Consider the following 106,536-nt stretch of genomic DNA (forward strand, 5'->3'; position numbering starts at 1 on the left):
TTGCCAATCCTGATCTGAAGTTTGTTCAATAGAAAGTATTTGACTCTGATGTGTGCCACAGAAAGTATTTGACTAGCCACAAAATTAAGGAAATTAGAAGGGTTAGGATTTCGGCAAGGCCATTTTCTTGCTTGCTGTAATTCCCCCCAACCTTCTATCTTGGGACTGCAAGGCCCGGCACACTTTAGAATAATCTTGGTAGCTCATGTTGACCAGTTGTGTGTGCCACAGAAAGTATTTGACTCGAGCCACGAAATTAAGGTAATTAGAAGTGGGGGGCAAGGCTATTTTCTTGCCTGCAGAAATTCTACCCCTCTTCTATCTTGGGACTGCAAAGCCTGGCACACTTCAGGATCATTTTGGTGACCTATCGTGCCCTCTGATGTGTGCCACATGAAGTAATAGACTAGTCACAAAAGGAAGTGGTTATTTCAGCAATAATAGTTTTCAGAGCCCTCTACTGTTCTCTCTACCAGTCCCTCAATCCCCCATCCCATCGTGCTTTTCCCTCCTATGGCTTTTCCTACATTTTTTTTTACACTTTTTCTGTTTTAGTTTTTAAGAATGTACAGTTCTATGTATGTACAGTAGTAATGGGAGACATCGAAAATTCTTGGCCTCTGTGTCCTGCCATATAGTTACATTACTAGTGCCCTTCCAAGAAGGCTCAAGGTCATTGGCCACAGATAAAATCACGTTATACAGTTGAAGTCGGAAGTTTACATACACCTTAGCCAAATGCATTTAATCATAGTAAAAATTCCCTGTCTTAGGTCAGTTAGGATCACCACTTTATTTTAAGAATGTGGAATGTCAGAATAATAGAGAGAATGATTTATATCAACTTTAATTTCTTTCATCACTTTCCTAGTGGGTCAGAAGTTTACATACACTCAATTAGTATTTGGTAGCATTGCCTTTAAATTGTTTAACTTGGGAATGTTTCGGGTGGCCTTCCACAAGCTTCCCATAGTAAGTTGGGTTTAATTCTGGCCCATTCCTCCTGACCGAGCTGGTGTTACTGAGTCAGGTTTGGAGGCCTCCTTGCTCGCACACACTTTTTCAGGTTTACCCACACATTTTCTGTAGGATTGAGGTCAGGGCTTGTGATGGCCACTGCAATACCTTGACTTTGTTGTCCTTAAGCCATTTTGCCACAACTTTGGAAGTATGCTTGGGGTCATTGTCCATTTGGAAGACACATTTGCGACCAAGCTTTAACTTCCTGACTGATGTCTTGAGATGTTTCTTCAATATATCCACATAATTTTCCTACCGCATGATTCCATCTATTTTGAGAAGTGCACCAGTCCCTCCTGCAGCAAAGCACCCTCACAACATGATGGTGCCACCCCCGTGCTTCACAGTTGGGATGGTGTTCTTCGGCTTGCAAGAATCCCCCTTTTTCCTCCAAACATAACGATGGTCATTATGACCAAACAGTTCTATTTTTGTTTCATCAGACCAGAGGAAATTTATCCAAATAGTTTGATCTTTGTCCCCATGTGTCACACCCTGGCCTTAGTTATCTTTGTGTTCATTATTATTTTAGTTAGGTCAGGGTGTGACATGGTGAAGTATGTGTTTTTTGTATTGTCTAGGGCACAGGTGTCAAACTCATTCCACGGAGGGCCGAGTGTCTGCGGGTTTTCGCTCCTCCCTTATACTTGATTGATGAATTAACATCACTAATTAGTTAGGAACTCCCCACACCTGGTTGTCTAGGGCTTTATTGAAAGGAAAAACCAAAAACCTGCAGACACTAGGCCCTCCGTGGAATGAGTTTGACACCCCTGGTCTAGGGGGTTGTATGGTTTAGAGGGTTAAGGCGTATAGATGGTTTAATGTTGTGTGTAGTTGTCTAGGAAAGTCTATGGTTGCCTGAATGGGTTCCCAATTATTTATTTATTTTATTTTACCGTTATTTTACCAGGTAAGTTGACTGAGAACACGTTCTCATTTGCAGCAACGACCTGGGGAATAGTTACAGGGGAGAGGAGGGGGATGAATGAGCCAATTGTAAACTGGGGATTATTAGGTGACCATGATGGTTTGAGGGCCAGATTGGGAATTTAGCCAGGACACCGGGGTTAACACCCCTACTCTTACGATAAGTGCCATGGGATCTTTAATGACCTCAGAGAGTCAGGACACCCGTTTAACGTCCCATCCGAAAGACGGCACCCTACACAGGGCAGTGTCCCCAATCACTGCCCTGGGGCATTGGGAACTAGTTTTAGACCAGAGGAAAGAGTGCCTCCTACTGGCCCTCCAACACCACTTCCAGCAGCATCTGGTCTCCCATCCAGGGCCTGACCAGGACCAACCCTGCTTAGCTTCAGAAGCAAGCCAGTAGTGGTATGCAGGGTGGTATGCTGCTGGCATTAGAGACAGCTGGTTTCTGTTGTCTCTGATTGGGAGCCATATTTAAGGTAGCCATAGGCTTTAGCTTTTTGTGGGTAATTGTCTATGTCAATGTTCTATGTTGCATGTGTGCACTAGTTCATGCGTAGCTTCACGTTCGTCAGTTTGTGTAAAGTGTTCGTTTTGTTTTTTCTCTTCTAATTAAAAAAATATGTTCTTTTCACGCGCTGCGCCTTGGTCCTCACTCTCTACCTTTGACGATCGTGACACCATGTGCAGTTGCAAACCATAGTCTGGATTTTTTATGGCGGTTTTGGAGCAGTGGCTTCTTCCTTGCTGAGCGGCCTTTCAGGTTATGTCGATATAGGACTCGTTTTACTGTGAATATCGAAACTTTTGTACCTGTTTCCTCCAGCATCTATGCAAGGTCCTTTGCTGTTGTTCTGGGATTGATTTGCACTTTTGGAACAAAAGTACGTTCATCTCTAGGAGACAGAACGCGTCTCCTTCCTGAGCGGTATGACGGCTGCGTTGTTTATGGTGTTTATACTTGCGTACTATTGTTTGTACAGATGAACGTGGTACCTAAAGGCGTTTGGAAATTGCTCTCAAGGATGAACCAGACTTGTGGAGGTCTACAATTTTATTTCTGAGGTCTTTGCTGATTTCTTTTGATTTTCCCATGATGTCGAGCAAAGAGGCACTGAGTTTGAAGGTAGGTCTTGAAATACATCCACAGGTATACCTCCAATTGACTCAAATCATGTCAATTAGCCTAACAGAAGCTTCTAAAGCTGTTTAAAGACATCAACTTAGTGTATGTAAACTTCTGACCCACTGGAATTGTGATACAGTGAATGATAAGTGAAAAAATCTGTCTGTAAACAATTGTTGGAAAAATTACGTGTCATGCACAAAGTAGATGTCCTAACCGACTTGCCAAAACTATAGTTTGTTAACAAGAGTTTTAATGACTCCAACCTAAGTGTATGTAAACTTCTGACTTTAACTGTAGATACAGTAGTAATAGTAAATTATAATAAATCAAAAATCTGTACAGTGGGCGAAAAATAAAGTTTAAATATATAATTCGGCCTCCCGGGTGGAGCTGTGGTCTAGAGCACATTTGTGGCCTGCTGGAGGTCATTTTGCAGGGCTCAGGCAGTGCTCCACCTTGCACAAAGGCGGAGGTAGCTGTCCTGCTGCTGGGTTGTTGCCCTCCTACGGCCTCCTCCACGTCTCCTGATGTACTGGCCTGTCTCCTGGTAGCGCCTGCATGCTCTGGACACTACGCTGACAGACACAGCAAACCTTTTTGCCACAGTTCGCATTGATGTGCCATCCTGGATGAACTGCACTACCTGAGCCACTTGTGTGGGTTGTAGACTCCGTCTCATGCTACCACTAGAGTGAGAGCACCGCCAGCATTCAAAAGTGACCAAAACATCAGCCAGGAAGCATAGGAACTGAGAAGTGGTCTGTGGTCACCACCTGCAGAACCATTTCTTTATTGGGGGTGTCTTGCTAATTGCCTATAATTTCCACCTGTTGTCTATTCCATTTGCACAACAGCATGGGAAATTTATTGTCAATCAGTGTTGCTTCCTAAGTGGACAGTTTGATTTCACAGAAGTGTGATTGACTTGGAGTTACATTGTGTTGTTTAAGTGTTCCTTTTATTTTTTTGAGCAGTGTATATAATTCAACATCAGTGCATATTCATAATCACAGTAACTTTTATAATGATAGAAAAAAATAACATTTATAAATGTATAAAAATATAATAAACAAAACTATGACTGAATGTGCCTCCATGAAGAATCCCCTCCCCAATAGGTCCCTTATCCCTCAATAGGACACCTCCAGCACCTCCACTGTCCCCATCAACCTCCCCCACCCCTCAACCACAAAACACAATATGGATAATAATAATTGAAATGTAAAAAATATATATAGATATATATACACATACACACATGTACATATACATAAACATATTCACAGGACACTCAACTTATCTCTTATCTCTTTTCCTACATCATATATGCAGGAGACATTTCCAACTGGATGACAACACATAATCAGCAAGACGGAGATGCTCTTCATCCGAGGGAATGCCTGCCCATTCTCAGATGTTAGATAATCCGAGATGATCACATGTCATTTACATTCCAGCCCTAACCTGAACGTTCTGCTTCTTCCTCCACACCATCCAGCGATGCCCCCAAGATTCTAAGTCAGAGCCTTGTCAGCTCCAGATTTGACTACTTCAACTCAAACCCTGCTGGAATCCCTGCATTCTCAGATTCCCCTCAAAATGCTATACTTTATGTTCAGATCATTCCTGAGAGAGAAGGGGTGTAATATCTCCAGATGGGTATGTGGTACCCTTGTTACTTCTTGTGGAGTCTTTGCCTTGAAAGTAAGTATGAGAGTATAAGTAATGTATAATTAACCTACTGGAAGTATACTGACTAAAAGGCAAAACAGAACTGTCAAATTATATTATAGCTGTGTCGTTGTATACTTGCGAATTAGAATCTTAAGTGTAACAATTTTGTTGGGGAAAACTGAAATTCCCATCAAATTCTTTTCCCAGTTTGCTGAATGTGTACTGAAGGAGGAATCAATTGTCTTTTCAAATAGGGACAAAGATGTTAACATCATGAGAAAAGAAATAGCAGTCACACTCCTCCAAAACACAGGTATGTTCAATTTCTAATTGTCACGATCGTTATAAGGAGTGGACCAAGAGGCAGCGTGGTATGTTTCCATCCTTTTTATTTGGAAGAGAAACACAAAGGGAAAAAAAATGAAACGTGAAGCTCAAAGTAGTGCTCGCAGGCAACTATACCTAGACAAGATCCCACAAAGCACAATGGGGAAATGGCTACCTAAATATGAGCCCCAATCAGAGACAACAATAAACAGCTGCCTCTGATTGGGAACCATACTAGGCCAACATAGATAATAAATCACCTCGATTACCCACCCAATTCACTGTCTAATTTAATATAATTGTAGATAAAAAAGCCTTGAAAGATCCATATAAATGTTATCTTTGATCCAACTTCTGACTAGAAGGCCACTAAAACACATGTATTTAAATAATTTTGTTACAAGAAACCTTGTTCCCTGTTCCCTGTTTGCTCAGAACAATACATGTAAAGAAGTATAAACTACTTGATATTATGTTTTGCGCGATGACCTGAGCTAACTGTGCCACTTCTGTGGGGAGGTGGACAATAATGAGGAAGACACTAACTGGGTAATTGCTTGTTCCCTTCTAAAGGCACATTTTTAGGAGCACGAATTTGTATAAATAGTAATATTTCTAGCACGAATTTGTATAAATAGTAATATTTCTAGACGTAGTATCATCCGCTTTGTCTGATAATGAAATAATTGTCATTCAAGAAAATGTATTTAATTTTAATATATTAACATTTTCATCATAAATTTCAGATTGGTTGTGACTGCTGCCCACAATGGTTCCACCAGTCCTGTATGAAAACCATCCCATCATTGGAGGATTATGTCTGCGCTGCCTGTCAGGACTAGGTTAGGCTTGAGTTCCAGGCGGTATCGCCTGGAACTAAATGTTCAGTCAAGCTTTTGCAGATTTCCAATATTTGTTTATGTTATTTATTGTCATTTTATATTTGATTTATTGTCATTTTATATGTCATTATGCAAAGACTGAAATTTGTATTTCTTATTTAATGTTTTTGTGTTATTGTGTGATAATATTTGTGTATTATCTTCATTTTCTTAAACATTACAAAATGGTTATAAAATAAATGTTTATGTTTCTTTATACTCTAATTTTGCTGTCTGTGGCACACACTACTGGTCAACATGAGCTACCAAAATGATTCTGAAGTGTGCCAGGCCTTGCAGTCCCAAGATAGAAGGGGGGGGGATTTCGGCAGGCAAGAAAATGGCCTTGCCGAAATCCTACCCCCCTTCTAATTTCCTTAATTTTGTGGCTAGAGCCAAATACTTTCTGTGGCACACATCAGAGTCAAATACTTTCTATAGAACAAACTTCACGTCAGCATAGGCAACCGAAATTAATAATTAATGTATGTGTGTTATATTAAACATAGAGGAGAGAGTAAAATGTTGGCAAGCAATAAACATTTCAGAACTTCTAGTCGAATAAGACATGGGAGAGATGATTAATTTTGGCGAAGAGATTTATTTATAGACTAATACACTTGAAACAAATAGCCAAACCGAAAACTGCAGACATTACTCGTGCCCCCCCCCGCCCCAGTGTACCCACTCAGCCCCTACCCAGATGGTCATGCATCATCCAAATTTTTGTTCTCTCTCTCTCCCACTACTCTCTCCTCTTCTATCCTATCATCTCTCCCTTCTGCTAAATCCTTCTCCCTCTTGTCTCCTGATTCTACCTCTTTCGACCCTACTCTTCTTCCCTTCCGGAACCTACGACTCACAGTGTCCTCTTTACCCCTGGCTGGCTAGGCCCTCCCCTCCTGCTCCATGGCTGCTCTGTATTTGCTGCTAAAGCCACTTTCTATCACTCTAAATGTCAACCTTCTGCCTCTAACCCTAGGAAACTCTTTTCCACCTTCTCCTCCTCCTTAATTCTCCACCCTCTCCTGCAATTAATAAGGTTCGGACACCTTCTCCCATTCCTCACATCCCTGACCACTAGCTGCGTCCCCTTTGATTTCAAAACTGCCAGTCGCTCCCCACCTCAAGAAACCAACACTCGACTTTTCTGATGTCAAACTACGGACTGGTATCCCATCTTTCTCTTCTTTCCAAGACACTTGAGCTTGCTGTCTCTAACCAACTCTCTTGCTATCTCTCTCGGAACGATCTTCTTGACCCCAATCAGTCAGGCTTCAAGACGGATCACTCAGTCGAGACTGCTCTCCTCTGTGTCTCGGAGGCTCTCCACACTGCCAAAGCTGACTCTCTCTCCTCTGTTCTCATCCTCTTAGATCTATCTGCAACCTTCGACACCGTGAACTATCTGATCCTCCTCTCCACCCTCTCAGGCCTGGGCGTCTCAGGCTCTGCACACTCTTGGATTGCACCCTACCTGGCAGGCCGCTCCTACCAGGTGACGTGGAGAGGATCTGTGTCTGCACCACATACTCTCACTACTGGTGTCCCCCAGGGCTTGGTTCTAGGCCCTCTCCTCTTCTCTCTATATACCAAATCACTCGGCTCCATCATATCCTCACATGGTCATTCCTATCATTGCTATGCGGATGACACTCAACTACTTTCCTCCTTCCCCCCTTCTGATACCCAGGTGGCGACATGCATCTCTGCATGCCTCGCAGATAGCTCAGCTTGGATGTCGGGCCACCACCTCAAGCTCAACCACGACAAGATGGAGCTGCTCTTCCTCCCAAGGAAGGCCTGACCGTTCCAAGACCTCTCCATCACGGTTGACAACTTAGAATAGCATAGAAATAATGTACATAGAACATATCTACTGCTTCTTAGACATGCTTTTAAGGAAAATGACAGACCTATAACTCACATTTCAATGTGAATTTGGTCAGGTCACCCAGAAAGTTACATATTGCAGCTTTAAAAAAGATGCTGCTTTGCAGTGACTAGGGAAGCTGTCTGTACAGAGCCTCTCACTACTCAACAGTATCTCTCACCACATTGCTAACTTCCCAGGTCTTGCCTTGTAAGGCTCCTTTGAATAGGGCTCCTGTTATTGAAGATCATGACATTTTTGACTTTTCAACTGAAAGTGAAACGGGAAAGGGATCTATTTCTCAACCTTCTTACACTGTTTATGGACCTAACTTGCCCATAATGAGACTACTTTAAGGGAGGTTACTCTACTTTAAGGGTTTACAATTACACTAATTAGACACTTAACTAATTTTGTAGTTTGTGAATTATCAGTAAACAGTTATTATTCATTGATTCAAATTGTATGAAATTGTATGTTGTTTGCCAAATAGTGATCGTATAGGGTATTGGCTGTACGGTAACAATAGGCTTATACAGGTAATAATCCATTACAGCGCAGCCATAAAACCCATCATTTAGCAAACACAAAACTGACTCACACATTTATACACAATGAGTTGAAAAAAAAGAACACAAACTAAGAATTCAATCACTGTTAATAAATAACTTTTAAACCATTTAAAACCTCACTGAGACTAATCTATAACATTTAGGTAGACCATGACTGTGCACTTCTACCCCTAATAGTGTACACTGCTAGGCCTACTACTACCCCCCTTCCCTCCCCCCATCCCTTTCTGGGGAATGCAATATTTCCACAATATAACCTGCCCTAACCTCTTTTGGTTCATGAAGGAAAGGAGATAAGGAAAGGAAATGTTTAAAGATTTTTGGAACCTGGACAATGTCATGCAGTGAAGTAAGGCAAGGGCACCCCTCCACACTGTTGCTATCAATAGCTAACCATATCAATCTTTCACTTTCTGAGAACCTAACATTCAGTCTTGACCGAGAACAAACCTTGTGCAAGACATGGAGCATGTGAACAGATGGACTTTTGAATAGTTTTGTGCAGTTTCCTGATTAGTTATATGCAGTCTGTTGGACTCTGACCCTAACTGATGTTGGTGGAGAGTGGATAGTTGGTATGAATAGAGCTTATTATTCTTCCTCCTAATTTCGCGCTCCCAGAGAAGTGCCTGAGAACAGTGAAGCATTTTAATAAGACTAAATCTACGGCATAGACTTGTATAAGCAATTAATAATTATTTCAAGAACTCAATATGTAGAATCCCAGATAATTCTTCGTCAGACCATTTTGAGTGACTTTCTGACTGAGGCGGGCCGCGGGCGACTCTATTGGGCTGTTGGAGTCAATCGGCCCTATCTGCCACTCCCCATTCAGCCCTTCACGGGAGCGCGCCGACTGGCTGTGTCACGCAAGCCTACTACCGACAGGCGAGCCACAGGCACGGAATTCCGAGGAGGAAGTTACTGGGATTGGAAAAACAACCTCAAAACCAACTGCATGAATAAAGGTGTAGGGGCGCTCCTCTGTAGGAATACAAAAGTGTTGGGTACTATGGACTAGTGGTGGTCGCAATCGATGGAGGCGGCGAGAAGTTTTCTGTTTCTCCGGTTACTGCTGGTCGGACTTTCGGGCGCATTGGGCAGAGAAGGTGGGTCTCACGTTGGATCCTCTTCTCTTTTACACAGTGTCTGAATAATTAAATTAATAAAATGTGATAGGCCTATGTAAAACCTTGGAATAATTGAAAACAATGTGAATTCTCGAAATTGTGGGGAGTTCAACTCGACCCAGAGAGCATGACTTTGTGCTCCGACAATAGACCGCATTCCTATGTGAGTCCAACCACCCCCTCGCACTGATTTCAATGTTGTGGCTCGAGATTTATTAGCCACTATTGATAACGACACACGGTTAAAATGGAAGCGCAGTAAAGAGCTGGAGTTCGCGCTTCATTTGGTAATGCTGTTACAATTTAATGTGTTGTGTTAAAGCGTATAGTGACACAGCGTAGCAAACAGTAGCCTATAGTAACTTAATAAATTGGAGTGAAACAAGTAGGCCGTAAGTAGCCTACGCCGCCAAGAAATATGAGAACCTGCTTAGCAACTTTGTGTGAAAATGGCACTTGTATGAATAGTTGAGAAGAGTTCACTTTTGTGGTAAACAAAATCAAAACAACAGTGATTGCATTGTATGCTCCAAGGGCTCATGACGAGGTCAATTATTCACTGCTTGCGCTAAAGAGGACATTGTCTCATAGAACAGACCACTTGTCACTCTTGAAACTGCAGCACTTCAAATATTAACCAGTGAAAAATGGAAGAGCAAAATATTCTGCAAACACATAGGCCTACGTGTAGGCTACCTCTTTCCAAAGGGCACCATGCATTCATTCACAACAACCAAGCTATTACTGTACAATTGTATTGATGCAATTGTTGTATCTCCAACTTTCTCATATCAAATTCAGTCTTTGTAAGAAGACTAAACAGAATCACAGATACAAACTTTCTCAATGTAGACCTATAGCTAGCCTACATTACCAGTTGTAGCCTATTTTTTTGACATGGAGGCATAACTGACTTATTGTATTTTGCGATCTAAAGTTCAGTTGATTTAACAGCTACCACAACTGACACTTAGTCACCAGCTGCAGACAGTGCATATTGAGTATATTGGTGCGTGTTTCATTAGTTGTTTTGGTTCAAAAACATACATACATACATAAATACACACGTAACTACTAGTCACAGGTGACGTGGTTACCAAATACAATTGCATTGTCTGTAACAGGTCTGTACAGTTTTTGTACCAATCAGTCTCTTTCTTCTTTGGAAGCAAATCATTACCACATTGGTGTTCATAGTAATGTTTTCATTGCGCACAAAGCATCACATTCGAGTCATGTAAATATATTCATATTTTCACTAAAACACTAATAGAAATGGAATCTTCCCGAGCTAAAGCGGGAAGACTTATGGATACACAAATGCACACCCACACGCACACACACACACACCCTTGTTTTTTGATATGTTGATATTCCAAAGGTCAGCTGTTGGGGTTTGATATGCAACTGTGTCAGGGTTCCTATTATATAGGTGGGAACACACTGAAACCTTTGGCTCTATGTCAATGTGCACACTCAGATTAGAGCATGTAGCTTTGTGTGTGTTTGACAGTCTCCACAACCCTTTAACTCTCACACTCCGGTGCACCCATTGACTGAAACTCACTTGGTGGTGATTAAGCCTCTCAAGTTAGTATCACTCACTCTAGTTAAAACTCAATGAAGCACAATGACTCGCTAGTCTGGACACCATGCAACTTAACTGACTAATGACTAGTGCATCCTCTTATCTGTAGGGTCATCCCCAAATTTCCTGGCCTCAGAATACATTTTTAAAATACATTGGTAACCGACCTGCATGCAGGTATTACGCTAATAGTAGTGAGCTCCAGAAGTATTGGGACAGTGACACATTTTGTTGTTGCTCTGGCTCTACTCCAGCACTTTGGATTTGAAATGATACAATGACTGAGGCAGACTGTCAGCTTTAACTTTTACTTGGTACTCATCTCGGATCCGGGAGCACCCTCATCAGTAAAAAAGCTGACTAGCATAGCCTAGCATAGCGCCACAAGTAAATACTAGCATCTAAATATCATGAAATCACAAGTCCAAGACACCAGATGAAAGATACACATCTTGTGAATCCAGCCATTCTGATTTTTAAAATGTTTTACAGGGAAGACACAATATGTATTTCTATTAGCTAACCACGATAGCAAAAGACACAACTTTTTTTTCTCCACCATTTTTTTACTGCATAGGTAGCTATCACAAATTCGACCAAATAAAGATATAAATAGTCACTAACCAAGAAACAACTTCATCAGATGACAGTCTGATAACATATTTATTGTATAGCATATGTTTTGTTCGGAAAATGTGCATATTTCAGGTATAAATCAAAGTTTTACATTGCAGCCACCATCACAAAATCTCACCAAAGCAGCTAGAATAACTACAGAGACCAACGTGAATTACCTAAATACTCATCATAAAACATTTATGAAAAATACACAGCGTACAGCAAATGAAAGACAAAGATCTTGTGAATCCAGCCAATATTTCAGATTATTTAAGTGTTTTACAGTGAAAACACAATTTAGCATTATATTAGCTTACTACAATAGCCAACCACACAGCAGCATTGATTCATGCACGTTAGCGATAGCGAATAAACCAGCAAAAGATATGAAATTTTTCACTAACCTTCTCAAAACTTCATCAGATGACAGTCCTATAACATCATATTACACAATACATATATCGTTTGTTCGAATATGTGCATATTTAGCAGCACAAATCGTGGTTATACAATGAGAATAGTAGCCAAGCTGCCAAACAAAATGTCGGGAGAAATCTTGGGAGAGGCACCTAATCTAATCAATAACTAATCATAAACTTGACATAAAAATACAGGTTGGACAGCAAATGAAAGATACATTAGTTCTTAATGCAACCGCTGTGTTAGATTTTTAAAATTAACATTACTACGACATACAGCGTGCGTTAAAGCGAGACCGCACCGAAATTAATGGCGGAATAGTAGTTTTACATTTTTCAACAGAACAACGAATTAACATCATAAATAGTTCTTACTATTTGATGAGCTTCCATCAGAATCTTGTGCAAGTTGTCCTTTGTCCCGAAGAATCGTTGCTCGGTTGTAGATTGTCGTCTTCAACTTTGGAATTAGCAGCAAACATTAACCATGTGACGAAGACGTGTCCAACTCACTATAACACAGCACAAATGAAATACCGAAAATCGCAATATACTGATATAAACTGATATAACTCGGTTTAAAATAACTACATTATGATGTTTTTAACACCTATATCGAATAAAATCAGAGCCGGATATATCTAAAGCCTATAACGAGAGCTTTTCAGAATGCAATCCTGAGGTCTGTAATGCGTAATGGCGAACGTTGAAAAGACTGCACACCCGGTTCCAAGAGCTTTTATACGGCCTCAGAACTACCCAGAGACCCCATTCCAATTCTCACTCCTTACTGACATCTAGGGGAAGGCGTATGCAGTACATGTCGACCCATAGATTACATGCAAATGTATAAACTGACCCTGGAACAGAGCCCCCGATTTTAGATTTTTCAGTTCCTGACAGGAAGTTTGCTGCAAAATAAGTTCTGTATTACTCACAAATATAATTCAAACGGTTTTAGAAACTAGAGAGTGTTTTCTATCCAATAGTAATAATAATAGGCATATTGTACGAGCAAGAATTGAGTACGAGGCAGTTTAATTTGGGAACGAATTTTTACAAAGTCGAAATAGCGCCCACCTATTGAGAAAAGGTTAATTTGAGGGTATTGTCATCCATATCAGGTGATTAGCAATTACAATACTTTTTGGTACATAGTCCCCCCATTTTAGGGGACCAAACATATTGGTTCAGATTTACTTACTTATATGTGTATTAAAATGGTCAAAAGTTAAGTATTTGAGGGCCTCCTGAGTGGCACAGTGGTCGAAGGCACTGCATTGCAGTCCTAGCTGTGCCGCTAGAGATTCTGGGTTCGAGTCCAGGCTCTGTCGCAGCTTGCCGTGACTAGGAGACCCATGGTGCCGCGCACAATAAATATCATACCCCCCCAAAAATGCTAACCTCCCCTGTTATTGTAATGGGGAGAGGTTAGCATGTCTTGCGGGGGAGTGATGGGGTGATATTTTTTTGACTGTAACTGCTTTATAAATTGTTTTAAGTATGTATTGGCCTTCAGAATGCCTTTTTATAAGTAGAGCCATGCTTTTTAGGCACTTTTTGAGGCAGTTTGCTTTTACCAATATTTTCAACATTATTGACTAGTATTGCTGCAGGTAGAAAATCCTACGAAATACACTATATACACTACCGTTCAAAAGTTCGGAGTCACTTGTATATGTCCTTGTTTTTGAAAGAAAATCACATTTTTTTTGCCCATTAAAATAACATAAATTAATCAGAAATACAGTGGAGAAATTATTAATGTTGTAAATTACTATTGTAGCGTGAAACTGCAGATTTTCTATGGAATATTTACATATCTAAATCATAGACTTAATTATAACATAATAACAGAAATACGAGCCATAGGTCATTTAATATGGTCCAATACGGAAACTATCATCTCAAACAAAACGTTTATTCTTTCAGTGAAATACGGAACCGTTCCGTATTTTATCTAACGGGTGGCATCCATAAGTCTAAATATTCCTGTTACATTGCACAACCTTCAATGTTATGTTATAATTACGGAAAATTCTGGCAATTCTGACAGAGTAGAGGTCGACTGATTATGATTTTTCAACGCCGATACCGATTATTGGAGGAACAAAAAAAGCCAATACCGATTAATCGGACGATTTTTTAAATATATTTTTTATTTGTAATAATGACAATTACAACAATACTGAATGAACACTTATTTTAACTTAATATAATAAATCAAAATCAATTTCGCCCCAAATAAATAAAGAAATATGTTCAATTTAGTTTAAATAGTGCAAAAACAAAGTGTTGAAGAAAGTAAAAGTGCAATATGTGACATGTAAGAAAGCTAACGTTTAAGTTCCTTGCTCAGAACATGAGAACATATGAAAGCTGGTGGTTCCTTTTAACATGAGTCTTCAATATTCCCAGTTAAGAAGTTTTAGGTTGTAGTTATTATAGGAATTATAGTACTATTTCTCTCTATACAATTTGTATTTCATATACCTTTGACTACTGGATGTTCTTATAGGCACTTTAGTATTGCCAGTGTAACAGTATAGCTTCCGTCCCTCTCCTCGCTCCTACCTGGTCTCGAACCAGGAACACATCGACAACAGCCACCCTCGAAGCAGCGTTACCCATGCAGAGCAAGGGGAACAACTACTCCAAGTCTCAGAGCGAGTGATGTTTGAAACGCTATTAGCGCGTACTCCACTAACTAGCTAGCCATTTCACATCGGTTACACCAGCCTAATCTCGGGAGTTGATAGGCTTGAAGTCATAAACAGAAGCATTGCGAAGAGCTGCTGGCAAAACGCACGAAAGTGCGATTTGAATGAATGATTACGAGCATGCTGGTGCCTACCATCGCTCAGTCAGACTGCTCTATCAAATCATAGACTTAATTATAACATAATAACAGAAATACGAGCCATAGGTCATTAATATGGTCCAATCCGGAAACTATCATCTCAAACAAAACGTTTATTCTTTCAGTGAAATACGGAACCGTTCCGTATTTTATCTAACGGGTGGCATCCATCTAACGGGTGGCATCCATAAGTCTAAATATTCCTGTTACATTGCACTACCTTCAATGTTATGTTATAATTACGGATAATTCTGGCAAATTAGTTCGCAACGAGCCAGGCGGCCCAAACTGTTGCATATACCCAGACTCTGCGTGCAATGAACGCAAGAGAAGTGACACAATTTCACCTGGTTAATATTGCCTGTTAACCTGGATTTCTTTTAGCTAAATATGCAGGTTTAAAAATATATACTTCTGTGTATTGATTTGAAGAAAGGCATTGATGTTTATGGTTAGGTACAGTCGTGCAACGATTGTGCTTTTTTCCGCAAATGCGCTTTTGTTTAATCATCCCCCGTTTTGGTGAAGTTGGCTGTCTTTGTTAGGAAGAAATATTCTTCACATAGTTCGCAACGAGCCAGGCGGCCAAAACTGCTGGATATACCCTGACTCTGTTGCAAGAGAAGTGACACAATTTACCTAGTTAAAATAAATTCATGTTAGCAGGCAATATTAACTAAATATGCAGGTTTAAAGATATATACTTGTGTATTGATTTTAAGAAAGGCATTGATGTTTATTGTTAGGTACACGTTGGAGCAACGACAGTCCTTTTTCGCGAATGCACACCGCATCGATTTATATGCAACGCAGGACACGCTAGATAAACTAGTAATATCATCAACCATGTGTAGTTAACTAGTGATTTTGATTGATTGTTTTTTATAAGATAAGTTTAATGCTAGCTAGCAACTTAACTTGACTTCTTACTGCATTCGCGTAACAGGCAGGCTCCTCGTGGAGTGCAATGTAAGGCAGGTGGTTAGAGCGTTGGACTAGTTAACCGTAAGGTTGCAAGATTGAATCCCCGAGCTGACAAGGTAAAAATCTGTCGTTCTGCCCCTGAACAAGGCAGTTAACCCACCGTTCCTAGGCCTTCATTGAAAATAAGAATGTGTTCTAAACTGAATTGCCTAGTGTAAAAAAAAAAAGAAGTGATTTCCGATTGTTATGAATAATTAATCGGCCATTCCGATGAATTGGTCGACCTCTAATACGGAGTCCCATTATCAGCAACCATCACCCCTGTGTTCCATTGGTACATTGTTAGCTAATCCAAGTGTATAATTTTAAAAGGCTATTTGATCATTAGAAAACCCTTTTGCAATTATGTTAGCACAGCTGAAAACTGTTGTCCTTATTTAAAGAAGCAATAAAACTGGCCTTTAGACCAGTTGAGTATCTGGAGAATCAGCATTTGTGGGTTCGATTACCAGCTCAAAATGGCCAGAAACAAATCTCTTTCTTCTGAAATTCGTCAGTCTATTCTTGTTCTGAGAAATGAAGGCTATTCCATGTGAGAAATTGCCAAGAAACTGAAGATCTCGTACAACGCTGTGTACTACTCCCTTCACAGAACAGCGTAAACTGTCTCTAACCAGAATAGAAAGAGGTGTGGGAGGCCGGGTGCACAATTGAGCAAGAGGACAAGTACATTAGTCTGTCTAGTTTGAGAAACAGACACCTCACAAGTCCTCAACTGGCAGCTTCATTAAATAGTACCCACAAACACGTCTCAACGTCAACAGTGAAGAGGCGGCTCCGGGATGCTGGCCTTCTAGGCAGTGTTCCTCTGTCCAGTGTCTGTGTTCTTTTGCCCATCTTAATCTTTTCTTTTTATTGGCCAGTCTGAGATATGGCTTTTTCTTTGCAACTCTGCCTAGATGGACATTTCTAAGTGACCCCAAACTTTTGAATGGTAGTGTATATACAAAAGTATGTGGACATCCCTTGAAATTAGTGGATTTGGCTTTTTCAGCCATACATACCCATTGCTGACAGGTGTCTAAAATTGAACATTGGCAGTAGAATTGCGTTACTGAAGAGCTCCGTGACTTTCAACATGGCATCGTCATAGGATGCCCCCTTTCCAACAAGTCAGTTCGTCAAATTTCTGCCCTGCTAGAGCTGCCCCGGTCAACTGTAAGTGCAGTTATTGTGAAGTGGAAACATCTAGGAGCAACAACTACTCAGCCGCGAAGTGGTAGGCCACACAAGTTCACAGAACGAGACCGCCGAGTGCTGAAGCGCGTAAAAATCATCTGTCCTCGGTTGTAAAACTCAATGCCTAGTTCCAAACTGCCTCTGGAGGCAACGTCAGCACAAGAACTGTTCGTCGGGAGCTTCATAAAATTAGTTTCCATGGCTGAGCTGCCGCACACAAACCTAAAATCACCATGCGCAATGCCAAGTGTCGGCTAGGGTGGTGTAAAGCTCGCCACCATTGGACTCTTAGCAATGGAATGGGTTCTCTGGGGTGATGAATCACGCTTCACCGTCTGGCAGTCCGACAGACAAATCTGTGTTTGGCGGATGCCAGGAGAACACTACCTGTCCGAATGCATAGTGCCAAATGTAAAGTTTGGTGGAGGAGGAATAATGGTCTGGGGCTGTTTTTCATGGTTCAAGCTATGCCCCTTAGTTCCAGTGAAAGGCAATCTTAATGCTACAGCATACAATGACATTCTAGTCGATTCTGTGCATTCAACTTTGTGGCAACAGTCGAGAAGGCCCTTTCCTGTTTCAGCATGACAATCGCCCGTGCACAAAGCAAGGTCCATACAGAAATGATTTGTCAAAATTGGTGTGGAAGAACTTGACTAGCCTGCACAGAGCCCTAACCTCAACCCCATCAAACACCTTCGGTATGAATTGGAACGCCGACTGCGCGCCAGATCTAATCGCCAAACATCAGTGCCCGACCTCACTAATGCTCTTATGGCTGAATGGAAGCAAGTCCCTGCACCAATGTTCTAACATCTCGGGGAAAGCCTTCCCAGAATAATTGAGGCTGTTATAGCAGCAAAGGGAGGACCAACTCTATATTAATGCCCATGATCTTGGAATGAGATGTTTGACGAGCAGGTGTCCATTTACTTTTGGTCATGTAGTGTATGTCTCCAATCAATGTCTGGTTTGTGCGCTAAGCGGGGGGATGGCCTGAGCCAGGGGAAGCGTAGCTCTGCAAATCTTAATCACACACAACCTATTATTTGGGAGGGAATACTATTTGTAGATCAGTTATTCTACACCTCACTTTCCTGAAGCTGATCCTCTCCAACGCTCAAAAGTTGTAGCTAAAAATAGATGAATTAGGGGCGTTAAAGGGGAGAGTCAAACCAACACCTTAACCGTTACTCTAAGAGGTGTGAACCTCTTGGCTTGACACTTGCTGGATCAGGATTCAAGTCCCAGTCGGGGCTACCCCCCCCAAAAAAAATTCTATACATTGGTGTCAGAAGTGCAATGAGGCGTGTACATGTGATGGACTTGGTATAGAGGAGCGAAGGATGGGGGTAGTGTAGCGACCCTAACCCAACACCTAGCGAGCTCATCAAGAGGTTTGGACCTCTTGGCATGATGGTTAAGGTGTTGCCTTGACAGTCGCTAGAGCCAGATTTGAGTCCCGGTCGGGGCTACCCCGGATTCACCACAATACACTTCTATGGTTGGTTTCATTGACTCTACTCTTTAACTGCCCCTAGTTGACCCATTTTTAGCTACAACTTCCGAGTCTGTTGGAGAGGAAAGTCAGCTTGAGCAAAGTGAGATGTAGAATCACTTACCTACAAATAGTATTCCCTACCAAATAATAGGTTTTATGTGCAGAGCTATGCCTACCCTGGCTCAGGCCATCACCCCCGCCAAACACGCATGCACAACCAGGCAATGATTTGATCGGAGACAGTTTGTGCCATTTTAAATAACATTTCCTAGGATTTTATAACTACTGCAACTCTAATGGAAAATGCTGGAAATACCGGTAAAAGCAAAGTGCCCCAAAAAGGGCCTAAAAAGCATGGCCTTTATTATAAGCTTAATATATGTTATTTCATAACACAGCAAAGAAGGACACTTGTTATTTCTGTACTTATTTCTAAGCGTATGAGCATTGAAATTATTGAACATAATGGTAACACATTACTTAAAGCCTGCAGGTATAGTGCTTTACAAGTTGTTATAAGCATATATGAGCTATATGAGCCTTTTATTAACATTTTTATTTAACATTTATTTAACTAGGCAAGTCAATTAAGAACTAATTCTTATTTACAATGAAGGCCTACGCCGGCCAAACCCTAACCCCGACGACGCTGGGCCAATTGTGCGCAGCCCTATGGGACTCCCAATCACGGCCGGTTGTGATACAGCCTGGAATCAAACCAGGGTCTGTAGTGACGCCTCGAGCACTGAGATACTGTGCCTTAGACCGCGGCGCCACTCAGGAGCCCCAATGTCTTTATAATGTCTTATTTTAAAGTTTCACAAGACATTACAAGGCAGTCAGTCAAACATGCTTGTATGACAAGTTTTACAATGCATTATAACTGCCGGCTTAATGTTTGATTGACCTACAGTAAAATACATCCGCGTTTTTCCTTTGGATAAAGCTTGATACCTGTTGATAGAGATGGAGTAAAAAAAGACAAGGATACGACTGGACTGACTGTTGGATGGATGCTACTACAGCATTCAATTTCAGTTTTGTTTTTGAAGCAGATGCGTTTGCTGCAACATTTCCGTCCTAGGACCTTCCACAGGCTGCGTGCAAAAAATAAAATGAACAATCAAATGCAATAGAGCTACGTTTTGTGTATTGAGGTTCTCAACGCAAGGGATGTCTACAGTGAAAAGTTGTATGTGCAAGAGACTCTTTTTCTGATACCGGTCCTCAGATTGGTTTGGAGGAGCAATCATGCATGTATTGTGTGTGTTGCACTCTGCCTGCCATTGTATTGACCTGTGTGTGCGCTTGTGTGTGTGTGTGTGACAAAGAGTGAATGTTCATGCGCATAGAGTACGCTCTGCACTGCAGCAACAGGTACAGATCCTGTTCTTCCTGTCAGTTGAGCAATACCTGTTTGTACTTGGCAAGTGCAAGAAGGAGGAATGCTTTTGGGGGGAGTTAGAATAGAAATGTATGTTTATCCAAGGCAAGTTGCTAGGATTAGGGTTGTTGGGGAGGCAAAGCCCACCTGAAGGTGCAATCTCTAATTTAGTTTCTGTTATTGAGTGGACTTTATACAGGACTGAGTGGGAGGGTCTTTGCGGGCAGGTGTACTGATTGGCTGAAGTAGAACTGTTTGTTTTTGTGCTTTTTTTTTTTTATTTTTTACTAGCTTTGATTGTGCATTTGTCCTGTGGCCATCAGAGTACAAAGGAATTCCAGATTTCCCCTTTAAATGATGTCTGTTTATCTGTCAGACAATACTAGGTTTGAAAGGAAGATGTTGAGTATCTTGGGGTAGGAGATGATTAGGGTTCCAGTTAAGGAGGAAGTTGAAGTGGAAGGGGCGGTACAGCAAAGGGAATTGTTTTGGTGTGTCTCGGTGGTGGCAGCTTTTCCGGGTTGAATGAACCTACACCTGCAGTAACATTGCTGGCAGCCGTGAACATTGTTCTTGTTAGTCAGTGCACACAACACACACACACACACACACACACACACACACCCTTTGCTGACTGGCAGGCTGCCCGTGCAGGTTTGGTTGTTTGCTTTTGAAGGCTCCTGCATTACAGGTATAGGTCACATTCAATTTACATTTAGTAGGTACTCTACTCAAGCTGTCCCAATTAACCTGTCAGTCATGGTTAATGCTTGAAAGACATTTGGTACACTCCAACAATGACAAACCAGAAAGAAGTCGACTCGAGAGCTTATAGCGAGCAAAGGATTTCCACGTTTTATGTGGGAAGAAAAATATTTTGATTTGAAAATGTAATCCAATCAAAATATTTGTCTTGGGATGACTAGCAATCACATTTCATTAGAAGTTGACGGTTCCCAAAGGTATAGCTGCCAATGTTTTGAAAAGACCCTGTGACTTGAATCTTGAAGTATGCTTTACAAGAAGTAGGACACATTAACTTGCAACATTTTATTTTTCAATTCAAAACCTCAATGGCGTTCCATCCTCACTTTCATTAAGACGAATGTAATCCAGAAAGTATACCCAAACACTAATAATTACTCTCTCAAAACTAACATGCAGTTTCATTTTCAAGCAAATGTGTTTGACAATTGCATTCAACTGTCATGATAGACATGGAATAGTCCGGGGTATGCTGGCTCTGTAGTTTTCATGCTGACCGAACTGTTTGGTGTGTTATTTTTTTCTTCTTTTTCCCAGAAAAATCCACCACCTGGGTGGTTACTGCAGAAGGCGTTTGTCAAATGAACGTTTCCAAGTGAAGTTGCTAGGATATGGTGTAGAGAAGCGCTATGTAGCCAGCATTAGCCAGCATTAGCGATTAGCGAGCACCTCGGTGAATGTGTGTTTGTTTAGGTGTCAGTGGCATTCCATTGTTGGGCACTGACACATGCATAACGCCGGCACTCATGCCCATCTGAGAAAGAAGGGAAGAGAGGGAGGGATGGATGAAGGGAAGGAGATAGTGAGGGAGATCTGAAATGAGAGGGAGTAGATAAGATGAGAGAGAGCAGGAGAGAGAGAAAGAAAGTGAGAGTATTTACAGTAATTGGTTGGATAGGGAAAGGAAGGGGTGGGTTTCTACTCAATGCCAAAGCCGGACAATGAACAAAACACATACACACACACACACGCGTGTGTTCATGGGAGTGGGAGTGAGTTTCGGTTTGATTTGGTGGGTCAGTAAAGAAATGAAAGCAGTTTAGAGAAAAAATCTAACAAACTCCTCTTTAGCTCCCTACGAAATATTTTACATGACCAAGTCAGTATAACATAAGAAGTTAAGAATAAGAAGTTTAAGTCATTTGATCTACACTGTAGAAAATAATTTGTTTCAACTTATTATTTACTGTCATAAAGTTGCATGGCCTTTTCAAGCTCTATCAACTTTACATGTCAAGCTATCCTTACTTACACAACATTTACTTTGACTAATAAAAGATAGTTAAGTCAACTTCAACATTTGTCACTATAACCTATTATTCCTAGTTGAATCAATTTCAACTTTAGTTATATCAACTTTATCCTAACTAACACCTAATTTAATAAAACAAAGTCAAGTCAACTTTACAGTTTGTCAGTATAATATACTATTTATAGTTGAATCAATTGAGGTTTTAGTAGAGATAACTAGCCTCCATTGTGAAAAATGACGTAATATTTTCAATGAATCTAACTTACTATCCAGTTAAGTAGACTATAAATGCATTGACTAAAGAACCATAACTCTAGCAATGATATAATAGAGATTTCAGTGGGGACCATTATACCCCCATCTGTCTCTTAATCATGTGTGAGCTTTTTCACCAGCCAACAGACCACTTTAACTACAATAACATTATCCGTTTCCGTTTTACTTGTTAGTTTTTACATGTGATTGTTTATCTACCTGCATTGCATCCACTAACTGAAGTTGCTCTGGATTAAAGCATCTGCTAAATGAGCCATGGTCAAAAGTAGTGCACTATATATCGCTGAATAATGTGTCTTGTCGTAGAGATCCGGCATTTACAATAAGGGCGCTATAGTAATCAACTGAAATTGCAAACTTTGAACAAGAAGATGTCCTGTTTGAGCTACGGTCATGACATTTTGTACATCAATGCATATCCTCATGTGAATCAAGTTTACCATAAGGATCTATAAGCTGCGCCCATTCACAAGTCACACCAGGGAATCGATTTGAATATTTCACAGTCAGTTCATTGACGTCAACTATTCTGTTACTATAAGTATAGTCTAGCGAGACTACTATCAATATAACTCCCTTGTCTGCACATAAAAATAAATAGTGTTTTATATCAATGCATCTCCCTTTCAAGCAGTGGAGTCTCTGACATCCCATCCATTGTGAGCTATCATAGTTTTGATTTCCAGGGGGGGGGGGGAAACGTAATTGTTTTTTTTCTCTCTCTCATCAATCCATGCAACATATGTTTGGATAACGACCTGTTTACTGTTGCCTTGTATAGCATCTAGCATCTCCCACAGTCACACACAGTCTTTAGATTAACAAACATTTCCCTTTTTACAACCCCCTTGTTTGTGCTAGCTTGTTAACGTGCAGCTAGGGCTATGGCGGTCATAACATTTTGTCAGCCGGTGATTGTCAACCAAATATGTGCTGATCCCACGGTAATTGATCGTTATTTAACAAACACATTTAGCATCTCCTGTCTTCCACGCATAGCCTACAAGCCACTGATGCAGACCTTTGGAACATCTACATTTTAAAAAGTCTAATAAATCTATATAATATAGCCTACACCATCACAATAAATACATTATTTATTTTAGACAGGTCTAAAGAAACGTGATATGAAGAAAATGTAGTCTTATTTGAGAAGAACAGAATGGCATTCTCTGCGTTGTCCTTATGTTAATACATTCTAAGGCTCCATGATGCGACTCTAGTGATTTGAAAAAAGTCGCACAAAAGGCATGAGCTCTGCTTTGTTTTTTTTGCGCAGCCTGTACGCACTTCATTAGTCTCTCATTCACAATTTGACAAGCCACTTGATAATGTGTCGAATTTCCCGGCTGCATCCCCTTTGTGTGGCCATAATCACCCTAAAAAAACATGCCTTTTGCGGCCAGTAGCCGTTATGCCCTTGGGCTGAATATAATAATTATAATTCCCTTCTCCCCGCTGCGTGCCGAAGGACCTCTCACTCACATGGCTCTCAGTCACGTGATTGGGTCTTTCTCACATGCTACAAGTGAAGACAGACAAATCTGGGACGCAACTGCGCTTCCTTATCCAATTCCGAGGCGCATATTGAAGATCTTGGAAGAACTGTCCACATTTACTTTTCGTCAGCCAGCAAGATGACTAGGCCTAACGAACAGCAAATGCACAAGCCTATGTCAATCTACTATCCCCCATAGTACAAAAGTTGATCTATTATGTGCGAGAAATAAATATTCCAAAGAAAGTCCGGGACAGTTGTGGGATGCAATAGATCCCAAATTAATGCAATGAACCTGACACAACAGATGAAAATGTTTAACTTAAAATGTTGATAAACTATTAGGCTATTTCTTCACATTATAAACACAGCAATGCACACACAGAAGTTGGCTATAAGCACAAATGTTCCATTAGCAGGAAAACACCATTCTCAAAAGTGACCACGAATGCGATTATGCATGTATTGCATTTTTATGGTGAAAATTATCTACCCCAATCTTGAAACTCACATGCTGCGTATGTATGCCAGTTAGGCTCTACAACCATTGTATAGCGGATTAATGTGCTTCATTTTAAGAAGTTATTTGGCCACTTTAGTTGTGATACCTATAGGCTAGGCTACATGAGGTGTGTGACTATGATTTGAAAAAGTTGCGCAAAAAAAGCATGCACTCTTTGCCCTAAGCTGGGCATCATTCACAAGTGATAGGCTGATATTGTCACCCATCAGACTATTCTTGATTTAATCTTGTTTTTACAAATACTAAATAATATATGTGTGAAACTTGTATTGATTTAGAAAGGTGCGTGATAATGATCCAGTCTTCGAAACAGGAGCAGCGGGGGAAAAATATATGTGATCTATGCACTTAAATAGTGAATGGAGGGCGCTTTTCTCGTGGTTCATTTTCATGCCAGCCAGGTAGGCTATACTCCTGTTTTAATGAGAAGCAATGTGCTTAAAATTAGAAAAGTTGAGAAATAAATATAGTAGGCCTAGCCTATAGAAAGCTGATGGGATCCTCCTTTTTTAAATAAAGGCCATCACTCTGTTTTCTCACACAATTGCATAGCCTATAGAAATGTTGCAGAACATGAGCTCATGGGCTCTCGTGACGTGTTTGATTAGATTTTTGATTACATTTGCATTGATGTCAGAGTGATTAGAGGGACAGAGTGCGGAGTAGCAGGCAGTTAGCAAGTTTGGTAGGCTGCTAATGGCCATCAGCAGCATCAGAGCTTGGGGAAGCATAATTACTGTGAGTAAACGGTCACATGGAATTTGACTGCCATCATGAATCATGACTGCCGGTGTGGCGGTAATACGGTCACCGTAACAGCCCTAGGTGCAGCTGATATTATGTAGTTCACTGTTAGAACACCGCGTTTAGAACACACTACACGTCACATAGCATGTGATAAGAGCTCGTACACGGTACAGTACTACAGGCGCGATAACGACTCGTATCTCCTTGGCTGCGTCCTACTACATTGCCTATATAGTGCACTACTTTTTACCAGAGCCCTATGGGCATCTTCTCGGACATCTGCAACCTGTCCCAGGCTGTAGTCCCACATGCTTTAAGGAGACCACTATCGTGCCAGTGCCCAAGATAAACAAGGTGACATGCCAAAAGACTATCGCCCCCATCGCGCTCACCTCCGTCATCATGAAGTGCTTTGAGAGCCTGGTCCTACATCAAGGTCAGCATGCCAGGCACACTGGACCCACTCCAATTTCCTTTCCACTCCAACAGATCACCAGAAGATACCATTTCCATCACTGTACACACGGCCGTAACCCATTTGTACAAGAGGAACCCCTATGTGAGAATGCTGTTCATTGATTTCAGTTTGGTCTGGACACCACTCTCTGGATCCTGGACTTCCTGATGGGCAAACCACAGGCTGTGAGGATTGGCAACAACACCTCCTCCATTCTGACTCTTAACACAGGGGCCCACCTGGGGTGTTTTCTCAGTCCTCTGCTGTACTCCCTGTTCACGCACGACTGCGTGGCTTTGCACAACACCAACTCTATCATCAACTTTGCTGACAACGCCACGGTTGTAGGACTGATAACCAACAATGATGAGTCAGCCTATAAGGAGGAGGTAAGTGAACTACCATTGTGGTGTCATGACAACAGCTCCCTCAATGTGAGCAAAACAAAGGACTTGATTGTTGACCTCAGAAAGCAGAGGAGGGAACGTGCCCCGAACCACATAAACGGGACTGCAGTAGAGAGAGTCACAAGTTTTAAGTTCCTCAGCGTTCACATCGAGGACTTGTCATGGACCACCAATACCACCACTCTTGTCAGGAGGGTGCAACAGCGTCTCTACTTTCTAAGGCGGCTGAAGAAATTTGGCATGCCGCCCTGTATCCTCTCAAAATACTACCGCTGCACCATCGAGAGCGTCCTGACTGGTTGCATCATAACATGGTACGGGAATTGCTCTTTCCACAACCGCAAGGCCCTCCAGCGGATGTTGAAGACGGTCCAGTATATCACTGGGACCATGCGCTCACCTGTCCAGGATATCTACTCAAAACGGTACCTGGGGAAGGCACACAGCATCATCAAGGACCCCAAACACCCCAGCCAAGAGCTGTTCTCTCCATTACTGTCAGGCATGAGGTCTGATACCAACAGGCTCAGAGACAGTTTCTATCCACAAGCCGTCAGACTGCTGAATACTTGAACAGGTCTGACTACCTGCTCTGATTCTCCACACCTTAGCACACATGCACTCACTCATATGCGCACACACACCACACACACACCACACACACACACACACCACACACACACACACACACACACACACACACACACACACACACACACACACACACACACACACACACACACACACACACACACACACACACACACACACACACACACATTAAAGCTACTCACACATCACAACTTCTGCTACCAGACTCTTATTATACTGCTCAATTTATACACTTGACCTCATCCTCCCCTTCCACAATACACAAGTAAATATCGGACTATAAATTGTTCCTCCCTGTATTACACTTAAGCTAAAATATTTATTATATTCTACTGACATTTACTTGTTCGTATTCGTGTCTTTGATTATTTCTTATTGTTTGCATTGCCGAGAACAAATCAGCAAGTAAGCATTTAGTTGGACGGTGTATACCATGAGTATCCCGCACCTACAACTAATAAAAACTTGAATCTTTAAACTTGATGGGCCCTGGTCAAAAGCAGTGCACTATGTAAGGAAAAGGGTGCCATTTGAGACTGAGCCATGCACTTTGGAGACCCTTGGCAGAGGCTCAGCCATTGGCCAAATCATCTTCCTCTCTCTCTGCATTTCCTGTGTCCCTGTATCCTGTGTCACCCAGTGTCCGGCTTGCTGTCTCCGAAAAGAGGGAAAGTGATAGCCCTGGAGAAGGGGGGAGAATGAGAGGCGGTGGAAGTGAACTTCTGGAAGGAGGGTTGAAAAAATTGTTATGGGAGTCTTCCAGGGATCTGGGGAGGAAGTAATTTAATGTGTGTGGGGAAGACTCAAGGCTCTCCTTTCTTTCTTGTCTTTAGGAAAAAGTGTGCACACTATAGTGTGCACACTATACAGACAATATGCATATGACTGTTCATCATGCTATTGTAGAGGGATGAAAAAACCTATAGTGAATCTTAAAGTGAAAAATACATGTACTACATGGTGTACTGTATATTGTCAGTTGTTGATACACCTGCAGTGTATGTGACAATAAAACACCTCCATTAGTTTTCTGCACATGCAACAGAAATGGCACACCTGATTACCAATTTACCCAAATGCGTCATCAAAGGCGTCAAGATGCGCGGAAACACTGGTTGACACAAAAAGCCCTGCTTCAACTCAGGATCCTGTTCTTTAAATTAAATGTAACATGTATTAACGTATCTAGTTTTGTGTGTGTGTGTTGTCAGTGTGTCTGGGCACAGACATGAAGCTGGCCCTGCCCTCCAGTCTGGAGAACCACTATGAGACCCTGCGGCTGCTCTACACTGACTGCCAGGTGGTGCACGGCAACCTAGAGATCACACATCTTCGGGGCAAGCCGGACCTCTCCTTCCTACAGGTATGTTTTCTTTGCCTGATTCTCCCCCCCCCCCCCTCACCTGTTATCAATGCTAACATCCCTCCCTTTCCCCCTTTCTTCCCTCCCTCCCCCTCTCCAGGGTATCGTGGAGGTGCAGGGCTACGTCTTGATTGCCCGTGTGTCTGTGAGTGTGGTGCCGCTGGACAACCTGCGCATCATCCGGGGAAGCCAGCTGTACAACTCCAGCTATGCTCTGGCTGTCCTGGACAACACCCTCCCTCAAGAAGGGGTGGGCCTGAGGGTGCTCCGCCTCCGCAGTCTCACAGGTGAGGGAGGGGCCAGAGAGTGAGAGGGAAGACTTTTTGGGATACAGGAGGGATGTAATCGTAATTGAATGAAGGGATGGATTGGATACTTATCGGCCCTTTTTTAATTCTTTAAAAGTGCTTTCCTTCTTTGTCGTAACAACTAATTAGACATGATTGAACAGGTGACTGCAAGGGCTTTACCACATGGATTTTTCCTGTCCAGTCATTTCTCATCAGTAATTACTTCAAGGAACGTAATCTCTTGTTAGGTTTTTTTGTCAGTTCCTCTGAACATTTTGAACTGAGCCTTCTCTCCCTGTCCTGTTAACCCCATAGAGATCCTGCTGGGTGGAGTGCATATTTGGGGAAACCCCCAGCTCTGTTTCCCAGACCCCCAGCACATGGAGTGGAGGGACACACTGGATGAAAAGAACACGCATGCCAAGCAGCTCCGCCTGCAGGCCCGGGCCCCCAACTGTGAGTGTTCCTGTTATGGGAGTTTACACACACACTCACACGTGTGTACACACATGTACACTCGCACCTGTACACACACACACACACACCACACACACACACACACACACACAGTGCCTCCGGAAAGTTTTCAGACCCTGTTACTTTTCCCACATTTTGTTAGGTTACAGCCTTATTCTAAAACCTAATTTATACAAAAATAAAATACATTTACAGAGGTATTCAGACCCTTTACTCTGAGCTTTGTTGAAGCACCTTTGGCAGCAATTACAGCCTCCAGTCTTCTTAGGTATGACGCCGCAAGCTTGGCACACTTGTATTTGGGGAGTTTTTCCAATTCTTCTTTGCAGATCCTCTCAAAGCTCTGTCAGGTTGGATGGGGAGTGTTGCTGCACAGCTATTTTCAGGTCTCTCCAGAGATGTTCGATCGGGATCAAGTCCGGGCTCTGGCCGGGCCACTCAAGGACATTCAGAGACTTATCCCGAAGCCACTCCTGCGTTGTCTTGGCTGTGTGCTTAGGGTCGTTGTCCTGTTGGAAGGTGAACCTTCACCCCTAGTCTGAGGTCCTGAGCGCTCTGGAGAAGGTTTTGATCAAGGAACTATCTGTACTTTGCGCCGTTCATCTTTGCCTTGATCTTGACTAGTCTCCCAGTCCCTGCCACTGAAAAACACCTCCACAGTATGAAGCTGCCACCACCATGCTTCACTGTAGGGATGGTACTGGGTTTCCTCCAGACGTGAATCTTGGCTTCTCATGGTCTGAGAGTCTTTAGGTGCCTTTTGGCAAACTCATAGCGGCCTGTTATGTGCCTTTTACTGAGGGGCTTCCGTCTGGCCGCTCTACCATAAAGGCCTGATTGGTGGAGTGCTGCAGAGATGGTTGTCCTTCTGGAATGTTCTCCACAGAAGAACTCTAGAGCTCTGTCAGAGTAACCATCAAGTTCTTGGTCACCTCCATGACCAAGGCCCTTCTCCCCCAATTGCTCGGTTTGGCCAGGCGACCAGCTCTAGGAAGAGTCTTGGTGGTTCCAAACTTATTTCATTTAATAATTATGGAGGCCACTGTGTTCTTGGGGACCTTCAATGCCTCGACACAATCCTGTCTCGGAGCTCTACGGACAAGTTCTTCAACCTCATGGCTTGGTTTTTGCTCTGACATGCACTGTCAACTGGTGGGACCTTATATAGACAGGTGTGTGCCTTTCCAAATCATGTCCAATCAATTGAATTTACCGCAGGTGGACTCCAATCAAGTTGTAGAAACAGTTCAAGGATGATCAATGGAAACAGGATGCACCTGAGCTCAATTTCGAGTCTCATAGCAAAGGTTCTGAATGCTTATGTAAATAAGGTATTTCTGTTTTTTTTATTTTCTAAAAACATTTTTTCACTTTGTCATTATGGGGTATTGTGATAGCAGTAGATTGCTGAGGACTTTTTGTGATTTACGCCATTTTAGAATAATTTTGTAACGTAACAAAATGTTGAAGAAGTCAAGGGGTCTGAATACTTTCCGAAGGCACTGTACATCCCAATTGTTAGTCAACTATCGCTATGATTGAAGTGTGGTCAGTCTCTGCAACGGTCTGTCTCCAGAGGTCAGTGGTCGGTGACCGTCTGTCAAGGTGTTGTTGACCGTCTGTCTTTTGTCCCAGGTCCAAAGTGCTCCCCTGCCTGTGTAAAGCGAAGCTGCTGGGGAGAGACGGAGAAAGACTGCCAGACCCGTGAGTCTGTCTCTTTCCATCATTTCTTCTCTCAATCCGTTTGTCTTTATGTCTCCATTCTGTCTATGCCCCTCTCTCTGTCTCACACACTACCTCTCTCCCCTTATAGTGACCCATGTGCACTGTGCATCGGGGTGTCTGCGCTGTAAGGGACCCGATCCCAATGACTGCTGCCACATGCAGTGTGCTGCCGGTTGCACTGGGCCCAAAGACTCAGACTGCCTGGTGAGAATACTGCCATTACACACACACACACACACACACACACACACACACACACACACACACACACACACACACACACACACACACACACACACACACACACACACACAGCAACTCCCTGTCTTAGTTTAAATAATGTGTCTTGACTCTTGCCTCCAATGTGTCAATTTTCCACTGTATTGGTTCCTACAATTGCGCCAGGTGAAAATAAGGTGGTGTGTTACAAACGCATTGCGGAAATTGTTCTGCCAATACTGCAGCACAAACTAACTTTTTCATTTCCTTCGGACAAACTTCTAAAGAACTGCCTCTGTTTTACAGTCGTGCCGTCACTTCAACGACAGCGGGACGTGTAAAGACAACTGTCCGCCCCCCACCATCTACGACCCGGTCACCTTCGTGTCCAAACCCAACCCCAACAGGAAGTTCAGCTTCGGGGCCACCTGCGTCAAGACATGTCCCTGTAAGCTTGGCTTACTTTCCTGTAGATTATAAATGTCCCTTTTTCTATGTCTGTCTCTCTCTCCTCTCTCTGTGTCTCTTTAAGGAATTATATTGTCTCTTTATCTCTATCCTCCCCTCTCACCTATTTATTCTTAACGCACACACACACACACTCTCTCTCTCAATTAATTTTAGGTCAATTCAAAAGGATTTATTGGCATGGAGAGTGTAGCGACACATTTACTGTACATTGCCAAAGAAAACATATAGAAACAGAAATATCTCAATTATATTTTAAAATCAACTTTTCTCTCTCTATAGATAACTACCTAGCCATGGAGGTGGCCTGTACCATGGTGTGTCCTAAAGCTAACCAGGAAGTGATTATCACCCAGCCTGACGGCAAGGAGACACAGACACAGAAGTGTGAGAAGTGTGAAGGGGAATGTCCAAAAGGTTTGTGTGTGTATGTTTTTGAGTTCGTATGTGCTCATATGTTATGACGGTGGTGGTGGTGGTGGTGGTGTGTGTTTAACATTTGCGTGTGTGTTTATTCACCCTGACTGTATCTATGTGTGTTCCAGTGTGCTATGGGCTGGGCATGGGTGATCTCCAGAGCTCCTCCTGGGTGAGCTCCTCCAACGTGGCCCAGTTCACTGGCTGCAATAAGATCTATGGCAGTCTGGCTTTCCTTCCACAGAGCTTCACAGGGTAACTGCTTTACGTCTCTTTTTTACCTTATATCTGGCCCACTAAGAGAGGGGGATTTGTCTGTTACCACTAAAAACAGCCACTAAAAACCTGGGTTCAACCTGGGCGAGGTTTACAGGCAAGCTCAATCCAGCAATCAGGTCCGAGCCTCTTGCCCATTATTGTGCCATCTCCATGCAAGCCATTGCGTGCTAACACCAGAAAGACTCAGCAAGGGACTTTTTCCTGTAAATAACTAGTATGGAAGAACTTGTCACATTCACGCTTCCTCACGGGAAGCAATCACTTCAAACCTTTCTGGCACTAGCACGCACTGCCTCGCACGGATATGACACAATAATGGGCAAGTGGCTATTGTGTAGCAGTATTGCCCTCCAGGGTGATGTCACAGCAGCTATTTTATGCCTGAAAGCTCACCTCACATTAGCTGTCACATGTTGAGTTGTTATGGTGTTGTTCATGTCCATATTGACCACACTCATGTGTGATCTCTGTGTTCCTTTGTCCAGGGACCCATTGGCTAACATGACAGGTCTGACCCTTAGTGAGCTGGATGCATTTAAGAATTTGGTGGAGATCACAGGTACTGAACACAAGCGTGCACATGCATGTACACATTAACACACATATATATACACACACACACACATGCACGCACACACTCACGCATATATGCGTACATGCATGTATGTGCACATAAACGGAATGCACATGCACACACACACACTTACCCTCACACATGCACAAACACGCATAGCCATTCACACACAAACACACACACACACACACACACACACTTTCTTTTGGGATAGCATTGATTCTGTATGCGTGTTTGTGTGTGTTTCTGTTCCCTTCAGGATATCTGTACATTGATGCGTGGCCAGCCAACTGGACTAACCTGAGTGTGTTTGAGAACCTGAAAGTGATCCGAGGAAGGATGCTCTATAAGTAAGTCTGTAGAACTGTCCATCGGTCTGTTCGTCTCCGCCATGTCATTACAGTATTATGTCTGTCTGTCAGTCCGCTGGCCAAGTCCGTCTGTCCACTAGTTTTGGTCTACTAATGTTTCATGAAGTCTGTCTTATATAATAATCTTTTTTTTCTTTTTGTCTTGCCAGTCAATATCAATTATATCTATCTACCTGTCTCGCTGTCTCTTTGTCTATCTGCCTGCCTGTCTAGGTTTGTCCTCACTATATGTGTCCATGTTATATGTATGTCTGCCTGTCTGTCTGATCAAGGATCCCTTGAACTTTGGGTTATAAAAGCTAATGATTACCTAGCACAGCTGCCTGAGGCTGCAGGGTGAAATTGTAAATATTGCAGGTTAGTGGATGGAAGTCTGTGCAATTGCTACTGGTATGGGGTTTTCTGCTTTCCGTTTTCTGTGTTTCTGTCAAGCTGTCTACTCTTTCACTCCTCCCCTTACCCTTCTTCTACCGTCCTTCTATCTCCTCTTAACCCCGTTTTCGCCTTCAACATTTTTCACTCCAAAAAAATAGATTTTAAATGTTCTAAATAACGGGAGCTCTCATACTATACCGATTTGCATTGTGTGTGGTGCTTGTATCGCGCTGTAACTAAATCTGCTGTTAAACTAAACTCACAGCATAAGTCACGCTGCAGAATATAACTTGACTTATAGCTGTTGGCTCACAGCGCAAGTGTCTTCGCCCATACTACTAAACGACTAAATGTGCTCCCTCCTCTCCTCTCTTTCCTTTTAGAGGAGTGTTCTCTCTGGGGGTCCAGTCAATACAGATCCGTTCTCTGGGTCTGCGTTCACTCAGGAGCATCAGCGGGGGTCTGGTCCTGCTCCACAACAACTCCCAGCTCTGCTACACCCAGGACTTGCCCTGGGGGACCCTGCTGCACCCCACCCAGGGGCCCCACCGAATCGTCAATGCCAACCAGGACCCCCAGGAGTGTGGTATGCATAACGCGCACACCTTCATGAACGAAAACAAGCAGCACACGTGCATGCACATTTTGTGGATGTCTATATTTCTGCGTATGTGTGTATGGTGGTTGTGTGTTGAGAGAGAAGAAACATCAGCGTGTGTGTGTGCATTCGTGTGTGTGAATGTTAGTATTTTCCATGTGGCACCAAAAGCTGTGTCCTTGGTGATCAGTGAAGTTTATTGAATCTAATTGAATTCTCCCTGTCTTCTCCTCCTAGTGGTGGAGGGCCGTATGTGTCACCTGCTGTGTGCTAATGGCTGCTGGGGGCCAGGGCCCAGCCAGTGTGTGGCCTGTGTGAAATTCCAGCGTGGGAAGGAGTGCGTGGAAGAGTGCGACATCTATCAGGGGTGAGAGACGGTCAAACAATCTGTCATACGCACATACACACGCGTTCTCCCGGCTTCTATGGCTGGAGAATAAGTCGGAGTGTGTGGAGGAGTGCAATATCTTTTAGGGATGATGGACGAATGGGATGCTGTTAGTAACAACTGTATGTTATGAAAAAGGTGCATTTTGTGCCATGAAATGCAAACATTGCTGTCTTTTGCTTCCACAAAATGGAAATGTTTAAAAATGAATAGGGAGTGTACTGTATGGCAGTGCAAATCGATACATATGTGGAAATGACAAGTGGATCAAGTGATAAAGCATTTAGTAAATCAATCGAAAAGCTTTTATTGTTGAATCTGCCCTCTGGTTCCTTTGGTTGATCCAGACCAAAGCAGCTTGTACAGTATTACATGTTGACTACACTGGCGATCGCGCACATGTTGATTTTGTCCATCATAACACACAGGTTAAAATATCTAAACCAACTATATTAATTTAGGAGCATGTCGAAACACACACGACACATTCATGGACTTTTAGCTAGCTTGTTATGTCTAGCCAATTTGTCCTGGGAGATGAACATTGGGTTATTTTACCTGAAATGCATAAGGTCCTTTTTTTTTTTTTTTTTTGCTGGATCTTTGTAGAATTTTGACCTGGAGTCATACAAAATTGTGTGTTTCTGTACTCCGACTATTAACACTAGAAAATCTGGGCGTTGAGCAATCCCGTTCATGAAACTGGTTGAGAGAATGCCAAGAGTGTGCAAAGCTGTCATCAAGGCAAAGGATGGCTACTTTAAAGAATCTCAAATATAAAATACATGTTGATTAGTTTAACACTTTTTTTGGTTACTACATGATTCCATATGTGTTATATCATGTCTTCACTTTTATTCTACAATGTAGAAAATAGTAAAAAAAAAAATTAAACTGGAATGAGTAAGTGTGTCCAAACTTTTGACTGGTACTGCATCAAATCATTTTTATTTTAAAGGAAAATTGTATTTGCACATACAGATTCTCTACATGGAGCAACAGATAGTGCCCCCCCACCCCCCCAAATAAAATCTAAAGGAAGTTTATTTTGAGGTGTCTAATACCAAAGTCTCTTTCAGATAATAATACATGTAATATAGATGATAATTATAATTAAATATTTATCAATAATACTATAGATACTCGCAGCTAAGAGATTGAGTGGTTAAAAAATTGTATTTTATAAAGCCTAATATGAAGCCGTGCGGGCTGAATATAATAGCACCAAAATGCAACAATCAACTGGTAGAAAAGCAGCATAGAATTCTGGTACCGCGCGCAAAAATAACTACCGTTGTAAGGGCCGTTCTAAATATTGTTTTACTTATGCTCCTGAAAACCAGTGAATAGATGAGAGAGGCGGGACTTGCAGCGCATCAAGCATCTCAAAGAGAACCAAGTTGTGTTTTAGCGCCTGGCTACGCAGACACCTGTTGATGCGTGTGACCAGTGTGGATGAAATGAATGAATAACATGTATGTGTACATTTATTTCGCAACGCTTGCGCACTCAATATTTGGGTGTTAGCTATATTTGTTGCATGAGTGTTGGCCACAATCTCCCAATAGAAAGGAATGATGTTTAAAAATACAAAAGAGAAGGGCCTCCCGGGTGGGGCAGTGGTCTAGGGCACTGCATCGCAGTGCTAACTGCGCCACCAGAGTCTCTGGGTTCGCCCCCAGGCTCTGTCGCAGCCGGCCGCGACCGGGAGGTCCGTGGGGCGACGCACAATTGGGCTAGCGTCGTCCGGGTTAGGGAGGGTTTGACCGGTAGGGATTTCCTTGTCTCATTGCGCTCCAGCGACTCCTGTGGCGGGCTGGGCGCAGTGCGCGCTAACCAAGGGGGCCAGGTGCACGGTGTTTCCTCCGACACATTGGTGCGGCTGGCTTCCGGGTTGGAGGCGCGCTGTGTTAAAGAAGCAGTGCGGCTTGGTTGGGTTGTGCCTCGGAGGACGCATGGCTTTCGACCTTCGTCTCTCCCGAGCCCGTACGGGAGTTGTAGCGATGAGACAAGATAGTAATTACTAGCGATTGGATACCACGAAAATTGGGGAGAAAAGGGGATAAAAAAAAAAAAAAAAGAGACCAAGTTGCCATGCAACAGAGTAAATCAAATTGTATTTGTCGCATACCCCGAATACAACAGGTGTCAACTTTCCCATTTAAATGCTTACTTACGAGCCCTTTCCCAACAATGCGGAGTTAAAAAGAAAATTTGCACAAAAAATAAAAGGAAATAGTAACACAAGGCTATGTACAAGGAGTACCGGTACAGAGTCAATGATTGGGGTAAAAGTGACAAGGCAATTAGGATAGATAAACAGAGCAGCAGCAGAGTGTGTGAAGAGTTGATTGTGTGTGTGTTTTGTTCATTAGGACACACAATGGAAGATGTTAAACATTTTGCAACCGAAAACATAAATCCAGCCCTGGTAGTTCCTCCCTGTTTCAGTCCGTTTCAGTCTGTTTGGTGTTTACTGAACACAACCCAGCATTATGTAGCTCTGGTCAAAAGTAGGGCAATGTATAGACTGGTGGGTCACCTAGCAACAAAATGGATGCGAGCACAACTTTGGGGCAAAACAGACAGGGTTGGCTTCGTTTCAAAGGATTATTGACAACATGTGATCTATATTTTGTCTCCAAATGTTTATTGAAAACACAAAACAATTTGCACAATACGCACTTGTTGTCTCTCAAATACATCGCTACAGCTGTTGGTTAGCTAGCTAGCAAATTCTTGCCATATTAGCATAAACGTGAAAAAATAAGTCAAAACAAGATATGGTATCAAGAATAAGATACAACTAGCTTAAAGAGCCACCTACGATTTAAGGATCATCTTGAGATCGTCTTGAGATGCAGGTAGAGTGTGTGGACTGTTTGGATGTGTAAATAAGGCGATGATTGTGATGATAATGATAACAGTGATAATGACTGTGACAATGGTGATGAGGACGATGTTGATGATGATGATGTGTTTGGTGCAGTTCCCCGAGGGAGTTTTTCGACAGCTCCGAGAGAGTCTGTGGCGCCTGTCACTCAGAGTGTCGCCCCATCAATGGCTCTGCCTCCTGCCTAGGCTCGGTAAGACGTGTGTTTTCGTATATGAGTGGGTGTTTGTGTTAATTTTGTGTGTGTGTGTGTACACTATTTTCCTCTGTGTATTTTCATTTACGAGTTTTTGTGTTTATTTTCATTTACAGTGTTGTGAAAAAGTATTTTCCCCCTTTCTAATTTTCTCTACTTTTGCATAGCTTTGATCCCAAATGTTATTAGATCTTCAACCAAAACCGAATAATAACATCGACGACCTACGAGGAAGATTAAACTAGCAACTGGGCATTAAAAACGAATATCTTATGCTTCACGGAGCCGTGTCTGAACGACGACATTATCAACATACAGCTGGCTGGTTATACGCTGTATCGGCAGGATAGAACAGTGGCGTCTGGTAAGACAAGGGGGGACTATGTATATTTGTTAACAACAGCTGGTGCACGATATTTAAGGAAGTCTCAATGTTTTGCTCGGCTGAGGTAGAGTATCTCATGATAAGCTGTAGACCACACTATCTACCTAGAGTTTATCTGTATTTGTCGTAGCTGTCTACATACCTGCACAGACCGATGCTAGCACCTGACCGAACTCAATGAGCTGTATTCCACCAAAAGCAAACAGGAAAACGCTCATCCAGTGCCCGGGGACTTTAATGCAGTGAAACTTAAATCCGTTTTACCACATTTCTATCAGCATGTTAAATGTGCAACCAGAGGGGGAAAAAAACTCTAGACCACCTTTACTCCACGCACAGAGACGCGTACAAAGATCTCCCTCGCCCTCCATTTGGAAAATAACACTGAGAGCACCAGCTGTTCCGGACGACTGTGTGATCACGCTATCCGCAGCCGATGTGGGTAAGACCTTTAAACAGGTCAATATTCACAAGGCCGCAGGGCCAGAAGGATTACCAGTACATCTACTCCAAGCATGCGGTGACCAACTGCCAAGTGTCTTCACTGATAGTTTCAACATCTCCCTGTCCGAGTCTATAGTACCAACATGTTTTAAGCAGACCACCATAGTGCTTGTGCCCAAGAACACTAACGTAACCTGCCTAAATGACTACCGACCCGTAGCACTCACGTTTGTAGCCATGAGTGCTTTGAAAGGCTGGTCATGGCTCCAATCAATACCATTATCCCAGAAACCCTAGACCCACTCCAATTCGCATACCGCCCCAACAGATCCACAGATGATGCAATCTCTATTGCACTCCACACTGCCCTTTCCCACCTGGACAAAAGGAACACCTATGTGAGAATTCTATTCATTGACTACAGCTCAGCGTTCAACACCATAGTGCAGTCAAAGCTCATCAATAAGCTAAGGACCCTGGGACTCTCCCTCTGCAACTGGATCCTGGACTTCTTGACGGGCCGCCCCCAGGTGGTAAGGATAGGTAACAACACATCGGCCACGCTGATCCTCAACACAGGGGCACCTCAGGGGTGGGTGCTCAGTCCCCTCCCGTACTCCCTGTTCACTCATGACTGCACGGCCAGGCACGACTACAAAACCGTCATTAAGTTTTTGCCGATGACACAATAGTGGTAGGCCAGATCACCGACAATGATGAGACAGCCTATAGGGAGGAGGTCAGAGACCTGGCAGTGTGTTGCAAGGACAACAACCTCTCCCTCAACGTGATCAAGACAAAGGAGATGATTGTGGACGACAGGAAAAAGAGGACCGAGCACGCCCCCATTCTCATCAACAAGGCTGTAGTGGATCAGTTTGAGAGCTTCAAGTTCCTTGGTGTCCACATCATCAACGAACTAACATAGTCCAAACACACCAAGACCGTTGTGAAGAGGACACGACAAAACCTATTCCCCCTCAGGAGATGGAAAAGATTTTGCATGGCATCCTCAGATCCTCAAAAGGTTCTTCAGCTTCACCATCAAGAGCATCCTGACTGGTTGCATAACTGCCTGGTATGGCAACTACTCGCCCTCCGACCGCAAGGCACTACAGAGCGTAGTGCGTATGGCCCAGTACATCACTGGGGCCACGCTTCCTGCCATCCAGGACCTCTATACCAGGCGGTGTCAGAGGAAGGCCCTAAAAATTGTCATAGACTCCAGCCACCCTAGTCATAGAGTGTTCTCTCTGCTACCGTGCGGCAAACTGTACTGGAGCACCAAGTCTAGGTCCAAGACTTCTGAACATCTAATCAAATGGCTACCCAGACTATTTGCGTTGCCCACCCCCCTCTTTTACGCCACTGCTACTCTGTTATTATCTATGCATAGTCACTTTAATAACTCTACCTACATGTACATATTACTTCAATTACTATGACTAACCGGTACCACCTGTATATAGTCTCGCTATTGTTATTTTACTGCTGCTCATTAATTACTTGTTCCTTTTATTTCTTATTCGTATTTTTTAAACTGCGTTGTTGGTTAGGGGCTTGTAAGTAAGCATTTCACTATTGTATTCGGCGCATGTGACTAATAAAATTTGATTTGGTGGTGGTTGTGTGATGGTTTGGGGATCTTTTGCTGCCTCAGGTTCTGGATGACTTGCCTTAATAGAGGGAACCATTAATTCTGCTCTGTATCAGAAAATTCTACAGGAGAATGTCAGGCCATCCGTCTGTTAGCTGAAGCTGAAGCGCAGCTGGGTCATGCAGCAAGACAATGATCCAAAACACACAATTAAGTCGACATGAAAATGGTTCAAAAGCGACACATTTGAAGTTTCGGAATGGCCTAGTCAAAGTCCAGACTTAATACCAATTAAAATGTTGTGGCAGGACTTGAAACGAGCAGTTCATGCTTGAAACCCCACAATTGTTGCTGAGTTAAAGCAGTTCTGCATGCAAGAGTGGGCCATTATTCCTCCCCAGCGATGTGAGAGACTGATTAACAACTTCAAGAAGCGTTTGGTTGGAGTCATTGCAGCTAAAGGTGGCACAGACAGTTATTAATGTGGCAAATCCTTTTTCACACAGGGGAATTAGGTGTTGCATAACTCTAATTAAATAAGTTTTTAAAAATGTGGTTATTTGTCAACTCAGTTTCCCTTTATCTAATATTAGGTTTTGGTTGAAGATCTGATAACATTCAATATAAAAAAAATATGCAATAACAGATAAAATCAGGAAGGGGGCAAAAACGTTTTACTATATATATGTGTTTTTAAATACTGTGTGTGTGTGTGAATCTAAGCTCTCTCTTTCGTCTTACCTATAGGGGGCCCACCAATGTACAGATTGCCTGCATTACCAGGATGGGGAGGTGTGTGTGGAGAAATGTCCCAGTGGGTTGAAGGAGGAGCAGCACACTGTGTGGAAATACAGCAACGCCACGGGCCACTGCCTCTCCTGCAACACCAACTGCACTCTCTCGTGAGTGTACACACACACAAACTTAAACAGACACACACACACACACAGATGTGACATGAGACATACACACACAAACACACAGGCATGTGAACATACACACACACAGGCATGTGATCGCATACACACACACACACACACACACACACAAATGGGCATGTGACTGCAAACACACACAAACTTAAACACACACACACACACACAGATATTACATGAGATATACACACACAAACAGGTGTGTGAACACACAAACACACCACCACCAAACTGCACAATGCTAGTGCTGCTTTTTCTTTCTTAGGTGCACTCAGAAGGATGAAAGAGGCTGCCCCATCCATACTAAAACAGGGTAAGGTTTTCCATCACAAATATCTGTCATGTTCTGCAATACTCTAGCTGATATCCTATTGTCTCTTTTTCAATACGTTTCTTTTTTCTCCAAGCCACACCCACCGCGTTGGTGCTGTTTCTCCCCTCTATCCAACTCTCTCCCATTCTCTCTTATCCAACTGTCAGTAAAAAATGTAATCTTTCATCTCTCCTGCTCTTTAACTGAAATTCTCCAGTGTCATCTTTGAGCCTTTTGTCCTGTTTGTCTAAGGATTACTTCATCTGCTTCAATGCATTCACAAAATATTCACAAGGAAGCCAAGAGGTTTATGAATGTGTAGTAGCATTAATAAAAGTAGTAGGTACTTGATGAATGTGAATGTCGCTCTCTGCCTTTCCAGGCCGGGCACTTCGATCGCGGCTGCAGTGGGCGGGGCGGTGCTCTTCCTCATCCTATTGGGTCTGCTGGTGTTCTACCTACGCCGACAGAAACAGCTCAAGAGGAAGGAGACATTGAGGAGGATCCTCCAGGAGCATGAGGTGGGTGTGGGCACTGCCATGACACACGGGGGTGGCGCGAAGCATCATGGGGGTTGTTGTTCAAAAGACAGAATTTGAAAAATGATTCATGCGAAGCTTGTAAATGATATCTTTGTAATATCAGTAGGTCGCTACTTGTAGAGATCATACAATATGTTAACCTCTACCGAGCACCTACCCCGGGTCCGGGAGCACCCCCCCCACACTGATTAGCATCGCTAGCATAGCGTCACAATTAAATAGTAGCATCTAAATATCATTAAATCACAAGTCCAAGACACCTAATGAAAGATACAGATCCTGTGAATAAAGCCACCATTTCAGATTTTTTTAATGTTTTACAGGGAAGACACAATATGTAAATCTATTAGCTAAACACGTTAGCAAAAGACACAATTTTTTTACTTCAACAGTTTTTTCCTGCGTCAGTAGCTATCACTAATTCGACTAAATAAAAATATATATAGCCACTAACCAAGAAACAACTTCATAAGATGACAGTCTGATAACATATTTATGGTATAGCATAGTTTTTTTTTGAAAAATGTGCATTTTTCAGGTATAAATCACAGTTCTACATTGCAGCTGCAATCTGAAATAGTGCCGACGCAGCCAGAACAATTAGAGACCAACGTCATATAACTAATTACTTATGTTAAAACATTTCAGAAAAAATACACAGCGTACAGATATTGAAAGCCCAACATCTGGTGAATCCAAACAATATTTCTGATTTATTAAATGTTTTATAGCGAAAACAAAATGTAGCGCTAAATTAGCATAGCCACGCCAGCCAGAACCAGCTGGGCGCCCACGACCAGTTCACATGCACGACAGATATATGAAATAACATCGTAAATTGGTTCTTACTATTGCTGATCTTTCATCAGAATGTTGATCAAGGTGTCCTTAGTCCTGATGAGTCGTTCAATCCATTCATAATGGCAACTTTCCCTCTTCATTTAGCATATGTACTGGTCGACTGGCTAAAGTAAAAAAAAGTCACAGAACGGAACACGGCAAAACTCCCGAAAAAATTCAAATAATCTGATTAAACTATATTGAAAAAACATACATTACGATGATATGGTCACATGTATCAAACAAACTTCGAGACGGAGATAGTTTTCATCCGTAACGGCAGCAAAACAGTAGACAATCGCACCTCCAAATCGCGCGATTCAGAGAACCGGAAGTTGTCGGTCACGCCAAAGAAATAGGTCTTATTTCACGTCAGTACAAGATAAACAAAAAATTTCTCCTCTGACGCCCTCTTGACACCCAGAGGAAGACGAATGAAGTGTGTTTCGGGTCATAGGTGGCGTGACCATATATAGGCAGAGCGTTGAAGCGAGCATACACATCTTGCATTCTTCTTCTTGGTCAGGGAAAGTGCTGTCAAATGACTTCTGTTTCACTCAGAGACAAAATTAAAACGGTTTTAGAAACTATAGATTGTTTTCTATCCAATGGTATTAATTATATGCATATAGTAAGAGCAATAATTGAATAAGAGGCAGTTTAATCTGTAGAGGAAATTATGCTAATGCGAAAACAGCACCCCCTGTATTCTCAAGAAGTTAATAAGCTGTCTGTCTTATAGTTACAGGGGTTAAAGTTCTCTGTCACTGCGACGGATTTCCTTCATATGGATTCAGATTTTTTTAATACATTGAAAAGTTTCATACGTGTACAAAATTATCCTCTTGCCCGAATAACATTTTTTTTAATTTTATACATGAAAGGGGAGGTTAATTTGGCCCCAGACTATTTTTTTCTTCTACAATCCCTGTAGTTAATATGTTATTAGTGTTTCCCAGGGCATTATCAATGTCGTAGGTCTTGTCGTAACACAAAGCGTGATAAAAATTTCAGTTCTAAGTGAAAGAGTCAGTGATTGCAGTTCTAGTTTTAACTGCAAGCTTGATGGGAGTCTTCTCTCTGTCTGTAGCTGGTGGAGCCTCTGACTCCCAGCGGAGCCCTGCCCAATCAGGCCCAGATGCGCATCCTCAAGGAGACTGAGCTAAAGAAGCTAAGAGTTCTGGGCTCAGGAGCCTTCGGCACTGTCTACAAGGTGTGTGTGCATGCATCTGTCTGTCTTTGCATTGTCTAAAAGATACCCTCATACCAATCGAATAGTTTGAAATTTAATATAACATTGATGTCAACATCATTTATTGAAATTATAACTTTTTCAAAAGTTATTATGTTATTATAGCGTAATTATAATGTGAATATACTCATTCCAGGGGGCGTGGGCGCCTGATGGGGAGAATGTGAAGATCCCGGTGGCCATCAAGGTTTTGCGGGAGAACACCTCACCCAAGGCCAACAAGGAGATCCTGGATGTGAGTTTTGTTATCAACCCATCCTTCTTTTAATGAATTCTTACACACAGAATCTCACTGTCTTTCTCGCTCTTTTTCTCTTTCTTTAACACACACACACACACACACACACACACACACACACACACACACACACACACACACACACATAGGAGGCGTACGTAATGGCCGGTGTGGCCAGTCCCTATGTGTGTCGTCTGCTGGGTATCTGCCTGACCTCTACAGTTCAGCTGGTCACCCAGCTCATGCCATACGGCTGCCTGCTGGACTACGTCCGAGAGAACAAGGACCACATCGGCTCCCAATACCTCCTCAATTGGTGTGTGCAGATAGCGAAGGTGAGGCTACGAGAGATATGATCTGTCCATCATTCATTTGTTCGTCCGTCTGCATGGGATCATAATGTCTATGGGTGAAATGTCTTATTTTGTGTGTGTATGTTTAGGGGATGAGCTACCTGGAGGATGTGCGTCTTGTGCACAGGGACCTGGCAGCACGTAACGTCCTGGTAAAGAACCCCAACCACGTCAAGATCACTGACTTCGGCCTGGCTCGCCTGTTGGACATAGACGAAACAGAGTACCATGCAGACGGAGGCAAGGTATGGCTGTGTGTGTGTTTTATATATACACTGAGTGTACAAAACATTAGGAACACCTGCTCTTTCCATTGCAGAATGACCAGGTGAATCCAGGTGAACGTTATGATCCCTTATTGATGTCACCTGTTAAATCCAGGCTAAGTTAGAGCTGCAATCTGACCTTGTTACCTTACAGAAAGCCGTGGTTGGTTTAAAACTTGTACTTAATGCGTGCAAGACTAAATAAATGTTGCAGGGCTGCCAATGTGAATTTCATTGCCCAATGTCACAACCCCTAGTTGTGCCAATTTCCTGCAATTCTACATATTCTGACATGGCTTAGGCCAATGACCAGGGTGGATTTTTTAAATTTGATTTTTTACCACAGGTCAGGTGTATTTAGGACTACTGTTACTTTGAGTGTGCTAATATTTTTTGGGTGGTTTGACACTTTCTCAGACAGTAATTAAATGGGGTGACAGGGATATGGGAGAAACATTGGGATGGTTGGGTGCAGGGATTGATCCCTGTTCTCAGGTGGAAAGCTGTATGTGACACGTGCCGGGGAGTGTTACCACTACACCAAAGCTCTGCACAGGTAATACTAATATTAATAGTTGATGGCAGTGTGTAACCAAATCATAAGTTGTATTCTCCTTTTAAGGTAAGGACACAATCATTTTTTATTTTGGGTAAACTATCTCTTTAAAATAGGGTTGAATGAAAATCCTGCTTGCTCTCCAGGAGGGTTGGCCACCCCTGATGTTTCCCAAGTGCTGGGTGTTTAAAAATGTTCTTGTAATAACAATTCATTTCTCAAAATCACCCAACATTCAAGAAAAGTCTAATGAATATCAATATTCAGGTGGTTTATGCAGACTAGTTGAGGATCCTTGCCATCATCAAATATGTGATTACACCTGCAAAATTGTGAAAAATCAAATCAAGAAGTGGAATAATAAAATAACATGGGATTAACAGTAATGTTCTTGCTGACAAGCAGAGTAATTACCCTACAGTATTGCCCAATGTAAAAAAAAAAATATTAAAAAAAATAAGTGAATTGTTCCACTGATCAGACTAAATAAAGTAAATAGATAATAAAATCTCCTCAAAACAAGATTACATAAATCTGCCCTTCACCCATTCCAAATAATGTTTCTATTTATTGTCCCCCCTCTAAAATTAAACAACAAAAAAAGTACACTTTTTTGTTCACAACCTGTTTGACAATATGATTTTCATAGTTACAAATCAGGTCACCCTACCAAACTTCCCTGCTAAAACATGCTCTAGGTCTGTCTTCTGTCTTTTCTTTGTCACAGCCAAAATGCCAATCACCAAACCAGGGGACTAATGCAAATTTGGATGACATGCTGTCAAAAGGCGGCATTCTCCAATGGGGCGGGGGTAACAGCAATTACATTTTGTCGACGTTGTACATTGTCAGCACTACCGTGCTGCTATTTTTACCGTTTTATGAACTCAGAGGATAACGTTCTCTCTCTCCATTCAGTTCCACCCTAATCTTGATGGGCGTTTCTTTAAAACATTCATCCAATCCCCTTGATCCCTAACATAACTAGACCAATCATATGCTTCAATAATCTGCGGTTCACAGGGCTGTGGCATAGCAGGACAATGATAGAGGTTCCGGTCGTGATGTTAAATACGAGGCGCAGATGCTCCGATTTCAAAACAATTTGGAGCACAGTTGAAAGTTAATGCGCTTACTATAATGGACTAATTAGAAAACTTAAAGCAGTTTTCAATGCGTGAGATAATCGAGGTGTGCCGTGAGAGCGTCAAATGCATGTGTCTCACGGCCAATGCGTGAGAGTTGGCAGCTCTGATGTTCTTTTAGTTCTCGCAAGAATGTTTCAGATGGATACATATTTATTAATTGGATTGTTCTAGGGCTGGAACCAGTTTGTGTTTTTACTTTACCTTCTATAATGGTATTTCAATGTTTGTTTTGTTAAATGTGACATGCAACTCTGGCGCTTGTAATGTCTGTTTTTTAATGGTTTACTCCAATATGCTACTTGAATCGTTTTTCTCCCTCTCCCCCTGCTGCTTCCACACCAAGCTCTGCCCTCTGTCACTCAAGGAGAGAGCAGTTGCTCAACCAAGTTGTCACAAGCACATTCTTACCATTAATTCTGCAGTCTGCATAGTCATATGCTGGTGTTGGTGACAAGGATGCTGCTTTCTACAAGCATTAACTACATTATTATATATCATTATCTATAACTACATTACTAGTTTGTGTATCTTACTGTCTGCTAGTTTGTCTTTTCTTAGCAAATTCTAGCTAAAATAAATTGTTAGCCGCTAATCGCTAGTTAGATGATGTAATGAGTCAGCGCAAAAGTAGCTAGCTAACGCAGCCAGGTTGTTTGTGCAACGGTATCTACCAAATCAGAGAAGAATAGACGAAGCATGAATATATTAGCTAGCTACATGAGGTAAGAAAACATGTAATGTAACCTCTAATTAGAGTCCCCTGGAAACACTGACCAAAACTTTGGTTTCTACCCTGTCAGTAATTCCTCCCTGGTTTATTCATTGTCATGTCAAACAACAACGTATTCAAGGTGCTGCCCACTATATTCCAACTATAGAATTAGATAAATCATTCTATTTCCATGATTCCAACAGTTCACCAATTAACTAGGCATAGATTTTTTTTGCCCATATTATGCAGCTCTGTGGGGCACTGTGTGGAAATAATAACGAAGGAAATGCAGGAAATCCGGAAATGTATGAAAATGCAGAAAGTTATTTTGGTTTGAAGTTGGATGGAACAGTATAAAACATTCAGAATAGAGAAAGTCTCATTGAAATCACTTATAATGTATGTTTCCACCCTAGGGTCATGAACTTCTCATAAATGTATGTAAAACCTTTATTATTCATAAACATAAAATAACACCAAATACTGTAAAATATTTGAAAGATATAATGATATGAAATTTTGGCCATATCACCCAGCCCTAGATGATTCTCCCATTTATCAGGTTCCCGCCTACAAATCTGCACATTTGGATTAACAAATACTTAATGTTTAAAAAACAAAAATGGATGAGTTAGCTTTTTAACTAAGATTTTAAAGTGGGCTTCTTTTTAGCAATAGATCTTCCCTCTCCCTAAATTGAAAATGATAGTCAACTTTCCTGCCAGTTCATGATTATGGTGACACCATTTGAAAATATGGTGTATAATCTGAGCTCCTAGAGTGTGCTGATGCAAAAATATTTGGTGACACCATTTACCAGATTGCAGCAGGCACTACTCTTAAACTTTGTATGCCGTTTACCATAGCGCCATTCATTTTATCAATAGTGACAGTCTTAATACTTAATACCACTGCATCCTGTATCTAAAGGTGGGCTGGTCCTCGTTGAAGTCCTGTCGATCAATTTATCACTCCCTTTTTGTTTATAAAGCCTTACTACACAAGCTTCCAACTTACCTAACTTTGTTGTTAAAGTTTAAAAAATATATGAGAGAACCAACCCTGTGAGTGGGTTTGGTAACTTGAGGTTTCTCAGGTCTCTACCGAATTAGGTAAATCTGCTTTTAGTTTTAATGCACATCATTGCTGGAACCAACTGCAAAATACACTGCAATTGGATGCTCTGATGCCGCTTGGGCAACTTAAAATATTAATTGGGGAACTATTTGCGGAGGAATATTGCTGTTTTTCTTGATTGTTTGTTGTGCTATATTTTACTTTGTTTTTGTACTGATCGGATTTTTATTAGATTTTGTCTATGAATTGTATGTGCAGGGCTCCCTTGAGAAAGAGACCCTGGTCTCAATGGTGAATCCCTGTTTAAAAAAAAAAAATGATGATGGGGAGGAGACGGGTTAAAGAAGGAATTTTAAGAGTCATGGATTGTGTATTTGTGCCATCAGAGGGTGAAGTTTTGTATTTTATTTAACTAGGCAATGGGAAAGACAAAATATTTAAGTGCCTTTGAACGGGGTATGGTAGTAGTTGCCATGCGCACCGTTTTGATTGTGTCAAGAACTGCAACACTGCTGTTTTTTTAAACGCTCATCAGTTTCCTGTGTGTATCAAGAATGGTCCTCCTCCCAAAAGGACATCCAGCCAACTTGACACAACAAACTGGGGGGGACCCCGTTGGCCCTGACGAATTGAGACTGTTCTGAGGGCAAAATGGTGTGCAACTCAATATTAGGAAGGTGTTCCCAATGTTTTGCTTACTCAATGTAATGTATCTGTGCTCTTCAGGTGCCTATTAAGTGGATGGCGTTGGAGTCTATCCTCCACAGGAAGTTCACCCACCAGAGTGATGTGTGGAGCTACGGTCAGTCTAGACACTTCTAACCCATCTTGATACACATACTTAATATATAAATAATGGCACTAAGCATTTAAATATTCACTAAGACAGCAACGTCGACTGTACTATTTCAGACTCAACAGTACCTCTGTACATTTGTGGGCAATTAAAAGTTAAGTCGTATAGGCAGAACAATTGCCATAATGCGTATGCAACAAGGCACTCTATCGAATAGCAATAGTTTGTTTACAAAAACCTGTACCACAGGTTTTAGTGCCCACAACTGTTTATCTATAGCTCTGAATAAAGTCAGCAAACTGAGTGTCAGAGAGAACATTTAATTGGCTGCCATGTTGGCACCAAACATTCAAAGACTACCTTCTAGTTTGAATATTCTGTTATTGCCATAATATCACACATGACAAAAAAACAGTTTATTATAGAATACTACAGTACTTAGTGTAGAATACGATACTACACACTGTAGTATCCCTCGATCATGTGTAGTACTTACTATAGACTGTCGTAGAATATTACAGTAACTACTACAGTATTATCTGCAGATATACACTGTAGTAAAAATTACAGTAATGTCTGCAAAAACACTACACTTTTTTAACTATAGTAAATGCTAAATTGTTGAATTTGCATATACCCTGCCAATTCCCCTCCCTCATAATCACAATTTGTGACACCCAAAAGTGATAAACCTACATGCCAAATATAGACCACATTGTGTTCCCTACAGGTAATAGAACTAGGGAGCAGAAGCTCTGAACTATCCATTCACCCCCTAGTCCTACCTACCTAAAGGTTAAGGAAAATTTGCTCATTTAGTATTTCTCCTGAAGGAGAAAGTCTCCACCTCTATGTAAAAGATAATACAACAAAAACACTATAGTAAATACTACATTTATTTCTGCAAAAACACTACAGTAAATACTACAGTATAATACAGTCCGCAAAAACACTACAGTATAGAACATTAACCAAAAATACTAAAGTGAATATACTACAGTAAAGTCTGCAAAAACACTACAGCATTTATACCATATTACACTATACTGTTTTTTAATGTTGGATGGAGCATTTGGAACCATCTCTATCTGCAACTGTATCGCTCTATCTCATTAGGGGTGACTGTTTGGGAGCTGATGACCTTTGGGGCCAAGCCCTATGACCTGATCCCGGCACGAGACATCCCAGAGCTGCTGGAGGGGGGCGAGAGGCTCCCCCAGCCCCTTATCTGCACCATTGACGTCTACATGATCATGGTCAAGTGTAAGTGGCACTGCTGGAACCTTAGCGTTTCTTCCATACAAACAAAATGGGGGGTTCCCTTTAAGAGATGACCTCTTAGATGGGCGGTTCACCCCAAAATCAAAGTTTGTAGACACCGCTAATATGCCTAAACTCCAAATAAATGGAAAAGACTCATCTATTCAAGTCTTTTTAAAAAGCGCAACACAAATTAAATGTATTTCATTGATTAGTATAGTTCAGACCTGTGTCTGCGTTTGATACACAGGCTGGATGATTGAACCAGACAGCAGGCCTAAATTCAAGGAGCTGGTGACAGAGTTCAGCGCCATGGCACGAGACCCACCTCGCTACGTAGTCATCCAGGTGTGTGTGTATGTCGTTGTGTCTGTTGTTGTCTCTGTGTATGTTGCGGTCTGTCTGTCTGTGACTGGGTGGCTGTATGTGTGCATGCTTGTAGACATGCTTGATGTGTGGATATTGTTTGCCAGTCTGTGAGATGAGTATGAGTGGAATCTGTGTGCATGTGAGTTTGTTTGTTCAAATACATGTAGCCAAACTCTCACCATCTGTTTGCTTACCAGCTTACTTTATTTCCTAAATCATTCCTTTCTTCCTCTCCCTCCACCTCCTCTTTCTCCCTCCCTTCTCTCTCTCCAGAATGATGACAAGATGAGTTTGTCCAGTCCGGTTGACAGTCAGTTCTTCAGGATGCTACTGGAGGAGGAGGGAGCAGAAATCAGAGACCTGCTGGATGCTGAGGAGTACTTGGTGCCCCAGCCCAACTTCTTCAGACCCCAAGCGGAGACCTCAGGCCCCAACGGCCCCTCACGACACCACTCACACAGGGTCAGTACTCAACTCACTTTGTCCTCTCCGAATTATTTTCTCTGCCTTTTCCTCCCATTTACCCGTTTCTTCTGTCCTGTCTGTCTTTGGAACAATCACTTACCCTCTACTTGCTACCTCTCCTGTTCTTCCCTCATTTAATTTCCTTCTCCATCTTTCCCCCTCCTCATGCCCCTTCCCTCTCCCCTTTTGCCTCTCCTTCCCCTAATACTAAGTTTCCTTGATCTACTCTCACACACACACACACATACTCTCTCTCTCTCTCTCTCTCACTCTTACTCTCACTCTCACTCTCCCTCTCACTCTCTCTCTCACACACAAACTCTTCTTCCACCCCCTCAGAGTACGGACCAGGGATTGGACAGCGAGCCCTCCATGGCGGGCGGCCCGAGAAGCATGTATTCCTCGGTGAGCACCCTGGGGCGCAGCCAGTACCCCACTCTGCCCATGGGGGCCAGCGCCATCTCCAACGGGCCCTGGAACTCCCATTACCCCTCCCTCCTGGCCCGCACCACCTCACACCTCTCTACGGGGGGACACTCGGACTCTGTGTTCCTGGACGGGGGTCCCGATGACGCCCCAGCGAGCCCCGGGCGCTATTGCAAAGACCCCACCTTCCCCAATGGAGGAGAGAGCGACCTGGAGACGGATGGACCGTCACCGATGCATCATTATAATCATCTTAATCATCACTCGCTGCCCCGTAGGGGTAATGCGTATAATCATAATCACGCGTTACCAGGTGAGTTAGGTCAAAGACAGTACACAATAGACCTGTGCTGTTTTGCCTGGTCCAAAGGAACCAATGGATAAGCAGTGGTGTAAAGTACTTAAGTAGAGTTTTGGGGTATCTGTACTTTACTATTTATATTTTTGACAACTTTTACTCCACTACATTCCTAAAGAAAATAATGTACTTCCCATGGGGGCCAGCGCCAAATAAGTATATATAAATAAGTATATATAAAACCGAAGACTTTTAGACTTTGACTCAAGTAATATTTTACTGGGTGACTTTCACTTTTACTTGAGTCATTTTCTATTAAGGTATCTTTGCTTTTACTCAATTTTGGCAATTGGGTACTTTTTCCACCACTGCGGATAAGTGCAGTGGATAAGTGTAAACTTACAACCTTGCATCTGGCACTCTAGGCAAGCTCAAGCAAATGCTCAAGTATTTGAAGGGGGGAAAAATGTATTTGAGCTCAGGTCTGAATACACACATTCATCTACTTATACGTGGTGCTGAAAAACATCTGTGCAAGTCATAATCAGTCTTTGAGTGTTGTCCCTATCCTATTAATTTGTCATTCACGTAATATGGCTGTGCCTACACCTGTACTTCTTTATGTTCAAAGACTACCGTTTAAATATAATTAAATCTGTATATCTCTATGTGAAACTACATATCTGAACTATTCTCCTCTCCTCATTCTCCTCCCCCAGAGTACATCAACCAGGAGGTGCAGGACCTCCGGCCGGGGGCCGTCGAGCGCCCCAGCACCCTGCCCCGCAAGGGGGCAGCCGAGAGGCATCGGCACCTCCCCAATGGCCTGAGCTCGGGACACAGCGTGGAGAACCCGGAGTACCTGGTCCCCATGATGACCTCCGGCTCCACCTCGCCTGCCTTCGACAATCCCTACTACCTGGACCTGGTGGCTAAGGCTGGGGCCGGAGGGGGTGGTGGTGGGGAGAGGGATGGGGGCCCTAACCCTCCTCCCAGGCAGGTGAATGACTTTGTGACGCCCACGGCAGAGAACCCAGAGTACCTGGGCCTAGCAGACACCTGGAGCGGCCAGAGAGAGCACACCTGATGAGACTGACAGGAAATTTATGTGAGGAGGCATGAACCTGGGTTACAGACAGGTGATAGGGTAGCTACTGCTGTAGAAAAGAAGGAGAGGGGGAGGGATGGACGATGGGAACGAGTGTGTGTGTGTGGGATGCAGGGGTATGTGAGGACTGTGTGTGCCTGTGTGCATGGATTTGAGAGAAAATGCATTAAGAGTGAATGCACGTTGAGTGTCTGAGATTAAGTTAGCATGAGTGGGGAACTAGTGTGTGATCGAGTGAATGGAGGTGTACTGTGTGGAGTAGCACTCACAGGACTGTCAGCCAGAGGATGTCCAGCTTGTATCTCCTGAAAACCTGGGGTGTTACACAACACCACCCAATACAATGTAGCATTATCGGAGGGACGTTATTATTAGCGTGTGTGTGCTGAACTTGTTTCAACGCGCACCAAGGTTTCTTTCTTCCTTGTCTCCCTACGGTAGCACCTCAATGTCAACATTTTTAACACAGCCTCGGAAACAACACTGGGTACTTTGAAGGTCAAGGAAATTCACTCACCGGAAATAAACAGTTCTCAAATCCTGACTATATGGTACTACTAGCAGGCAAAAGACAGACAGCACCACAATATCTAAATATTTTAAGTAATCTCATGATAAATGGGAGAATTATCCAAGTAACACTGGACTAGGGATATAAAATTTGAAATATTTTAGTTTTTAGATTAATTTTATTGAAAGTTATCATTCATGTTTGTGTGGTATATTGTCATATTTGTGCGTGAATCATTATGTGAGTGTCTGATTCCCTTATCCTTTCCTTCTTGTAATCATACATATAAGACATTGCTCGTCTTCCCGGTTTTATGGGGGGAAAATGTACAACACACTAATATGTGTGGGGCTTCAGACAAAAACAACCTAGTTGGCAAAACTGGTTGAAATGTATTTAACCTATTTTAGCAAGGAGTCCCATTGAGACCAAGGTCTCTTTTGCAGGGAAGCCCTGTATATGATGTCTTTTAAAACCATTTTCCCCCACTGGTAAGCCATTTATATGCTTATAAGGAAGAAGTTTAATATTCTGGTGAGCAGCTCGAAGACCTGATGGTGCTCGGTACAATCAAAGCCATTTTGTTTGGCCAAGAGAAGGGCTTTGCTGACCATCTGACCGACATCTGTACCCCATGAAAGAAATACATTATGCATTTAGAAGACAGCCATTGTGGCCAGAGAATACATGTGTTCATTAATGTGGCTTTAAAATGATAGATTGACATATAGAAGACCAAGGGGGTTTGTGTAAACTTGGACTTTGTGCAGTGTGCAATGTTCTTGATAAGTTCTTACAGCATACCAGTGACATTTCTGGGAAAAGGTACTACTGTACGAAGGAATTCCAGGTTTCCAGCTGAATAGTGGAAAACCACATTGGCAAAAGTTTCACATTTTCATTTGAAAAGGTTATTTGTGTTTTAATTTCAGTTGCTTACAATGCAGTATGTGCAATACATGCACTGCATAACTCCCAAAGTTTCCAAGATGGGGTCCAGTGTTATTCTTCCACTGTGTCCCAAACGTTGTGATCATGGACGCCCAAGAAAAGTGAAGATTGAGTTCTAATACTACGGTTGAATATTTTGAGAATTTGGTGGCCCTGAAGTTGGAAGAAACCAATGTATTTTTATTCTTATGACACATGTTTTTATTCTTGCTGAGTGTGATTCTGAAGAGGGAAATGTGTCCCTCGTTGTTTTTGATAATCAATGCAATGATCAGATTCCTCTGGGCAACAAGCCCACACTTCTAGTTAATAATCAACCGCATTTTTTAAACGGCGATTTCCATGTTAAAGGCCCAGTGCAGTCAAAAATGTGATTTCTCTCTGTTTTATACATATTTCCACACTGAGTTTGGAATAATACTGTGAAATTGTGATATTGCCCTTTTAGTATAAGAGCTGTTTGAAAAGACAGCCTGAAATTTCAGCCTGTTGTGGTGGGATGGAGTTTTTGCATGCCTACCAGGCAGTAAGTTAGTTAATAGACCAACAAGAACGAGTTCCAAAATTCTGCCAATGACAGCTAGTTTTCGGTTTTCCCCTCCCCACTCAGACCAATCCCAGACAGCCCTAGAAAAAATATTGTTTGAGAAATTGCTATTTGCTAAGAATCTATTTTTGTTTATTTTTGACCATTTTAATTTTGACCATTTTAATTGAAAACAATCACAGTAAGGTTCTAAATTGTTACCCAGAAATTATTTAATATTGTGATAAAAATGGCTGCATTGGACCTTTAACTTCTCTGGCTGTGAGGGGGATACTGACAAGTCAATGGAGCCATTGTTTCTTTATGGACGTGTGGGAAGATCAATAACTCTCCTACCAACTGTCCCCTCCACCACCAGTGAACACGTTTCTGCTTTGAAAAGAGGGCGAAATCCTGGGTTTTCTGGTGTGAAAGTTTTGGAGTTGGCATGGAGGGAGGGACTGGGAACTATCCACCATTTTTGAATGGGGTTGTATGGATTCATAGACTTTTAAACATGTGACCTAAAAGGAACGAATAACTGCAACGCTTTCGACAGGAAATCACCATTTTGCCCCTATTCAGCCAAATGTTTGTTCCCAAGATCTATATTGGTTCATCATGGATTAAGGTGCATGCACTTTTTTTTATGAGAAAACACTCCTGGAATCCAATGTACTTTGCAAGTGCCAATTAATCTTTGCTGGTTAGTTTCCTGATAGTGACCAAACAATGAGCTATGTGTGTCATTGTCGGGTGGGGATGGTTAAAGTATTCATAGATTTTTTTAATGACTTTAAAAAAAACTTTTCTTCCCTGAGGTATTGGCAACGGCACTAGCAACATTTGCTTTGGAATCTTGTTGTCCTCATATGGGTAAGCTTAGAATTTTAGCCGCTCATAAATGTGTTGCTTTTGTTTCTGAAGCATTTGGGATGTCTTAACAAATTTGATAGATATTGATTATACAACTCCGAAGTTACGGCCAATAGCTTTTCATACAACCAGCAGTTTTGTACTCGTAGAATTTAGACGAGCTTTGTCAGCAGTTTCTGATGAGCCATTGACAGATCTCATATCGTTTATTTTAGATTTTTACATACAGTATATTGACAGTCATTCCCTTCCACGTGCTGTAAAAGTTTCATGACTCTAGGACCAATCAAAGTCATTCAAAATACCTTGAGGTTCCAAAACTATAATAAACATTTTTTTTTTTAATTCCTGAAAGTTAACTTTTTGGAGATACAAGGTTTTCCACTGACGATATGAGAAATCTGGGGCCTATTAAAGAGTTTAGTGCTATTTTACAACGCCAGAGATTTCAGACAAGGGCAAAAAAAAACTAAACTTGGAGGAGCAACCACACAACTCCAGTCCTCAAGAGATACTTACTCCCATCCACATTGGTTAATTTAGACTTGGGAAGCCTTAATCAGTGGGCTCATCAGCCAATCAGCCACTAAGTTAATCACAGAGGCGCAAGCAATCCAAGCTGACCCTTCAGGACTGGGGTTCCCTCCCCCTACATGAAGTTCTGCACTCTGACACTGTATCTGTGTGCGTGTTTGAGATCGACTACATTGCTGTCGGAGACTGCAGACTGACTGATCTACAAATCAACTTGCATCCTAAATGACTACTCTTTATGATTTTTGGATAAGTCAGTCTGCAGTTGCTAACTGCAATGTAGTTGATCTAAAAAAAAAAACACAATTTCAACAGCCTCTACCCTCCCCAAGTCTCCCCTTTATAACAAATTAATGTGAGGATGGGACCGTAGGTGGCATTTTGTACTTTTTCTTGTGAATATTTTTATATACAGTATCAGTCAAAAGTTTGGACATACCTACTCATTCAAGGGTTTTTCTTTATTTTTACAATTTTCTACATTGTAAAATAAAAGTGAAGAGATCAAAACTATGAAATAACATATGGAATTATGTAGTAACCAAAAAAGTGTTAAACAAATCAAAATATATTTTAGATTCTTCAAAGTAGCCACTGCCTTATGACAGCTTTGCACACGCTCAACCAGCTTCACCTGGAATGCTTTTCCAACAGTCTTGAAGGAGTTCCTACAAATGCTGAGCACTTGTTGGCTGCTTTACCTTCCCTCTGCAGTCTAACTCATCCCAAACCATCTCAATTGGTTGAGGTCGGGTGATTGTTGAGGCCAGATCTTCTGATTTAGTACTCCATCACTCTCCTTCTTGGTCAAATGGCCCTTACACAGCCTGGAGGTGTGTTGGGTCATTGTCCTGTTAAAAAACAAATTATAGTCCCACTAAGCGCAAAACAGATGGGATGGCGTATCATTACGAAATGCTGTGGTAGCCATGCTGGTTAAGTGTGCGTTGAATTCTAAATAAATCACTGACAGTGTCACCAGCACCACACACGCAGAGATCATCCGTTCACCTTCTCTGCGTCTCACGAAGACACAACAGTTGGAAACAAAAATCTCAGATTTGGACTCATCAGACCGAAGGTCAGATTTCCACCAGTCTAATGTCCATTGCTCATGTTTCTTGGCCCAAGCAAGTCTTGTCTTCTTATTGGTGTCCTTTAGTAGTGATTTCTTTGCAGCAATTTCACCATGAAGGCCTGATTCACGCTGTCTCCTCTGAACAGTTGATGTCGAGTTGTGTCTGTTACTTGAACTCTGAAGCATTTATTTGAGCTGCAATCTGGGGTGCAGTTAACTCTAATGAGCTTATCCTCTGCAGCCGAGGTAACTCTGGGTCTTCCTGTCCTGTGGCGGTCCTCATGAGAGCCAGTTGCATCATAGCGCCTCAAACTTCTTGACATTTTCTGAATTGACTGACCTTCATGTCTTAAAGTAATGATGTACTGTCTTTTCTCTTTGCTTTCTTTAGCTGTTCTTGCCATAATATGGACTTGGTCTTTTACCAAATAGGGCTATCTTCTGTATACCACCTCTACCTTGTCACAACACAACTGATTGGCTCAAACACATTAAGAAGGAAAGAAATTACACAAATAAACTTAACAAGGCACCCCAATTAATTGAAATGCATTCTCGGTGACTACCTCATGAAGCTGGTTTGAGAGAATGCCAAGAGTGTGCAAAGCTTTCATCAAGGCAAAGGGTGGCTACTTTGAAGATTCTCAAATATAAAATATATTTTGATTTAACACTTTTTTGGTTACTACATGATTCCATATGTGTTATTCATAGATTTGATGTCTTCATTATTATTCTACAATGTAGAAATAGTAAAAATAAAAAATAAACCTTGAATGAGTTGGTGTGTCCAAACTTTTGACTGGTACTGTACATTGAGGGTTTGTTCGATTGGGATGTTTCCTACCTATCAGTGAGCCAAAAAAAAAAAAAAACATGACGTAAACATCCACCATACTAGCAAGGAAGAAAATAAAAGCTTTTTGTAGCAAATATGGTTGTATGTGTAATAACCATGCAGCTATGCTGGCTACAGTGCAAAGAGGAGTCATATGTAAAAAAAATATTTTATGAAGAAAATGTGTATTTTTTATGTAATGATTGGTTATATACACTACGTGTGCCTTAATACATGGAAAACATCCTTCAATATTTTGTGTCTGTGTGAAATGCATTCTTTAAACAGAATAAATAAATATTGTGGTAAAACATGGAATAACAGAAATTCTAAGAATTACACTTTACTAACCAAGCTTTTAGATTTAAGTCTGAAGTTCGTATCAATTGATCTATAACAATGCCTAAAATAATTACTTAAAGGATCGGTTCGGTATTTTAGACATTGCAGTTATATTGTTTCTTACTCCCAAGGGAAACTAATCCTTGGTTCGGATTTCTTAAAACAGCCAGTACTAACGTCAGCTAACTTTCGTCACTGCTAACCAAAACCATTGGGAGTAATGGGGAAACCATGCAATGATATACAGTACCAGTCAAAAGTTTGGACACACCTACTCATTCAAGGGTTTTAATTTATTTTTACTATTTTCTACATTGTAGAATAATAGTGAAGACATTCAAACTATGAAATAACATACATGGAATCATGTAGTAACCAAAAAAGTGTTAAATAATCCAAATATATTTTAGGTTCTTCAAAGTAGCCACTCTTTCCCTTGACGACAGCTTTGCACACTCTTGGCATTCTCTCAACCAGCTTCACCTGGAATGCTTTTCCAACAGTCTTGAAGGAGTTCCCACGTATGCTGAGCACTTGTTGGCTGCTTTTCCTTCACTCTGCCGTCCAACTCATCCCAAACCATCTCAATTGGGTTGATGTCGGGTGATTGTGGAGGCCCGGTCCTTCTTGGTCAAATAGATCGGACACAGCCTGGAGGTGTGTTGGGTCATTGTCCTGTTGCAAAACAAATTATAGTCCATAAGCGCAAACCAGATGGGATGGCGTATCGCTGCAGAATGCTGTGGTAGCCATGTTGGTTAAGTGTGCCTTGAATTCTAAATGAATCACCGACAGTCACTAGCAAAGCACCATCACACCCCCTCCTTTATTGGTTACTGCATGATTCCATATGTGTTTTTAATCATTTTCATCATTAGTCAAAATAAAGCAAAAAGGATCTTAAAAAATTTGATTTTCCATTTTATATTTATTTCCACACTATGAGGTTGGAATAATAGTGTGAAAGTTATGTTAATGCCCTTTTTAGTGTAAGAGCTGTTTAAAAAGTCTGCCTGAAATTTAATTCTGTTTCAGTGCGAGGGTGTTTTGGTCTGCCTGGTAAAAGCTAATAGACCAATAAGAAAGTTTTTCTCTGCCCAAAACAGCTAGTTTTCCCCTCCCCACTCAGACCACTCCCAGACAGTCCCAAAAGTCTTGCTTGAGAAATTGCTTTTTGTTAAGAAGCAATTTTGGTTTATTTTTTACCATTGTTTTAAATTATAATCACAGTACGGTACTTGTTACCCAGAAATGATTTAATATTGAGATAAAAATGGCTGCATTGGATCTTTAACTGCTCTGGCTGTGAGGCGGGATACAGCCAAGTCAATGGAGCCATTGTTTCTCTATTAACGTGTGGGAAGGTCAACAACTCCCCTACCAATTGTCCCCACCACCAGTGAACATGTCTCTGCTTTAAAAAGAGGAAGCAATTCTGGGTTTTCTGGTGTGAACGTTTTGGAGGGAGGGACTGTGAACTATCCAACATGTGTTAATGGGGGCTTGAGTGGTTGTATGGATTCACAGAGACTTCCTGCTTTTTTAAACATGAGACGTGAAAGGAATGATTAGCTGCATCGCTTTCGACTGGAAATCACAATTTTGCCCCTATTCAGCCAAATGTTTGATCCCAATATCTATGTTTGTTCATCATGGATTGAGGTGCTTGCACATTTTTTTTCATGAGACAACACTCTTGGAATCCAATGGATGTTGCAAGTGCCAATTCTTCTTTGCTGGTTAGTTTCCTTATGGTGACCAAAACAATGAAAATAATTGAAAACGATTACAGTAAGGCGCTTAAAAGCGGCAATATGTACATTTTTGGGCTACCCGACCAAATTTAAATAAAAATGTGAGTTAGACTTGCTTTCAATGAAAATGACAGATTTCTAAGAAGCAGTAAAGCTGGTCTATGTGTGCTCTTTATATGCTTCCCGTTCTTAAGTTTCGTTTTACTTTTACTTCTGGTTTTGTACACCAGCTTCAAACAGCTTTTTTTGGTTATGGAAAATATATTTCACAGCGGTTTAGAAGGTACAAGAATTCTCAACACTATACTTGCTTGTTTTGTCACGAACTGAAATTTGTCGAACTATTACAATTTTAGCAGCCAGGAAATTACATAGCGATTTCTGCATATTGCATCTTTAGTTGTTACTCAGAGATAATTTAATATTGATATATAACAAGGCTGCATTGGACATTTCAAATATATATGGTAAAGGGATATGGTATTACATTTCATTTGGAATAATCATTGTTGAATATTCCAATGTGTGCTCATTCATTCATTGCGTGTGCAAATGGGTTGTATTTATTAGACACCGCACAGAAGAAAACTGACTGAAACAGGGAGGGGCTACCTAAACTTGTCCAACAAGAAACTCATGTATGTTTTCTGTTGTAAAAGTTTTGCTACAGTGTGCGCTAATGAATACAACTCTAAAAATGTCATATGTAGGCCACCATTCAAATTAAATACCTGACCTCTAGTTGCTCATTTTGCCCGAACATGCTCAATGGGTGACATGTCTGGTGAGTATGCAGGCCTTGGAAGAACTAGGTCAGTTTCAGCTTCCAGGAATTGTGTACAGATCCTTGCGACATGGGGCATTGCATTATAATCCTGAAACGAGGTGATGGAGGCGGATGAATGGTACGACAATGGGCCTCGGGATCTCGTCACGATATCTCTGTGCATTTAAATCGCTATCAATAAATTGCAATTGTGTTCATTGTGCATAGATTATGCCTGCCCATACCATAACCCTGCCGCCACCTTGGGGCACTCTGTTCACAACGTTGACATCACCAAACCGCTCGCCAACATGATACCATACACTGTCGTGGAAATTTCAGTACTGAGAGGGACTGTCATTTCTTCAAACAATCATCGTTACTTAATATTGATTAATTTTTGCAATAATTAGAATGGTCCGAGAGCCTACCCTTTACAGACCATGCTGTTCCTTAAATAGCTGATACCAAGAATGCTCAGTCATGGCTGGTTCAACACCTCCCATATAGATTGGGGGGCACCATAAGCCACTTTGGGTTCATCCTGGTCATCTGCCTCTGGTGTTGTCTCCCAGATAGCAGGATAATTAGGAATGCTGAGGCCTTAGCTTGGAGGAACAGAACAATCTCTATCTCGGTGACACCCACCCACATCTTATCTATGGAATGCCAGCTGTAGGTTTTTAGGCTCCTCTCAGTTCACACAGACATTTAATAGAACAGAAATGTCTCACTGTTTAGTTAAGTATATTATCATCAAATATCCAACAAATCAGGTAAATGTAATTTTTCTATCACAACACGCAGTTAGTCATCTGCCCAGTACAGTTGAAACTTGGATTAATCCGTGAAGAGCACACTTCTCCAGCATGCCAGTGGCAATCGAAGGTGAGCATTTGCCCACTGAAATCGAACTGCGGTCAGGTCAAGGACCTGGTGAGGACAACGCGCACGCAGATGAGCTTCCCTGAGACGATTTCTGACAGTTTGAGGAGAAATTCATTGGTTGTGCAAACCCACATTTTCATCAGCTCTCCGGGTGGCTGGTTTTAGACAATCCCACAGGTGAAGAAGAAGGATGAGGAGGTCCTGAACTGGCGTGGTTACATGTGTTCTGCGGTTGTGAGGCTGGTTGAACGTACTGCCAAAAAGTGAGAGAAAAATTACGTATTTACCTGATTTGGTTCATATTAAATCTAATAAAATGTCATTGGTCATATACACATGGTTAGCAGATGTTATTGCGAGTGTAGCGAAATGCTTGTGCTTCTAGTTTCAACAGTGCAGCAATATCTAACAACAACTACCAAATAAACACAAATCTAAGTAAAGGAATGGAAAAAGAATATAAAAATACATGGATGAGCAATGACAGAGCAGCATAGGCAAGATGCAATAGATGTTATACAGTATATATGAGATGAGTAATACAAGATATGTAAAGATTAAAATTAATATTGTAATTGCCAACCATTTATATAGTAATGCTAGTAACCATTTATATATGCTTAAAAATAGTAAGACATATCTATCCTACCAATGCTGTGCTTCTGAGGAAGGTTGGTTCCTCACTTCCATGTTCACTCCCCATAACTGGTCTAGGTGTGTAGTCAAGTACATGGGATAGAGATAAAGTTGAGGAACAGAATAGACCTGTATTGTTCCCAATCATCTTTGCTTCTGAGTAAATTGGTCACACGGCATAAGACAAAGAGCCTCTGAGTGACCACAGATCTTCAGTCCGTCCTGTTCTTTTACTATCTACCAAGTGTAACGTCTGCTTCCAACTCACACCCTCAAACACGTAGATCCCCTGAACGCAGCTCACTTTCCAGCTCACGCTCTCAACACCGAGATCCCCTGAATGCAGCTCACTCTCCAGATCCCAATCACCTGAATTCTAATCACCTGTATGTCATTAGCACACGCTATTTAGTTCAGTTATTTGCACCCCATCACTGTGAGGTATTTTTTGTTTTGTGTGACACGTCTTTCTGAGCTCTGTTTTTCTCCTCCCGTGTAGGATAGTTTTTGCCTGCCTCACTAACGATGCCTTTTGCCTATTCCCTGCCTGTACTTTAGCCTATCGGATTTCCTGTTATATCTACTTATTGCCTGATCTCCTGGACTACGCTACTAGCCTTTTCCCTGCCTGTACTGTTGCCCTTTTGGACCCCCTGTGTATGACCTTTTCCCTGCCCCTGGACCCAGGAACCTGCCTCCTCCTGTGGTCCTTTGCAGTAAACACCTACTGCTCCCTGCGCTTGAAACCAGCTCTCTGTCTCCCCTCGTGTTCATTACACCAAGGGCACAGCTTTATGGAGATATTTTAAAAAATAAAATAAAAAAATGTTTTACCTTTATTTAACCAAGTTGAGAACAAGTTCTCATTTACAACTGCGACCTGGCCAAAATAAAGCAAAGTAGTGGGACAAAAAATGACACAGAGTTACACATGGGATAAACAAAAGTACAGTCAATAACACAATAGAAAAATACAGTGTATTTTCTATATACAGTGTGCAAATGGAGTAAGGAGGTAAGGCAATAAATAGCCATTGTAGCGAAGTAATTACAATTTAGCAAATTAACACTGGAGTGATAGATGTGCAGATGATGATGATGTGCAAGTAGAAATACTGGTGTGCAAAAAAGTTTATAAAAAAATATATATATGGGGATGAGGTAGGTAGATGGATGGGCTAGTTACAGATGGGCTATGTACAGCTGCAGCGATCGGTAAGCTGCTCAGATAGCCTTGTACGAGATCTTCAGTTTCTCGGCAACTTCTCACATGGAACAGCCTTAATTTCTCAGAACAAGAATAGACTAATGAGTTTCAGAAGAAAGTTATTCGTTTCTGGCCATTTTGAGCCTGTAATCGAACCCACAAATGCTGATTCTCCAGATACTCAACTAATCTAAAGAAGGCCAGTTTTATTGCTTCTTTAATCAGCACAAGTGTTTTCAGCTGTGCTAACATAATTGCAAAAGGGTTTTCTAATGATCAATTAGTCTTTTAAAATTATAAACTTTGATTCGCTAACACAATGTGCCATTGGAACACAGGCGTGATGGTTGCTGATAATGCTCCTCTACGCCTATGTAGATAATCCATGAAAAATCTGCCGTTTCCAGCTACAATAGGCATTTACAACATTAACAACGTCTACACTGTATCTGATCTGATCTGATCTGATCAATTATATGTTATTTTAATGGTCAAAATAAATGTGCTTTTGTTTAAAAAACAAGGAGATTTCTAAGTGACCCCAAACTTTTGAACGGTAGTATATATACACACTGAGTGTACAAAACATTAAAACCACCTGCTTTTTCCATGGCATAAGCTGACCAGGTGAAAGCTATGATCCCTATTGATGTCACTTGTTAAATCCACTTCAATCAATGTAGATGAATGGGAGGAGAGGTTAAAGAAGGAGTTTTAAGCCTTGAGACATGGATTGTCTATGTGTGACATTCAGAGGGATCATTCAGAAGTGCTTTTGAATGAGGTATGGTAGTAGGTGACAGGTGCACCGGTTTGTGTCAAGAACTGCAACGCTGCTGGGTTTTTCACGCTCAACAGTTTCCTGTGTGTATCAAGAATGGCTACCACCCAAAGGACATCCAGCCAACTTGACACAGCTGTGGGAAGCATTGGAGTCAACATGGGCCAGCATCCCTCTGGAATGATTTTGAAACCTTGTAGAGGCCATGACCCAATGAATTGAGGCTGTTCTGAGGGCAAAAGGGACTCAATATTAGGAAGGTTTTTTAAATAGTTTGTACACTCAGTGTAAATATATCACATTCCTCATGTATGGTTCTATATATTTTGATATACTAAGTGTTGATATTGTGAACCTATATTGTATATTTTTACCTCCTGTTTCAGGAAATTATGTCACTGAGCACTGCCCCTACAGTAGGACATGGACATGGTTCATTGACTTTTAGTACCTGACTTCATTGACTTTTAGTACCTGACTTCCTATGATCATATGTTTCAAATGGACATAACATCCTGATTTGGTACTTTCAATATTTACATGTGCCATTTGGACGTTATATAGGCCATTTGGACATGGTTTGCTGAGTTTGGCATTTGGAACCTGACTTACTGTGTTCATATGTGGCAAATTGACATAACATCCTGATTTGGCACTTTCAATACTTACATGTACCATTTGGACGTTATATATGCCATTTGGGCATGGTTCTCTGACTTTTGGATTTGGAACCTGACTTTGTCACGACTTCTGCCAAAGTCGATGCCTCCTTGTTCGGGTGGTGCTCGGCGATCGACGTCACCGGTCTTCTATCCATCATTGATCTATGTTTCATTTTCCATTGGTTTTGTCTGGTCTTCTTACACACCTGGTTCCAATCCCATTCATTGTTTGTTGTATATTTAACCCTCTGTTTCCCCTCATGTCCTTGTCAGAGATTGTTTATTGTTATGTTCATGTTTTATGGATTGGTGTGCGACGGGTTCTTGTACCCACATTTATTTTATTATGGACTTTGGTTTTGGAGGTTATGTTTTAAGTTATTAAAATACTCAGATTCTCCTGCGATTGACTTCCCTGCCACCTACATACATGACGTGACAGACTTCCTATGACCATACGTTGCAAACGGACATAACATCCTTATTTGATACTTACTACAAGTGCCATATGGACATTAAATTCATTCTCCCCATCACAACAAACACATTTTATAGTACATTTTATGAAAGTGTTTCATTTTCTCTAAACATAGGTCCATGGACAGATTATACAAAACACAAACGTCCTCCGAAGCACAACCCAACCAAGCCACACTGCTTCTTAACACAGCGCGCCTCCAACCCGGAAGCCAGCTGCACCAATGTGCCGCACCAATTACATAAATATAATTGTATGTATTTTCCTTACCTTTTAAATGGTCGACAAATTCACTCATTGCATCGCCATGCCCCTTCATGTATATATCGCCTTCTGTAATGAAGAATACTTCACTACCCGGTCCTTTGTCTTATGGACCATAACAATGACCTCCACTCCCTCCTTTTCCAGCTTCCACACCTATATTAATAACACAAAACCATTGGGTTGTATTAATCTAAGAATTAACACTGCAAGATGTTAATGTGCACAAATCCCTGCTGAAATGCCTATAAGAACAAGATGAATGTAAGTGTGTGTATTCCCTGACTATTCACTTTCATAATGCTTTCTTCTATGGTTGGTGACTGAATATGCATTATTATGTCCATTGCATTGATGTTACAGTGATAACCTGCTGCTTCAGCTGCCTGAAGCAGCAGTGGTGCTAAGCCTGCCTCATTTCACCTGCCTCATTTCTCTGTTACCTTCACCTGCTTCCCGGACTTTCCTTGCCTCCTTCTCAAATTTGACTCTCTAATTGGATGGCAATGAGGACCATCTCCTAGCTACATCTTTCAAGCCACCTGATTAAAGATAAACAAGCTGTCAAACTGATCTCCATAACAGTCAGTCCTATAATACAAACTCACTTAGTACAAAACCGGTGCTGCACCTTCACGTCAGCAATGCATCTTATACTTGGACATAGAAATGACCTGCTAGAGGATTTCCTCGACTCCTCACATCCTCTCCTCCCATCCTCTTGAAAACATAAGAGGAAAGCGAGGAGAGGAGGTGAGGAAACAAATTGTGTATAAGAAATGAGACTCCTTCTCCACTAGCCCTTCTGACTCCTGATTTGATACAACAAGAATAGCTAAAAGACATCGAGTTGAAATTGAGCCAAAACAGAATTCCTGATTTATGTTGTGTAAGAGCACTACAATGACTTGTAAACCAGGTGGACAAAACAACACTTCTGTTCTAACAAGGAAATCCAGGCCGGCCAAACCCTCCCCTAACCTGGACGACGCTGGGCCAATAGAGCGCCGCCTCATGGGTCTCGGCCAGCTGTGACACAGCCTGGGATTGAACCCAGGTCTGTAGTGATGCCTCAAGCACTGCGATGCAGTGCCTTCGACCTCTGCGCCACTCGGGAGGGAATTCTCAGATAAATAACCTAAATTAGGTATTAGACTATTGATAACATATTTTGTTCATCCAATGGTCCAAAGACCTTGAGACCAGGCCAGATTTTGGTCAATGGCCCTGTTATAAAACATATTCCGGTCCCGCTTTAAATTACATTCAGCTTATAAAGCCTTCATAATGCCTTCATAAGCACTACGTAAATGTGTTAAAGTATCTATAACCATATTTCATGCTTTATAAAGGGTTCATAAATGTAGCATTATTGTGTGACATAATCAACCATGTCAAATGTGACATAACCCACTATGTCGAATATGATATAAACATGTGCTTTATAAAGGGTGACATGTTGGGTTGAAGGATTGGAATACGCTCTAAAGTGAAGTCATGTTAGTCACATTACACCTAATCTCGTTCCCAGACACATCCGTCCAAATGTGCGGAAGGTCTGGTGGACCAACGTATCAAACTTGGCCTTCATTAGTTAGGGTTAGGTTTAAAATCTAATTTTAAGAAGATAAATTGTGGAAATGGGAAGGTTTTAGCCATAATTATGACTTTTCACTCTGTTAACTAGTGACAATGACAAATAATTTACTCTGTAAGGTCACTCCTATAGAATTCTATGTTCACTCCCACTAAGGCCAACTTTGAATGGTTGATATCTCAGGCTTATATGTACTGTGTCTGCAATAGCCCGGGGACGACATTACAACAAGAAACACGTACCTTGATGAAAGCCCAACCTAAAGAAATTGAAAGTGGCTTTCTACCGTGCGGTGTTGGGCCCATCAGGTCTTTGACACATTCACCCACTCCCCCACTGAAAGATCAGCCACCATTGTAAAAGGAAATGGCCCTTGAATCTTTTGGTACACCTACTGTAGGGCTCTTTGTCTACACCCATTCAAAATCGTTCACACCCTCTTAAGCCTTAGCCCCACCCATCTCTTTAAGAATTCACATGTTAGGCCATGTCCTGAACAGAGTGAGTAAGCTGGTGTAGTAAACAACTAACGATTCCAAGACAAAAAGTAGTAGCCTACAATAAGGAAAAACTCCAGGTAAAAATACACTTTATCTAGTCCTTGGCTTAAATCCTAATCCGACTTTGAAAGTGTCCAGATACAAATATTTTATTCATATTTTATAATTATTAGATGATGCTTACCCAGACACTTGTCTAAATTGACGGGTCATGTGAAAGAAATGCTATAGCCACCCCCCAGCCACATCTAGCTAAGTGGGTGGGTCACTATTGTCTAGACATGTACACATGTTCATGAAATTCAATAGATGGCCGTAATCACCCCCAACCACACCTGGCTAACTTGATGGGTCATGTAATCATTATCTTGTGAAATGAGGTCTTTTGTTTTGACATGTAGCTAGCTAGCTAATCAATTAACCCTAATCCCAACCCATAGCTACAGTACAAATGGATTGTCATAGCTAGCTACAGTGCATGAAATGCTGGAGTATGAATCTGCAGATAGCTAAAGCTAACCAACTAGGTTCAATGTTTGCTAACTAGCTAACCGAGTGGCGCAACGGTCTAAGGCACTGCATCGCGGTGCTAGAGGCGTCACTACAGACCGGGGTTGATCCCGGGATGTATCACAACCGGCCGTGATCGGGAGCCCCATAGGGCGGTGCAGATTTTGGCCCTGCATCGTCCGGGTTAGGGGAGGGTTTTGGCCGGGGTAGGCCATCATTGTAAATAAGAATTTGTTCTTATATAAATATAAAGGTACAAATAAAAAAAACATTAGGCCATACCTAGCAATGCAAATGGATTTCTGAGGTATGAATAATACTACTACACAGATCATACACGTAACATTAGCTATCGAGCCAGCAAGCTACCGTTCGCTAGCTAGTGAACAATACGCTTAAACTTGCATTGAAAATGACATTCTGACTAAATTAGAAATGTATAATATCTGAAAATGTAGCTAGACTCTTACCCGTATACATGAATGAAAGCTTCACGGCAGTGTCTTTTCCATTTGGTTTGTAGCTAGCTACAGATTATTTGGCCAGGTTCACATTGACCGTGTGCAGAAAGAAGTCATTTTTCCCTCACTGATCTTTGTTGATAGCGCCTGCTAAATTCTGAGCAGCAATGTTGTTGAGAGCAGTAGCAACACTTTTGCAGATCTCCTTGGCTAACGTTATATCTTTCAAAAAAGCCGTGGTAGCAAAGATTATCTACACATACTGAGCAGCTCATGTTATAGACAGAAGCCTGCTAAATGGTAGACCAATCGGAACTCATCTCTCGGCATGTCCAGCCCACCCATTATCTTAGCCAATCATGTCTAGCAGGAAGGTTCGGTAGTTATCAGGATCCCCATTAGCCGCTGTAAAAGCATCAGCTACTCTTCCTGGTGTTCACATGAAACATGACATAATACATAGTACAGAACATTATTAGTCAAGGACCGAAATACATACATTTAAAACATCACTGTCTTTTTCTGTGGCTTAACCATCTAGGCTAGTAATCTAACAATTGTATTCATATTTACAGATGGCATACAAGTTTGTTATTAAGGCACATGAAAGTTCACATGCTCCAGAAGGCACTTCTGCCTAAAAATGTATTTTAATATATATATTTTTTAAATCAAATGCCTCCCCTGTGAAGTAATGACGTGGGATATACCCCTAGCTTCTTGAAACGGGTCACATATGACGCTGTACTTACTATAAAGTCAGACAACTTTGGTCATTCATATCACAGAAATGCTTAATGATGTAAACAAATGTATTAATACTTAAGGAATTCTATCACAAACAGCTAAAACAAATAAACATTAAAGGCATGTTTCAACCATACATTTCCTTTAATTTGTACATTTCTTAAACGATACAAATACATTCAGTTTAAAAAAGACCAGCACTGCAATTACATTGAGCATTACACAGTATTATGAATAGTGTAGCTTGTCCCTGAACTGGTGGAAGAATGGTTCTTGCCTCTCTGCCTGCTGGAGGTACCAACCTTAAAAGAAACAACAAAGTTAGCAGGTCTATTTGGAAATGCCGGTGTCACACCATCTGGATAAGGGCATTTTTGTGCTGCGCCAGAATCTCTAAATGGGGAGATAGGAAACTCCATTTGATTTGTCTTATTATATTCTTCTTTCGTTTACAAATCTCATGACGTGACTATGAGTTGTGGATGAATCCATGTGGCTTTTTATTTAGCTGAGCCTGGTAGCTAGCTACATTTCGGCTAGCTAGCAATTGCCGTGAAGTCACCAAAATTATTTTAAATAATGACTGGGGACACAGTATGTAATCTAACTCAACACTTAACTAATTTAAATTATAATAAATAAAGTTTAACTTACTTGTTTTCTGCTGTCTGGTAGCACCACAATTGGGCATTTGATTTGCAAACTCTTCACATGATCAGCGTCTCGTCAGCAACACTAAAAAAGTACTTCCGTGTCATGGAATTTCAGAAATGTTCTAAATTAAATTCCCCCACGTAATAGTATAAAAGTGTCAATAACCTACATTTATTTTTATTACAGTTTTTCTTGATTGCTTAAAACACAAAAACTGGTTCCTGTAGCACAAAAACCCATACCCTTACGTCATTCCCGAAAACACACACACATTTCCCATAACCGTAAACACTATTCACCTGTTTCCACACGTTTCAATATTCAAAACTCTTTCTGCAAAACCTTACACAAAATTGGCCAAATAAATAATTCATTGCACTATGTATTCATTCAGCAAACACATGCTCTCAATATAATTAACTCAAGTCATCACAACCTAAACTCAATGAGCACACCTTTCTCCAGGTGCAAACACTAAGCCTCAAAATTGTTAACGCACCAATCAGAATTGCAGGATCAATAAATAGGGCCTAGTGGCATGTCCATGTGCTTTGGAACAATGGATCCTAACAATGCCGAAGTTGCAAGACAACAGAGAGGAAGAGGACGACAACAACAACAACAACAACAACAACAACAACAACAACAAAGACAAGTAATCTCAGATTAAATATGTGCCACCCTAGTTCATCATGTGCTCATACATGGGAGGACTATTAGAGAAGCTGAGAAGCCGTTACACGGTTGCATCCATTGTCTGTACTTTCAGAAGGGAAAACGGGCCATTTGCCTTGTTGTTACTGTGATACATGTAATCCACTTTGTTCTCAGTGTAGTTTTTTTCCCATTCCCTAAAACCTCCTGGAGGCAATGGTGGACGCCTGTGGTGATGTGCCTGTGGCATCTATCCAGGGTTTTCTAAGGCACACAAGGGCATTTTTCCCACACTGCCTGGTAAGGGCCTGGTAAGGGCAAACATAATGTGTGACATTGATGATGAGAACACTGATGCTGAGTAACCTGTACATTTGCTGCATTTGGAAATAAATATTTTGAACATTTTACTGTGCATGGACTCTTTCTCGCATGTTTTGTCAGTGTGACATTTCAAATGTCAAGTTTTTTACCAAAACAGCATATTGTGGTATTCCCCTATCCAATAATGTAAGAGGAATTTATTACAGTACTGTTTTGAATTTCTCTTGCCAGGGTGTTCCTGAATGGGTAATCTGGATAGTCAGTGCTGTGATTTTTCCAAATGATTTCTCTGAAAACCTATTCTAAACACTTTGGTAGCAGTGTTTTGAATTAATCTCTCCAGTATGTAACAAACAGTCTGTTTTTGACAGCTTGCGTGTTGTCTGAGGGCAAAGTTTGAATTGGGACCCAGAAGTTGGATGTTTGTACCGTTGGGTGTGAGTTTTTAAACTTGTGTGAAGATTTGAGAAAATGGTGAGTTGTTCCAGGAATTGTCTAAGCAATTGAAAAACTGAATGTATGGAACAGATCAGGGTGGTAGTAAATTTTAAACTTTTTAATGGTTGAATATTTACCCATGTCCACTTTTATCTGTTATGTTCTGCAATCGTGACCAATTTGAAAGCCTTTGCTTAGGCCTCTAGAAGTGCAAGGAATATAAAACCAGTGATGTAAAAATCTTAAGTACTTTCAAGTATTTTTATTCTAGTTTTTTAGGCATCTTTACTTTTAAAATTTGACAACTTTATACTTAAATCACTACATTCCTAATAAATTATTTTGAATGCTTAGCAGGACAGAAATGGTCTAATTCACACACGTATCAACAGAACATCCCTAGTCATCCCTATTTTAGCAATTACATTTCCTTTTAATACTTGAGTAAAAGTGTGTTTTAAATATACTTAAGTAGGATTTCACTGGGTAACTTTTACTTGAGTCATTTTCTTTTACTCAAGTATGAAAATTGGGTACTTTTTCCAACACTGTATAAAAACCTAATATGCATTAATATGCAAATGAATACAGCCAACCTGCTTGCTCTAATCCTTTGTAAATACTGTAGAAATAATGATTCTTACAGTTCAGTTTAATAGTCACTTTTACTGTATTGTACAATGTTTGATTGCTCTGGCATTGTCTTGACTCAATGTGTTTCTTAACGGTTAGACAGGCAGCTGAACAATAGCCCAATAAAATCCTGGGCTTGAAGGCATTTCTGCCCAAAAAACACATTTTGCTATAAAAATATTTTTTACGTTCAAACCGCTCTCCTGGGAAGTCGTGACTTGCGACAAATGTCTACTTTCCTGAATCGGGTCACATTCATCCAAACTCAAGTGAGTTCAACTCCGACTTCCCTTACATTGAAAACAAGTCTGCTGAACTTGACTGGGTGCGTAAACCAAATTGTTGTCAAATTTACAGCTAATCTAGGAATCATCCTGGTCAGACATGCATTAGGGGTACAGTACCCAAAAAAGGTTGGGAACCACTGTCCCAAACACCCACCTGAGCGACTCATACACTAAGGAGAAGTCCTGATCTGTTTTATAGGCCTACTGCAAGTAGCCTATATGCAGCCAAGACAGAAAGATAAATGTGGTCAGAGACCCACTAAAGCAGCACCGCCCCCTGAAGACTCTGAGCCTGCCTGGCAGGGTTGGTCCTATAAAGCCAAAGCCCCCGGATGGGTGAGCATAATATACAAGGAATTTCTCAAAGCTGCTAATGAGAACCTTGACAACCTTGTACCTAGCCGGTGGAGATTCCAGTGGGGTGCCTCCACCCAGGTAGTGGCAGTGCTGGCAACACTAGCTGCAGTAACACATGGGGAGGGGCAAATTATTGTGGCCCTGGTGACACAAAATAATCAAAACTCTGACTGCACAGAGATGCTTGGGAAAATGGTGTGTGTGTTTCAGGGGTAGAGGGTGTACCTGAGCTCCAGTGTCTGTGTTATTTTGCCCATCTTACATTTACATTTTAGTCATTTAGCAGACGCTCTTATCCAGAGCGACTTACAAATTGGAAAGTTCATACATATTCATCCTGGTCCCCCCGTGGGAATTGAACCCACAACCCTGGCATTGCAAGCGCCATGCTCTACCAACTGAGCCACACGGGACATCTTAATCTTTTCTTTTTATTGGCCAGTCTGAGATAATACTTTTTCTTTGCAACTCTGCCTAGAAGGCCAGCATCCTGGAGTAGCCTCTTCACTGTTGACGTTGAGACTGGTGTTTTGCGGGTACTATTTAATGAAGCTGTCAGTTGAGGACTTGTGAGGCGTCTGTTTCTCAAACTAGATACTCTAATGTACTGTTCTTTGTTTCTGGCCATTTTGAGCCTGTAATCGAACCCACAAATGCTGATGCTCCAGATACTCAACTAGTCTAAAGAAGGACAGTTTTATTGCTTCTTTAACCAGCACGACAGTTTTCAGCTGTGCTAACATAAATGCAAAAGGATTTTCTAATGATCAATTAGCCTTTTAAAATTATAAACTTGGATGAGCTAACACAACGTGCCACTAGAACACAGGAGTGATGGTTGCTGATAATGGGCCTCTGTACGCTTATGTAGATATTCCATAAAGAATCTGCCTTTTTCAGCTACATTAGTCATTTACAACATTAACAATGTCTACACTGTATTTCTGATCAATTTGATGTTATTTTAATGGACAAAAATGTTGCTTTTCTTTCAAAAACAAAGGAGATTTCTAAGTGACCCCAAACTTTTGAACGGTAGTGTAAGTATTCAGACTCTTTACTCAGTACTTTGTTGAAGCACTTTTGGCAGTGATTACAGCCTTGAGTCTGTTAAGGGATGACGCTACAAGTTTGGCACACCTATATTTGGGGAGTTTCTCCCATTCTTCTATACAGATCCTCTCAAGCTCTGTCAGGTTGGATGGGGCGCATCGCTGCACAGCTATTTTCAGTTCTCTCCAGAGATGTTCGATCGGGTTCAAGTCCGGGCTATGGCTGGGCCACTCAAGGACATTCAGAGACTCCTGAGTTGTCTTGGATATGTGCTTAGGGTCATTGTCCTATTGGAAGGTGAACCTTCACCTTTCCAAATCATGTCCAATTAATTGAATTTACCACAAGTGGATTCCAATCAAGTTGTAGAAACATCTCAAGGATGATCAATGGAAACAGGATGCACCTGAGCACAATTTTGAGTCTCATAGCAAAGGTTCTAAATACTTATGTATTTCTGTTTTTAATTTTTTATTAATTTGTGTGGTATTGTGTGTATATTGATGAGGATTTAAAAAAAATCTATTTTATAATAAGGCTGTAACGTAATAACATGTGGAAATAAAAGTCAAGAGGTCTGAATACTTTCCAAATGCACTGTATATCTTGTCATACGCACAACTTGACTACAAAAGAGAATGGTTGGAATGTCAACTCTCATCAAATGAATAGGAAGTCTGACTGAAATTTGACATAATTTTGTAAAATTTGTAACGTTTTAATTTGTTGATAAAATGCGGGACATGATTGTTTGGTTACGGGACAAAGGGCCAAAATGCAGGACTGTCTCGCACAATCAGGGATGTGGTCACCGAAGCAGCATGGTGCATCATCCAGAAACATACATATATTTTCCATAAAATGTGTTAGAATTTTCAAACTAGTTTTCATTGGTAGGCAGATAAAGCATTTTTAACAAAAGCAATCGCGTTTGCATGTGAAAACACATAATCCTACTCAGTGGCTCTGCCTCACTTGTTTTGAGCCCCACCTGTTCAGGGCCTGTTTTGCATGTTATTTTGCCATTCATTCGTGTTACGTATCAGTTTGCAAACAAAAAATATATACTGAGTTAATAAAGCCGCATTCAAACATGATCTCTTTCTTGAGTAAGGCAGCTCCAAAATGCAGGTGTTTCAGCCTAGCTCAGTGATTTCTGTGGTGGAGGGGCAGCCAGCAGAAAATACAGAGCCTATGCGTTGGTAATCTTCTCTAATTGCTCCGTGATTGGCTCAGTGGTCTGTCACTCATGGGGACACTACCTCACTGCAGAGTCTACAGGGAGTCCTAGGCAATTCAAGCCCCTTTGGGCGCTGCCATAGATTTACATTGGAAGTGCCCATCCAAGAAAGCTCAAGGTCATTGGTCACAGATAAAATGATGTCAAATCACATTATATCTACTGTAGCTTTGATTGGACTGATCATGTCAACATCATACTTTAAACATCTTAGCTAGCAAGCTAGACAAGCAGTCATCATTATGAATCACATCGACAATCTACTGGAAAATCCTTTTCAATCCTTTTCATATGAAGACAAATTATAGATCAAACGTAACGGTGCTCATCGGCCATTGGACATAAACATTACACAAGTCGAAAATGACAAATTCAACAACGAGTGGTTTGGAAGTAATCAGTGGCTTACTCTAAATGTTGCAAAGCAATCACTAGTTTGCTTCCCCTGCCTGCTATTTGGTCCATTCAAGTCTGGGTTTAAGAATTTAAAACATCTGTCTCTTTCCAAGCTTAAAAGGATAAACATTCACACGCAACACCATGGGCCAGAAAAGGTAGAATACATTGGCCATGTTGTCAATCCAGCGTGGCTTCTTCCGCTTTAAAAACAACTGGGAACTTGGAACTGGGAAATCTCAGACCACAGTGAGTTCAAGACAACTGGGAACTTAGAAAAAAAAGGTTTTGAACGGTCATCCAATTCGGGAACTCTGGCCTCTTTCTAGAGCTCCAACCTAAAGTTTATTGATGTCATGATTTGACTTCGTTTTTTTCAGAGTTCCCAGTTGTCTTGACATCACCATAAATCCAGAGAATGCCAGACTTTGAGGACAAAGTTTGATGACAAAATTTGCCCACAAGAAGGACTGCCACGCCACCTTCCTGTTCAAGTGGGCTCTCGAGTGGCACCCACTGCATCTCTACCACGGCATCTCAGTGCTAGAGGTGTCACTATAGATACCCTGTTTCGAATCCAGGCTGTATCACAATCGGCCGTGATTGGGAGTCCCATAGGGTGGCGCACAATTGGCCCAACGTCGTCTGGGTTTGGCCAGTGTAGGCCGTCATTGTAAATAAGAATTTGTTCTTAACTGACTTGCCAAGTTAAATAAAGGTTGAATAAAATAAAAAAGTGAGCACAGCACAACAACGGTGAGTCAAAAAATGACTTATTATTTAATATGCCAGTGAGCTATGTATATGGTAGCTAAGAAAGTAATTCTAAGCGTATGTTTTGTAGTAACCTGTTAGTAGCCTATGTGCTCCACCCTAATAATTTGGTCCCTCTCCCCCTCAGAATTTATCCTACTGTTCTGACTTGGTAGTGCACATGTAGCCTATAGCCTGTTTTGGAGAAATGTCATCATCGAATATTGTAAGAGCTTTCATTGTCTGCTTATATGCCCACTTTATTTATTATTCGGTTCTGACTTGGTGCACAGGGAGAAAACTGTAAGAACGGCCCATGTTCTGATTTCTGTTGTTGTACATTTCAAAAGTGCTGAACAAATAGCTATATTGACTACGTCCGTCTTAGCTCACTCATTGTCTTAATCTAAATTATGGCTTGCCTCTTATCCGCTCATCGTTCCCTTATGCCATAGTTTGTACATCTCAATTGTTTTTGACCTATTGGTTATATAGGTCTATCTCAATAAAACTGTATCTTAGGCAATGTTGGAATTATTTAATTGTTTTGCTTACTTTGTGTATTATAATTAGCTCATGTGATTTTCTCCACGAGGAGGGGATACTATATAATGTTGTTGGTTCTGTAACCATATTTGTTTTCAACAAAAAAGTTCAGTAATAGAGCCACGTAATTCCAGTTGATATTGCGAGGGTTGTTTTGTTTGCGCTGTCTGTGCGTCAGTATATTGTCTATATTGTCTATAAAAGTGGATCCTCGTGATTGTATTTTCATTCCCTTTTAGACCACTTGGCCTAATAAAACACTTCAAATGGAAGGCTAACCGCTTCTCTCTCTCTCTCTCTCTCTCTCTCTCTTTGTTGACTTAAAGAAGAGTAAGTTAAGGCCTCAACATCTTGCTGAATTTCTGTACTAATATCTATCCGAATTCCTGTCGGTTTTGATTTTGAAAGTGCTGAACAAATAGGCCTACCTTTATAAACTTGCTTATTCTTAGAGCTAAGTGCTAATGATATAAAAACAAACATAATGCATTTTCTGAATATAAATTGAATCATGTTTGTGTATGGTTCAAATGTCAAAACTCATGTTGGCGTTCGTTTTTATTTAAGGAGAATGCAGTTCTTATCGACTTACACAAGTCCACAAGGAGTCAGTAGAAACCACGTTTGTTTATGCAAGTCAGCCATATTAGCTACAATATTTAAAAAGGCAATAAATGAGGCTGAATGAACTGTTTTGCTGACAGACGAGGCTCCGCTGATAGCCAGGTGTAGCAGTGGAAAGGATTCACTCCATGGTGCTGAAAGGAAAGCTCCGCTGTTGGGACAGCTTTGTGTAGAACCTAACAGTTTGTGGGCACCGTTTGTCACCGTTATAGTGCAATTCGTGTATTGTTTAGTGTAGTGTAGTGGCTTTGCTGGCATGCATCTAAAACATCCACACCCCCCACCACTGATCCTACTCATTACTCCACGTGCTTAATTACATCACTTTGTTTTGAGCTTACTTCGCCACAGGCTTTTGAACAGGGCACCTGTCTCGCCGCTGGTAGGCAGCCTGGTTGCCAAACGAATGCTCTTTCCCCCGGTGCAAAACACGTCTACCTAGGCCAAATTAATAAAATCCCCTCAATTGTAACGTCGGCACCGTTTTGACGTGCCTAGCATACCACCACAGATGGAGCAATGAGACAGATATTTCACTGGATGTATAAATGTGAAGCATCCGGTTGGCGTTTCCACTCAATTCCAAATATGGTAGTGAGAGGAAGCCCACTGGCGGGCAGTGGGAGAAGATGGAACGAAATGGACTTTGGCCGACATTCTGCACATTTTCTCATCTATTAAACATTTGATCTCAATACAGTTTCTGTTTCAAAAACTACAATATCGTATTAACAGAGTGGACTAGGTTTTGTAGACTTTACCCGTTGCAAATGTTTTTACAAATCGCATTGTTCAGGAGTGCAAAGGCGAATTGCGTTATTGCACACGCGTACTTCACAGAGTAGGCGTTCCCTAACGGAAATATGCAGATTATTACTAGTAAGCGCCAATGGGATATCGTAAACGCGTGCTTGGCTCTACCCACCTCCTTGCTTGTTCAGCCCACTATGACAATTTTTCCCCATTGGAAACAACAAGATGTGATCTATCTTGGTTTAGTTATAAACACCATTGATACAACAGTGGTAGTCTTTTGTAAATTGTCCAAGACAGCAGCCATTGCTTCGGTGAATAGGCCTATGTTTGTTGCAGTTTATTCTGTGTGCTCAATGTAGAGTTTTTCAGCTAACCCTTGCAAACGTACTGTAATGTTTTGGTGGGCTCTTCATCAACATACCGCTACTGCAGATTATACAAAGTAGCTACATTGAAACGTTGAGTGCCATTTTATTTGACTACAAAGGGAGAAAAAAAGCATCGGCCTCCAAGACGCATTTAGCTCGGAAATTTAAACCCGGTTGTAGATTAAGTCACCGGTGATAGTTCGCCTTATTTGGTATTTTTTTGAAGAAATTGACTTTTCACTGCCTTGACCATGTCGCTTCACGGTAAGCGCAAAGAAATTTACAAATACGAGGCGCCATGGACGGTATATGCAATGAATTGGAGTGTGCGACCAGACAAGCGCTTTCGTCTCGCTCTTGGCAGCTTTGTCGAGGAGTACAATAACAAGGTAACGCATTTTCTCTCCAAACATTCCATTATGAATCAAATGAGCCTACATTTAATCCTACTAGGGTAGAACGGGGAACAGTAACAACAAAGTAAATCAAATTTGAAATAACGTAGGAAAACTGTTATTCAATGTGCTAATACTTGGTTAGTAAACCTGGTCTCAGAGCATTTCGTATTATTCTTATGTTAATTACTTTGTGGATGTCCATCTCCCATTTAATATACAGTATCAGTCAAAAGTTTGGACACACCTACTCATTCCAGGGTTTTTATTTATTTGTACTATTTTCTACATTGTGAAGACATCAAAACTATGACATAACACATATGGAATCATGTAGTAGCAAAAAAAGTGTTAAACAAATTAATATGTTTTATGTTTTATATTCTTTAAAGTATCCACTCTTTGTCTTTGACAGCTTTGCACATTCTTGGCATTCTCTCAACCAGCTTCACCTGAAATGCTTTTCTAACAGTCTTGAAGGAGTTCCTACAAATGCTGAGCACTTGTTGGCTGCTTTTCCTTCACTCTGCAGTCCAACTCTCAATTGGGTTGAGGTCGGGTGATAGTGGCGGCCAGGTCATCTGATTTAGCACTCCATCACTCTCCTTGTTCAAATAGCCTTTTCACAGCCTGGAGGTGTGTTGGGTCATTGTCCTGTTGAAAAACAAATTATCATCCCAATAAGCGCAAACCAGACAGGATGGTGTATAGCTGCAGAATTCTGTGGTAGCCATGCTGGTTAAGTCTGCCATGAATTCTAAATTAATCACCGACAGTGTCACCAGCAAAGGACCCTCACACCTCCTCCTCCGTGTTTCATGGTGGGAACCACACATACGGAGATCATCCGTTCACCTACTGTGTCTCACAAAGACACGGCGGTTGGAACCAAAAATCTCAAATTTGGACTCATCAGACCAAAGGTCAGATTTCCACCGGTCTAATGTCCATTGCTCGTGTTTCTTGGCCCAAGCAAGTCTATTCTTCTTATTGCCGTTCTTTAGAAGTGGTTTCTTTGCAGCAATTTGACATGAAGGCCTGATTTCACGCAGTCTCCTCTGAACAGTTGATGTTGATGTCTGTTACTTGAACTCTGTAAACCATTTGTTTGGGCTGCAATTTCTGAGGCTCGTAACTACTGAACTTATCCTCTGCAGCAGAGGTAACTTTGGGTCTTCCTTTCCTGTGGCGGTCCTCATGAGAGCCAGTTTCATCATAGGGGTTAATGTTTTTTGCGACTGCACTTGAAGAAACTTTCAAAGTTCTTAATTTTCCGGATTCACTGACCTTCATGTCTTAAAGTAATGATGGACTGTCGTTTCTCTTTGCTTATTCGAGGAGTTCGTGACATAACATGGACTTGGTCTTTTACCAAATAGGGCTATCTTCTGTATACCACCCCTACCTTGTCACAACACAACTGATTGGCTCAAACGCATTAAGAAGGAAAGACATTCCACAAAATAACTTTTAACAAGGCACACCTGTTAAAATGCATTAATTGAAATGCATTCCAGGTGACTACCTCATGATGCTGGTTGAGAGAATGCCAAGAATGTGCAAAGCTGTCATCAAGGCAAAGGGTTGCTACTTTGAAGAATTTCAAATATAAAATATACTACATGTTTCCATATGTGTTTCGTTCTTTTAATGTCTTCACTATTATCCTACAATGTAGAAATTAGTAAAAATACAGCAAAACCCTGGAATGAGTAGGTGTGTCAACTTTTATAATATGTTATGAATTCTGGCTAGCTGGCTAACGTTAGCTAGGTTAGGGGAAGGGTTAGCTAACATGCAAAGTAGTAGGGGCTGGGCGACATGTCCAAAATACATCACGGTATAAAAATAAAAAAAACAGTATTTTACATTTTTGAATAAAAAAAAGTTCAAAATGTGCTTTGAGTAGTGCGTGACCCTACGGTGGTATCGCATCCATTCTAAGTGATTTGAATGGGGTCTTGGTCCATTCTGATTGTTTTACACTTCAATTCAACTTCAACCTAAAATTATTTCCCGCATTTCCATACATTTTTGCATTTTCTGCACTCATTTGAAATAATTTTCCCACTGCCACTTAGGGATCCACGATACGGGCAAAAAACACCTTATTTTTAACCACTTTGCGATTTAGATCAAAACACTTGGAATCATGGAAATGGAATGTTCATTCTAATTCTATATTGTGAATATAAATAATAGTGGGCTCTTTGAATACATTGTTTGACATGACAACAAATGAAAATGCCAGGGAGGAGTTATTGTGACAGGGTTGGAACCAAAATGATGGTCAGTGTTTCCTAAGGGACCTTATAGGCCTACACCAACACTGGTATTAGGCTGTATTAGCTTGCTACTTTTGATCTGATTCAGTAATTTTTTTGGCTATCACAATTTAGCTAAATTCTGCCAAGAAAAGACAAACTAGCTGTTTGCACATGTAAGAAACACAAGCTAATTGTAGAACACTTGTTGATTTTATATTAAGAAGCAAACTGGAAACAACACGATGTCATCAAAATTGTTGCATGTGCTGCAGTAATCATGCAGACTGAACGCAAGTGTCTCGTGGTCAAGCAACAACAAATGCACTCCGAGAGAGCTCAAGTAGCAGTGTAAACTATAAAAATGGATGTTACACACAGCATATTTAACAAACCAAACATTCAAATACAATTATAGAAGGTAAAGGGAAAAAGCCAAACCGGTCCGTGCATCAATACCGGTGTATATAGTAAAATACGATAAACCGCCAGCCCTTCTAAGTAGTTGCAAAGTAGCAAAACATTTCTAAGTAGTTGAAAAGTTGTTTGTGATAAGATTCGATCTCGCAACCAATTGGTGGCTAGATGTTTTGGTTTTTGCCTTAAGTAACTGTCTTTTTTTGAGTGTCCAGGAATTACATTTACTATATTACGTTTGTCTGAGACCAGGCTGGGTTAGTGTACCTAGGAAGTTTTGTTTTAAATCTATGAACACTTTTCTTTTATTGATGACAAATGTTTTTTCAGGTCGAATTGTAAATATTCTTGTCGCCTCTTTCTTGATTATTGACCTACGGAACATTCTACATGTATCTAACCATATCATTTTTATCAGTAAGAAGAGGTCGGATTAGACTCAGATTTGTAATTTGTTACAATTAACCCCTTGCCTAGCCAGCATATCTGACCTGCTTGCTTACAGCTGCACTAGGGTCAGACAGGCTTCCTGTGTAGATTAAGACACCGCGGAGCCGTCGTGAGATATGGCTCGGAAAATGTACCTCAATCCAGGGATTAGAAATGTACTCCGAATTTTTCCATTACACTGAGAAATGACTGCTAGTGTCAGGCTGTATATACCAATTAATTGTCTATTTCAGCCTGATTAATTAGACTAGCACAATTGCAACAATATCCATCACTGTCAATTAAACAAAGGTGTCACTGTTTGGCAGTTCCAGTAAATAGAATTCAATAATACAGGTTTATCATACTTATCCTCATCACAGAAAACGAGCAGGCTTAATATTATTTTGACCGCACATTTAAAATGTTCATATCTTATCCAGAGCGACTTACAGGAGCAAATGGGTTAAGTGCCTTGCTTAAGGGCACATCGGCAGGTTTTTCAACTAGTGAACTTGACGATTTGAACCTGCACCCTTTTTAGTTACTGGCCCAAGGCTCTTAACCGCTAGATTACCTACTGCCCCATGCTGATGTTATTGTCTGTTTTCCCCATAGGTTCAGATAGTTGGATTGGAGGAGGAGAGCTCAGAGTTTGTCTGCCGGAACACATTCGACCACCCTTACCCCACCACAAAAATTATGTGGATTCCCGACACCAAGGGGGTGTATCCTGACCTGCTGGCTACCAGTGGAGACTACCTGCGCATTTGGAGGGTAAGAAGCCAATAGCCTACCACTGCCAGACCTTTGCCTACCCTGAATATTGTAGCAACCTTAACCCTACATCTAGCGTCAACGTCAAGAGGTTCCAATCAGAGAGGCCCATACATGTGAAGGGCTTGGTATAGAGAAGCGTGGAGAGACGCTCTCCTGAAGGTGGTAGTGTAGCGACCTTAACACTGCTTCGATCTGCTCACACCAATTCTTATTGAACATTTCGGTTTGTTGTTTTCGCCAACTTTTTCGTTTGGATCCCACAACGCATTTGTTATCAGCTGCTGGGACTGCTACTCTCTGTCCAGTGATCCTGCCGACCAAGGCCGGGTCTGAGGAGCTATTTGGCGTAGCTGCTAGCCTAGCTAGCAGGGTTTGAGGGCTTGAACACAACCAGCAACGCGGTTAGCTATTGTGGCTGGGGCCGCAGTTTGTCCAGGATTTATGGCTGTCTAGATACCTGCTGTTTGTGTTCAATCTTCCCTGGTACCTGCACTGTCTGGAACTGTGAGGAGTAACAGTGTAACCTGCGTTGCTAGCTACCATGACAAAGACCAAAGCTGGTGGGAGTACCGTTGTGGACAGTACTATCTCTCTATCACCGGGGAAGGATCTTTTTAAACAAACAAAAAGAGTTCTAGGAGTTGTTAACAACAAGAAAATAGGTTTGTGTTTTGTCCAAATACTGGTTGATTCGACTAATAAAATAATGGATGACCTGACCAGAGAGGTCCAGGACCTGAAGAACAATTTGTAGTTCTCCCAGGGTCAGCTTGATTTGGTGAAACAGGAGAACGGCAAGATGACAGCAATCTGTAAGTCATTGAGAGGGGACATCAGTTCTGTGTGTGAATGATGGAAAAATCTGATTATCTTGACGGACAATCGAGACAGAACAATATGGTTGTGGATGGAATTGCAGAATCTCCACATGAGACCTGGATGGAGTCTGAGGACAAAGTGAGGGAAATTATCTCTGAGAAATTGAAGATGGTCTACCGGAACATTGAGGTGGAGCGCACACACAGGGCTGGAAAACCCGGCCCAGGTGACAGGCCCAGTCCGATTAGTGGTCAAGTTCCTGAGGTTCAAATCAAATGTTATTTGTTACAGTGAAATGCTTACTTCCAAGCCCTTAACCAACAATGTTTTAAGGGGGGGAAAAAGTGTTAAGTAAAAAATAGAAATACAGTGCCTTGCAAAAGTATTCATCCCCCTTGGTGTTTTTCCTATTTTTACATATATTCACCTCCTTTGCTATGAATCCCCTAAATAAGATCTGGTGCAACCAATTACCTTCAGAAGTCACATAATTAGTTCAATAAAGTTCACCTGTGTGCACTCTTAGGGTCAGATGATCGCAGTATATAAAAAATAGTTATAAAAAAATATCAAACACCTCTTCTGAAAGGCCCCAGAGTCTGCAACACTACTAAGCAAGGGGCACCACCAAGCAAGCGGCACCATGAAGACCAAGGAGCTCTTCAAACAACAGGTCAGGGACAAAGTTGTGTAGAAGTATAGATCAGGGTTGAGTTGTAAAAAAATCTAAAACTTTGAACATCCCACGGGGGAGCACCATTTAAATTCATTATTCAAAAATTGAAAGAATATGGCATCACAACAAACCTGCCAAGAGAGGGCCGCCCACCAAAACTCACGGACCAGGCAAGGAGGGCATTAATCAGAGGCAACAAAGATAACCCTGAAGGAGCTTTGAGAGCTCCACAGCAGAGGTTTGAGTAACTGTCCACTTTAAGGACCACTTTAAGCCTTATGCTCCACAGAGCTGGGCTTTACAGAAGAATGGCCAGAAAAAAAGCCACAGCATTAAGAAAAAAATAAGCAAACACGTTTGGTGTTCGCCAAAAGGCATGTGGGAGACTCCACAAACACACAAACATTTATTTAACTAGGCCAGTCGGTTAAGAACAAATTCTTATTTACAATGACGGACAAACCCGGATGACACTGGGCCAATTGTGTGCCGCCCTATGGGACTCCCAATCACGGCCGGATATAAAGTCTGGATTCGAACCAAGGACGGTAGTAATGCCTCTTGCACTGAGATGCATGCCTTAAACCGCTTTGTGTGTGTGTTAACTATTTAACTGTACTAGAATGCTTAAAAGGCTGCAATTTTCTTTCTATCGGTATAGTTCTTTTCTTTTGGCAAGGAAAATATTGGATATTGATATCGGCCAAAAATGACATCGGTGCATCACTAAAAGCAACACCTCAAGGCACAACGCCTCTCCACTATTTGACCTAGATAGCTTATAGTACATATCAATACATACAAACTATGTGTGCCTTAAATTTAAAAAATATATATATAAAGCAAAAAAAGGGGAGGGTGGAGCAGGGTATTGGTGTTTCCGCTGCAGTCATTTGCCACCAGGACAAAAAAAAACATGATTTTTTTTAATTTGTACCGAGGCGCACTTTGAAGATGCTAGAACAGTCCACATTTGATCTTTTCCTCTGCAATGAAAACAAGTAATGATAAAAAAATCTGAAAACCCCATAGTAAAATAGTTGACCTATTTACCTAGTCTGCTTGTTGTGTATTCTATGTGAGAGAAACATGCATTCAATGCATACCAATTCTTGCAATCGCGGGTGAAAATAGATGTTTTAATGGTCTTTTTTAAAAAGCGGGGGATACCAGCTTTCTACTTTTTATTTCTCAACTCCTAAATATACGTGAACTGCACCAATTTATATCTAGAGATCACATTTGGGATCTGTCTAGTGTTTAGCCCAATAGGGTAAATGCAGATGGGCAACCCCATGCTTCCGCCTATTTAACTTCTCTAGGGTAGGTGAGACGCTAACGTCCCAGCAGGCCAACATCCGGTGAAACTGCAGAGAGCTAACATTTTAAATACACCATTCGTTGTATTAAACATTCTTGTAAATACATGTATCTTACATCATTTAAAAGATGAACGTCTTATTAATCCAACCGCTGTGTCAGATTTCAAAGAGGTTTACTGCAAAAGCAAACATGAGATTTTCTGAGGACGGCGCCCGACACACACAAGTATTTCTAGCATTTTCCAACCAAGCATTAGCGTCACGAAAGTCAGAAATAACAATAAAATTCATTGCTTACCATTGAAGATCTTCCTCTGGTGGCAATGCCAAGTGTCCTAACTACACAGTGAGTGTTCGTTTTGTTTGATAAAAGACATTTTTATAGCCTAACACGAAACGTTTGTAAACCGGTTGCGTCGTGATTTCCGTCTCATTCAACTTTGGACGAAGCGTTCGTGGTAATTACACACACTAAACAAACATTTATCCAGTCATGGTTGGTTTCATTGCAATCCTCTGGTTGTTACTAACACAACCATACATGATGTCTCTTTTCCCGGGACGTATTGACCGAAACAAACCGATTTGAAGACACCAATCAATGACCTCATTGCGAACCAATGGTAGGACCGGTCTATCGTTGATTGACTGTATTTTGGCCCAGTGACCACTGAAATCTAGCTTGGAAGATAGCCAATGAGCTGAGGTAAACGGCAATATGTTGTAATGGTTATACGTTTGAAGACCAACCTTTGTCGTAAACTCTGGCGTAAAAGAGGTTCATTCGCCATTGCAAATCCTACTTGACGGAGCCACGAGTGTTACGCATAGCAGTACATATTCAATAGCATTTTCAACAAGTTTATATATTTAAATTATGGTGAATAAATCAGGAAAAGCTAAAACAAAGTCTAGGTATACAGAATTAACCCAAATTATAGAGGAAATTGATAGAGACAGCCTCACATCTCACATCTAGCCTTCAGGGAGCTGCTCATCCAGGCGCTTGCTAGCTACAACAAATCCACTGCAGCACCTTCTGCTCTGTCAACCAGTGGTGTTCACCTGCCTAGATTCATCTCTGCAGGCATGAATATGCCTCAGGGCAAAAAGGGCACAGTGGGGAGGTGACGTTGTGCCCTTTGTCACAGGAAATGCCCCATCACCTGCACCACCTGTTCAGTAAGCCTCTGCTTTACAGCAGAAAGAGACAATAAATAACAATAAAAAACAGAAAACGTATGTTTATTTTCTTCTACCAGATCTATTGTGTTATATTCAATTCACATTTCCAAACAATTCAGAGTGTTTCCTTTCAAATGATATCAAGAATATGCATATCCTTGCTTCTGGGCCTGAGCTACAGGCAGTTAGATTAGGGTATGTCTTTAGGCGGAAATTGAGAAGAAGGGGGGGTACCCCAAATAAGTTAATTATAGCCATAATGCTGCATCAGTTGGTCTACAGGTGATAATGCTTATTGCTAATGGCATACCTGATAATATAGACCAAGCATAGTCTAGATGCATGGTCCAATATGTATAAATATTTGTAACAAATTATTTTTCCAATATGTTGTGCTCATTTCTGGAGTTGGAAATGTATATTTTAGATGGTGTCAGCATAATTACATTTTCATTCATTTTAGAGTCGAATGCCCTTTTTGAAAAGTCACCAGAACTGAGCTTCGCAGTCTTTCTACATAAAACTTATCTAGGCTGGACATACAAATTATCCAGGGGGGAACACTTTAGGTATAAATATGTCTGCTTCATTTGATGAGGTGATTTAAAAACAAACTTTTGTTGTTCCTGACAGGTGAGTGACACTGAGACTCGTCTGGAATGCCTGCTCAACAACAACAAAAACTCAGACTTCTGTGCACCGCTGACATCCTTTGACTGGAATGAGGTGGACCCTAACCTGCTGGGTGAGAATAACTTTATCCTCTTTTTTTTATGGCCAGACTACGTTACCGGATTCTCTGGACGCCTCTTCCAGATTGCTATTGACATTTAGTGTTCAAAATAAGCTAAACAATTGAGTCTTGAGCAAGTATGAGCTCTTGACGCCTCTTCACAAACAAGAGACACTAGCATATACCATTAGCTCTCCAGGTGTCATTGTTATACAGCCTTGGTTGGTCTAATGTTTTTATATTTTTTTTTACTTAAGACTTTATATAGAGCATTTATAATGTCTTCATTAGCTCTACATCGACGCTTCATTTGATATTTTTTTAAGCAAAGTCATACTACATGAAAGGTGATATAAAAGGTCCTTACATCTGTTGCTTTGCCAAATGCAGCATAACCCTTTTGCCACCCTTTATATAGCATGTCGTTTGCTTATGAATGATACATAGGCCTTAAAGGGTATAGGAAGGCATCATTAAAGATGTGTTGTAAAGCTTTTGTATAATTTCAGCCGGTAGGTTTATCGCTCACAAGCCAAAACAGGTCCCCTGCAATTGAAATGATATGTTACAAACTCCAATTCATACAACATGTTACGAATTTATAAGTGCTTATGATCCCGTTCAATAAATCTCATGATGTTTCTTCTCTGTAGGTACCTCCAGTATTGACACCACCTGCACTATCTGGGGCCTGGAGACAGGTCAGGTACTGGGCAGGGTCAACCTGGTGTCTGGCCATGTCAAGACTCAGCTCATCGCCCATGACAAAGAGGTAAAGGCACTGCAGGGGTTAGGCCAGAGCTGAAATAAATAAATAAAGTTCCAATATCCACACTTGCATACCAAGTATGTGGTGATGTATTGGCCATTCAGGCTAAGTAGTATGCTAGTGTGGATATTGGGCATAGTCAATGTAATGGTATAGCAATGTTCCAAGTGATCAATGAAATTACCGCCTCCACCCATTGTCAGCTGTTGTATTTTCCCCGTACTTGCCTAAAGTTTCTGTCAAGTCAATAGACTATGAACAAACCATATTTTCTATCTCAGCAGTAGATGTCACCTGTTATTTCACCAAATGTGTGTCCTTGTCGCAGGTCTATGACATCGCATTCAGCCGAGCCGGTGGTGGCCGGGACATGTTTGCGTCGGTGGGGGCAGACGGCTCTGTGCGCATGTTTGACTTGCGCCACTTGGAGCACAGCACCATCATCTACGAGGACCCCCAGCACCACCCGCTGCTCCGCCTCTGCTGGAACAAACAAGACCCCAACTACCTGGCCACCATGGCGATGGATGGAATGGAGGTCAGCCCTGCATCTGTCTGCCTGTCCGTCTGCCTGTCCGTCTGCATGTCTGTCCCATCCTTCATTGTACTGTATGTGATTACGTTCATGTGATTTGATCAATGCTATAGCAATTCAAATAATGCATGTTTGGTTATCTGGCTACAGTATTGGACCAGTAAAAGTCGGTCAATTATGCTGAACAAAAATTCTAGTAGTCTATGATTATATGTATTCTACCTTAGCATGTGCATTTTTTCTCTCTGTCCGTCCCAGGTGGTGATCTTGGACGTCCGTGTGCCATGCACCCCAGTGGCCAGACTTAACAACCACCGCGCCTGTGTCAACGGCATCGCCTGGGCGCCCCACTCCTCCTGCCACATCTGTACAGCAGGTAAGCTCTCTGTTTCCTCCCGCGTATCTTATACAGTATTATCAATGTGCGTATGTGCCAACCAGCCATGTGCTAACCTTCCAAGTTAAATACATATTTGTTTCCTCTTTTTTTTTTTTTAAGCAGTATATGGAAAATGCCAAGGACTTTGGGATTATTTGTACTTGAAAATTAAAACATGATAATATTGGATACAGTTACTTAAATTGGTTTTTGGTTGTAAAATGCTAAAGTTGGCGGATGGTGGCAGTGGCTAGGTAAACAAACTCAAAGCTTGCAATGCACTCCGTCCTTCAATAGAGTGCCTACAAGGTATGGAAACATATGTCAACTTGTAATTTGGGTGAACTATCCCTTAAATGTATACTATTGATTCATTAATCCATAAGATTCTGTTGACAAAAACATCAGACATTCTCAGAAAATATGAATATAAATGAAATGGCACATCTGCATCGCGGGTGAGATTTTATTTTATAAGTCGTTGTTCCATAACATCCCCATGGAATGATTTAGTAAAACTAGAGCACAGGGCTGAAAAATATATACCATCGATTATCAAATCTGCCCTCCTAGTAGCCCAGAACACAAGCATTGATTTCAGTCTACAATACACTAACTACTGTCCCCTTTCCTGTTCGGAAAGTAGCGGATGACCATCAGGCGCTGATCTGGGACATCCAGCAGATGCCCAGGGCCATCGAGGACCCCATCCTGGCCTACACGGCCGAAGGCGAGATCAATAACGTCCAGTGGGCATCCACCCAGCCTGACTGGATCGCAATCTGCTACAACAACTGCCTAGAGATTCTCCGCGTCTGACATAACCTGGGCTCAGCTCTTAGCGGGACAGTCTGAGGTGATCCTTGGAATCTGATCTGAGCTCAGTGTCGATGTCCTATTTTAATACAGTTGGTAAATTCGAGAGGGATAGTTTAACTCCGGCCCGCTCAAGAACGGACATGGCAACTTCATTTTTATGACCTGACGTCAACAGGGACTCCTGTTCGTGTAGGACTGAACTGTATGATACTGGATTGTGTATGTGTTGTTGCCCTTTTTCATTTGAGGATAATGTTATAGATGCCCTTTACATTCAAAGGGGGGCGACAACATTACCCACAGACAATGTTTACACCCTCCTGAGTAATTTACGGAAATGCTCAAGACTCCACCTGGCTTGCCTCTCAATTTAGAATTTTCTCAGAAGCTGTTATTTTTGACAGATGTTTGAATAAGATGCGATTTATTGTGAGATCATGTTTGTGAAGGGGAGAAACAAGAACACAAATCAAGAGTAGCCAAAAGACTCGACTTATCACAATTATACCCACACTTACCAGGGCACTTTGTTTAAATCTGAGACTTTTTTTCAGCATGTTTGATAATCGTATAGGCTTTAACATGTGAATGGATCGATTTCTTTAAAGTGGTCTTTGGTAGAATCAGCAGTTGCTACATCCATTTTTGGACTTGTACATTTAATGATGTGTACCCATTTTGATTCTTGAAGAATATAACCTATAAATGCTTCATTAGTTCAAAGTCGTTCCAAATCAGAACCCAAAATATTAAGCTCATGTTTGTAAACACTGTATAGCCTCTAAACATGGTACAACTATAGTTTTGATATCATGAATGGTCAGTACTTGCATCCATAGCTGTCTACGAATTTGAGTGGTTCGATTTCTCCAGCCCCACCCCTCAGCTTTTGACCGAAACGGGGCGGGGAGTCTCTTGTTATTGTTTCTACTGCCGATTTCCGCTTGTAAGCTTTTTTTTTTTTTTTAATGCAGTATAATGTACGTAGTTATTAGTTGAGTGGCCATTGTAATTTTCAATATCTTTATTCTCTTAACTCCCCATTTATGTCTGAATCACATCGTTTCAGATCATATGGTTATCTTTAAAACGGGACTGAATTCAACTGTTCAGGTATTCAATTGTTTATCTTCACATTTACAATGTGATATGTAATGTGATATGAAAAACATCTTTATTTAATACAAACTACAGTAAACATCTGCATTGAACTTATTCATCCACTACTACAATACAGCTTTCCTATTTGTCTTGGTTCTGCCTGTAAAATATTGTAAAAAATGTTCATAGTGCTAAAGGTAACCCTAAACACTTTGTGTATAAACTAGATTAGGTAAATGTATATGAATTGTTGTAATGTACAGAGTGATATTGTATTGTTGAGGTGCAAACGTCATATCAAGAAGTGGTTCTATTTTTTACATTTTACTTCAAGCCTCGGTCGTAAGGGCTACATAACACTGTCACAATGACATAAACAGCCATGACAGCTGGTGTCACCTTATGGCAACCAACTTAAAAAATGACACAAACCATTTAATAGGCTTAGTCAGTGGTGGTGGGGGGAGGGGAATAAGGGAGGGTTGTCAAAATAAAGTTTTTGTTTATAACTTTTTTTTATTGGGCACAGAGGGTAGGGCTTTTTTAAATTCTCGCTCTGTTTACATTCACCTTTTTTTTGCAGGTTTTACTATATATTTTATTCTATCCTAGACAGATTTCCTCATCTGCTTGCGTGCACCCCCCTATAGGTTGTTATCAATAAAACCTCACAATACGGTGCAGAGCGTTCGATTTGGCTGCTCTGGGTCAAGGAGACCCCCAGCTCTGCTAAAACCATTGACTAAGCCTACGTGCTGTTTTCAAGGGATTGTTAAATAAATATGAACTACACTGAACAAAAATAAATGCAACATGCAACAATTTCAAAGATTTTATTGAGTTACAATTCATATAAGGTAATCAGTCAATTTGAATTCATTAGGTCCTAATCTATGGATTTCACATGACTGGGAACACAGATATGCATCTGTTGGTCACAGATGAAAAAATTAAAGAGGGTCGTGGATCAGAAAGCCAGTCAGTATCTGGTGTGACCACTGCATCATGCGGTGTGACACATATCCTTCGCATAGAGTTGTCGATTGCTGTTCCACTCTTCTTCAATGGCTCTGCGAAGTTGCTGGATATTGGCGGGACATCCAGAGCATCCCAAACAGGCTCAATGGGTGACATGTCTGGTGAGTATGCAGGCCATGGAAGAACTGGGACATTTTCAGCTTCCAGGAATTGTGTACAGATATTTGTGACATGGGGCCGTGCATTATCATACTGAGAGATGAGGTGATGGCGGCGGATAAAGGATCTCGTCACGGTATCGCCTTAGATAAAATGCAATTGTGTTCATTGTCAATAGCTTATGCCTGCCCATGCCATAACCCCACCACCACGGGGCACTCTGTTCACAATGTTGACATCAGCAAACCGCTCTCCCACACGACGCCATAGATGCGGTCTGCCATCTGCCCGGTACAGTTGAAACCGGGATTCATTTGTGAAGAGCACACTTCTCCAGCGTGCCAGTGGCCATCGAAGGTGAGCATTTGCCCGTTGAAGTTGGTTACGATGCCGAACTGCAGTCAGTCAAGACCCTGATGAGGATGAAGAGCATGCAGATGAGCTTCCCTGAGACGGTTTCTGACTGTTTGTGCAGAAATTATTTGTTTTTGAATACCTACATTTTCATCAGCTGTCTGGGTGGCTGGTTTCAGACAATCTTGCATCTGAAGAAGCTGGATGTGGAGGTCCTGGCTGGCGTGGTTACACATGGTCTGCGGTTGTGAGGCCCTGTTGGACGTACTGCCAAATTCTCTAAAAAGACTGGAGGCGGCTTATGGTAGAGAAATTAACATTCAATTCTCTGGCTACAGCTCTGGTGAACATTCCTGCAGTCAGCATGCCAATTGCTCAACTTGAGACATCTGTGGCATTGTGTTGTGTGACAACTTCACATTTTAGTGGCCTTTTTATTGCCCCCAGCACAAGATGCACCTGTTTATTGATCATGCTGTTTAATCAGCTTCTTGATATGCCACACCTGTCAGGTGAATGGATTATCTTGGCAAACTATAAATGCTGACTAACAGGGATGTAAACAAATTTGTGCACAACATTTGAGAGAAAAAAGATCCCAGGAATGTTATATTTCAGCTCATGAAACATAGGACTAATACTTAACATGTTGCGTTTTTTATATTTTTTTCAGTGTGCTTTGTTTTAATATCATCACCTCATGAAGAGCATAGAACTACACGATTTATTCCACATTTGGACGCATCAGTTTTACAGCAAGTAACTGCGTGCTTCTCATGACCAGTAAACATCATTTGATCATGTATTTTCAGATGATCTATTTGGAATGTAGCTAGTAGATTAGGCATTTGGAAAGAGGTTGACATCGGCAAGTCCTCGTCCTGGGAAAGTTGTCAGTCGGACTACTGTCATCACCCCTATAGATGGCAAGCAAATATAACTATCTAGTTTATCACCTGACAGTTAGTTTGTTAACAAGCCATATTGACGTGATCTGTTATGAGCTAGCTCATTTGATGTGGCCCATCAATCAATGTGACTTGTCTGTCAGCAGAAATCATGCTTAAACACTCTTAAAAACAATTTTGTAAAGGGGATACTTTTAGCTAACTTCACTAGGTTGGTTGGAGGAAAAAGAATAAACAGTGGTCTACTTACCACTGTTTATTCGAACTGAACAACATTTCTACTGGTAGCTTGCCAAGTAAACATTAACAGCTAATAGTGCATCGGCAAATACGCCCTTCTGCTGCTTGACATGCAAGAGCCCACAAAGGATGGGAAATGAACCTAAACCACTCATGCTTGTTAGGTAAAGTTCATTTTTATTTTATATTAATAAAATACAATTTATGGTGACGAATCTCGAAATCTGAAATTACTTGCCCCCCAGTAGGCAAATTAAACACCCTGCAACTTGTGACTTTTCATTGATAACGACCTGTATGAAGGTGTTTTGGTACTTCCCTTATGCACTACACTTTTCCATGAGCAAACTATACCACTGGTCAATAATAGTCTATCCGGCCCTTTATCTAGCCACCATTCATAGTTGACAGTAGGCTAACTAGTCTTATACCACACACAAAATCATTCAAAGCTGCACCAATGTTCAATATAAGCAGAGAGGCCAGGTGCATCATTGAGCATGAAAGCACAGTGAAGACATGAGACAGGCAGTTTAGGGATGATACAATTATCTTACCTAGACTAGCCTACAACACCACAATGCAATCAATAATTTTGTTGTTTTTTAGGGAGTACATAATTATACTCTAGGCTGTAAACTGCAGTGGCATTGTCATTTGAATAACGGCGCAAAAGCGTTGTGATTTTTGTATTTTATTCCATTTGGATCAGTTGTGGGTCTACTCTACAGTTTTTATACGGTCTAGAAAGGTGCAGTAGCAGGCCGTATTTTAAGTTCTGATACTGAGATTGATACTGAGATACTGTTGCAGATCATTATTTTCCCAAGTCTAAATATAATAGTGTGCATTTGGAAAGTATTCAGACCCCTTGTCATGTTCCACATTTTGTTACGTTACAGCCTTATTCTGAAATGGATTCAATAGTTTTTTCTTCATCATCAATCTACACACAATACGCCATGACAAAGCAAAAACAGGGTTTTAGACTTTTGACAATGTATATAAAAAAACGATGACATTTTAAACAATATTCAGACCCTTTATTCAGTACTTTGTTGGAGCGCATTTTGGCAGCAATTACAGCATCGAGTCTTCTTGGGTATGATGCTACAATTTTGGCACACCTGTATTTGGCGAGTTTTCCCCATTCTTCTCTGCAGAGCCTCTCAAGCTCTGTCAGGTTGGATGGGGAGCGTTGCTGCACAGCTGTTTTCAGGTCTCCACAGAGAGGTTCAATCAGGTTCGGGCTCTGGCTGGGATACTCAAAGACATTCTCAGCGACTTGTTCGAAGCCACTCCTGCGTTGCCTTGGCTGTGTGCTTAGGGTCATTATCCTGTTGGAAGGTAAACCTTTGCCTCAGTCTGAGGTCCTGAGCGCTCTGTAGCAGGTTTTCATCAAAGAACTCTGTACTTTGCTTCGTTCATCTTTCCCTTGATCCTGACTAGTCTCCCAGTCCCTGCCACTGAAAAACATCCCCACGCATGATGCTGCCACCACCATGCTTCACCATAGGGATGGTGCCCGGTTTCCTCCAGACGTGACGCTTGGTATTCAGTCCAAAGAGTTCAATATTGGTTTCATCAGACCAGAGAATCTTGTCTCTCGTGGTCTGAGAGTACTTTAGGTGCCTTTTGGCAAACTCCAAGCAGGCTGTCATGCCTTTTACTGAGTGGCTTCTGTCTGGCCACTACCATAAAGGCCTTATTGGTGGAGTGCTGCAGAGATGGTGGTCCTTCTAGAAGGTTCTCCCATCTCAACAGAGGAACTCCGGAGATCTGTCAGAGTGACCATCGGGTTCTTGGTCACCTCCCTGACCAAGGCTCTTCTTACTCGACTTTCTCAGTTTGGCCTGGCAGCCTGCACTAGGAAGAGTCTTGGTGGTTCAAAAATTCTTCCATTTAAGAATGATGGAGGCCACTGTGTTCTTTTGGGTCTTCAATGCTACAGAAATGTTACGGTTACCTTCCCAAGATCTGAGCGTCGAAACAATCCTGTCTCGGAGCTCTACGAACAATTCCTTCGACCTCATGGCTTGGTTTTTGCTCTGACATACACTGTCAACTGTGGGACCTTATATAGACAGGTGTGTGCCTTTTTATAAATAATGTACAATCAGTTGAATTCACCCCAGGTGGACTCCAATCAAGTTGTAGAAACATCTCAAGGATAATCAATGGAAACAGGATACACCTGAGCTCAATTTCGAGTCTCATAGCAAAGGGTCTGAATACTTTTAAAAATAAGGTATTTCTGTTTATTTTTTAGTTAGTCAACATTTCTAAAAACCTGTTTTTGCTTTGTCATTGTGGGGGTGAGGGGTTGAAAAACTATTGCATCCATTTTATAATAAGGCTGTTGATGGGGGTCATGATAGGGGCTGCACCAAATGATGTATTCTAATAATTGATTATGCTTATGTTGTTTTAATAGAAGGAAGGGCTATAAGACCCTTCCCCCTACATGTATAGGGTCCTGGACTATAGATTAGCAATATATGCATTGTAAGGTTTAATGTTGTTCCACAGTTCTTTTCTAGTCTCTGCTTCTTATAAGAAATGGTCTGAGAGATGTGTGAGTTATTGCAGTCAAAGACAGGGTGTCTGTGAGAAGGCGCCTCAAGGCTAAAAGAGATTCATAGACACAGAACCCTGCAGGGGAGTGAAAGAGACAAGTCAGACATACCACTATTAAAGCAACTTGGGGAGTGGAAAATGACTGCTGAGCCCTTAGAAAACACTGGAACAATTGTTCTCTCCTGCAAGTTTGTGTAACTGTATATGCATAGGCTTGGTCTCATAAGTAGAAGGTATTATCTTAGGCAGTTACATCACTAGGGGTTGACTGCAAGCATAATAAAGCAACTTGGACCCTTTCCTATTTTGCAGAACTTATTCGGAAACATGCGCGCTATGTTCTCGTCGTTAACTTCTGTCTGCAATTGCATTAATAAATGAATGATTGATTTAGTTAAAGATATTGTCTGATTGCTGATTTCACCAATAAGCAAATGATTGACAAGGAGCAAGGAACCTACTCCAACACTGTAACAAAATGTGGATTAAGTCAAGGGGTCTGAATACTTTCCGAATGCACTGAATAGTCCCAGCATGCCCAGTTATTCAGGAAAGCTTAACATGCTCTGCCTCCTCTCCAATTCGAGTGTCTATTCCTCACGCACCTAGAACTTATCGCTTCGAAGTAGCCTAAATATTTGTCATTTAACTTGTAAAATGTTTTACCTTTTACATGAGGCATAAACACAACCAGTCAATGTTTTCATCTGATTTGGGCTACTTCAAAAGCGTTGTGTGCACATTTTCATCCAAAATATAATTCCATCATCCAACCGATGTGTTGAATGGAAAAATACATCTGTTACCAAACACCAAGATTGCCAACCCTTTGATACTGGGTAGGCCTACAAGATGGGGAGGGATGTAGCCCTGTTCTGTTTGTCGAGACTGACAGTCTATTTGATTGTGGTGTTCAAAACACACCACGATGTTGAAGCGCCCGAATTCTGTATGCTTTGCTTATTGGTTGTGTAGTACATTGGCACAGAAACCTGTTGGTGGAAAATGAATTGTGTATATTTTATATCATTATAGATATAGCGTCAGTGTTGAACCTACCAAGCGGATCATTTTCTGCAGTTGACTCTGATTGTAGTCTAATGAAACATGCAGGGAAGAGTTGGCTCATCCGTAGGGGTCAGTGAACACCCCCCCCCCCAGCACAAAGTGACAGGCTTTTGAAGGATAAGTGGAAATCATGTTAATGTTTTGTACTTTGAGGACTATCCCGTCAAGGTACGTCAACTTCATCAACACTTCAGTTTAGCTGGAGAGATGGGTTGGCTACATGGAAAAGTGATGGAAGACAGTGGAGGCCAGTACAGGTAGGAAGAGAAGAATGGACTAGATAAGCCACGGTTCCATCTTGCAGTCTGTATTTAACAGAGAGATAGCAGCTGAAAAAGAGAGGATTGTGGTGTCAGATCCCAAACCAGCCCCTCGACCTTACCAACTCACTCAGTGGGGCCTCCGTTGTCACGTGCTGCTGACTAGAGGCTGACTTCAAAAGGGGCTATTGTATCAAATAAACCCATCAACTTTGGGACCAATGACTGTATACATTGAGTGTACAAAACGTTAATGCTCCACCACCTAAAGGACATCCAGCCAACTAGACAATACTGTGGGAAGCATTGGAGTCAACATGGACCAGCATCCCTATGGAACGCTTTCGAACACGACTAATTGAGGCTGTTCTGAGGGCAAAAGGGGATGCAACTCAATGTAAGGAAGGTGTTCTTTATGTTTTGTGCACTCAGTGTATATGAATGGATAAAGCCATTGATCATGTGACACGATTCATTCCTATGTGAAGACTCAATATAGTGCATTTGAAACCCAGGAAGTCGGTTAAGGTGGGAGAGTTCTGTAGACGGGGAGAATCGCAACTCCATACTCCCCGTGTCCTCACTCCCCACCTCAAATAAAATATTTTTTAATTTGTCATGCTTCATAAACAACCGGTGTAGACTAACTGTTTCAGCCATTCCCAACAATGTAGAGAAACATGGAAAAATAATAGAATTCAAAATAATCACACATTGAGTAACGATAACTTTGCTATGCGCAGGGGTACGAGGTAATTGAGGTAGATACGTACATAGGGGTAAAGTGACTAGGCAACAGGAGAAATCATAAGCAGTAGCAGCAGCGTATGTGATGAGTCTAAAGATTTAGTGCAATGGGGTCAATACAGATAGTCCGGGTTGCTAATTGGTTAACTACACTGAACAAAAATATAAACGCAACATGTGAAGTGTTTGCCCCATGTTTCATGAGCTAAAATAAAATATCACAGAAATGTTCTATGATGCTTATTTCTATCATTTTGTGCACACATTTGTTTACATCCCTGTTAGTGAGCATTTGTCCTTTGCTGCAATAGTCCATTCATCTGACAGATGTGGCATATCAAAAAGCTGATTTAAACGGCATGATCATTACACATTGTAATGTGTTGGGGACAATAAAAGTCCACTGTAAAATGTGCAGTTTTGTCACCCAACACAATGCCACAGGTATCTCAAGTTTTGAAGGAGCGTGCAATTGAGAAGCTGACTGCAGGAATGTCCATCAGAGCTGTTGCCAGAGAATTGACTGTTCATTTCTTTGTCATAAGCCACCGCCGTCATTTTTAGAGAATTTGGCAGTACGTCCCACTGGCCCCAGAACTGCAGACTACGTGTATGGCGTTGTGTGGGCCAGCAGTTTGCTGAGTGCAAACTGTGACATGGTTATGGTATGGGCAGGGTAAGCTAAGGCCAACGAACACAATTGCATTTTACCGATGGCAATTTGAATGCACAGAGATACCGTGACGAGATCCTGAGGCCCGGTGTCATGCCATTCATCAACCACCATCACCTCATGTTTCATCATGATAATCCACAGCCTCATGTTGCAAGGATCTGCACACTATTCCTGGAAGCTGAAAATGTCCCAGTTCTTCCATGGCCTGCATACTCACCAGACGTGTCACCTATTTAGCATGTTTGGAATGCTCTGGGTCGACGTGTATGACAGTTGGTTCCAGTTCTCACCAATAACCAGCAACTTTGCACAGCCATTGAAGTGGAGTGGGACAAAATTCCACAGGCCACAATCAACAGCCTGATCAACTCTATGCCAAGGAAATATGGCAAATGGTGGTCACGGACTAATTTTATGATCCGTGCCCCAACTTTTTATTTTATTTAAGGTGCTGTGACAGATGCATATCTGTATTCCCAGTTGTGAAATCTATAGATTATGACTTAATGTATTTCAATTGACTGACTGACTTCCTTCTATGAACTGTAGCTCAGTAAAATCTTTGAAATTGTTGCACAAGCTCTGACGCTTGTCGGATGTGGCAGGGTTTGCAAACTATTATGGACTACAAAGGGAAACCTAGCCACGAGCTGCCCAGTGACATGAGCCTACCAGGCGAGCTAAATGCCTTTCATTCTCGTTTCGAGATAAGAAACGCGCAAGCCTGCATGAGAGCAACAGCTGTTCCGGAGGACTGTGTGATCACGCTCTCCGTAGCTGATTTGAGCAAGACCTTTTAAACAGGTCAACATTCACAAGACCGCCTGGCCAGACGGATTACCAGGACGTGTACTCCAAGCATACGTGGATCATCTGGCAAGTGTCTTCACTGACATTTTCAACCTTTACCTGACCGAGTCTGTAATACCTACATGTTTCAAGCAGACCACCATAGTCCCTATGCCCAAGAAAGCGAAGGTAACCTGTCTAAATGACTACCGCCTCGTAGCACTCACGTCTGTAGCCATGAAGTGCTTTGAAAGGCTGGTCATGACTCGCATCATCCCGGAAACCCTAGACCCACTGCAATTCACATACGACCCCAACGGATCCAAAGATGATGCAATTGCACTCCACAACACCCTTTCCCACCTGGACAAAAGGAACACCTATGTGACAATGCTGTTCATTGACTACAGGTCAGTGTTCGACACCATAGTGCCCTCAATGCTCATCACTATGCTAAGGACCCTGGGACTAAACACCTCCCACTGCAACTGGATCCTGGACTTCCTGACGGGCCTCCCCCATGTGGTCAGGGTAGTTTAACAACACTTCCCCCATGCTGATCCTCAACACTGGGGGCCCCTAATGGGTGCGTGCTTAATCCGCCCTGTACTCCCTGTTCACCCACGACTGCGTGACCAAGTTTCCTGATGACACAACAGTGGTAGGCCTGATAACCGACAACGATGAGACAGCCTTTAGGGAGGAGGTCAGAGACCTGGCAGTGGGGTGCCAGGACAACAACCTTTCCCTCAATGTGAGCAAAACAAAGGAGCTGATTGTGGACTACAGGAAAAATAGGGCCAAACAGGCCGTCATTAACATCGACGGAGCTGCAGTAGAGCAGTTTGAGAGCTTCAAGTTCCTTGGTGTCCACATCACCAACAAACTATCATGGTCCAAACACACCGAGACAGTTGTGAAGTTGGCACAACAACACCTTTTCCCCCTCAGAAGACTGAAAAGATTTGGCATGGGTCCCCAGATCCTCAAAGTTCTACAGCTGCACCATTGAGAGCATCCTGACCGGTTGCATCACCGCCTGATATGGCAACTGCTTGGTATCTGACCGTAAGGCGCTACAGAGGGTGGTGTGTATGGCCCAGTACATCACTGGGGCCAAGCTTCCTGCCATCCAGGACCTTTATACGAGGCAGTATCCAAGGAAGGTCCAAAGAATTGTCAGACTCCAGCCACCCTAGTCATGAACTGTTCTCTTTTCTACCGCACGGAAAGCTGTACCAGAACACCAAGTCTAGGTCCAAGAGGCTCCTCAACAGCTTTTACCCCCAAGCCATAAGACTGCTGAACAATTAATCAAATGGCCACCCGGACCATTTACATTGAACACCCCCCCCCCCCCCCCCCCCCCCTTTTGTTTATACACTGCTGGTACTCGCTGTTAATTATCTAGTCATGCTACCCCTACCTACATGTACAAATTACCTTGACTAACCTGTACCCCTGCACACCATGTATATAGCCTCATTAGTTATTTTGTGTTAAGTTTTATAAAATGTTTTACTTTAGTTTATTTAGTAAATATTTTCTTAACTCTATTTCTTGAACTGCATTGTTGGTTAACGGGTTGTAAGGATGTGGCGCAATGTGCAACCGACGTGTTTTCCGTTTGCTCCCACAGTGTTCTTAAAGTTTGTGAATTTTGCAGCAAAACCGTATTTATTTTCAAATATTAGTTTGGTGATCCCTTTCCGTAATACCCAAGACTACTTTGCTTTCAAATGTCAGCATGTCGATGAAACATAAGGCCGAAAACCCGGCCTACAAGACCCATTTTTATCAACGCCCTCCCCTGAGTCTGAGGACCCAAAGACTAGCACGGCTTTGCATGGTGGCGCTGAAATGAACATTCGAGGCCATCAGGCTACTACCCTCAGAGATAGTTGAAATGAAAACGGAGGTAGTTGCTACGATTGAGGCCCGAATACAAGAGGTTTCTAATACTTTAAAAGCAGATTTAACTATCCTACGAAATGAGACGGTGGCAGCTATCACGTTACTCAAAACAACAGAGTTGCACACTATGCCGATTGCAGCACTGGAGACCTCCACTACCAGTGTCTCTGACCTGACTACCTGCCTGGAGGCTGACGTGAAAAGCCTGACTGCGGATCTGAAAATGGTACAGGAGAATTATGTGAGCTTTATTCCCCGGTTATTGCGGGGAGAAAATCCCTCTGAGACTGGTATCGGTCCCAGAGTATGTGGAAATACCTTGTGCCATGGATTTTCTCTCCGGGCTGCTGAATGATGTTCTCGCCATGGATGAGAAGCCCTTGATTGATCGTGCCCACCAGTGACTGAGAGGCCCCGTGACATCATTCTTCGAGTGCGGTTTTTCCATGAGAAGACGGAGGTACTGCAGGCTCGTTGGAGACTCCATCTACCAGGACTACTCCCCCACTGTGTGCAGGCAGCGCGTAGCTTTCGGGCAGGCCAAATGATTACTACGAACTGCTATTCCCAGCCCATTTATTGCTTTCTGATGATGGAAAAGACTACACCTTTGATTCTCCGGAGGCTCACATCCAATGCCACATCAAGAAGTCTTGAACTTGCTCATAGATCAGCAACTGTTGCTTGCTAACTGTGGATAGTATGTAGCCCTCCTGTGGTATAACTATGTTTAGTTATAATTGTACTATTCCTGTATAGTTTGTGAGTTGGCGAACCCACTCTCAGGCTTATTTGATGTGATTTGAATGTTTTGGTCATCCAGTGTGCTTGCCTTAAAAGCATTTTTATTTCATTTTATTAAGGGTTTACGTAATACGTTTGTTTCCATATTGTCTCATTTGACCCCCAGATTTTTGGGGTTATTTGTTTACCCCATCACATTTCCTTGAACCAGTAAACAGTAAATGTTCCGAGGCTACAAGTTTTTGGGGAGTCTATACAATGTTGAAAGTTTAACATAATTTATACTCAGAAAACGTTCAACCGACGTAATTTTGTGGTCTTGACTGTACGTTGTCAAACTTTTTGGGGTTGTTTTACTTTGATTTGCTTACTTCAAATGAGAGGTTTTTGGCTGAGAGCCTTGACACATTTTATGTATTTTCTCTCTCAATACCTGTTAAGACTAGGAATATAATTTTATACTTCGACAAGTGGTGCTTTCCTAATTTCTTGTCTGCACATGGGATTCACTTTATTTTTTCTATTTTTTTTGCTGCTTGATTCAGTAACACAGAACGCTACTTTAAAGGGTGGGATTGTAGGTTTGGGTGTAACACCACACTCTCACAGACATACAGTGCTAAGAAAACATGTTCTATATAGGCGTGTACCTCCTTTTGGGGAGGTATTGTCTGGGGTGGGGGGAGGAAGGAGGTTGAATTGTTCAGTTCTAATGTTGTCACTCTTCTTTTTAGTTTCTTTTCCAAGTATCTTACCCCATACATTATTACTCTGAGAAGTTATCCTGGGGCTTTTGGGTATTCATTTATTTTCCACTCTGTGCTCTAATGACAGGGTTGTATAACGGGAGTGCTCAGGGTGGCCAAAATCATACCATCAGGTACATTTCGTGGAATTTCAAAGGGGCTAACAACCCAGTGAAACATAAGAGGGTGCTGACAAAGGGTTTGAATGCAAATGTTGCATTTCTACAAGAGACTCACTTGAGGACAGGTGAGCACTTTAGGATTCGCAGGGACTGGGTTGGTCAACTGTTCTACTCTAACTTTCATAGTAAATCAAGAGGTGCTTCCATTTTGGTTGATAAATCTACTCCCTTTGTAGCTTCTGAGGTTATTCCTGATCCTAAAGGACGATACGACATAGTAACTGGAAAACTATTTTCTACCCCTCTTGTTTTGGCGAGTGTTTATGCTCCCAATTGTGATGATGCAAGTTTAATTTCTACCTTTTTTTATTTGCTATACCCAATTTAGATTCCCATTCGTTGATGTTAGGGCAGGGATTTCAACTGTACAATATCACTGGTTCTTGAAGAACTACACGAACTACACGAAGTCCTCACGAAGAACTACAGGCCCATCTAAATGTACCCTACTTATTCAATCTTTTCTGCAGAAATATGCTATGTGTGAAGCCTGGCGTTTCCTACAGAGAGACCGTATTCATTTTTTTCTCATGTTCATCAAACACTCCCGCATTGATTACTTATTTTTGGACAAAAAACTTCTGCCTAACCTTCAGAGGTGTACTTATGAGAGTTTTGTTATTTCTGACCATTAGTGCTTGAGCTAGAGTTTCCCTAGCAAACTAAGTGTTATCAATGGCATCTTAACTTAATTTTATTCTCAGATAAGGAGTTTATTCCTAGAAATTAATTCAACCCCAGGTATGACCTGCTCTTCAATATGGGAGTCCCTCAAAGCATACCTACGTAGACAAATCATTTCTTATACAGCCAACAAAAACAAAGCTCGCTCTCATTGGCTTCGGGACCTGAGCGAAGCCATAGCTACATTGGATGAGAAGTATGCTACAGATCCTTCCTCTGATCTATATAAAGAACGGCAGTTACTCAAATCTGAATTTGACGAGCTCTCTACCAGACAAATTTAACAATTACTCTTACGAGCTCGATACAGTGTATGAGCAAGGTGACAAGGCCAGTAAACTCCTTGCACATCAGATCCGTAAATCTGAGGCTTCACATTTAATCCCACAAACAAGGACCCTGTCTGCTACTACCACAGTTGTACATAGAGATCAATGACCAATTCCAACAATTTTACTCTGCGCTATACACCTCAAGACCCTTTTCTGATTTTGTTCTTCGATGGTCTGAGTATGCCTTCAATTGATACAGACTCCCATGACGGTTTAGAAGAAGAATTTACACCTGAGGAGAAAAGTGGTAAATCATCGGGTACGGACGGTTTTCCAAACTAGTTTTACAGGACGTTTTCCTGTCTGCTTTGCCCATTCCTGTCTCGATTATTTGCAGAGTGCCTTTATACATCAAAGCCACTGCTTAGTCTTTATCAGGCTTCAATTTCATTACTATTAAAGAAAAACAAGGATCCCCTGGAATGTGGATCTCGTTTTTAAACTGTGACTACACTATCCTAGCCAAGCTCTTAGCCATCCGTATGGAAGGCTCACTGCACCAAGTAATAAATTCTGACCAAACTGGCTTTATGAGAATTAGGCAGTAGTTTTTCCTCCTCAGCATTAGGGGACACAGAGGTGGTTGTCTCGCACGATGCAGAAAAAGCTTTTGACCAGCTTTGAGTGGGACAGCCAACAGCCAGCTAACAGCCACCCTTTATAGATTTGGCTTTGGTCCTAAATTCATTGCGTGGATAAAGATTCTTTATTTCTCTCCGATGGCTTCGGTATAGACTAACTTGTCCTCTGACTATTTTCCCTTGCCTCGCGGATCCAGACAAGCTTTTCTACTCTCCCCCTTGTTTGCTTTGTCAATCGAGCCCCTCGTTGTCGCACTGTGCTCTGAGGTTCAAGGTATACTCAGGATGTGTTTAGAGCAGAAAGTCTCGCTATATGCTGACGATCTCCTTTTGTTCGTCTCCAACCCTGATACCTCATTACCACACGCCTTATCTATTCGTCAACAGTTTGGAGCAAGCTCAGGGTACAAGCAGAACCTAGGCAAGAGTTATCTTTTTTCTGTAAATCAGGCTGCTTTAAAGTGCTCTTTTACAAGCTTTCAGTTTAGGAATGTCCGGGATCAATTCAACTACTGGGAGTTAGTGACAAGGAAATATTCCAATTTGTTTAAGGACAATATTGTTCCTCTAGCAGACAGTTTGAAACAATCTTACTTTTTGTAAGCCTCTACCTCTTTCTCTTATTGGAAGGGTTAATGTCATTAAAATGAATGTGTTGCCTACATTTTTATATTTATTAAAATTTTTACCCATTTTTATTCCAATCTTTTTTTACATTTACTGGATCTAACATTCATGCATTTATTTGGAATGGCAACGTACCACAGATTGGTAGAAAACATGTACAGAAGTCTAGGGCATTGGAGGGTTTAGCGCTACCAAATTTTCAGACATTCTATTGGGCTGCACATCTCAGAGCCCTTTTGTACTGGCTACAGACTGATCCTACTGGACCCCTCTGGGTCCAGATGGAATCTGAATCATGTAAACCTGCTGCACTTTCCTCTGTGTTGTGCTCCTCTCTCCCAGTGTCCCTAGGCAAAATGGTGTGTCAACCCAATTGTAAAGCAGTCTCTTAAAATGTTTAGCCTTTGAGGTTTTTCTCCATCAGGCCCAATCAATCAGAACATTCTTTTTCCTCCATCTTTTTAAAGGATGTGGCTTTTGGCATCTGGCACACACTGGGCCTATCCACTAGCCCAACTATTCTTTGATGATACATTTGCCTCTTTTGCTCAGTTACAGGAAAAGTTCCCCCAATCCCACTTCTTCTGCTATATCCAGACTAGGAATGTTGTTAAAGCTAACTGTTAGTTGAGAATGATCTGTTAATTGAATGATTAGAATATTCCGACCTGAAACATATAATTGTATGGAATTGATTAGAATGTATAAAATCATAATCAATAAATGTGTAGTCCT

The 106,536-nt window shown here is 41.6% G+C and overlaps 2 protein-coding genes and 1 long non-coding RNA gene across 4 annotated transcripts; 2 read left to right on the plus strand and 1 right to left on the minus strand.

Annotated features, from left to right (window-relative positions):
* Window positions 1-8,990: 8,990 nt before the first annotated feature.
* On the plus strand, window positions 8,991-58,188 carry erbb2 (erb-b2 receptor tyrosine kinase 2). Its single transcript, XM_055921771.1, has 27 exons — window positions 8,991-9,518; window positions 27,821-27,972; window positions 28,073-28,259; window positions 28,578-28,718; window positions 30,375-30,443; window positions 30,553-30,668; window positions 30,990-31,131; window positions 31,434-31,568; window positions 31,697-31,823; window positions 32,333-32,406; window positions 32,681-32,771; window positions 33,551-33,753; window positions 34,003-34,132; window positions 37,143-37,239; window positions 40,416-40,570; window positions 40,869-40,916; window positions 41,299-41,437; window positions 43,389-43,511; window positions 43,687-43,785; window positions 43,938-44,123; window positions 44,231-44,386; window positions 48,627-48,702; window positions 49,813-49,959; window positions 50,207-50,304; window positions 50,599-50,787; window positions 51,130-51,529; window positions 52,234-58,188. Exons 1-27 carry the CDS (start codon window positions 9,446-9,448, stop codon window positions 52,599-52,601), a joined length of 3,921 nt encoding a protein of 1,306 aa, XP_055777746.1. The 5' UTR covers window positions 8,991-9,445; the 3' UTR covers window positions 52,602-58,188.
* An 11,449-nt stretch (window positions 58,189-69,637) lies between these two features.
* Window positions 69,638-70,271, minus strand: LOC129853563 (uncharacterized). The gene is made up of 2 exons (XR_008759156.1): window positions 70,184-70,271; window positions 69,638-69,831 (listed from the first exon to the last, which is right to left on the minus strand). It is a non-coding gene; the product is annotated as an uncharacterized LOC129853563 (long non-coding RNA).
* Window positions 70,272-78,484: 8,213 nt separating this feature from the next.
* On the plus strand, window positions 78,485-92,064 carry LOC129854566 (DDB1- and CUL4-associated factor 7). Of its 2 annotated transcripts, none has more exons than XM_055921784.1 (7): window positions 78,485-79,001; window positions 82,736-82,894; window positions 87,533-87,644; window positions 88,286-88,404; window positions 88,730-88,939; window positions 89,195-89,312; window positions 89,959-92,064. In XM_055921784.1, the coding sequence occupies exons 1-7, from the start codon at window positions 78,864-78,866 to the stop codon at window positions 90,132-90,134; spliced, it is 1,032 nt and encodes a 343-aa protein (XP_055777759.1). In that variant the 5' UTR covers window positions 78,485-78,863; the 3' UTR covers window positions 90,135-92,064. The 2 variants fall into 2 exon arrangements, with proteins under 2 accessions (XP_055777759.1, XP_055777766.1); XM_055921791.1 differs by having other exon boundaries at window positions 89,962-92,064.
* Window positions 92,065-106,536: the final 14,472 nt, after the last annotated feature.

The sequence above is a fragment of the Salvelinus fontinalis genome, chromosome 1 (assembly GCF_029448725.1).
Source record: "Salvelinus fontinalis isolate EN_2023a chromosome 1, ASM2944872v1, whole genome shotgun sequence".
Taxonomy (NCBI): Eukaryota; Metazoa; Chordata; class Actinopteri; order Salmoniformes; family Salmonidae; genus Salvelinus; species Salvelinus fontinalis.

What these genes read in the sequence shown, in the direction of transcription:
- erbb2 (XM_055921771.1), top strand. Translation starts at nt 9,446, where the DNA reads ATGGAGGCGGCGAGAAGTTTTCTGTTTCTCCGGTTACTGCTGGTCGGA. An exon ending in GAGTGCGACATCTATCAGGG is followed by an intron (nt 34,133 to 37,142) that starts GTGAGAGACGGT and finishes TGTTTGGTGCAG; the next exon opens with TTCCCCGAGGGAGTTTTTCG. An exon ending in CTGCCTCCTGCCTAGGCTCG is followed by an intron (nt 37,240 to 40,415) that starts GTAAGACGTGTG and finishes TCTTACCTATAG; the next exon opens with GGGGCCCACCAATGTACAGA.
- LOC129854566 (XM_055921784.1), top strand. Translation starts at nt 78,864, where the DNA reads ATGTCGCTTCACGGTAAGCGCAAAGAAATTTACAAATACGAGGCGCCA. An exon ending in GGTGGACCCTAACCTGCTGG is followed by an intron (nt 87,645 to 88,285) that starts GTGAGAATAACT and finishes TCTTCTCTGTAG; the next exon opens with GTACCTCCAGTATTGACACC. An exon ending in CTGCCACATCTGTACAGCAG is followed by an intron (nt 89,313 to 89,958) that starts GTAAGCTCTCTG and finishes CTGTTCGGAAAG; the next exon opens with TAGCGGATGACCATCAGGCG.